Genomic DNA, 144179 nt, shown 5'->3' on the forward strand with positions numbered 1-144179 from the left:
TCACAACCTGGACAGTATCACAGCTGATAAGACATAATAGAAACAGGAGGAGGTGCCTGGAGAAGAAAGGCAGCTTTCTCTCAGCCAGAGCGCACTCCCTAAAAGACGCAGATAAAAGGGCTGCAGGGAGGCCAGGGTACAGGTCAAGAAGCAGGAAGGAAGGTTCTTAGGATGAATAGCCAACCCCATCTTATCCTAGACAGCAAGGCTCCATCCGATTGTTGATTCTGGGAGTAAAATGGTTTCCCTGGTTACTGGAGCCTGTTTATATTCAGTCAGCCAAAGAAGCAAGTATGTTCAAGCCATGGCAAGAATACAACAAACTTTCCTTAGCACCTTCTGTATCATCACGTTCTCTTGGATGTTCTTCCAACTATCTACATTATTAATCTGCTCCTTCCCAAGACGGCTTGTTTTCTTGTAACTAGGGCGTTCTCTAAGGCTCATCACTGGTTCAATCCTATGATCTGTTCATACTCTCACTCCTAAAATGATGAAACAGCCTGGCCAGCATGGCTCAGTGGTTTAGTATCAACCCAGGAATCAGGAGGTCACTGTTTGATTCCTGGTCAGGGCACATGCTTGGATTTTGGGCTCAATCCCATATAGGGGGCGTGCATGAGGCAGCTGATCAATGATTCTCTCACAACATTGATGTTTCTCTCTCTCCCTCTCTCTTCCTCTCTGAAGTCAATAAAAATATATTTAAAAAACCAAGATGAAGCATTCTCTTAGTTCTAGCTCTCCCCTATGCTTCTTCCATCCTGTGTTTTCAGGTATCATTAGGACATTTCTAAAGAGATGGACATTGATTCATCTTTTTTTCTTCTTCTTCAGAATTGAAAACTTTATTGTTCCTCTTTCTGTGGTCCCTGCACTGGATTATGGAGATACTATTCTTATGACCTTCCAACCTGGAAGCTTTGCAACATCATGACTTCGTGCTTTTCTTTCTTCATCATGTTCAATATACTCCAAGTCCTGCCCATTCTACTTATGCGAGAGCATTTCCTCCATTGTCTTTTCTCCCTCCCCTCTCAGGGATGATTTCATATCTTCCCACCCTGCCTCCTAAGCTCTGGAGTCTCCACTCTGCACCTTCACACACAAACCATGGCATTCTGCAAATTAGCCAGCCAGAGAAACACAGGTCCTATTGGAGCCCCTTGATTTTGCCAGCTGCTCACCCCCACCTTGTGCCTTACTCCCTTACAAAGTTCCTGCTAGTCTTTCTCTCTCCATATAAAAGACAAGTCTTTTTCTGATTGATTTTGAGACATTTATAGACTTCTGAGATTAGAACATTGTCCCTATTGCAAAAATCCTTTGGGAACACCAAGCTGCATGTGTGTATAGGGGTAAAAGGAAGGAGAAAGAGAGGTTGGGAGCATATTTTTATATAGGCTTGACCTTGGCTTAGTCCCAACAAGATCCCCTTCACTTATGTTTGATGCTCTGGATGAGTTTAAAACCTTAAAATTTCAAAGATGACCATATTAGAACAAAACAAAACAAAACAAAACAAAACAAAAACAACAACCACAAAACAAAAACAAAAACAAAAACCCACAAAAATAATCTGAGAATTGTGAAAAAGTATTTTTGGTAGATAAAGAAGAAGAACTAACAGCATAAGAAAGTCCTAAAATTGATTTACATAAAAGAGAAAAAAGTTTAAAAAATTAAGTGGCCCTCTTCTCCTCAATAAAATGAAATGGAATATTATCTCTATTAAATAAGACTAGACCAAAATGAAATGAGACAATAAAAAATCAAATTAGATAACATTTTTCAATATTATCTAATGGCCATAAGAAGACTTGAAATTGAAGAAAATGGAAACAGTAATTTATATAAAAAAAAAAAAAGTCCAGGAAACTATTCTGAAAGTGAAGATTAATATAAAACTAAAAAAACAAGAAAATAACTGATTGTGGAGAGATCACAAAAATTCTGATCTGCAAAGTATACATAATATTCTCTTCTTATATCTTAAATGAGTATAGACTCTGTAGTGATATCACATTTTCAATCTTGATATTACAAATTTGTGCCTTAATTTGTTCCTAATATGTTTTTCTCAGGATTCATCAATTCCATTAGTCTTTTCAAAGAATCAATGTTGACTTTGCTGGTCCAATTATATGTTTTCTGCTCCATGAATTTCTGCTCCTTTCTTCATGAGCTCTTCCTTCTATTTTTAAGGAGTTGAAGCTGCTATTCTATTATTAACTTCTTGAAATGAATTCATAGATCATTGATTTTCAGGCTTTATTCTTGCTTAATATATGTATTTAGGCTATATATTTCCTACTAAAGCATGACTGTAGTTGAATTCCATGCATATTTTCACTAGCACTAGTATTTTCAAAATATTTTCTAATTTCCATTGTGATCTCTTCTTTGACCCAGAGACTATTTAGAAGCATAGTTTGTATTTCCCAACATAAGGGAATTTTTTATGTAGCTTTTTATTATACATTGATTTGTGGTCACCTAATGTATTCTGTGTAATATCATTCCTTTGAAATTTGTTGCATTGCTTTATGGTTCAGCATTTTTGAAAAAATTCCACATGTATTTGGAAAGAATGTGTGGTTTGTAGTTGTTGGGTATTCAACTACATACATTTGAACTGGGATGTTCAAATATTTTATATCGCTTTTGACTGCCCTTGCTTGTCTATCAGTTACAAGGAGGTATTTTAAAAATTTTCAACATGAATGTGCATTTGCCTATTTCTTCTTATACTTCCATCACTTTTGCTTTACATGCTTTCAGGCTATATTATCAGGTGATAAAATTTATAATTATATCTACTTATTAAATTAACCCCATTCCCCATAACATCTCTCTTTTGTTTCTCATATTAATGTAGCTATACCCATTTTCTTTTGGTTAGTGTGTTACTGATTTATTGCTAACAAAGTACCCCAAACTCATAGTAGCTTAAAACAACAAAATTGTATTTATTTAATAGTTTAAGGGAGTCAGGGATATAGGAGCAGCTTAGTAACTCAGGAGGCTGTAGTCAAGGTGTCAAGAGGAGCTGCAGCTTCAGGAGAGACTTGAGTGGGGCTGCAGGCTAGAGTAGGGCCGGACAGTCCACTTCTAAGATGGTGCCCTCTCATCGCTATTGGCTGGAGGCTTTGGTTTCTTATTGGCTGTTGATAGGAAGCCTTGGTTCCTCATGCCAGGGGCCTCTTCACAAGGCTGCCCGAGAGTCCACACGGTGTGGAAGCTGGTGTCCCACAAGCCAGCCCGAAGGAAGAGAGGTCGAGGAGGAAGCCACAGTGCATGCTATGTCCTACTCTCAGAAGTCCCATCCTCTCGCTTCTGCCCCGTTCTGTTTACAGGGAGTGAGATACCAAGTGCCACCTGGAGAGGGGAAGTAGCATTACCTCTAAAAGGAGGAGTTTCAAGAGTTTGTGGGCTTATCTTTATTTTTATTGATGTATTTATTTATTTAAACCCTCGCCCGAGGGTATTTTTCCATTGATTTTTAGAGAGAGTGGAAGAGAGAGGGAAAGACAGAGAAACATCGATGTGAGAGAAACACATGGATTTGTTGCCTCCTGCATACACCCTGACCAGGGACTGGGCCAGGGAGGAGCCTTCAACTGAAGTGTGCCCTTGACTAGAATCGAACCCGGGACCCTTCGGTCCGCAGGCTGATGCTCTATCCACTTAGCCAAACCAGCTAGCGCTGTGCACTTATTTTTAAAACAGTAAGTATACTTTTTTTATACTTTCACCTACAGACTTTATGTTTCCTTATATTTTAGATTTGGCCCATAGTAAGCAAATATACATACATTGTATACCACCCTGTCTATCTTTGTCTCTTAATTGGAGCATTCAGTCCATTTACATTTAATGTAATTATTGATATGCTTGAACTTAACTCTGTTGTTACTTGACCTTTGTGGGTCCTCTCTGTGCGCTCCTTTTCTCCTCTTCCTCCCCTTTGGATTGAGATGAGCTGGGCCTCAGTCCCTGGGCGGGCTCCCTACTTCCGCTTCTCCATTGTTCCCGAGGAGCTGCCTGTCAGAGTCCCACGGAAACAGAGCGGATCTCCCAGCACCGCCTCCGCCAGGCAGCTGTCCGGGCTCCTCAGCATCCTTTCCAGAAGCAGCAGCTCCCTCCTGTGTGTTCCTTTCTTCTCTGAGATTTTGTCTCCATCTTTCTTCACTGTCCTGTTGACTCTCAAACTCTCAGGGAGAATATTTACCCTCCCCCCCCCCCACCACCACCACCACTATGTTATAGTTGTTTACTTGAGAAGGTTGGTCTGAATTTCTTAGCTTTCACTGGAAGTGAAATAGTCATTTATTTTTATAAATGGTGCAGAAAGTCTTATTATTGTTCCCTTTTACTGGCGAGAAAACTGGTCTCAGAGAAGCCAAGTACATTGCTCAAGGTTACATTGAGAAAGTGGCAAAGAGAATTTGAACCTATATCTTTCTGTCTTTAAAAATAAAACTCAAACTCGTGCTATTTACATTAGCTAAAAGCAATTTTGGCTAATATCCCCCAAATGGAAAGCACTATAACAAGATTTATTGCAATCATGCTTATACTTCTCATCAATTATAAATGTACATTTGTAAAATTGCAAGTCTTTTTGTTTTATTGCAGTCTTTAATTAATTTCACTAAAACAGTTTGAGTTTCCTAAGCATTTTGATCTAGAGTTCATAATTCCTTACTGGTACTGACTAGCAATCAGTATTTTATAAAATGATGGTACTTTACCATAAAAGTCTAATATAACCCAATCAATGGTTATTTTCAAAGTATAAATAAAAAACTGAATCTTAATTTTTGAATTTCTTAACCACTCTTTCTTCATTCCACATCCAAGTTTTATTTTAAAGAAACTTGGTTTTGCTTCAGATCTCATTTATCATCCATTAAAATTCCATGCAAAACAATAAATTCCTTCCTATAAAGCCCATATAACTATTAAATCCACCACACATTATTTGACTCTTAGGGATGACATATTTTTGAAATCAATGTAGAGCTTTATTGTAGTCAATAAATATATATGACATGACATACATTGTTATCCAGATGATTAAGCTTTAGCATATTTCATTCTGAAGAAAAATTCTTTCTTTACTCACACGACATATCTGATTTAGAAAAGCAACTTCTCTGCTTATTTTTGCTGATAAGAAACTGGAAGAGAAAGCCATCTGCCTCTGGGGTCACAAGGTTAAATTAAAGTTGAAATCGATATTTTAGGAAAGGTAAAATGGCAAAGGCTAATAAAAACACATTTCTTCAGCAAAACAGACTATGGCCTCGTGTCCTGAGAAGCAGGCTTCCTGAGGTTACTGGAGGGTTTTGCGTCAAGAGTGCCCTGGAGGGCATCTGGCCTCTAAATAGACTTGACTTTTCCCCTCCTGAGTTGGTGTCACCCGGAGAGAGGAGAGGGGAAGGGGGAGCCTGGTAGGTCCGCTGGGGTAAGCTCTAAGGACACAGAAGAGGAACCTGATGGAAGCTTCCTCAGTTGCACAGTTTCTCTTCCCGGCAGACAGGGCTGGAAAACGGTCCAGAGCCGACTGAAGAATGCGCACTTGGCCGCGCTGTGTTACAGCTTCGGACCAAAGCGCTGTGCTTGGCGGCTGGAGAGGGAAATGCGGCCGTTGAGCGATGGGAAAACCTTCATGCACAGGAAGGAGGGGAAGGGTGCCGGAACCTCACTGAATTCAGCCTAACATGCTTAGGATCTGTTGGGTGAAGACTACGGTCTTCAAGTTCTGGAAAGTCAAAATGATATGCTATATTTTTATGGTTTCAAACACCAAATAGACAAGGAGAGCAAAAAGAGGAATAAGTGTTTAATGGAAAAGAGTCTCAATAGCTGGGAAGATGTGGTGTTTTTGTCAATTTCTTGGATTCTAGAAGCTTGAAATGGTAGAGAAGAGCAGAGGCAAGCTGCACGGGGATAAAGTGCCCTTTGGGGGCCTGCACAGCAGGTCATGTGAAAGCTGACCTTGGACCTCAGGGCGACCCTTTGCGGGGGAGTTGGCCCAGAGCCAGCTTCTGTGGATTTGGTTCAATAGAGTCACCGGTGAGGCAATGGGCCCTGTGTGTGGTGACTACACCTGCGTGTGGTGAGTACTGAGTTTCCAAGGACTGAGGGGTGACTTCTTAGCATCCAGCCAGACTGCCAAGGTCTTAAGGATTGCCATTGGGTGTTCCCAGCAGGACGATCTTGGGGAAACACAGAAAACTGCCCTTGGAAAAAGTAATCAGCATCGGGAACCTGCCATCCCAAAGGTACCCGTATAGGCTCGTCCCTCTTCTAGCTGGCAAGTATTTTCCCTTCGCTGTCCCCACCTCCACAACTGACTACCCTGCAGGGCTTGGGTGGGTGCGGGAAGGAGGAAAGGGCAAGGAGGAAAGGGAAATAGAGAGGTGGGTCACGTCCCCTCTTCCCACAGGAAGCAGCCCTTCACCAGAGGGAGGAGATTGAGATTGGGGGGCGGGGGAAGGGTGATTAAGCCTCACCTGAGGACATGTTTTCATTGATCTTTCAGAGAGAGTGGAAGGGAGGGGGAGAGATACGGAGAGAGAAACATCAAACAGAGAGAGAGACACATCATTCAGTTGCCTCCTGCATGTGCCCCGACCAGAGCTGGGGCTCGAACCTGCAACCGCGGTGTGTGCCCTTGACCAGACTCGAACCTGGGACTTCTCATTCCGCAGGCCGACGCTCCATCCACCCAGCCAAACTGGCGAGGGGAGAAGGTTTGGCTTTAAGGAAAGGATGGAATTGTGATTATGATACTGAGCTGGGCATTTAATGGCTGGGTTGAGACTGACCAGAGGACTTTTAATATTCAAAAGGGATCAGAAAAGCACTGGTCTTGGTTGGGAAAACAAAATTAGCTACTCACCCACTGAGCGAATGTGAAGGAAAGCATGAGGAAAAGGAAGTTGCTTATTGTTGCACCTTTTTTGGGTTTTTCTCCATCAAGTATTAGTTCTAGCTAACCCAGACGCCCCAGCCTCCATCTCCGGGGGTCTGTGGCACTACAGGAAGGCCAATGCCCACATTGCCATGACTCTGAGCTCACACCTGTTCCTGCCCGTTACCACCACCCACCCACCCACCCATCCCCGGTCTCCCTGGCTTACCTCGGGGAGCTTTGGAGGGTTGAAGACCTCTGCCCTCAGAGGAAGAGGGACATTTTTTTTTTTAAAAATCAATCTTTATTGTTCATATTGTTACAAAGGTTCCTCATTTCTTCCCCCCTCCACCAGGTTCCCACCCCACCCTCCGCCCCCTCCCCATCCCCCATTGTCCTTATCCATAGGTGCACAGTTTATATTCAGTCTCTTCCTCCCTCCCTTTCCCCAATAGTAAATCCCTTTTCAGATAGTAAATCAGTTACTTAGCATTTTCTCATATCAATAATACCACCACATGCCCAATGATACATTTCACACAAAAGACATTTCCAAATAGGTCAACCAGCCTCATCCAGGCCCCACCCAAGGCACTCATAGATTAACACCCCAGCCCTATACTAACTCAACACATCCAGATCTAAGCCTTCATCACTTGATTCAGCAGACCCTCAAGTTCCCACAAAAGTTTCCAGCCATGTCTGAGAGGTAGCTGTGGGGCAGGGGCAGGCGAGGAGCGAGCTGTTCTGGGCCTGGCTGCTCCGGGTCTGGCCTCTGTTGCTCTGGTTCGTTCCACAACCAGCTGCTCCGGGTCTGGTCACTGCCGCTCCCGACCTAGTTGCTCTGGACCTGGCAGCTGCTGCTCCTGGCCTGGCCGCACCCGACCCGGCTGTTCCGGGCCTGGCCGCTCAAGAGGGACATTTTGCAAGTGGACGGTTTGTTGAGTAAGAATACGACGGGGTCTACCAACATGCAGCAGAAGGAGAAGGCAGAGCATGGCAGGCTTTGGAACAGGCCTCAGAACTTCACTCTTGCTGACTCCTTAGAGCAGGCTAAGTGGTAACTGATAGTTTTATTTCCACCAAATTCAGATTGGTATAATACATTTGCTGTGCACATCCCCTGGAACCTCCAGGAAAGACTGAGCAGATTCTCGCTACAAGGCCTGTTCTTGAGTAAATGGTTGCTGTTAGAGGTGAAAGACTGCCTCATCCAGGGAAAAGGGAGGAGTGGGATTCTGGAGGTTTGGGAAAAAGAATGATATAAAAGATCCCAATTTTTAAAATGAAAAAAGGAAACATTAGCTCTGTCCAGGCTGAGGGAAGTTAAACATGCTTGCTGTCATTGTCCTCTAAACCATTGTGAGAAGAAAACCAGAATCCCAGGGGTCAATGGCTGAACTAGAGATTATTACTTACAAAAAGTGATTTTATATTTATTTATTTATTTATTTATTTATTTATTTATTTATTTATTTTTCAGCAAAGACCTAAGAGTCCCTCAGATTTTGGGAACTGTTGGGGCAAAAATTCCCTGTGAAGAAAAAATTCAAAAAGAAAATATTGGGACAGAGTATTTCCATAAATTGAATATGTTTGCATTTGTGGAAGTGCATGAGACTTTACAGAGTGACAGATAATTTAGGACTGTTTGTTCTGAGGCAAGAGACGGTAAGATGCCCTGAAAATAATTCCACATGTTCGCATGTGGGTCCTTGGAAAGCTCAGAGTGTGTCCTGTGACCTCAGAAGCAGCCCCACTGGGAAATGGCCGCCCCGCAGGAAAGAAACAGATCCCGATAGCAGAACCGGAATGTTTACTTTTAAACACAGGGACACAACGATGACTGAAAACACACACTAAGCATTTGGATATTTTCTTCTCTCCAAGGACTAGAAGTGTACAGGTTGGGAGTGGGGGCATGGGTAAAAATGATCTACATTCCTTAGGAGAAAAATTTCCCAAGCCATAGTGTAAAAAAGGAAAGATAAATCGATGTTAAAACCAAGAGAACTAGATGTAGTCCTGACAACATCCAATATGACCTATATATTTTATGCTTTATTTCCCTTAATTTCTGGGGAGTGTTCTCACTGCTTATTTCAAGTAGCATTTCCTTGGCTTCGGCAGTTCTCTCACACACGTGCTCATGAGAACTCCGCTGACGACCAAGGGGGGCCTTCTGCAGGGAAGCGGTCTTTCCTTCCTCCGGGCAGCTTGCTGATGTCTGGCACTCTGAAAGGAGGTGTGAGAATTGGCTTTCTCTTCCCTCCGCTCCCCACCCCCATACCACAATACTGCCACGTTATGTTCCAATCTTTTCTGGGGAGTGGTACAAACCCTCTTCTCAATGAGGTACCGGGTAATACCATGCTTATTTATTTATTTGTAATTCTCACCCGAGGATGTTTTTCCATTGATTTTTTTTTTTTTTTTTTGAGAGTGGAAGAAGAGAGGCAAAGACAGAGAGAAACATCGATGTGAGAGAAACACATCAATTGGTTGCCTCCTGCATGAGCCCCAAACAGGGCCTGGGCCAGGGAGCAACTAAGGTCCGTGCCCTTGAGTTTAATGGAGACCAGGACCCTTTGGACTGCAGGCTGAAATTCTAGCCACTTTATTTTAAAAGTCACACATAATCCATAGCAAAGGCTGGGAAGAGTAGCAGAAGCATTAAAGAGAAAAGAAGGAAACAAGAAAAACACATGCATCAAAATATGGAAAAAGATTCTGAAAGAATTGGTATTTTCAAAAATTATCCAAGTCATTATAATGGGGTAAGGGAAGAAAATTCTGACTATTTCCTTATATTACACATTTTATATTTTAGTACTGTATTGTATTTCATTTTATTTTATGCTTTTAAAAACATAATTCTGCGAAGGGACCTATGTCACAAAGAAGATAACGATTTTATTTTAGATTGTCTTTGGGGAATAAATCATGGAGAAGAGAATGTGGAATAATTTCTTCAGTGCTTAGGGCCTAGAAAGGCCTTAATTCAGCTTGAACGAGCTCTACTTTAGTAAGGGCTCAATAAAAATATAAGGGGATAAGTGTGTGTGTTCGTGTGCTTAGTTTTATGATGAAAAGTGGCTTGCAGGTTTTATTGTGTGAGCCATTACTGACCGTGTATTGCATCTTACCCTGAAAACTCAGATAATGGATATTTTAATTCAATTTTTTAGAAAGGTATCAAAATCTACATATGAATAACCAGATCTCTTATTCTTTATGAATGATTTTACTATGGACAACTCAAATCCAAGTATGAGATAAGGTCATCAAATGGAATTTCTATTGATTAAATGTAAATTATTTTTGAAATGTCCAAGAAATGGTGACTTTTCCCAGTTATTTAGGATTATACTTTAAAAACTTTAGCAATAATAATCACAAATTTAAAATTAATTTCACCCAATTAATTCCAGAGCATACAGGAGATGAAAGTTTGTAGCATAGACAATTTTGACAGTATAAAAATTCATTCAGATGGGAAACAATTCTCCATTTTTAAAATAATTGAGTTGGCTTCTTTAACTGAGTAGATTGACTAGGCCTTGGTTTTAGCATTGTTTTCCTAGTTGCAGCGGATAACTGCGAAAAAGTGCTTGCAGAATATCTCACAGGAAATAAATGTTAAGACATGAACTCTCTCTCAGGTATCTGATCCATAGCCTCCTAGAACAGTGTCTCACTCAGTGGGTCATCACTCACTTATTCAGGAGTCAGTTTTATAGACAAGACCAGCATTAAAAAATAGAACATATCAAAGTATATCTGATATAGTAAAGATATTATTTTGTGAAACATTTGATTCGTGTGTGTGTGTGTGTGTACTGGGTCATGAGATAACATATTTCTTATGTGGGTTGTAGTAAAAAAAAGTTTGAAAAGCACTGTATTAGTGCTCTTGCCCCCAAAGAGATATATACAAAATGTTTATCTGAAGTATAACAGACCAATACTTTATGAGTACTACTGGATGCTACCCAATAAAAGGGGATTTCTTTTTTAAAATATGTTTTTATTGATTTCATAGAGGAAGGAAGAGGGAGAGATTGAAACATCAATGATGAGAGAGAATCATTATTTGGTTGTCTCCTGCACTCCCCACACTGGGGATTGAGCCTGCAATCTGGGCATGGTTGCTGTCCTGGAATCAAACCATTCATAGGTCAACATCCAACTACTGAACCACACCGGCTAGGCAAAAAAACCCGGAACTTCTTAAGTAGCACTCAGAAAGATCCAAGTAAAAGACTTGAGAAATATTTTATGATCTTTTTGCACAGCTATCAATTTTCATAGCATTCAACATCTTGATGAAAATGAAAATATTTGTCCATAAACTCCCAAATATGCAACAGGCAATATACACGCTAACGTGACTAAGGGCATGAATGACTAATTTAATGTTTCCATCTTCATCTGAACACTGGTTTCATGCAACAAAGATAACGCCACAGATAAAATAACACTCCAGAAAGAATGGCTCTTTCCTTCCAAACAATGTCCAAATTCTATAATTTTTCTATTAAATCTGCAAACAGTATCCCTTCCAATTCTCCTGGGCTGGTGGTGTAAAACGGAATGTACTACAATGAGTGAGAGGAAAATACATTCTATATTTGGGATTAATTCATCCCCTTTCTCCTGCCAACGCACCTTGGCTTTCGGGGAAGACTGAAGAGCACAGAGAGATGCACAGTGGAACCTGCCTTCAAGGGGGTAATTAATCCCTCGTCTTTGATTCCTGAGTTCCTGCCCAAAATCAAAGGCAGAGAAAACACTCGCGGGTGCTCTGGGCACCCCACACCTGCTCTCCTTGTGAGCTCATTTCTCTAATTAACTTTCAAGAAGCCTTAACACAGCCTTTGCCGCAGTTTGCAAAGCATGTCTTCTCACCCCTTTTCCTTCTCCCGTCCTCCTCAGCCACACCTGCTCCCAGGTTCCCAGCGGCACCGGCCCAGCCACCCTGCCTCAGGCCCTGGCCGACACCTAGCACCTGCCTGATCCACAGCACCAGCTCCCCAAGGGCCTTTCCCTCCCGCATAAAAGCTGACGCGCCCTGTATGTCATTATTCTTAGCCTCCGTTTCCTGCTAGGGAATGGTCGGCAAACTGCGGCTTGCCAGCCACATGCGGCTCTTTGGCCCCTTGAGTGTGGCTCTTCCACAAAATACCAAGACCTGGGCGAGTCTATTTTGAAGAAGTGGCATTAGAAGAAGTTTAAATTTAAAAAATGTGGCTCTCTATGCCGAAACCGGTTTGGCTCAGTGGTAGAGCATCGGTCTGTGGACTGTAAGGTCCCAGGTTCGATTTCGGTCAGGGGCATGTACATTGGTTGCGGGCACATCCCTGGTAGGGGTGTGCAAGAGGCAGCTGGTCAATGTTTCTTTCTCATCGACATTTCTAGCTCTCTATCTCTCTCCCTTCCTCTCTGTAAAAAATCAATAAAATATGTTAAAAAAAAATGTGGCTCTCCAAAGAAATTCCAATCGTTGTCCTGTTGGTATTTGGCTCTGTGGACTAATGAGTTTGCCGACCACTGTGCTAGGCTGCAGCGAATTGGTTTTCTGGAGATGTGATTAATGAGTGTGCTGATTAATGAGAACAGGCCTGCTCAATCCCAAGAGCACTGCTCCAATGATGGGCGCTCAGGTGTTACCCTCCATGAGTTCGCCAACAGGAAGAGCCTCGGGTGTTCTTGTGTCGGAGCTGGGAGGAAAGGTGGAGGGCGCCACAGGGAGGGTGGGCCAGCGCACCGCTGCTGGAGGGGAGGTGACTGACCCCACTCCTTCCACGGCCCTTAGCCACGCGGCACAGCTGAGCCTCTGCCAACACCCAGCTCAGCGGAGCCAGGAGGCCCGGACCCTCTGTTTTGTGAAGAGCCTAGTGACGCCCTAGTTCCTTGGCCGCCCTGTCTGGTGGAAGTAGACCCCGTTGTCCCTCCAGCTCCAGTTGTCTGTGTCGGAGCAGCAGGCCCACGTGGGAAACGTCCTCTTCCTGGCCCTTCCCTTGGGCTTGGCTTTGCCCTCGCCAACAGACAGACCCAGGTTCTCTGCTAGAAAGGGGCATTTTGCCCTGATTGGGCTGACCACTCTTGCTCCTTTGCTGTTCTACGTGGCAGTGCATCGTAGCACCCACTGTGCTTTCCGAGGGTCCAGCCTGAGTGATAAATCACATGGCCCAGGCTATGCAGACAACCTCTAAGAATTACGCACCGGTAGCCGTGTTGTCGTCATTTTCATTCGAAGGGCTTCAGAATTGCTAACCAGAAGACCAAAATGCACGTAAATCACTTTCCTTACCAAAGCAGGACTTCCTGCACATCTTCACTGAAGCTTATGTATAAACTCGTGTATGTATAAACTTCCTGATTCAAGGTAAACGAACTCCCATGCAAACCCTGAGACAGCCCCCTCCCCGGTCCCGGCCCCTGGGGCTGGCTCTTTCCTCCTGGCGACACAGACACATTGTCTGCAGCTCCGGCAGCCCCTCTGCCCGGGGACGTATGGTATTGAGTCTACAACTCAGTAAGCAACAGGCTTCATTCCTGGAAAGAAGAAGAAAAAAATCTCAAAAAAGTAAATAAAGCATTTCATTGGATTTTCCCCTAAGTGTTCCAAAATTAAAATGCAAATTCCTGCCCTGGGAAGGAGAAGGTAGAAATATCATTTGCTTTCAATACGAAGGCCTCCAAGACCACAAGCAGGGAGGCAGAGATTAAAATAAAACCTGAACACAGTCTTTTATCTGTCTGCATGTCCATGGGAGCAAGGCCAGCGGAGTCTGGCCGAGTATTTTGAAACCCTGATTATTATTACACCACGCATGCGGTAGAGTGTCATATTCGCCCAAACACTCAGGCTCTGCTCACAGTGCCCTTTTGTCTCATGGATGCTCAGCATCATGTTTGTCACAGTCCCTCCTCCAAGCCCTGGGACTCTAAACAAGGACCCCGAGCTTGCTATTCTGGGGAATGTCTCACCTTTGTGTAAGAAGCTACCCTGGGAGTCCTCGGCCTCTGACAGGCCACTAAGGAAAACAGATTCTTACTCTGGGGTCTTAGGAGTTAGACCTGAAAGCCAGTCCGGGAATCAGACACCTGGACTCAACTCGGGCTTGCCAGGGATTAACCTGGGAAATCTGGCAAAGTCCATGCTGCAGGACGTGCGGGGCTAGGCAGCACGCCCACTGGACGGTCCCTCCTGTCTGCCATTGGGCGCACTGCCTAGCCCCTCTGAGTCTCGCTTCCTCACCTCTAAGAGGGGTGACAGTCTACTGCGTAAGCTGTGTGCGGCGTGAAGGAGTCCTCGGTAAGGCACTTGGAGCTGGCCCTGGCACAGAATGGGAAGAACTCCCCCCCCCCCCCCCCCGCGCCCCCGCTGCTCAAGTGCCCGATTCTGAATCTTTCTAGGTGTTCTGTTTTCTGTCAGCTCTTCCTGGTCCCCCCTCCCCCCTGTCCTACCCCACAAGGCAGATGGAGAGCCTTCTGCTGGGCTTGCTTTGCACTTGAACCACCCTGGTTCGTGCCTATGTACATCTTTCCTTTTCTTAAAGGACTATGACGTCAGTAACTAGCCTAGTGCCTGGCACACAATAAATGCTGACTATATACTTCTTGAAGATCTGAATGATCACATAAAAGTTGGACTGGCTAATCCTATAATCCATTTGGTCTCTAAAATTCTATGACACTGTGACTCAGAGAATTATCCTGGTGATTTGAATGGAATCCAGAAACTTTCTGAGTCAAAATGAAAATTAACTAAAAAAAATAAGATGAAAATGATTGCCATAGCAACCAAAAGACTAAGCTTAATCACACCTGAGTCACTCCCTCTGCTGCAGGGCACAGGGTAGGGGAGTAGAGAGGAGGGTATCTTAGCAACAGTATAAATAAGTAAGCAAATATATTAATATGCAGATAGGCAGATGCACATGCAGGAATTCCCATGAAACTCCCCAAAGAACATGGAGTCTGATTTCACTAGATTTCCCAAGGTGCTGAAGGGATCAACTCCACATCTAGTCTCCCGTGAAAAACAAGCATTTGCACGAATTCCACTGAAATACAACAGAAGGACCTGGGCCTCTCGAATCATGGTCTCCTAGCAGGGGGTCTTTGTGCTGGTGATAATACATTCTAGAAATGTGAAATTATGGTGAAAGAGAAAGAGAGTAAACCAAGGAGACGAGAGAGAGAGAGAGAGAGAGAGAGAGAGAGAGAGAGAGAGAGAGAGAGAGAGAGAGAGAGAGAGCGCTCAGTGTGATTACTGTCTTCCAACCCGATTGTTGCTACCATATTGTCCCTGAAAATCCAAGACGGGAGGAGACCTGCTCCCACTACGGAAGTCAGGGGTGAACGCACAGGAGAGAGGAGAAGGGTGTGTGTGTGTGTGTGTGTGTGTGTGTGTGTGTGTGTGTGTGTGTTGGGGGGAGAGAGGGGGTGCCTAGAAGCTAAGTCCCAGAGCACAGCTCGGTCCTAAGGAAGCTTTGTCTGCCAGAGCGAGTCCTTCAGCCAGAGTCACTCATCAGAGGAGTCCTGCCCCTCGCCAGATGGGTCTGCCTGTGAGCCTGCTGCGGGTCCTGCTGGTGCAGTGGGCAGTGGGCCTGAGAGCGGGTCTGAGGGCGGCTGAGCCTTCTCAGGCCTCCCTGCAGCGGGAGAGGCGAGGGCACGCTTTTATGGCGGCTACAGGCTTGCACACTAGTTTCTGACCTTCTGTCCTAGCCAGTATACTCTAGAGCAGTGTTTCCCAAACTTCTCTCATGATGAGAATCACCTGGTGGAGTTGTTAAAATACAGATTCCTGAATCCCAACTAAGAAGTGCTATACAATTTTACCTATATGTTCCCCAAAATTCTAGTTTAGCACTTCTTAGTTGGGATTCAGGAATCTGTGTTTTAACAACTCCACCAGGTGATTCTCATCATGAGAGAAATTTGGGAAACACTGCTCTAGAGCGATCATTCCTGAAACTTAGACTAGACAGTGGTAAAATAAAACACAAACAAAACTAAACAAGCCGAAAAAGGATATGTAATGAGTTTCTCACAAAACCTAATAATTATTAAAGATATAATTTATTCTTCATCATATCTTTCCTTATCCTTTTTCGGGGGAGGATCATTAAAATATTCTTTTATTTTTAACAAAATTAAAGTGATATGAGAGAGAAGTGATATTTTTAATGCCCTTAACCTGGCGTGTTTAAAAGAAGGCATCTCTATGGAAGTCCCAACCCGATCTCACTAGGATTGGTTAGGTCAGAAGCAGCAAGGACTCAGCTCTACGGCGGTGGTCGGCAAACTCATTAGTCTGCAGAGCCAACTATCAACAGGACAACGATTGGAATTTCTTTGGAGAGCCAAGTTTTTTAAACTTAAACTTCTTCTAATGCCACTTCTTCAAAATAGACTCGCCCAGGCCGAGGTATTTTGTGGAAGAGCCACACTCAAGGGGCCAAAGAGTCACATGTGGCTCGCGAGCCTCAGTTTGCCGACCACTGCTCTGTGGTAACCAAAGGCCACACAGCACAGCTCAAAACGAAAAAGATGAAAATGAGCTATTGTTTTCCTTCTCAGAAACAGGAGAATAGTCAGTATCACACATTCATGTTCACCGCAGCCTGAAGCTGGCTTGAGATCCCAGCGTCCCCAGAGGTTGGGGCAGCCTGGGGGGCGGGGGTGCTGTCCTTAGTCTGTCCCGAGTTAACAGAGCCATGCCCTGCAAACATCTGGTCCCTGCAAATGCCAGGCTGGCTCATGGGTTATAGTTATGGTTAGGGTTAGGGGTAAGGGTAGGGTTGGGGTTAGGGTTAGGGTTAGGGGTAGGTTTAGGGTTAGGGGTAGGTTTAGGGTTAGGGGTAGGGTTAGGGTTAGGGGTAGGGTTAGAGTTAGGGTTGGGGTTGGGGTTAGGGTTAGGGGAAGGGGTAGGGATAGGGTTAGGAATAGGGTTAGGGTAGGGTTAGGGGTAGGGGTAGGGTTAGGGTTAAGGTTAGGATTAGGGTTAGGGTTAAGGGTAGGGTTAGAGTTAGGGTTGGGGTTGGGGTTAGTGTTAGGGGTAGGGGTAGGGATAGGGTTAGGGATAGGGTTAGGGTAGGGTTAGGGGTAGGGGTAGGGTTAGAGTTAGGGTTAGGGTTGGGGAGTGAGTGAGGATTAAGATAAGCTCAGGACACAGGAGTGCAGGCCCCTCACATTGCTGATGGAACGTCTTTAGAGGAGAACAGGTTGACCTTGCTGGGGTGGGGCTGACATGACCCAGGCTGAGCACTTTTGTCCCCTGTGCTGGACCCGCACCACTACGGCCTGACTCTCCAGGAGCAGGGGAAGGCGGAGGGGCACCCGGGGCCCTGACAGAGCTCTCGGAAGAGCTAACGGGAGCTTGGGCTTATGAACACCGGGTTTTTGTCCCCAGTCCCCAGCACCGGGTCACAGAGAAGTGCAAGTCCACTCCGGGTGCATATTACTTTCAGATTGCAGGAAAGCCAGCTTTCTGAGTGTGCTGACACTCAGCAAGCCCAGACATATTTCTGCTTAAAACTAAAATCACACAGTTTTTGCACTTACAAACCCACTTGTCTGTATTTTAAGATGACAGCATGACCAAGAATCAGTAATTAGTTGGAAGTATCTGGTCAAAATCAAATAGAAAAGAGCCAACCGTATCTCTTGAATCCATTTCACCCGTGTCAGACTTTATGATATTAAATTGCTCATGAAACGTTGCTTATAAGCAAACAAAGTAAGGGATGGCTTGAGGACATCTTGTCAGACTTTAATTGTTGTAGATTAATGATGTTTTCCCGAAACAAGACACGTTGTTTGCGATGTCTTTGAGCGCGGCCACACCTGAGCGGCATGTCCCAGGGAAGATGGGTTGAGGCAGGTCCGTGCTTTCAGATTCCTTGTGGCGGGATGCTTGCCAGGCTCCGTTCTCAGCAAACAGAAATCCTGATGTGTGGGGCCCACACCGGCCTGCTGGCAGGGAGGCACTGACAGGTGCTGTCAGCAGGTAAACTTGGGGGAGATGAAGACAGCCGCCGGGAATACACCTAAGTGTTTACCTACCACGGTGCACTGGGCACTGCCTGCTGCTCGTCACGGGCCGTTTCTGGGCAGGACACTGCATTGTTAGGATGGGATGGCGTAGACACCATGGGATTTCTCTTCTCAGCAATTTGGCAAAAGGCACTTAGAAAACCACTCGGCAGAGGGATATTTAAGTACCTATGGCTGAGAGGGTTGTAAGTGGCCACAGGTGAACAGTATCTGTATAAATATTCTTTAGGTAGTTGATTGGAGTATGGGTTGTTTTTCACTATTTCTCAGAGAAAACGTGTGGAGAGGCTGTGGCCAGCTTAAAGAAAGCACCCCTGTGCCATTTCCCTAGTTAAACCCATGGAACTTGTTCCCTGGAGAGTTAGGACACTGACTTTTCTACATAGATGATCACTTACCTATGAACAGACAGTTTTTATTTTTCTTTTCAATCAAGTTGACTTTTTTTTCTCTGTTGTTCACTGGTCAGATCTTTCCATATAATGCTGAATAGAAAGGGATGAGAGTGGATATCCATGTTTTGTTTCTGACCCTGGGAGGAAAAAGTAGTCTTTTACCATTAAAGTTTTATCTTCACAATTATTTATATATTAAATCTACCCATCTATGAACATGTTACATCACTCCATTTACTTAGCTCCTCTTAACTTCTCTCAATGATGTTTCATAGTTTCTCCTGTAAAGGTGTTGTACATCTTTGGTCTATTTTATATTTTAAAAGTTATCCATATTAATAAGGATCATTCACTCATTTTCTTCTTAATTATTTCCTAAGATTTCACAATGGTGAAGAAAACCAGACGTGAGTCTGTTCTAATGAAGCTTATAGACTAGTGATATTAAAGTGTTTATTATATTCATAGTGCAAGTAGTAATTGTGTACCACTAATGCCACCATATAATTCACATTAAATTTATATATATATAATTTTGGCTTAAAAAACAGAAGTTTATTATCTCATAGTTCTGGAATCTGGAAGTCCAAGATCAAGGTGTCCCATGTTTGGTTTCTTTGGAGGCCTCTCTCCTTGGCTTGCAGATGGCTGTCTTATTGTTGTGTCCTCACCTGGTCCTTTTGCTCTGTGTACCCAAACCTCCTCTTTTAAAAACAAAAAATTTTCCAATTACAGTTGACATTCAATATTATTTTATATCAGTTTCAGGTATATAGCATAAGGGTTAGACAATTATATAACTTACAAAGTGATCCCCCCTCAATAATTCAAGGACTCACCATACATAGTTATCACAATGTTATTGCCTATATTCCCCATGCTGGACTTTATATCCCTGTGACTGTTTTGTAACCACCAATTTGTACTTTTTAAACCCTTCGTCTTTTTCATTGATCCCCAAACCCCTCCGCTATGGCAACCATCAGTTTGTTCTCTGCATCTATGAGTCTGTTTCTGTTATATTAAATTAATATCAAATTTTATGGATTTCATAAATTTGTTAAATGCAAAATGTCAAGGGAATATGATGACACACTGAAAGACAGTGGGTAATTCCAAGTCTATCATAGTCCATGAGAAGTTAGCCCGTGGTCTTTAGTCATTTGTATTTGGGCCACTGCTCATGCTGGTTAACACACCAATGTAGTCTCGGTGATGTTCATCTGAGAAACAAAAAGTGGACAAATACATGAGCTATTTGTTTTGAACTGAGCTCAAGACCAGTGGATTTTAAAGAATTTTTGTTGAGGTTTGGTTGTTTGTTGTTTTTATTTTTATATTTGGTCTAACAGGCCCCCTGGAATGCTATTTGAGTACTTTGAATGAGGGAATCCAAGTGTAAAGTAAGACAGATGCCAGGTGTACCAACACAAATGCCCAATATTTGGGTGTAAAGGGAAGAACTTAAAATGGATCAATTTTTTTTCAGATAGACATATTTGACATCATGAAATTTAAATGTCAGATCTACTACCAGTTTCTCCTCTGCTCCTCTAGATATTTGGCTTCAGTCACCATGGTGATATTATCAAATACTAGAAACTGTTTCAAAAAATACTAGTGCATGTGATGAACTGAAATAAATTTTTCTCACGAATGCAGAAAATGAATCTTGTGTCTCCCCCCCCCACCAAAAAAACAAAACAAAAATCCAATAAAATTAATACTGTTAACTCTTGAGAAAAAGTCATATTAAAACTAATTTCTATACAGGTAATCCTCATCTTTCTATGCTCACTACGAAAGGTCTGAAAATGTGGTGCATTTGAGATCAGGGGAGGGAGAGGCCCTGCTTTTTTCAATATGTCCTTCTCCAGCGGGCGTGTGACTAAGAGAGAAGGTATGTGACTCAGACATCACTGCAGGTACAGTGAATGAGCAAATTCTTAGCGGCCCATGACATCACCAGGGAGCGTGACTTGGGTCAAGAGCTTGGCAGGAGGTGCTGGGAACAGTAGAATCAACAGCCATCAAGGCTGGCACGCCAACACACTGCCACCATAAAACTGAAAAGAGAGCTTATTGTACCTCACGCACAGCAGCAGGTTTAAGAGAAAAGTAGACATGTTTATAGTCCCAGATTTACAGCGCGCCTTATAAACACCTTATGACTTAGAATCCAGTCTGCTGTCCTAGAAACGAAGAATGGGACTTTGTTCAGCAGTAGGGTTTGTTGACATAAACGTCTTGCCTAAGTTTGCCATTGTGGTTAACCAAACGCATTTACTCCTGGGAAAGTAAACACCGGCAAACAAAATGCCTCTTATACTACAATACAGTGCATTTCAAACTGACCAAGCTTAATGCTATGACATAAATATGCCTAATGTTTATGGAATTTTTTAGAAACCCTTTGCCATGTTGGCCTTACCATCCTGTATAAGTCGCACTGAATGGGAATGTGTTTTCAGAATTACATGTGCTTAAAGACTTCATCAGAAATATTCAGAAGACTTGCCGCAAATACCAGGGCTGACCACGCAGCAAATAAAAGGGGTCACGGTCCCCTCAGACATGAGCATGGATAAGTCAGCTCTGCACCGTGTAATCGCTACACATCGAAATGGTCACCAACAATTAAAAATAGAGAACTAATGGGAAAGAATGCTGAATAAATATTATAAAGCCGCATGAAAATATGTTCAAGGAAGGCAAAGTATCTGGCTGAAACCCACAAAGCTGAGGAAATTCCTAGGGAAGAATGAAAATTCCAACTTATCTTTTGATACTTAAAAATTCACCCATTTAACAGTAGATAAGGCCCCTGGTTTGGGGGTAGTTTTTTTTTTATTTTTTATTTTAAATTACAGACTCAGAGTACCATTGGAGGATAAACAAATCCACTGAGACTGCTTCAAACTTTAAAAATTCTATAGTAGGGAAGCTGTTTATGTCAGATATAAATGGGTATTCATGATGACATATGGTAGTTTGGATCTAAAGAATTTACCAAATGTTTTTGCAAAAACATCTATATCAATAAAGAACTATAGAAAATTGTTAAGAAGATGGTATCTGTGGGACTGACAGAAAAAACTGTGACCAAATATACAGTCATTGATTGATCAAATCCCACAAACTAGATCCTATAAATGACAAGAACCTGGAAATCTTTCTAACAGAACTATGTGGCTGACTTCATGAACCACAACAAAGGACCACATACAGCCATCACGTTTTTACACGCTGAGAGCTACTGTGCTGTGTAGCATATTCAGGAACGATATCGGGGACTTAGCTGACTAAGCTCCACAAGCCTCCTTCAGATCAAATGCAGCTATCGCCACAGTAACAGGAAGTGATAGAACCGGGGGTTACAATTAAGATAGGAAATACTGCTCCCAGTTCTGATGTTGACAACTGAACACAATTTGAATAAAGAGATTAGGACCCTATATTGTCACATCCTAAGAACAAACAGGAGTTACAAGAAAAGCAACAAAACATAAGCATGAACTTCATAAACAAAAAATGGAAGGTGTCAGAAAATAAGGTGCCTTCTTTGGGAGGATGGACATCCCTGGAACCGGTGATGGCCATTGCAGAAAGGACTAGAGCACTGCAGAAGAGGAAAGGCTGAAATATATCAAGTGATTTTCAAATGGTTTAGTGGAACCTTAGTATCTACAAAGAAACAAGGAGACAGGTAATATGTCAGGGTTCTGCCTCCCTCTTCCTGTGCTATTAAAAATCTTGCAAACCATTAGAGAAGATAATTTCTGAAGTTAATTCTAAAGTTATCCTACGATCCAGATGTTCTGAAAAGGTTCCATCTTTATGGTGTGACCCATTGTCACATCACAAAGACTAGAGTAGCCCCGTCTAATGAGATGCTGGCACTGTGAGGCTCAGAGCATCACATACGGAGGAACAGCAGTTCCCCTGATGGTCACCACCAGGACCGTGGCTTGGGCAGGGGAGGGTAATTCACAAGCAGGGATATGGGGAAGGTGATATACAGGTCAATCAGAAGAGAACAACTGAAGTCTACAGATGTGAGGTTTTAGAATAATTTCCAGGATCCCGTGAATGTCGTTTACAGCACTGTGAAAGAGGAAACACCTTGGGCCTCCAATTGATATCTCCATGCTGATACTCTTCAGATGAGAACTCATTCCCAGCAGAGCACTCGCTCTGTGAGTTACTTGTAAAACCTGCCTCTGAGGACAGGGGAGAAGGCTGGTTTCACTTTGGGTAGGGAAGAATGCGAAGGCCTCTGACATAATTCCAGAGAAACTCTGAATGCTTCTTTGGCCATTCTCTTCTACAGGAAAGCAGTGAGTGATTTAGAAGTACTGTCCCAGACGTGACCTCATGCTGTCTCTCATTAATATATATTTATTTTTATAATATTCATTGACCAGGAGGTCAAGATTCGATTCCAGGTCAGGACACATGCCCGGGTTGTGTGCTTGATCCCCATTGGGGGGTATATAGGAGGCAGCTGATCAAGGAGTCTCTCTCATTGATGTTTCTCTCTATCCCTTTCCTTTTCTCTCTGAAATCAATAAAAAAATATTTTTAAAAAATCTAATCCTGCTTTAACTGACAGGGTTACACGAACAGTTCATGTTTTGACATTATTGTGGCCTCACTGAGCATCAGAGAGGAACTGTTTCCGTTTGCAGAAAGCTCACTGGCTTCCAGTTGCTTCTATGGCCCCTTCCTCAGTCTGGATCAGAAACAGCAGAGCACACACGATGACTTAAGGTGCTCAGAGCCGCCTGCGGCCGTGGCAAACAGCAAGCACTTAGGCAACACTTAGGATGTGCCAGGCACTGCTCCAAACTCACTAGGCCTCCCGCAAGCAGCCAGCGTAACCCCAAACACTTATACACCCCCCCCCCCCCCCAAGCCGGGCCTGCACGCCTGCCAGCCAGCGCTCACAGAGCACGCCTATCCTTGTGTGCAATAGAGTCCGTCAGCTGCCACGCGTCCCAAATGGAAACCATCCCCACACGCCACAATATTCTGAATTTAATTTTAAAAAATCAGTTAGCAATGAATATTATAAAAATAAATATGTTAATCGGGGGATAAGAACACATATGTAATACCTTAATTAATAAAAAACAAACAAACTACAATTCGGTTGTTCTGGAATATTTTCAGCTGAAAATTCTCACGAAAAATAAGTTTAAAGTTGATCTCTAGGTGCTTATGGCGGGCAATGGGACAGTGAAATGTCATGTGCTCTCGAGTCAGTTGGCTCCCACCATTCACTATTCCAATTCATAAAAATGAACCTGCTGGGGGCTCCCTCTCCCTCTCTGGAAACTGGATAGAACCGCTTCCTTCCTCCCAGATCTCCACACCGAGGGCCACTGTGGGGCTGGCTGGAGGACCAATGGGGTGAGAGCAGCTTGGCCTCCCGGAGAAGTGGGGAGAGTGCTCACACAGAGTAGTAAAGGCATGTCCTCTGGGAAGGTGGTCATCCATGGAGACTTCCCACCTGATGGCACACCAGGACTCACCCGGACCCCGGGGACCCAAACCACCAACGCAGCACTGGCTCACTGCACAGTTGGTACAGTTGGGCAAGAAAAGGGTTGAAACTTCCAAGGTTTGATTAAAAAAATACGCAGAGAAAGAGTTGGATTTCCTCATTAACTCAACATACTTTAGGTGAGATGGAGAGGCTGCGTGACTGTGCTGGCATTCGCATTCCATTCTCTAAGGACAGTTTACGCCAGCATGGGGAGCTTATAAATTGGAAAGGATCCTAGAAGGCCTTTGGACACGCATAGGACAGTCTGGGTTTAGAGTTCGCATTCACTGAGTAACAACAGAATGGCCAATTAGTGCTGAGTTATACTTTTGGAACTATTAAAACTACATTCAAATTCAATAATTGCTCTCTACCATGACAAACTGTGTGTCTTTACACTACTTTTTAAAGAATTCCAATTTTGTTTATTTTATCTTTATTTGCATTAATATCTCAATGGGAACAGAGACATATCTAGGAATAAATTATAAAAAAAACACAAAAAACTTCAAACACATAATAGTGAGTACATTTTGACAAGAAAAAGAGAAGGGGCTAGATGGCCTGAAAAAAATCTCCCACTATAAACACCTAGAGTGCTGAGTGAAATATTTTATACATCTTTCTAAATTTATGGCTCATTTAAACTCACAAAAGAAGTAGAGTGGAAACTGATGCCAAACCCTTAGCTGCGAGGCCTTTTACAATCTCTACATCCAGAGGTTTGGTTACCAAAGGGGAGGGGGTGACAGTAAGATGTGGAATAGGAACAGAGACCCCAAATTAAAGGGGTCCCCTGAAGACCTATACCCTCAGTGAAAGTTCCCTGTATTATTATTCATACATTTTTGTATGTCTGGGATATTTTATTACAGACCTTTTAAGTTCTAAAAGGCATTAAAAGCACGGGAAACTACTTTTTTTTTTTTTCTCTTTCTCTTAAGGGTTATATAAACTACTTCTCATTCATTTTGCTAAATACTTATTACGTTAATTTTTATTTTAACAATTTTTAATTGAACAACTTTGACTCGGTGTTATAATCAACTCTAGACAATTGGTTGTAAAGAATGGGAAATGGCCCTAGCCAGTTTGGCTCAGTGGATAGAGCATCAGCCTGTGGACTGAAGGGTTCTGGGTTCGATTCTAGTCAAGGGCATGTACCTTGGTTGCAGGCTGAATGCCCAGGCCTGGTTGGGGCTTGGGTGAGAGGCAACCAAATTGATGTGTCTCTCACATTGATGTTTCTCTGTGTCTCTCTTCCTCCCTTCCACTTTCTCTAAAAATTAATGGAAAAATATCCTCGGGTGAGGGTTAACAACAACAACAAGAATGGGAAGTATGATGTGGATCTACCCAAATATTGGCCTTAGGAGAGTATTTTCTTCCTAGGTTTTCACAGTTTTCCAATCTACTCATGCAACCCACATGAATAGGGTACAGACTATTCCAAGTAATTGAACACATGTAATATATGGTTCCCCCTACTCACTCAAATATCCTCATTTTTTACTGCTCTTTCTGAGATGATCTTCAAGACTCCTTCGGCTAGTTCCCCTCAGTGACATTAAGCCATACCAGCGCAGATGGCCCTCCCGGGAGCATGTAGGCTGTGCGCTGCCAGGTCCTGGCTCGTCCTCCATCTGGCTGTGGTGGTGACACCACTTAGCACAACTGGACGCATCTTTTCACAGCCAGTGTTCCCTTGGAGCATGTTGGGAAATAAGCAAGAGTGGCCCTCAAAATGCTAGCATTTCTAAAAAGATGGATGTACATGCGTTTTCTTAATAAGAACAGCAAGCCTCCTTATGTGCTAGGAAGTTCTAAACACGCCCAGCTTACCTTGTTTCATTCTCAGAACACCCCAGCATATATATTTTATAGATGGTGAAACTGAGGCTCAGAGGTGCTAGGTATCTTTCTGGCATAGTGAGATGCTGACAGAGTTCATTGTGGAGCTAGGATTTGGACCGAGACCGTTCATCTCCCCGGAGTCCTGGGCCTTTTCTCTTTCCGGCCATGAGGAGGATGGCTTCGTCAGGCAGACCGGCTTCTTTCATCTTGGCTAACCTCAGAATGAGCGCTGGGGAAATACCTAGCTTATAGAAAAGAATCTTTTTGTCCTGGTTTTGATCTAGTTCCCTGGCAGGCTTGCCAAGATTTGTCTTAACATGTACATTTTCCTTGCCAAAGCACACGTGGTATGTTTGGACATATGGTCTCATTTTTATGATCTTTTAACCTTTACATATTTTAAATACCTCATGGTGGGGTTAGTTCTTTGTGGTGACCAAGATTGGCAGCTGGTCGGATGGGGCCATGTTTGGAATCCCTAAGGAATGAGAGGCTGGATACCCTGTGGAACATACTTTCAAAGATAAATATATAAACGTAAAGGAGGAATTTTTTTTATTTTCTATTGTTGACACTATTACAGATGTCCCCCATTTTTCCCCTTGTAAAAGAGAAATTTTTGACACACTCATTAATGATCAGAGCCTACTAATGCCTCATGGTAAATCGGTGAATTTATTCATAGATATATCACTGTAAAATGGTTTTAAGATTAGCCTTCCTGAGCTTCCAACCATTTTTAACATGGGTTAATATTGGGTAATCTGAATTCCTTAGAAAATAGTCATTTAACTATTGCCTGTCTTTATATGTTCTGAACACCAAACACTAAAAACAGATTGGCTAAAGAACTTCAAACCTATTGAGCCTTAAAAATATGTCCCAGGTAACTTAATGGTGAGATCTCTAACATCATAGGGTTACCAATAACTTTAAAGCAGTGTTAACTGCAAAATGGAAGAGTGAACGAAGTTTTCATCCTTCCAGACAAGGTGGTTACAGTGAAATAAACAAAGTCAGAGAAGCACCGAGTGGAGCCAAAGTTAGGGGAGGTGTGCTCTCCAAAGGCCTGCAAATCAGAGCTGAAGGAGCACGTATAGCACAGGTGTGTCATTGCTTCGGCTGCTTAGCTCCAGTGAGCCACGGCAGTGCACACGAGTCTGCCCTGAGAGGTAGTGACGAGGCCCGATTCTGAGATGCCGGTCCCGGAGGTTCAGATCCAGTGAGCAAGGTTGTGGGCCTAAGCCCTGGGTACCTGGAAGGCCCGTTCCCCTGTTCTGTAAGTCAGGGGCAGTTTTTCTCCCAGGGGACATGTGGCAACGTTTGGAAACATTTTTGTTTGTCACAACTGGGAAAGGAGGTGCCTCGAGCATTTAGTGGGTAGAAGCCAGAGATGCTGTTAACCATTCAACAGTGCATAGGACAGCCCCACAAAAATTATCATCCAACCCCATACGCAATAGGGTGGAGGCTGAGGAACCCAGCCATTGACCTAGATCCGTGGTTGGCAAACTGTGGCTCGAAAGCCACATGTGGCTCTTTGGCCCCTTGAGTGTGGCTCTTCCACAAAATACCATGGCCTAGGTAACTCTATTTTGAAGAAGAAGTTAGAAGAAGTTTAAGTTTTAAAAATGTGGCTCTCCAAAGAAATTTCAATCGTTGTCCTGTTGATATTTGGTTCTGTTGACTAATGAGTTTGCCGACCACTGACCTAGGTCACCTAAGCTGGTTTTCATGGATCTTTCTGATTGGATCTCAGAAGCATGTCTCATGCTGTGCAGCTAATTTAAAAAATTCAATCTGAATGAAATAGGATACAGTCTCTAGGTTGACCAATGACTGTCCTGAAATGCAAGCTTTAACTCTGCTAAATTTGTTATTAACTGTCAGCAAGGTCCTCACAGAATAAATGTAATATGTTTATTTCATATTCAAAAGGGGAACTTCTTAATAGTTTAATATAACAATCTCTTCTCTCCAACAAAACTTCAACTCTTGGATCATGGGAAACTTGTGTTGTACTAGTACATTTGGGGCCTCTCCTTCTCCTCCAACACTTCACATAGTGTAACAACAATGAATGGAAGACTAAGGTTCTAATCTATATTCTGTTCCCAACCAGCTGTGTCACATTGAACAGTTGAGCACAGTTACAGAACTAGAGAGACTAGACTAGAAACTCTCTGAAGTACTTCCAGAATTAACATTCTACTAGAGGCCCTGTGCACAAAATTCCTGCATGGGTATGGTCCCTAGGGCTGGCCAGTGATCAGGGCCAATTAGTGCCTTTCGGCTGCAGGCCAGGGCCTTTCTTCCCCAGCTGCTGGCTGCTGGCCAGAGCCTTTCTTCATTCCATGCTTCCCTCTGGTGGTCAGCACACATCATAGCGAGCAATCGAACCCCTGGTCTCCTGGTTGAACTCTAGAGGGGACACTTTGCATATTAGGCTTTTATATATATAGAAGATAGTGTAGAGCAAGCACGTCAAACTCAAAGGCCAAATAAACGAGGCATGTGGCACGTGGGCCATGAGTTTGACATGCTTGGTATAGAGTGTATTTTCTCCAGACCCTGGCTTTAGGCAGGGCCTCAAAATATAGAGAGTGGAGAAAGCATGATAGGAGAAAAACAGAGAGAGATAAATATAAGGGTGAAAAATAAAAACTAAGGAGGAAGTTATTAGGAAAGATGTACAGTAAGAACTAGAAGGTGAAGGTAAGTAGATTCAATCAGAAAACTGATTGATACATTTTAATCCAGTATTTTTACAGCAAGCATGTCAAACTCAAAGGTTAAAGTGCTTTAATAAATGGGCCAAATAAATAAGGTATGTGGCCCGCGGGCTGAGAGTTTGACGTGCTTGTTCTACAGTATGCTATGCCCAGGGGAATATGACAATAGAAAAGCCCTCATCGAATTTACAGGTGATTGTGGAACTGGTAGCCAGGTAGCCAGGAAGAGATCATGGAAGCTAACATCATCTGCAGGGTAAGGGGAGGATTCCCTGAAAAAGAGTGGTCGAGGCTGGGGGCACAGTGTTCTGGGCAGAGAGAAGAGCATTTGCAAAGGCCCTGAGGTGGGAAAGAGCCGGGATCTCCCAGTGCTGAGGGATGTCACCTGTGGTTGCACCAGGAAGAAAGTGAAGCAAGAAAAAACAAGCCTATCGTTAATGGCTGGTGATGAAGACCATTCTGTCTCATCCCCTCCTGTGTCTGCAATGCTGTAGATGGCCACCTGTGGTCTGACCCTCCCCAGGCAACGATCGATCACCCCGTAATAAGCAATAACACAAATCCCAGCTGGTCATTCCCGGAGAATCCCTGCCAGGCCATCTGAGGGCAAGAGGGAGTGTGGTGTTTTGCCAGGGGAAATGCCTTAGTAGAGAGGAGGTCGGGGAGAATGTTAACTATGCCTCCATATGCTTCCTCCTGCCCTCACTCCTGTGCTCACAGCATCCCCCTTCCCCTTAGATTCTATCTTCCTCCCTCAAGAACAGCTTCTCCCCCGTTCCCTCCTGTGCTCTGGCCCAAATTATAGTCCTGAAAATGTAAAACCTGCAGTTTTGGGTATGGTACCAAAGGAAACAGTTTTACTTAAAATCTCATTTTTGCCAAAATATTTTCAAAGTAGCTGGCAAGCTGTCAAACCACAGTGGCTCTCAGCTACGCTTCCTGCTAGCATTTCCCCAGGTTCTCCCAGCACAGCACTCAGTAACTGGATATTATTTGAGGAGGAGGGGAAAATGCTGCAGGACACAGTTTGTAGGTTTAAGAATTACCCTCCGGGTGCTGAAGGCCAGAGGTCCAGAGGTGCCAGGGGTGCTCGGCTGCCAGACTTCAGGGCTGCGTGACTGAGTGTCATTCCTAGAGGTAGCTGTCAGCAAGGAGAGACAACGTGCTGGTCACCATCAATGTGTAGACGGTCGTTCCACAGTCTTCAGGCTGCTTTCTGCCACAGTGATGTGACTTTGACCAAAGGAATCTACTCTGATGGGGGGAAAATTACTGAGCGCAGTAGCTGAAATGACACACTTTTCCCCCCTCCCTTTTTCAGGTACTGACAGCATGTCCCATCCCTAGCCGTCTCCTATAATGCCAGCTAGCATCTGTGGATTCATGTACCAGTAGAATAATTTCACCGTCAGCACTCAGCTCTTATGTGTCTCTAACAACTTTCTCCAAGACTTTAAAGGAGGTGCATGGTAATTACTTAAGGACTTCTAGACTCTCAGATCACATATGGATTTGATATGTGGATGTTGTTAAGGGTAAAGAATATTGACATATTTGTATTCTTAGGTAATCATCAGTTTCATGAATTACACCTTATAGGAAATATTAGGGTGACTGTAAGTCTTAGACTATGTCTTTCCTGGGACAGTGTTGGTTTATGCCTTTTGTCCCAGCATCCATTTGACTCAGATTATTTATTTCTTAATCAAGTATTGTTATCATTATTTGCATGTAAGTAAGCTTCTTGTATAAAGAAGTGCCAATTTAAGAGCTTAACAATTTCAAATTTAATAACCAAAAAAATTCAGTTTTAAAGATATGTTCTTTAAGGTTAAAAATAACAAGGCTATATTAAAACATACTCTTCAAGAGAATGTCAGGGACACAGTAGTAGATATGAATGTGGCTAAGAAGCTGATTAAAGTATAGAAATGCAATTGAGAACAATTATTCTGCTTAGGTCATTTTTGATGTTCAAACAATCAATAGAGCAAAGTTTTTAAAAATTTTATTTTAATGTACATGGATATGACATTTTTGAAACTAGAACTTTGATTTTGGAATTAGTTTTAGAATAGAACCATTTTTTCTTTTAGTTCTAACAATTAAATAAAATTTTGTGCAGTCAATAAATATTTAAAAGTTATAAGATTTTAATAAATGTATATAGTTATAAAATTTTAATAAGTTCATATAGTCACTCAAGTAACTATCAACATAATCTATACTATATGGGAATGAGGTGTTGTAATAATTGTTTCTTATACTTTCAAAAAAGAAAGTCATAAGTACAATCGATAGCAGTAGATTGAAAAAATACTATGCTAAAAAATAAACAAGAGAAAATTTTCAGTAACTCCCACCAAAATGTAACCATTCTTCTAAAATAAATGAGATTTTAATAATAAAAATGTCTGCATTTTCTCAAAACTATCTAGTGGCTCTAGCAGTATCTTATTGTATAATGTAACCAAAGCACTTCATTCATGTGGGAGTTGTAAACTCACACATACCTGCCTTTAGAGGTAAAAGCACATCTTTTACCGAGATGACCGACAGCTCAGGAATTCTAAGTGGCTGTGTCACATGGTCAGATCACATTGTCTCTTGCGTAGAACAAGGGAGATGGTACATTCTGGGGTCCCCTCTGAATTGGTGAGTGGGGGCCCGAGGTTTTAGGTAGAGAACGGCTCCTTCCTTTTCCATTTTCTTCTGCACTCCATTTTTTAAAAATATATATATTTTATTATTTTTTTACAGAAAGGAAGGGAGAGAGACAGAGAGCTAGAAACGTCGATGAGAGAGAAACATCGACCAGCTGCCTCTTGCACACCCCCTGCCGGGAATGTGCCCATAACCAATGTACATGCCCTTGACCGGAATCGAACCTGGGACCTTTCAGTTCGCAGACCGATGCTCTACCACTAAGCCAAACCGGTTTCGGCCTGCACTCCATTTTTGTTTACATGTCATTTCCACGTCTGTCTGAGGTCCCAAGTCAATTAGAAACTTATATTTCTATAGGTCATTTTAGGACTTACTTCCTAATAATATTCAGCTGATCTTTGAACAATATGGGATTGAACTGTACAGATCCACTTATATGCGAATTTCCCTCCCAATAAATATTGTAAGTGTATATTCTCTTCTTTGTGATTTTCTTAAGAGCATTTTTTCCTAGCTTATTTTAGTATAAGAAAATGGAATATAATACATATAACATAAAAAGTACATGTTAATTAACTGTTCATGTCATCGATAGGGCTTCAACAGTAGGGTATTAGGAGTTAAGTTTTTGTTAAGTCAAAACTTGTAAGCGGATATTGGAATTGTGCAGGGATTCAGTGCCTCTAATGCCTGTGTTGTTGAAGGGTCAACTGTAACTCCATCCAATTTTGTATTGTTGTCTCATTTATTTCCACCTGGTAAAAACCCAGTGAGCTAAAATAGCTCATGAGTGAAAAAGAAATGAGAGACTCCTGTAGCATTAGAAAAAGGTAACAGTCAATGTTAGTGATATTCTAAACTTGTATGTTGGTTATTTCCCATTTAACAGCATGCTCACTCCCCTAATTCTTCATCTTTCTCTGCCTCGCTCCGGGATGGGAAGCTGACCTCTGTGGCAGATCACCTAGGATTCCTTTTCTCTGGCTTCCTTTGGGTTCTGCTCATGAGCAACACCACTAGGAGGTTGGTGAAAGCTGAGGTATTCATTCCTCTGTTCTCTCCCTGTCTTACCACAGCTTTGGCATCTCTGTGCCCCGAAGGCCACAGCTCCTTGCAGGTGGTCCTTCTCCCATAGTCTCACAATTCCAGGTCCCACCAGCCTCTCTGAGTAGGACTGCTCTCTTCATGCCACTTCGAGCCTAGCAGTGACAGTGATATCTTGCTGTTAATAGTGCCTGGGTGGTTTCATCCGACCTTGCTGGTTGCCCTAAACCTGCTCAGGCCTCTGTAAATGGTCTTTTCAAAAAGTTATTCAACTTGCCCAAGCCGATCTGGCTCAGTGGATAGAGCGTTGGACTTCAGACTGAAGGGTCCCAGGCTTGATCCCAGTCAAGGGCACGCACCTCGGTTACAGGCTCAATGCCTGGCCCTAATTAGAACCCAGTGTGGGAGGCAACCCATCGATGTCTCTCTTACATCCATGTTTCTCTCTGTCTCTCCCTCTCCTTTCTACTCTCTTTTAAAAAATCAATGGAAAAATATTCTCAGGTGAGGATTAACAACAACAACAAAAAGTTATTCAACTTAACCTTTTCGAGTGTGTCATTTGTTGCTTCTCAAACCTGGATGGCAGGCCTGCATCACTAAAATGAACGTCTCTGAATCTGCCTTCTAAATCCTCCCTGCTCCTTCTTGTTAAAAGTGTTGCTAGTTCAGAGTTTATAGGATCCAGGGCTTTGGTTTATAGGATCCAGGACTTTGTTTTGGAATCACTGGCAAGTGGGTCTTTCTTTCTTTCTTTCTTTCTTTCTTTCTTTCTTTCTTTCTTTCTTTCTTTCTTTCTTTCTTTTAAAAAATATATTTTATTGATTTTTTACAGAGAGGAAGGGAGAGAGATAGAGAGCCAAAAATGTCGAAGAGAGAGAAACATCGGCCAGCCGCCTCCTGCACATCCCCCACTGGGGATGTGCTCACAGCCAACGTACATGCCCTTGACCGGAATCAAACCTGGGACCCTTCCGTCCACAGACCGACGCTCTAACACTGAGCCAAACTGGTTTCGGCGCCAAGTGGGTATTTCTGAAAGCAAAGGAAGTAAGGAATGTTCTTGATGTATGCTATAGTACTGTCATTTAGCAATGAAATAATTCTAGAAAACTTAGTTTGTGAAAACGTCTCATTCCTTGCATCACAAGTACCGTTGTAAGTAGAAATTGTAAGTTACTATACTTTTTGACGAAGGAAAGCAGTTGAATAGAACTGTCCTGAGAGATGTGCAGAATGGACTGTCTTCAGAAAGCAGACTGGAAAGTCTGCCATCATCCAGGCCACTCTGCGGAGGCTCAAGTGATGACAAGGCATTTTGCTCTCATTGCTTTACTGGGAATAAGCAAATGTAACCAAGATGCCACTTGGGACTGCCCTGACCCATGGAGAGTGTGTCTAAGTCTTGATTTCAAAATCTGGAATGTCCAGTGGCCTCCCAATGACCTCTGCAAATATCTGACAAACAGCGAGCGGAACGTCTGTTTTCCTTCTGGAATCCATGCTGGTCAGTTAGATTTAGCATCTTGCACAAACAACGCTAAACTTTTTCCATTCCTGCTTCTGCAAGAAACCCAAACACACCAACCACAGAATGATCTGTAGACTGGATGAAGAATTCTAGGATCATTGTGAAGGAATCACTCTGAAAAATATCATGCCACCTTCTCTCTGGCTACCCTCCTTCCCCTCCTTGTCTCTCGTCACTCTCTCCTTCACTCCCTCCCTCCCTCTTCTGCTGTCCCTCCCGTAAGTACTTGTTCACATATGACCACATCTCTGCCTTCTGTGACGGTACCTGTAATCAATTTTATCACATCCACTGCTTTTTTTTTTTTCAAAGACAATCACAGTGAATGCATTTTTTCTCTCTGCTTTGATGCCCAAATAATTTTTTTCTTTTTCTTTAATTTTTTTATTAAATTATTATCTTTGTACATATACCATTCACCCCTCCCATACATGCCCTCCTTCCCCAGAGTTTTGTGTCCATTGGTTGTACTTATATACATGTATATAAGTCCTTCGGTTGATCTCTTATCTCCCCCAGATCTCCCTAACCCCTCCCCGCCCCCCCCCCCCCCCCCCCCCCCGCTGCAATTTGACAGTTTGCTTGTTGCTTTACTGTCTCTACATCTATCTTTTGGTTCTTCAGTTTATAATGTTCTTTATCATCCATAAATAAGTGAGGTCATGTGGTGTTTCTCTTTCATTGACTGGCTTGTTTCACTCAGCATGATGTTCTCCAATTCCATCCAGGTTGCTGCAAATGATGAGAATTTCTTCTTTTTATGGCAGCATAATATTCCATTGTGTAGATGTACCATAGTTTTTGGATCCAATCATCTGCTGATGGGCACCTAGGCTGTTTCCAAATCCTAGCTATTGTAAATTGTGCTGCTATGAACGTAGGGGTGCATATATCCTTTCTGATTGGTGTTTCTAGCTTCTTGGGATATATTCCTAGGAGTGGGATTACTGGGTCAAATGGGAGTTCCATTTTCAGTTATTTGAGGAAGCTCCATACTGTTCTCCAAAGTGGTTGCACCAGTCTACATTCCCACCAGCAGTGCACGAGAGTTCCTTTTTCTCCGCAACCTCGCCAACACTTGTCGTTTGTTGATTTGTTGATTTTGGCCATTCTGACAGGTGCCAAATAATTTTTGTAAGTAAAATTTCTGGGGAAATTCCTGATTAATTTGTTAAAGGAACCTGAAGGTCTACTACTAAGACACTATGCCTTTAAAAAACTGGTAATTAGAGAATAAGGCTTAATAAAAATAGTGTTTGAAACTCTCAGCAACCAAAAGAGGCTCAGACCTTTAAAATATAAAGTATTTTCAAATATTTTGTTTTGGTCAAAATCTGTGAATCAATAAATCTTGGCAAAACCCTTCAGAATAAACTAGGAATAGCAAAGATGGTACCATCAGAATTTGTCCTTATGCGTCAGAATTACTTTTCAGATGTATTGGTCATCCCGTATTGCTTGAATTCTGTAGAAAAGGACTGAGATTAAAAATCATGTACAAAGATTTTATTAGGAAAGTTCTCCTAGAAAACAAGGAAAGAAAAGAGACCAAGCGAGTGTTTTTAAGCCAAGTTCTGTAGAGGGTAGCTTCATTGTAATCCCTGCGATTAGAATGTGAGTTACGTTCCACTCTGTGAAAAGGGGTTTCCCCATGGCACTGCCAGGCACTTCTGGCTTTGGAGCTAAGTAGCTTGATTTGCGGGCAGTCGAAGTGGCTTCATGGGGCAGACTCTTATAAGCATAAGTATTGCAAAGCCAGGGGAAGGGCACTGTGGTAATTTTAAAACGTCTTCACAAATTCGCCACCACTCTTCCCACAAAAGTCTCCTTCTCTTAAATATGGGCTTGCCCTAATGACTCACTTCTAAGGATGAGAACGAAGCAGAAGTGACACTGAATTCCATGGCTAAGTTCAAAAAGGTGTTACACCAGCCTGACTCCAACTCCTTTTCTTGGGTTTGTCTTGTCCCTAGAACTCAGGTACCACATAAGACCAGGCACATGGAGATGTCTGGCCAAAAGCCCCAACTAAGGTCTAAGGCCATGGCCAAACCCAACCACAGACATGTGAATGAGGTTGCCTTCCCATGAGTCCTTCCCTCCACCTTCTGGCCGATGCCCCAGACATCATGGGTAGAGGGCCTTCTCTCCTGCCCTGCCTCATCCAGATTCATGACAGGCAGGACCAGGAACTAATAAACAGTTGTTTTCTGCCACTGAGTGGGGGCTGATTTGTTACACAGCCGCAGGATCAGGGGTGGGCATAGAAAATGTGAACGTTTGTGTGGAAGTTCCTGAAGGAATATGGGCGAGAACTGGGATCGGTGGAAGTCCCTAACGAGATGTTTTACTAAAGGACTGTGAATAGCCTTTCTGTCTCAGTTAATTGGGCTGACTCACAAGACAGTGTGATTTAGTGGAAAGAACACTGGGCATTGAGTCACAAGAACTGGGTTCAAATTCTAGCTTGGAAACAAGTCCCTGAATCTCTTAGGATTACAGGTTTCTTATGAGTAATCACACCTACGTGACAGGTTGTTTTGAGAGCTGGATAAAATAAGATATGTGAGCGTCTCAGAGACACAGATACTGATGTAGATCTCAGTGGGGAGGCTACTTTCTCCTCAAGGGCCCAGTCCATGGAGACAATGCTATTCCACCAATCCCCTCTCAGGGGAAGAGTTCTCGCTGATAATAGGAGAGAGGCTCAGACTTTTTCTTTGACTTGGGGCATTTTCTGTGTTAGAAACCATTTTTTCCCCACACCATTAATGATCTCAGAAACACATGAACTTGCATGAACTTAGTTTTCCAATACTAAATAGGTGGTCTGTGTAGTTAATGTCTTAAAGAAGATTTACAGTTCTACTTGTGGGTGCCATTATTACCAAATAATGTGGCATTGTCCATTCTAGAAACCATCTTGACTGTTGGAAGCACTGTCAAAACCATATTTGGTAAACCAGGAATGAAATGCATCCTTATTAAGTTATTTGACAATTTTGAAGTTTGCACTTGGAACCTCTCACAGAGTTCTTTTTAAGCTATTAATTTCACACAAGGCAAGGAAGGCATGTCTAGACAAATGTTCTTTAAAGGAAGTATTTTAAAATGAAGCCTTTTTTTTTTTTTTTTGAAATGGCTATATACTCTTGTGTCCAAACATTTGACTTTGAACTCACTACAATATTTGCTTTCTTGAAAGCAAGTTAATGCTCTGCAAATTAACCAGACTTCAGAGAGTTCTGATTTTTACAACGACAACTTTTAGGGGTGTGAAAAAAACTAAGTTTTGTTAACAGAAAGACTTTTGTCAGAACATTTTTATGAGCACCTTTTTTTTTTTTTTTTTTTTTTAACCTAATGGGATTTATGGGCCTATGGACATAAAAATAATGGAAAGGCCATATTCTGGTCTTAAGAAGAGTCTAATATGAATATACTGAAAAACCAAAGTAAGAGCCTTTGTGATTTGTAGCGGCATAGCGTTTGGTCATTGTTAAAACGACCTGCCAAGACCACAGAATTAAAGAATCTTATCTGGCTTCCACACAGTGCTGACTTTCTCAGGGAGCAGTGTTGGGTCATATCAAATATGACTCAAATTACTGCTAACACAAAGTAATTTTTAATATAATTTTATTGATTTCAGGGAGGAAAGGAGAGGGAGAGAGAAAGGGAAGCATCAATGATGAGAGAGAATCATTGATCGGCTGCCCCCTGCATGGCCCAGACTGGGGATCGAGCTTGCAACCCAGGCATGTGCCCTGACTGGGAATTGAACCATGGTCTCCTGTTATATAGATTGATGCTCAACCACTGAGCCTCACTGGTTGGGCAACACAAAGTAATTAATTCAGTTTAATTTAAGATCATTTTGAAGCTGATATCGGAATAATTTTCCTCACCTGTGAAGAGTTTTCTAGGTAAAAGCACTGAAGTCAGATTTAGGGCTATCTCCGGTCTAATTATTTCTGCCTTTCTCAGCACTATCCTTAGAGGGGACCAGCGCCTGAATAAATTACTTCCAAAAAAATCCTCATATCATAGTCTGAAGGGTCACTATAATGATGTCCCACTGCCTCATCCCACAGGTGAGATGAATAGTAGCCACATTGGGAATTTGGGAGCCTGGAAGAATTTTGATTTCCTTATAACTCTGCTAATTCATCTCTTCATGTGACAAATATTTGTTGAGTGTCCACTGTGAGCTGGGGACCATTCTAAGCACTGAGAACATAGCTGTGAACAAAACAGACAAAGGACCCTGCCTTCATGAAGCAGATTATAGGATGGAGAGGCAGATAAGCAAACAAAAACAGATGTCTGATGGGGTGAAGGAGCACAGGAAAACATGAGGCAGGAACATGAGGGTAGAGAGTAGGGATGACTATTTTACATGGGGGCAGGGGTGGGGTCTGGGAAAGCCCCACCTATACGGTAACATTTGAGCAGAGACCTGAAGGAAATGAGAAAACAAGCATTCAGATTCTCGGGGAAGAACAAGCCAAGCATAGAAAACATGACATGCAAAACACGTGAAGTGGGAGTCAGCTTTTCAAGTACAAGGAATGCCAAAGAGATCAGCATGGCTGGAGCAGAGGGACAGGGCAGAGAACAGCAGGAGTGGAGGTCACAGAGGTAGAGGGTTAGACCTCATGCAGCGAGTGCAATACTGAAGGGACTCTTTGCAGAGATAGAAAACAAGATTTCAGGAATAACACTTATGGAAATGCTCCACTTAGGAGGTGGGAAAGGGTAAGGAGGTAGTATTTTAAAAAGATGACAAGGGGATCCTATGAGAGAACACAGCCCTAAAGCCTTGGAAAGAGAAATTAATAAAAGAAGGGCTGCTCAACAGCGCCCACTTTGTGTCAACAGTTTCATAGTTTACCTGAAAACAAGAATTGATAACGGCCTTTCGGTTTGGTAAAAAGGGTTACAGGAGATCTATGAGAGGGCAGCTTCCCTTGAGGGATGGGATTGGATGTCTATTGCAAAGTAAGAAGAGTGAGAGGTGAAGAAAAGCAGGTAGCACACATCGCCTGCTTCTGCAGCCTCTTCCCTTTGCCCCTCCTCTCCCCCTCTACTCCTTCCTCTCTTCTCCTCCTCCTCCTCTAGAATTTTTTTGGTCACAAATGCAAAAAAAGGAAGATAAGATAATATTCTGAAAGCACAGAAAGCATTTGTAAAAATAGCTACTGGCGTTCTCTTTGTGAATATTTGCCAATGAATCCCTGTAGAATTAACATCAGCTCAATGCTCACCATCTGTTTCCACAGGGAACACATAGTACTCTGCAGCGGCCCACGCCAAAGGTTTACTGGCATGAGCTACAATCTCTGCTTGAGTTAGTTCTAGAGATAAAGTTAGTTTTTGCTAGGATTATTTATCCATCCTCTGCACCCCCTGCTGTGCTAACTGGACAGGAAGAGTCAGTATCTTGGCACACTAACACCGTAGGAGTAGTATTTCTGAGCAGGTACTATCAAAACAGGTCAATGACACTGGATTCTGGTGAAAGGAATTAATAAAATCTTTCAGGTTCCATTCTACAGTGGTTATAAAGACATGTTTTAGGGCTCTTTTTCCTTCAAATTTTATAATTGCTTTAAAAAATTGGCAGATGTATGCTAAGTTAACTGGCAGGCACTCTAATTTTGTTCTTTGCTCAATTCCTAGGGCAGTGCTGACATTCAATAAATGTTATATATTAATATTAATACTTTCCATGTTGCCTTCATTAAATTTTTATATCTTGATTAAATGATTACACTGAAAACAAACCAGGTGATTGGATGGTTATAAAATATCTCACCCTCAAATGTCGAAGACCAACATGTTAAAATCCAACGCACGCTCTTCATAATTGACCAAAGAAAGCACATTTATGGCATTACATATAAAGTGTGATTTTCTTTCCTCCCCTTAAACAAGGGAACAAGATGAACACTCACTGATGTTTTTGGCAGGATGGCCTTCCAGAATGTGCTATTAGAATACCTTTGAGTCAGCCACATTTTTGCCTCTACCGAATACTAGGAGACTAAGCTTGAAACCCCCACAAAAAAAAAAAAAAAAAAAAAAAAAAAAAAAATTACAGTAGAAATTAGGACCTGGCTGGCTGTAGAAATTAGCTCCCTCAGGCACTGCCCCAGCGGAGCCCAGAACACAGAGCAGAGAAAAGGTAAGATGAATGCCAATGGGTCAACAGTGCAACTAAGGCAAGTTCTCTGCAGGGATGCTGAGAATTCCATAGGACCTCTTACTGATTAGGTGGGATCCAATGAAACTTCTGGACTAGAACCGCCAGTTTAGAGAAAGAGGAACCCTTCCATTCCAAATCATCTAAATCAGTGCTACGTGTGAGGGAAGGGAAGGGTAAAGAAAGGAAATAGTTTGTAAAATATACACTATAAAATTTAGAGGAACACCCAAGGCCAATCTTAAAATACCAACTCTTAAAAACATTCTAATTAAGTTTTCCAACTCTTTTAGAGAAAATGTCTTTATTGGCTTAAACTTTGCTTCGTGACTCATCAGTTATAGCATTAATTGTGTTTTATTTTTCAAAAACTGTCTTTTAAGAGATATTTGTTTTGTAATGTTAAGCCCGTTGTTTTTAACTTGAATTCCCTTGGCTAAAATGACTCTACAATGCAGGTGTTTCCCCACCACAGGGATGAAACAGAATCTTCCTGATGCAACAAAATTTTATGACAAAGTCTATTACATTTTTACTGTAAATGAATCAACGACCCTATAACTGACAGACAGCGGCAAGTTAGAAGTCACCAAGACTTGTGTGTATCTCAAACTCTAAAGTTAAGAAAAGGGGGAGGCTGGGAGAAGTTTGCTATGAGAATGCGTGAGTGTCTGTACCTCAGAGACGCCTGGCTGATCACCGCCGCTGTGAGGAAGGAGTGGGTTTGCACAGAGGTATTGGGTCCGAGTGCGAAATAGTTGTTTTCCTTTTTCCTTCGACAGACTCTTGCTTCTTCTTTCCTCAGGTAAGATATACACCAGAAAATATTGGCGGAAGAATAATTCTGGATTTCTAATAATACACCCAGATACTAAGTATTGATTGATTTCTGTATATATGGAAGCTTCAGATTCCTTTATTCTGCTTTCAATATCCCCTGTGCCACGTAATACTTCAAAATTAACAATGTCTGAGAATAACCAGTGTTACCTTTCAAACCTAAAGGATTTCTGTTGTTTAAATTGGTTTTAAGATTCAGGATTTTTTAATTATTATTATTGTTTAAAGTATTACAAATAGTAGTACATATATATCCTTTCCCCCCCGTTGACAGAATTATCTCTGTCCTCTAAAAATTAATTGACTTTTATTAGAAGATGCTCATATGCACTTAGAGTTGATGCTGATGGGATCTGGGTCTCTTTGGGAACGGGGAAATATCTTCAGCACAATCTCCATACCCAATCCCATTACTTCCTTAAGCAGAATTTTAATAAATTAAATTATATATATATAATTTTAATAAATTAAATAAATTGTATATATGCACCTAGTGACCTGGGGTGTGAAATCTCACAGCCCCGCCCACCCGCACACAGCCCTCCCCTTGACAGCGCTCCTGGCCCCGCCCCCAACCCCTCTGGCCTTCTCCGGCCACTCCAAGCCCCGCCCTCAGCCCAGAGAGTCGCCTCAGGCTGGTCCTGCTTCCTCTGGACACCTCCCGCTTTCACCCTCTCTGGGGAGCAAGGTGGTGGCTCTGCCCCATCATGGCCCAGAGGAGAGCATGGAAGCCTCCCGCCTGCTGTGGAGTTTCCAGCGCCGCTTCCTGGTGGTGCACATGCTGCGCTCCTTCCCTGGGCAGGTGGGCAGCAGGCGCGCTGAGTGCGAGCGGTGGGTGGTGAAGGACTGGTGAGGGGGGCACTATGGGCTCTCACCCAGCCCTCCCTGCCACGGGATGGTCCCGCCTCCTCTGGGCACCTCCCTGCTTCCACCCTGTCTCCAGAGCAACCCACCTCACTGCACAATCAGCCTCCTGCTGAATGGCTGTTATGGCGTGAGGGTGTCATGGCCATTAGCATATTAGCTATATATATATATATATATATATATATATATATATATATATATATATATATATATATAGAGAGAGAGAGAGAGAGAGAGAGAGAGAGAGAGAGAGAGAGAGAGAGCTAGTAAGTCCCTCCGTAAGTTCCCTTAAGGTATTTAAGGGAAGAAGGAAGTTGACATTTAGATACCACTACTATTTTACTTCTAAATAGATCTACATGACTATTGCCTTTGTGGTGTTGTGAGAGTTGCGATGATATTAAATTTGTTAAGACTGATTTCCTTTTTAATAGGAGAATAAATAATTTAAGCACATTTATAGTTCCTGGTCTCAATTAGCCATTTTAATATGCATGTTCTACATAACTATAAATTTATTAGAGAAAGGTAAATACTATGAATGCTCTTTAAAAAAAATATTTCAGAGATGAAGAGAGAGGGAGAGGAAAATAGAAACATCAACAATGAGAGAGAATCGTTGATTGGCTGTTTTCTGCATGCTCTCCACTAGGGATCAAGCCTGAAACCCAATCCAGGCATATGCCCTGACTGGGAATTGAACTGGTGACCTCTTGGTTCCTGGTCAATGCTGAACTGTTGAACCACACCTGGCTGGGTTACTACGGATGCGCTTGTATTTCATATTCTTTTAATGGTTTTCCCCAAATTGGTCTAGATTGTGTCCTGAATTCAGCACTGTGAAGGCTTTAGCTACAAGGGAAATTGGGGACAGTCTGGTTAGAGGAAAGTCAATTGATAGCTAAAAGGACTATACCTTTTTAAGTAACTAGCTTTCACCTCAGATTATTGTTAAAAAAAATAGTTGGTAAGGCAAAAGGGGAGAAATTTCTCACTAGGGGAGAAATTTCAGTGGACAATAATGGTTGCCAGGAGGTCAGAAAGCCTCGCCTTCCAGCTGTTTCTGTAGGCGCGCTGTGGATAACAAATGCTCTGATCAATCACCTCCCAAAGGAAAGTCCACATATTTAGGATCCCAATTCCAGACACTCTTTCTTTCTTCAATGCCTTCTGAAGTTGATTCTGGTACCAAACCAAAAAAGATCATGGGTTCAAATGAACTACTAGGAAGCAATTAGGTGTTGATGGGCTGTACCGTCTGCTGGCATTATGGAGGATGAGGGCCTTGGCACTGAGATCTTAGATCCAAAATTCAGCATGGCAGACCACCCACAGGGTTAGTCTTCTGACAACCCAAAGGAAAATGCCTACGACACAAGACCATGAGCCAAGGAACAAACTAAACCAGTTACAATTTCCTTTCATAGAAAATATTTCTCTCTCCTGAAACATATGCATATAAACGTATACACACACAGGCACACACACATACCCTAGAGGGATAAACAATTTATAATCTCTTAAAAACAGGTGATCAATATCCTGTTTTTAATCACCTCCCCCATATAACCAAACCAATACAATGCAACCTATTTATAATACTGGTTTTAAAGAATAAGCTGCATGCTAACATCTTGGATAGAAACTCACAATGAAGAAAAGAATGCGAGGGTGAGTAAGCAAACCTTTTCTGCTCTCTAAAAACTTACAGTTTAGTGCATACCAATGAAAGCAATAGTTTTCATGCACAGATCAAGAAAATAGGTAAACAATCCAAAGTGAAATTAAAATAATTGCTTTAAAGGGAAGTATGAAGTATTAGGCAGCCTCAAAGGTGGGTGAGATATGTTTATTTGGCTTGGTCATCCTTATGAATACAGCATACATAATTTATCTTTGAGGCATAGCAAGGAACTTAAAATGCAATCTTATTAAAGTAATATATTTATTTTCTACATGTATGGAGTGTCATTTATAAAATATTTTTACTAGTAGATATTATCTCTCTATATATGAGCCTAATATGCAAAGTGTCCCCTTGGGAGTTCGACCAACCGGGAGTTCGATCGATTGCTATGACATGCACTGACCTCAAGGTGGTGGCGCAGAATGAAGGAAGGCCCCAGCCGGCAGCTGGCAGCCAGGAAAGGGAGGCCTTGGCTGGCAGTCGGAAGCCACTAGGGATTCTAACCGTGCACGAATTCTGGGCACTGGGCCTCTAGTCTCTATATATAAAAGGCTTACTGTCTGCCTGACTGACCAGCCGGTACATATGACATATACTGGCAATTTAAAAATAAACGTTGACTTGCACATGCCCAATACATATAAAGCTCTCGCTGGCGCCAATTGCACATGTGTGTTTCGATCTGTCATTGTTAATCATGAATTTGGTTGTTTCTGTTGACGTTTTGAAGCTGAAAGAAAGTGGCAGCATCGAAGGAATATGTCTGAAGACCAACCATTGGCACAACTGTCCCCATCTGACATTGGCCTCCCATTTAAATTAATTCAAAGACAGTTTCCTGTGATGCCAGCATTTGCAATGACCATTAATAAATCACAAGGACAAACTCTAGACAGAGTAGGAATATTCCTCCCTGACCCCATTTCCTGACATGGTCAGTTATATGCTGCTTTCTCTAAGGTTCGAAGAGCTTGTGACGTTAAAGTTGACTTTGTAAATACTTCATCACAAGGGAAATTAGTCAAGCACTCTGAAAGTGTTTTTATTCTTAATGTGGTATACAAGAAGATATTAGAATAAGTTTAATCAATTTATCAGTCATTGTTTTTAATCAATGTTGTTTTTATATCATGTTTTTGTTGTTTTTATATCATGTTTTTATTGATTTTATATAATGTTTTCATTGTTTTACTATCATGTCTTTGTTGTTATATTATGTTGTTATTGTTTATTTATTAATCAATTTATATATTATTTTCATATGCATTTTACTAATTTTCTTTCACCTCTGACATTTCTATTATAGTGAGAGGGAGAATAGTGATATTCAAATATTTCTTCTAATTAATTTCCTTTCAATGTGTACGAATCCATGCACTGAGCCACTAGTCATTACTATAATAATACTTCCCATGTACTGAATGTACCAATGTATATGAGGCATTTTATTTTTTATTAGGTGATCAAATATTTTTGAGTGAATAAATGAAGTACTGGAAATGGAATGCCAGTCAAAGAACTGGCGGATCCCAAAGCCCATGCTCTGTTCATCGCAATGTGCCACCTTTCTAAGCCAGGAGTCTTAGCCTTGACTGCACGTTGGAGTTAGCTCGGGAGCCAGGACGTCTACAAACTGTGGCCTAACATTCTGAGGTGAGTGACCAGGCCTGCAGCCTGGGCATCCAAGTCATTTAAAGCTCCTCGGGTGATTCTAATGTGCAGGCAGGGCTGAGAATCATTGCTCTGCACATAGTCTTTTGAGATAAAATACAGTCACTCTTGCTTGCTAGACAAGAGCTTTAACAATTTAAACAAGAAATTCCATTTTAACGCAGTGTTTTAGGATGAATTTAGACCAGCTGTATTTATTTAAACACTTAAACATCAGAGCTTTGCATATACAAGGGCAGGTGGTATAGTCAGAAAATTCTTCAATGTTAAAAAGGCAATACTCAACCAGAGGCATACTCAGGTGACTAGAAGCAGCATTAACTAACAATAATTACTGTATACGGTTCCCTGTATGCAAATGTATGTGGTAATTAGGCACAAGGAGGACTTTCTGTTATTTAAGAATTTTCCAGCCGGGACCGGTTTGGCTCAATGGATAGAGCGTCGGCTTGGGGACTAAGGGGCCCCGGGTTCGATTCCGGTCAAGGGCATGTACCTTGGTTGCGGGCATATCCCCAGTAGGGGGTGTGCAAGAGGCAGCTGATCAATGACTCTCTCTCATTGATGTTTCGAACTCTCTATCTCTCTCCCTTCCACTCTGTACAAAAATCAATAAAATATATTAAAAAAAAAAAAAAGAATTTTCCAAATGTCGTAAGTAAAGTATTTGTCGGATTTGAAAATTTTCAGCTAAATTTTAGGGTCTCTCCATTCATACCAGCGTCTGATGGAGCAGTTCCCTGCAGACCTATTCACAGTTACTCCCTTTTATCCACTGCAGCACGTTTAGATCAAATGCACAGTAATTTCATTCTAGTAAATTTATTGTCCAACCCACAAAAAAGCCACATGAAAGGAAAGAAATATGAGACCTGTACTGTGGTCACTGCTAACTCAGCCAAAACTAACTCTTTGATATCTTTATGTCCTTACCATCTGCATTTTGCTCTGTCTTCAGTACGGTAGGAGAGGTACTGGAGGAGACAGATGAGAAAAAATGGAGGAAAGCAGCTCTCCAAGAGCAGTCCCATAAATTATTCTAATGCATCTTCATTAATCACGCTCAGCCATGGTTTCAATTATTTATTTTTCAGGGAAGGTTTCAGGGTGAGTGAGTGAGACGTTCTTTCAAGCTGCTTTTATGATTCTTTAAAAATCTGGGCTGGAAAATATTCTCAGGTCTTTGTCCTTAGATCCTAACTGAAGCCTCACTCCTATGGAAGCCAACCAAGAGGGGCTGCATCCTGGACCTACAGATCCCTTTCGATTGGTACAAAGATCCGGTCATCGCCTCTCCTCAACACAGTAACTTTATATTTTTTCTCGGATTTTAGAAATGGTATTTATTCTGAGCAACACAAACAGCTTAAAGGAACTCTTCCAGAGAGTTCTGTTTCAGTGGGAGAAATATCACCTTCCTGGACCATCCCTACCAGAGTCCCTGTACAGTAGAGTGAAGCTGCTGATTCCAGGATTGGTGCAAATTACTTCTTGGGTTTTCATGGTTTTGCACCAGACTTCAACCGTCAGTCACAACATGACTTGAATAGTTTGAAAAGGAGCCCTGTGTCCATGCCAGCTGAGGGTGGCCGTTGCTGGAAGCCCACAAAAGATGGAATGTCTGAAATCCTGAAAGTTTCTCTCTGGAGTTTTAAGACAGGCCACACTTCCTCAAAGATGGTGCCAAATTCACCAAACTTTTCATAAGTCTGACCCAAATTGTACACTATGCACAGGGCCAATCACCAAGCCAAACTCATCTGGTTCAAATGTATAATTTCATTTGTAAAACTGGCTGCATCTGGCAAAGGAAACAGCAGACCTGGGCACTGGTGCCCAGCATGTGAGATCCATGGCTGGGGGTAGGAAGGCCTAGCAGGAAAGGAGCTTGAGGTAGGCCTGGGCCTCCAGAACGGCTAAAGGGAGAGAAGTCCAGCAGTGGCTGGTGAAGCTAATGAGGATTTCACAAAATTGTCTATTTTTGTTAAATGTGAGAAAGCTGAACAAATAATATGAATGTATTGGCACCCCACATGCTCCATCACGTTTCTAAATTGGAGTTCTGTTTCAAGTGGCTGAGACCAAAGAGGAAAAAGATATGGCCACGAGTCTGAAGACATGGCCTTGGGAATGAGGTGGGTGTGTGTCCCTGTTCAAAAGGGACATAGTGCTTTAGGACAGTTGAAAACAGCGAGGCCCGGGAATTCTACTGCATCACATCACATCTGGTGACCACATGTTCCTCTCATACTTTGGGATATAGAAGCAACAGCTTGATCTCTACTTAACGAATGTGCTCAGTGTCTGTAAAATGCACTTGCCTCAGGACAATGTCCACCGAAGGAAAAAAACCCCAGAAAAAACTCCTATACCTTGAAACAGGGTAGCCCCCCCTCTTTCTTTGCTCTTTCTCATCATCATCTTAGCCATTGGCTCAATGCAGAAGAAGGTGATTGAGTCAGGAAGCTGAAAAATAAGAGACAAGGTTTTAAAAATAAAGGACCATCAGCAACGAGGGCAGAAAGTTAGAAATCAGTGGCAAATAGTAACATAAGAAGTGGTCAGAATTAATAAGCAAAAATACTCTTAAAACTTGGTCTAGACCAAAATCATATATAAGTCAAGTTTGAAAAGCAGTAAATTGTCATGGTAGATGTGAGAAAAAATGACAATAGCCATTCTGAATGATGTAAAGAAAAATGAAAGCATTTATTCAAAAAATATTGTTGAGATTGTGTTTCTACCCTTGAGGCATTATAAATTAGTCATATAATTGAGATAAATGAAAGTAACAACTTCACCAATAATAGAGAAACCCAGCAATCTAAGCAATAAAATAAATGTTGAACACAAGAAACGAGGCATTAAAAACAAGTGGAAGAAAGATTTATTACTGATGGAAGGGTCAGGTAAAATTCTGTGGAGGTTGTAGGTTTAGATTTCACCATGAAGGATGAGTGAGGTTACACAAGGTAGAAAGGGAGAAGATCATTGACCTCAGGATGATGATCTGGGCAGTAAAAGAGCATGTGAGTTCACATGGGGCCTTTGAACAGTATCAAGTAGACCACTCTGGCTCAAAAGTCAAAGGTCACTGTAGGGATGCTAAGAGTGTGTTGGTGAGAAACCTAGGGAAGCAGGTTGTGAGGAACCTAAGTAGCCTGCCAAGGGGTTGGGACACATGCTACCGGAGAAAAGAGTTCCTTGGAAGGTTTAGTAGTAACATAAATAGAGCACTATTTTAGGAAAACTAATTTGACTTAAATCATAAACTAGAATAAAGAAGGAAGAACAGGGACCAGACATACGGACATTATTCAATGAATACTTTTTGCGTGCCACCCCAGTGCAGGAAATTGTAAAAGATATTACAGATACATAGATGAATAAAATATGCTCATTTCCCAGGAAAGTCTTGCAGGCTAGTGGAGGAAATGTACCCATGAATTTTTTAAATTACAGCTATGAAAAATCATTGAGTTTGAAAGATGACAGATATTCCCTAGAAATCAGAGTGAGAAGGGTCAAGAAATAGCATGAACAACCACCCAGAGAAGAAAGATCAGGGATATGGAAACAACTTTGAGTAGCTGTTAGTCTGGAGCATACGACATGTCAAAGAGTACCAGGTGATAAGGCTGGAGGAGCCAGTAAACTGTGAAATGTTGTAAGTAGTTCAAACTCTACTGCAAGCAATGAAGACCCAGAAAAGAATTTTGAAGAGAGTAACGTAGTATGATAAGCAATTTAGAAAGAAAACTCTGCCAGCAGTGTGCACTGCTTTACTCAGAAGTGCATAAACTGATGGAAGTCACTTAGCAGCTTATTGAAACAGCTAAGGTAAGTAATAACGAGGAATAAATCTAAGCCACTTACCTGGGGGTGGGAATAAGGAGACAGATTTAATTAATATTTACCGTAGGTGATAGGAGCAACAGAATTTAGTGGCTGATTAGGCGTGGCTAGAAGAAGGAAAGGAAGAGGAAACAGTGACTTAAAGATGCCTGGCCTGGTGCCTGGGTGGATGATGGAGAGAAAGGACATCCTTGGCAAGTGAGGAGGCGAACTGAGAAGTGAATTGAATCTGAGAAGTGAATTGAATTTGGGACTTGTTATGGTTCAGGTATCTGTGAGTCAACCAAGTGTGAAGAAGACCATTCTTTTTTTAAATAAAAGCTTTTTATTTAAACATCTCTGGGGGTATTCTTTGATACAGGAGAATTTACCACCTAAGCAGTGAAAATTGTTATACTTTTCTCTATTTTCTAGTAGAGCAAAGGAGAGGCAGTTTCAACCGCTCTGTGCAGAGACAGTGCCCACATATCAGTCATTTCTGAAGCCGCTGTCACCCACATCCTAAGTGAAGCTACAGAATCCAAACGTGTTATTCCGTGAGCTATCCCAAAAGTTCTGTGCGAAGCTGGATGACACAGGCCGTACGATGGAGACAGCCCACATGTACGCGGGGAAATCCTGAAAAAGAATAACGTACCACACAGGCGGCTTTGCAATGCCCACGCCTGGTATGTGCTCACCATTCAAAGCTAACAGCGATTGCTGCCAAAGCCCACTTTGTTTTCGGTGCTGCTGATTTATATTGCGGTTGGCTTGGGGGTGAGGGGAGGAGAAAGAGAAAAAACTAGAGAGTAAGAGAGAGGCTACATTTTTATACCAAACATTGGCCTCTTCTCAGCCTTACTGGAAATCAGATAATTTTGCCCCACAGCAGCAGGATCGACAGCGGGTGCCACCTCTGGCGAGTGGCTGGGCTATCAACTCAGAAGGTGAGCCGGGTACCATCTTCCTGTTTACAATAAGCCCTTTTGTGCCTCTACGACTCGAGACTCCCACTGACAGATGCCACCTCCCCCTTTTATTCCCAGAGAGGTATACCTTCCCTCCAAGTTGGGTTCAAATGCCCTTTCTCCCTGATTTCTCAGGAGTCGTGCTTTGTATTACTACAACTCTCTGTTCGCACACATCTACTGCGGCCCTTCTGATGGATCTCTATGATGATTAAGTCACATATCTGCCTGTAAAGATGCATATCCGCTTCACTGCTGGGCTGTGAAGCCCCTGGGGGCAAGGACCTGGTCTTTTCACCTTTGACTCCTCAACAGATAACAGTGACTTGGAGGGCCACAGTTTCCCTCAGCTTCCTTTCTTCCTAAGGAACACAGAAGGAACAATTTCAGCCTGGAAGGGATGCTTTAAAAACATAGCACATGAGCAGTGTCAAGGAAAAGAAGAAAATCAAGAGGAACTCAAGACCGAGGACACACCGAGCTACCATCCTCTGTGCTGGTGGTCGGACTCTGTCAGGAAGCTGTAGCTGCAGACGGGGAATGCCTGCAGAAAGGAGAATGGACCAGATGGGCAGTGAGAAGCAGGAATAGGAAACGCAGTGAGGTCACGTATGGGTCTCTACAGCTGTCCTATCCAGTCCACCTGCACTCCTCAGCGTTAAAGCGAGTGATCTCAAAGCTCAGCAGGATTGAGGAGTGTTTATTATTCGTTAAGTGACGAACAGTTTCCAAAGAGGAGAACAGCAACAGAAACAGCAAACTGGGAGGAGCTTAGATCACTGATCTAATTTAGTCGTTCCTTTTGGACATTTGGGATGATTGTTATTAGACACCAAGGTTTCCTAGGAACATAGCCAAACATAAGATGCTGCTTCTGTCCGCAGTCTACACTGCAAGGTGACTTCTAGCACTTGGAATACAAATACACCCCGATCGCCAACCACACTGCAAACTCCTAGCGAGGTATTTATCTTCTTTCTGTTCCCCATAGAGCTTCCCTCACTGAGGAACAGATAACCGATCCTCAGTAACTTTATCTGTATTTGTTCAACGAATGAATGCAACTTGAAGCCCTTAAATATGCATGAGATTCTCATATAAGGTAACAAGGGGAATATAGAGGCCAGGGAATATTTGTGCCTCTTCTCAAACTACATACTCTCTCTGGGATTCCTTATAAGTCCTCACAAGACTCTAAGCAAATGGAGAATGGAATGATACTTCTCCCAATACTGCGAATTGAGGAATGGTAGCATAGTTTTCTCTAAAAGCTCTGAAACTACATGTCAAAAAATAGACCGAAAGACACAAGAAACAGTGGCAGAGCAAATAAAATCTATCTTACTAGGCTTCATCTATATAGTTGGTATATATTTGGTATATATAGAAGGCACCTATTTTTAAAAGCATTTGCAAAAAGGTAAGTAATATTCTAAGGGTGAAATGTAATATGCTAGAATGTTCAGAGTGGAAGGAGGTTACAAAATATCTTGCTAGACAATCTAAATCAGACACAACTCCATTAGACAATCACAAACACGGTTTAAACGGAATGCTTGCTCTGGCTAGCCGGGTATGTGTGTGTGTGTGTGTGTGTGTGTGTGTGTGTGTGTGTGTAAGGATGGCGAGGGACAGCACAGCCAAGAATTGCATTTCTGTGACTCACTGCTCCTACAGAAACGGGGGCTTCTGAGGATTACAATTTAATATTTTTAAATTTAATATTTAATAATTTAATAAAGAAAATACTGGTAATAAGATGGTGGAGTCATACTAAGGCCAACAGTCACTTACTTTCTCTCAGGAAACAGAACTTCAAGAATGAGTAGAGTCTACCGGACAATCTCAGGAGGTTTGTGTGAGCCCATGTGTTTGTGTGTTGGTTCATTCATTTCTCATTCACCAAATACTTAAAAGTGCCCAGGCTATGAGAGGTGTGGTGGGGAACAAAGCAGGTTCAGTTCTGGTAATGAGGGAGGTTACATTTTTAAAAAGACAGACAATAAGCAAAAACAATAACATTTCTCTAGAATGCTGTGGAAACAGATAGGAAGAACACTTAACCAACCTGGGGTTAGAAGGAAATACTTGCCTCAAGATACAGGAGTAGAAAGATGATCAGTGGGGTTGGGGGCAGTATATGCACAGACTTGAAGGTGAGAAATGTCCCAAGTGGAGAAAATATGAACTTCAAAATGGAACATCTAGGGAGTAGATGATGAGATGCTATGATCTGTTTATCCAACCATTTACTAGGACCCATCATAATTTGGGTTACTCCCAGTTTGGGCAATTGTAAGTTTTCATTTCTCTTGAGTAAATACTTAAATTGCAGATGGATCATGAAAATGCTTGTGTTTTCTGTTCTAAGGCTCGTGGCCAATCACGAGAATTTCTTTAAAAGATATTACCTTGTAAGAACATGCAATAAATAACTTCAAAATGCAATGGCTATTTAATTTTAAAGCGTGCCTTTAACACTTACATAAAATGTTTTCTTTTTGTACTTGTTCTATAGAAACTTATCTGGCCATTGGGTAAAGCTAGCAATAAAATTATTGGTCTGCAATGTGTTAAGAAAAGATTTGTGTCCTAGCCAGTTTGGCTCAGTGGGTAGAGTGTTGGCCCATAGACTGAAGGGTCCTGGGTTTGATTACAGTCAAAGGCTTGTACCTCAGTTGCAGGATGGATCCCCAGCCCTGGTTGGGTGCATGAGGGAAGCAACCAATCAATGTATCTCTTGCATCAATATTTTTTTCTCTCTCTGTCTCTCTCTGTTCCTTCCACTCTCTCTTAAAAAAAATCGCCTTAGCCTGTTTGGCTTAATGGTAGAGTGTTGGCCTGTGGACTGAAGGGTTCCAGATTCAATTCTGACTAACGGCACATGCCTGGGTTATGGCCTCGATCCCCAGTGGGGGGCATGTAGGAGGCAGCCAATCAATGATTCTCTCTTATTATTGATGATTCTATCTCTCCCTATCCTTCTCCCTTCCTCTCTGAAATCAATGAAGAAATCTATTAAAAAAAAAAAAACAATAGAAAAATATCCTCAGGTGAAGTTTAGAAAAAGAAAAAAATTTGTGAGGTCATATGGTAGGTATGTTCAACTTTACAAGAAACTGGCAAACTGTTCTCAGAAGTGGTCATGCCATTTGATATCTCGCCATACAGGTATGAGAGTGCTTATTTCTGTCTCAACAACCTTGTCAACACTTTTCCATCACCAGTCCTTCCATTTTAGTCATTCTGTGCGTTTGAAGTGATATTTCATTATACTTTTAATTTGTATTTCCCTGATAACCAGTGATGTTGAACATGTTTTTATATGATTACTAGCCATTGTATTTTCTCCTTTGTAAAACTTGTTTATTTCATTTGCCATTTTAAGAAATTGGGTTAGTCACTTTCCTATTGTGTTCTAGATATTTTGGATAATACATTGCAGAGAATTAGGATTGTGCTGTCTTCCTGGCTTGTTTCTGCCTTTTATAGAAACAAGCTCGATTATTGGCTAATCTACAATTTGTGTGGGCTTAACTTTATACTTTATTAGTGAGAAACTATGGAGAAACCAACTTATTTTGCCAGTCCCTCCAATGTGCTGGGACCAAATGCTCAACCTCTGTTGCTCTGTAGATCTTGTTAGAGTGGTATTATGGCTTCTTAGGGTAATTTTACACTAGGTCTAATTCTATGGCATGGTCTTTACTCCTAAGAAATGGCCTTTCTGTATCTCAGTTGGATGTTAGCGGTGTTGCAGAGGCTTATGGGAAACCTCTCTACAATGGAAAGGCTGGCATGTCTACAGGTGCTGCTTCATCTCCAATATCTTTGTTCAGCTCTTAACCCACATATGTCAAACACAAGGCCCGCGGGCCAAATCCAGCCCGCCAGGCCTTGCAATGTGGCCCGCACCGCACTGTCATCACTGCACTCCGCTGTCAGTTTATGACATTGTCAGTTTATGACTGTTCAGTAAACCATTCGGCCCGCGATTTAGGCTGGATTTTAGATTTTGGCCCCTTCTCTGATTGAGTTCGACACCCCTATCCCAATAGCAGCGGTTAGCTATTAGGCCTCTGGCAATTTTCCTTGAGGGTACACTGCTCACCCTCAGCCATGGACATAGGCTGTCACCCCATAGGCTTCTGGGACTGACCCTTCTCTGTAATGTCCCACCCATCACACTGCAGCTGCTTTCAGAGCCCAGAACTGCAAACTCTTCAGCCTCAGCTCCGGGACTATTGGACTGGATTCAGCCTGGGCTCCACCTTTCGTTGTTGTAGTCGGAAAATGGTTCCGAGGCAGAGAACTGGGCAAGTGTGTGGCTCATTTCATGAGTTCCCTTCTCAAAAATCACGGGCTTAAGCTGGCTGCTGTCCATGGCCTGAAATACAGTTGCCTGGTATGTTGTGTTCTGTTTTAGAGTTTTTTATGCCAAGAAGCCCAGCTTGGTATCATTGACTTCATGACAGCTGAAGCTGAAACTCCCCCTGTAGGTATTTAAGCAGAGAAGTAAAGTGTCCTGTTTGTACTTTAGAAGCGTCAAAGCTTCAATAGCAAGGGAATTGGTCAGGGAACAAGCAGGGGGCAGAAGCACAACATGTGGCAGTGGCAGTAATCCTGGAAAAAATTCGTATTTAGTAAATGCATATTTCATACTCACTACATTCCAGGCATGATTCTCATTTCATCATCAACTCAATAAACAAAAATCCTATGCTATAAATATTATCATTATCTCCATCTTATAGGTTGGAAAGCTGAGGGACACAGAGGCTAAATAATTTGACCCGGGTAAGAAATACAGTTGGAGTTGAACCCAGATTGACTGAGACCAGTCCATGATCTTCACTACCAGGCCATGCTCCGAGACTGAAGTAGCGGAAGTGAGCAACCTTCCTGCATGCGCCTGAGAAGATGCACTTCCCTTCGGACACCGTTATTGGCAAACGTTCTTGTTTCCAGTGTGAGTAGAACAATGCCAGGCATCTCGGGGGATGAAGAAAGGAAGTCAAAACAGAAAAGATGCTCAGCCTACAATCTAGCCAAAGTATCTAAAAACGACATGAAATCATGAAATAACCAATGGTCAAACAGACAGACTGCAGAGCAGCTTCTGAAGTGCTACGAAGATACGAAGGAAAGCAACAACTGCCAGGATGGGAAAGGCTGTGTGGAAGTTATAGGAGTAGAGCCTTCTGTCATGTGGGTTACATTTGACAGGAGATCACTAATCAGGGTCTTGAGAGCAACGGACAGTGAGTCTCGGTGGAGAACTTGTCTTATAGCCTAGGAAAAGGCAATTGCCTCAGAACCAACTTGCCCAGCTATGAAATGGGACTGAAGTTATAACACTGCAAAGGATACATCACTGAATTAGTTTTTTTATTTTTAAAAATTCCATGAAATTCTCTAAAATGTGCTTTGGTGCAAATCCTGAGGGAAAGAGCTCCAATTAGAGGGCAAATAATGAACCTAGAATATGAAAAAAAGTGATCAAATCTGCCATTCCTGGATCAATGAATAAAACAAAATATCTGTGGTTATGAAACCCCCCGCTCAAGAGGTCAGGGAAAATGGCAGCCGAACGTCAGAATCCTCGGGAAGGTTGTGAGCTCAGAACATCTGGGTCTGGGTCACCATGTCATGTGTACCAAGTGAAGGGTGTCTTCTGAATTTCAGTGATAAACAACCATGAAGATTAAAACATGCCATAAAATCATGGTTTTAAAAAGCACTGTTTACATTCATCTGTGGAAAATTGTGTCCTGCTGATAACCCAAATACATGACTTAAACCAGCTGCCTCTTCTGGTGGGAAAGAGAAGGACTGAAACGCCCTAACAGCAGTCAGCTAGCTTGCTGGGAACTTGCTGCTCTGTTAGTGTTTTAACAAGATTGCTGCAGGTGCATTCTCAAAAGGAGTCCCCCGACATGGTTTCTGGGGGCAGTGGGCTGCCTGGAGGGGCACAGAGATGAGAATTGCACGGGGGGTATGAGAATAGAAAAGGGGCCGGTGGGTAAAGGAAGGCCTGGGAGTAGCCAGGGAGGGACGGGAATGGGAGGTATCTGCTCTGAGGCACTCAGGCTGTTAACCAGACGGCTAGACTGCAGTGGGTGTCCTGAGAAGCTGGAAAGCATTTTAAAAGCCGAACGCAGTCTCCTTAGGTTGAAATTTTTGCCCGAGTGGGTAGATTGGTTAGTCTGGACCCTTTGGAGACTTTTAAGCATTCCAAAATGGGGTTAGAATGCCAAGAATGTGCACAAATTTGGTATTTAAAATTCTAGGTTTGCATTTGCTAATCCAATTAAGCCTAGCTTTGCCAGACATAGGGGCTGACCTCCACTTAAAATCGTGTAGCTGAAAAAGAAAGACTCAAAGAATTTATGTGGATAAAAGCCCACTTTAAGGCTCTACCTGTTTCTAAAATGTTCCCCAAACCAAAAAAAAAGAAAAACAAAGAAAACAAAACAAAACAGAACACCACAAAAAAACATCAGACAACAACACAAGACTTAATTAAGAAACAATCACTTACAATTTTGAGGTCTCCAAATGTGAACGCTATGATTTGAATTCAATAACTTATAGTTAAATAGTCCACCGGTTAAGAGGGTTTGTTTAAAAGGAAGAGAGTTTTATTGATTTTATAAATAAGTTTCAGTTCTAACCAGTTTGGCTCAGTGGATAGAGCATCGGCCTGTGGACTGAAGGATCCCAGATTCGATTCTGGCCAAGAGCACATGCCCGGGTTGCAGGCCGATCAATGATTCTCTCTCATCATTGATGTTTCTATCTCTCTCTCTTCCTTCCTTTCTGAAATCAATATATATATATATTTTAAAAGTTCCATATTCCTGGCATTTTCAGACAAGTTACATCATGATAATCTAAGTTTTGATTTACAGATAACATTATGTTCAAGTCCTCCAGTCCAATGGTTTTATGTCTTACACAGAGTCAAGCCACGGTCCTCAGAGCAACAATCACTGTTCTGGAAGATCTATACCCCAACATCCCTGACCTTATCTCCTAACCTTGCCTTGCTTAATTCTGCTCTATTCCCAAGGCCCTCTTTGTTTCTTGACCACAACAACCACATTCTGCCTCGAGGTCTTTGTATTTGCTATTCCTTCTGCTTAGAGTTATCTTCTCTCAGGTATCTCTAATCATTTTTTCCAGAACTCTGATCAAATGTCATCCTATGGCAAAGGACTCCCCTGACCACTGACAGTAAAGTAATATGCCCTCCCATACAACTATACATCTCTCTTTAATACTGCTTAATTTTTTTCATAGACCTTTTAGTATCAATTGGACTGATAAAAATTGCAGGGAGGAGAGAGAGAGAGAGGGGGGGGGGAGGGAGAGGGAGAGAGAGAAAGAGAGAGAGAGAGAGAGAAAGAGAGAGAGAGAGAGAGAGAGAGAGAGAGAGAGAGAGAGAGAGAGAGGGAGAGAAATGGACTCCAGGAGAGCAAATGAAATGAAATATTTAAGGGTCTGAGTAGGCCCATCTGGCTGATGCTGGGGTTACATCTGAGAGGTGAGAATGAGACAAACTGGAAGACTGTGGTCATATTATGGAGAATCATCTAAATAATAGGATGCTTTTTGAAGTTTTCAGAACTATATTAAAATATAAGTGGAAAATTTGTGTTAAGATCAGATTCTGGACAAGTAAGATAAAAAGTTGTTAGATAAATATTCTGGTTATCTATTGTTTTTTTTAAAATAAATTCTCCAAAATTCAGTAGCCTAAAACAGCCACGATTGTTTTGTTATTATTATCCCTCATGGGTGTGGGAGTTCACTGGGCTCAGGAGGCAGTTTTTACTCAGGTGTCTTGTGTGGTTGTAGTCAGATGAGGCTGAGAATAGAATTATCTCACGTGTCTAGCAGTTAATTCAGGCTTTTGGCCGAGACCTAAGTTGGGATGTTGGCCAGAACACCTACACATGTACACATGTACTCCCCATGTGGCCTGGGTTTCCTCACAACGTGGTGGCTAGGTTCCAAAAGAAAGTACCTCAGGAGAAAAACAGATAGAAGCCATATCACTTTATATGATCAGGCATTGGATATCATGTAGTGTCGTTTCTGCTATATTTTATTTGCTAAAGCAAGTCATCAAGTCTAGCTCTTATTCATGAGAAGAGAAATTAGATTCCACCCTTGATGGGGAGTGTAGCAAAGGATTTGCCGACATGTTTAAAACTACCACAGTAAGTGGCAAGACCTCTCTTCCTTGTAATATTCTCACATATCCTTCCGTGTGTGTGTGTGTGTGTGTGTGTGTGTGTGTGTACACACACAGATATTCCATGTTCCCTCTTCTTTTCTAAGTGCACTAATCCCATCATAAGGGCCCCACCCTCATTACCTAATATAACTTTAATTACCTCCCTAAGGCTCCACCTCCAAATATTATCACACTAAAGGTTAGGGTTCTAAGGTATTAATTTTTGGGGGGAACACAAATAGTCAGACCATAACAGCTCTATTTCTCTGGAGAAGCCATACTAGTACAAGGAAAACTTTTCTTACTGTAGGATGCGAACTAATAAATAGAGATTTGGCAATAGTCATAGTGGTGCTATGGTATTTTCAGAAGAGATTCTTTGGTGGGTGGAACTTTGCTGTAGAAAAGAGGATTAGCACAATCTTGGAACACCCAAATGCTTGGGAAATGATCAAGGGGGTGAAAATGGTGACTTTATAGTTAAGCAATTTGGCAGTTAATAACTTACCTGGTAATCAAGGTTAGCCTCACTAGTAGAGGACTGGATAGACACTGTGCACACCCCTAATGTCAGGCCTTGAGAAGAGCACAGATAACTGCCAAGAAAGCATGGCCTGATCCTGGTCCAAAGGAGCATCAGGTGGACCCAGCTTGAAGAGCACCCTTCAGAGGGAAAGCTTATTATGTTAAAACTTAAGATCATGAAAACCAGATCTTGCAACTGTTCCAGGTTGAAGAGCTAAGTGGTATGACAACTAAGTGTAGCTCCTGGTCTGAACTGGATGTTGGATCAGAAAGCAAAAGGAGGCCAACCGGTGTGACTCAGTGGTTAAGCATTGACCCATGAGCTAGGAAGTCATTGTTCAATTCTTGGTCAAGGCACATGCCTGGATTGGGGGCTTGATCCCCAGTAGGGGCTGTGCAGAAGGCAGCTGATCAGTGATTCTTATTGATGTTTCTATCTCTCTCTTCCTCTCTGAAATCAATAAAAATATATATTGTTTTAAAAAAAGAAAGAAAAGGAGACACAATTGGTTCAGCTGAAATCTAAATAGGGTCTGTGGACTATTAATTTATTCGGGTGTCTGCATTTGGTTATGTAGGAGAGAGATCTTGTTTTTTTTTTTTTTAAAAAAAAAATGCACCCTGAAGGGTTAAGGCAAGAGAGAGAACAAATGTTAACATATGGAATGAATGTTAACGTTTGGAAAAGTTGGGTGAAGGAATATAGAATTTTTTGTAGTACTGTTATTGTAATGTTTTTCCAAGTTTGAAATTATTTCAAAATAAATAATATAAAAAGTCCTTAGAATTATATATGTATCTCCTACCAAAGTTTCCTGATCTGTCACCAAATTAATCTATATCCCCATTTATTTCCATTTCCTTCTCTTCATTCCACACCACTAAATCATCCATGCTTTTACCCACAGTTTCCATATATCCCTTTCAAGAAAGTCCCGAGATGCATTAAACCAGAAACATAAAAAAGAGGCAGCCCAGCCCTTGGTAAATTGTCTTTACGCATATCCTCCCTTGTCCCCTTCTTAACCTTGAGAGTTGTGCCTGCATCTAAGCAGAGCTTTAATACATCTGCATTCAATTTCTCATTTTTAAGAATTGCACAGGCCAAATCCAGCATATACATTTAAATCAGGGAGCTCCCAAATAGTGGTGGCTGAAGTATGACCAGAATATCGATAATCACACTCAGAAAAAAAAAAAAAAATCATCTCAGGATGAGAGCATGCCCCTGCCTCGAAGAACCTAGCTTCAAAAAGAAACTAAAATGTGGAAAAATATCACATTCTTCTCAGATGCCCCTAAGTCTGAAACTGGTGATGTCCAGTGGCATTTGCTGTGACCACAAAAATGTGCCTTCCTTCCAGAAATGCACATTCATGTGATCCTAATGAAACTGCGACTCTCCAACCCAAATCAGAACCCAGACCGTGGGCTTAGGAGACTGTTTTGATAACAACCAAAAAATTCAGAATGTTTCACAGACACCAGACTGGGAAGGATCCAGTAAAGAAAATAGCTTTACTCAACAGAAGATCCCCCAGGAGGACCTGTATTATGATTTAGTCAAGACTGATGGGAAGGGTGGATGGTAACAATTGAGATTCTTTACCCAGCCAATGTTCACGTAGGTAAAGAAAACAGGTAAAATAAGATTAGAAGCTGGACAAATTCACAATTATATTTTGTCACTGGATCTCATCTTACCTAAGGCTGTACCGAATATTTTTAATTCCTAATAACACCCCAATCCCCCTCCAAAAAAAAAAAAAAAAAGTAAAAGAAGAAAGAGACATTGGCATAGGATATAAAGCATTCTTTCTCTAAGCAAACGGTGCACATTTTCTTCATATTTTCTCTAACATTTTTACAATTGGGAAAACACCCCAGCAGGCTACAAATATTTATGTACCGTCTAACTTCTTCACGTGTTTTCCTGTCACCATGCCTGAGGCCTCAGAGCACGTGATGAGTTGGTGGTGACTGATGAGACTTCTCCAAAAGCAAGTACCAAACCTCCCCGGGGGTAGAGAGTTAAATGGTGTGTGTACTTCTACCATCCTTAGAGCAGATTGCCACAAGACAGAGTAAGTTGAAAAAAAAAGGAACCAAAAGCATCTGTATCTATTGTTAAGTACATTAGTTGACCAAAGATGGCATCTGGCTTTAGATTGAACTTGAAGTCTTCTAGATATGTGATGTTTCATTCATTAGGGCATGGGCTCTGCTATCTGTCTAGGCCTCAGGGAATAGACTGTGAGAATGTCGGTCTCAGAGGCAGCATCTCCTTTAAATCAGTTACCTCAGGTGGCAGGACACTTACATGCCAGGGCTGGCTTACCCAGCGCATTCACAGACATGGCGGCAGCCCACTTCTTGTTGTGCGGAGGGTACGTCTGAGACATGGTAACTGAAAGGGTTGGGTAAACCGAAACATGGAGTGTGAGGGGGGACGCGATGAGAATAAGGGAAGGTTGAATATGCATTTAAGTCATCGTTGATGATTCAGACAATGGCTAATGAAAGATTCTAGTTTTTACTGGCCTTATGTCAGCATATGTACCGCCTGCTTATCACTCGTGGTGACAGGGAGGGGGGTCGGGGGGAGCAATTGCTATTCCTGCTGAAAGAAACCTGGATCTCCAAGAAGAGGACTACAAGAGCAATCATGACGCTGGCACGAGTTGAGATAGATGATAATATCCACAGAAACTACAACATTAGGCAGAAAAATAGGAACACATTGCTAGCTCCTTCCCCCTCCAGCTTTTCAGAAAGGCTGGGCACTTGTAGAAAAGTGATCTCTAGCTGTAGAAGCTCAGTTTTCATTTTTCAGGACTCAAGGAGAGACCATAAAAGTTTACTTTCAGAATTTCAGTCAGTTAGCCTAACCTAGCAACACTTCTTCATTAGAGATAGGCAAATTAAAGCTGCAATGAGATATCACCTCACCCCTGTCAGAAAGGCTATCATCAATAAATCAACAAACAAATGTTGGCAAGGATTCAGAGAAAAGAGTGCCCCCAGGCATTGCTGGTGGGAATGCAGACTGATGCATCCACTGGGGAAAGCAGTGTGGAATTACCTCAATAAATTAAAAATGGAACTGCCTCATGTCTCTGCTATTCCACTTCTGGGAATACATGGGAAGAACCAGAAACACTAATTGGAAAGGATATATGCACCCCTCTGTTTATTGCAGTGTTATTTACAATAGCCAAGATTTGGAAGCAGCCCAAGTGCCCATCAATAGATGAGTGGATTAAAAAAAGTTGTGGGACATTGACACAATGGAATACTACTTAGCTGTAAACAAGAAGGAAATCTTAACTTTTGTGACAGCTTGGAGGGTATTATGCTAAGTGAAATAAGCCAGTCAAAGACAAGTACCATGTGAGTTCACTTATATGTGGAATCTAATGAACAAAATAAACTAACAAACAAAATAGAAACAGACTCATAGATTAAGAGAACAGATTGACAGTTGTCAGAGGGGAGAGATTTGGCGGCGGGTGGGAGGGGGGCGGCTGAGTGAAAAAGGTGGGGGGATTAAGAAAAAACAAACAAAAAAACAAAAAACAAACAAACAAAAAAACCTACAAAACCACCAAAACACCTCATACAACAGTATGGTGATTACCAGAGGAGAAAGGGGGTGGATGAGAGGAAGGGGAAAGAGACAGTAAGTGGTGATGGGAGGAAACTTGACTTGGGATAGTGAACACATAATACAATATAAAAAAATTTTACTTTGAGAATCTCAGTCAGCTAGCCTAACCTAGCTTCACTCCCCTACCACCACACCAACCAGTCTTGATAAGACACAATAATAATAGTCATAAACTACATATTTATAGCAATTTTTTTGGAAACTTGGATCAACATGAATTTTTAAATAAATCATAGATACAATTTCTAGGAGTAAACAGTCAACTATTCTCCCTACTGCATTCCTTTATTCATCTTCATAAAATCAGTATCATGATAGCATCAACTTTTGAGTTCCTAATTACACAGGGCTCTCGAGTTTCAAATCTAGAGACACTTTTAAAAACGTGAAACAGAATCTATATTGAGAACACTAACCACAGGAATAAACAGTGGACTGCCCACAATCTCTAGGAAGCTGTCCTCATGGGGGATCAGAATGTACACTGCCTCCTAAAGCATATGCAGGATTTAAGTAGAGGGACAGACGGAGTGAGTGTGGGAAACAAGGGAGATGGTCCAGATAGGGGGAGCAACAGCATACTGGGGAGAAAGGAAAAGATTATTTGGGCAATAAAGAATAGGGCTGGTTGATCAGAGCCGGGGTTCTCAAAGGTAATTAGTAGTAAGAAGAAATCACAAGAAGGTTGTAGAGGACATTGAATACAAGTTAAAGAGTTTGAACTTGCTCCTTGGCTGGAAACCCCCATGTCCTGATGAATGCCCCAAGCCTGGTGTAACAGTACTGACCGGGGCCACCTTTCTCTGTGATATAAAAAGCAGGAGCTTCCCTGATAGTTACCGAATACTGCTTTTTCACAGTTGGGTGTTGACAGAACTGCCATTTGTGGCAAGGTCTCTTGGGCATGCCTTTGAGCCTCCAAGTTGGTAATCTCTGAGCAGACATTCCAGACACTTAGAAGAAAACAGAAGCAGCCCTAAATAGCATCCATTCAATGTGCATGCCCTCTTTCCTCCAAAATGCTTTACGTCCCAAAGAGAGTCTGGCTCTTCACAGCACAGCCATGCCAAAACTCACTAAGCAAACTGCTTAACAGGGACAAACTCCTGAGCGCAAGTATCCGCGAACTCTCCACCACCTCTTTATGACTTACGTAGATCAGTGTCATTGAGGCAGAAAGTGGCCAGACGCAGAGAAGTTCCAGCTCCCCAGTGGAAGTGAGGCTGTCTGGGCAAGCGCTGCTCTAGAGGTCTCTATGGCCGTCCACGCTGGGGGACGTACACCGTTACCTCATGGCTGGCATTTCTGGCCCAAAGAAACAACCATCATCTTTGACTTCTTGTCAAGGCACATGCCCAGTTGCAGACTCAGTCTCCAGTAGAGGCCATGCAGGAGGCAGCCAGTCAGTGATTCTCATCTTTGATGTTTCCATCTCTCTCTCTCCCTCTTCCTTCCTCTCTGAAGTCAATAAAAACGTATTTTAAAAAGTTTGAAATCCACTTGCTTCGTGGATAAATATAAAACCCTGAGTCTGATATAGAAAGCCTTTTAACATGTGTCTCCAAGTAACGTTCCCGCCTCGTTCCCACTTCTTCGCTGTGGCTTCAGCCAGACAGACGTGCTCATTGCCCACTGCGCACTCTGTTCTGGGCCTTTAGCATCCGATTCTCTCTGGAAAGCTCACCACTCCTCTCTCTGCTGTGTCCTTACTCCTACCCCTTCGTGAATTAGAGGCTTCCTCCTCTGGATTCTCACGTACAACAAAGCTCTTTTAAATGACCTCCTCTTAGTGGACTTCCTTCATGACCATAGCTCTTCATCCATTCCCTGTAACATGCTGGCTGTCACATGACGTCCATGGCCTTCTGCATGTTCCCAAAGAGAGAGCTTTTGTTCCCATATACCCACATTCTCCTGCTCCCATGAGCACACACTGAATTCTGCGCTTACCGAGGATCTGATATGTTTCTTCCCAAATTGATTGATAGCTGCACTTATAAACTTGTTCCTTTTTTTGTTTTGTTTTGTTTTTCTTCTCCACTACTTTACTAGTATTTGCATATGGTAAACAGAAGTCTTTCTTGAATGGACTATTTTTATTTTTATTTATTATTATTATTATTATTATTATTATTTTTTTTTTTTTTACTAAGTAGCAATACTTTTGGCTATAAGCACTTCTGTGGGAAAAAAAGTAACTGAAAATAGCTTAAAATATAGGGATTTATTTTTTTGCAGCTCATTATTTTGTTCACAAATATTCATTGAATTGATAGGGGCATAGGACTATGTCTTTATCTGCTATGTTAGACAGAGAGTTTGGCCTAAAAGAGGCAGCAGCATCCACAGGGAAACCCAAGATGAGTTGAACCGGTCAAGCTGCATTAAATGCATGTAAGCCCAGGAAGTGAGGGGGAAAGTTACACAATTTAAATCTCATAGCATTTCTGGAATGTCCTAGCTTTTGGCTCAGCATTCTCCTTCACTCGCTCTCCTCTCCCCTTCAGCGTTCTCTTCACAGAAAGTGTAATTTGAGAACCTGCTGGAAACTAGCATATTTAAAGAGCTCCAAAAATGTATTGATATTTTCCCTTCAATGACAGCACTTTAAGGGAGAATTAAAGTTATCCTTAGGGCCTCCCTCCCGGGAGCGCCCTGCGTTCCAGACTGGTTACTAAGCCTCGGGTCGTGAGCTGAGAGCCCCCCCATTGCTTGGCCAGCTATAGTATGATCCCATTTGAAAGTTATCTTTCTCCTAAAAGTAGAAGACACATTAAAATATTAAAATTTATAATTTATAGGAGATGGAAACGTAGATGGTTCAAATTTTCCCTTTTTACTTATCAAAGTTTCAAATATCCTATAATGTACTTATATCATGATGCTACTAGAAATATGCTGAATGTCACTTTAATCTTTTAAAATATATTTTTATTGATTTCAGAGAAGGGAGAGGGATAGAGAGATAGAAACATCAATGATGAGAGAGAATCATGGATTAGCTGCCTCCTGCATGTTCCACACTGAGGATCAAGCCCACAATCCAGGCCTGACTGGGAATCAAACTGTGACCTCCTGGCTCATAGGTCGATGCTCAACCACTGAGCCATACTGGCTGGGCTGAATGTCATTTTTAAATAAAAAAATCCCAAGAAGATGTCTAAAAGACAGTCTACTAGTAAAAAATTACTTCGCAAATCACCCCGAGCAGTGCAATAAGGACATAATCTCTAAAAATTACTATATTAAAAGAACTCTCATTCAAAAGCTTAAAGACTGAGATGATACACAAGATTATACTATTTGAGAATAAAAATTTCTATTTAACTGTCTAGCTGATTAAAAGCTGGATATCGATGAGGTACAGTTTTTTCTCCTTGCCTTGGGGGAAAAAAAAAAAAAGCACACTGGTTATGATGTCAGAAAAAAATAGTGAGAAGGCAGTGGATTCCAGCAATGCGCTTATATTTAAAATTACACAGATACATTCTCTTGTCTGAATGTGTCTATTAAGTTTGGTTCCTGTTGTCCATCTCCAGAATAACACACGGCCAAAGTCGCCACAATCAGTCCAGCATTGTTGTATTCAAAAACGGAACAAATCAGATTTGCCAACGCTGATTATGCCCTCTACCTACATCATGCTTTACAAATTATTACGCACTTTTATACATTTCATATGCCCAACGCAATTTTTATTTTAAGCCTGAAATAAGACAGAATAAAAAGAAAGAATAACAGATTTCAAACAATGCTTACCTTCAATATCACAAGCATCAATAAATGTTTATTAACTCTTTCACAAAGAAATACCTCCTCCTGCACTGGTTCTTCTGTGTGAAATACAACTCCCCTGTAGTCTTCTGGGCAGGCCTCCGTCACTGCATCTTATTACCATTATTTGCTACAGGGGTGGGTGGGCAAAAGTAGGTTGATAGTTTTTCACATGGAAAATAATATAATAATAAATAAATAAATAATACAAGAATACACTGTGTTTTGCATACTCACAACTGTCAACCTACCTTTGCCTCACTCTGTATTTCCTCTTCTAGATTATGAGCTCTGTCTTTTTCATTTTTGTTGCCTAAGTACAAAATCAATGTTCTTCTGAACACTGATAGGATGACACTTGTTTTGAAAAGTTAAATCAATGTTTCCTATGTAACATGTCAATTATATCTCAATAAAGCTGGGGGAAAAAATCAATGTTTTAGCAAATGTTATTAAGTTGATTTAGTAATTAATTGGCATTTCTTTCCTACTCATTTGAAACATGTACCGAATACTAGCTGAGATATGATAACACAGGTCAGCAGAAAAGCTTCTAACAACATAAACACAGGAATATTTTAATAGGATCTCTCTGTTGTTTCACAAGATTTGCTTTTTCCAGGTCTAAGTGCATGGAAAACTGCTTCAACTCTACAACCTTCTCTTTGGTGTTGAATTTCAGCTCTGAACACCCTTTCTAAACTACTCATTGTCAGATGTCTCCACAGCTTCATTTGCCATAGTAGGCAAAGTTGCTCTCATCAACACCATAAGCTCCTTTGTCTTCATAACCTATCTCTTGCCTAGAGAAGGATTATTGCCTAAATAAGCTGTCACATTTATATGTGAATCCCAGATTCTTTGATAATTATGTGAATTTGGAATGAGAAATTATTTCTAAGATGTCACGACTTCAGAGGCACCATTATCAGCTAAGGGAAATTAATTGCATGTGCCTCTTGGGCCCACATTTCACTTCAGCTTAAACTGAAGATGTTGATTTATCTTTTTCAAGTGAAAATTCTCTAGCCATTAGCAATCATTTGGGCTTCAGTTTGTTGAATGACTTTCATATCCTTTCCAAGGAACAATTTTTAATAAAGAAATGATCAGACCCTCATGATTCAATATATGGAAAATATGAAGGGGGAGGCCCCCTTTATCGAATTTGTAGGTGTGTCCAAGGTAGGTTGAACTTCCTTTTCTACAAAATATATTTTTATTGATTTCAGAGAGGAAGGGAAAGGAAGAGAGAGAGAGAAACATCAGTGATAAGAGAATCATTAGTTGGCTGCTTCCTGCATGCCCGCACTGGGGATCGAGCCTACAACCTGGGCATGTGCCCTGATGGGGAATCCAATCGTGACCTCCTGGTTCATAGGCCAACCACTGAGCAACACAAACTGGGAGAGGTAGAAATTCTTTAAAGTCAAATAATCTTTTAAGTCAGCTGTAATGGTTGTTACTAATTTCCGTCTCACAGAATGAGAGGAGTAAATTCTTCTCATTCTTTTGTTAGGAAATTCAGGTATATACCACAATATTCAAGAGATTTGTCAATAGAAATCAAGTTGCAATTTGAATAAATCTCCTATGGCCAGCCTGTCCTGATCAAAACCAGGTGAGACCTTTTAACACTCTCCAGTGACTCTTCTGATTTTTGGGCAAAGTTCCGCCACACTAGATGAAAACAATTTTAGTCATGTACAAAAAGACTTGCCTTATTTGTATTTCATCTCATATATTCCCAGGGGAAAGAGTATTGACTTCCCTGGACAATACCTGGAAAGCCAGTTTTTCCCCTCTAGAAGATGTGAATTAAGGTTGTAACTTAACTGCACAGATTAAATAATATCTATTAAATTGTTTTGATGTAGAAAACCTATTCCTGTCCTGACTTCATATACATACTCCAAAAAGAAGATTTTACAAAAGATCAAATGAACCACTTGCTACAATAATAAAACCGTAAATGGAATGTGTTACCTTGAAGAATTGCTGCTTTCCTATTTAGGGCAGAGTTTAGCATAAGGAAGGGGATGTCAAGTATGGTCTTTTCCATGAAGCAGTCTACTGTGGACCGTGGCTGTCTTCCAAATTATTTAAAGGGAAAAAGCCCTAATGAGCTAACACTGGGTGGAGGCTGTTTCCATGGCAATTGAACTATAGAAAACCCAAAAAACAGAGATTCTTTCTCTGGCTAGTTTATGTAGCTCCATTTCTAACTCCTTGCTACTGGCAGTCAGAATCAAAGGGAACTCAAGCTATCCAAGTAAACGTTTACTTCCCAGAACACCAAGAAATGAATCATGATCCAGTTATTATTTCTTGAAAAGATGGCCATTACCCCCTGAGAGAGGGGAGGAAAAAAGAAGAGATGAGAGAAATGTTGATGAAGAGCTTTGGGCGGAGGACAATGAACATTAGAGAAGACACAGTGTGACTCCTCAGCTGTGTTTAACAAACACGTACTGACTCTCTACTATTTAGGGAACACCAAGATGAGAAGGATAGCTGGTCTAGACCTCAGGAAACTCAGAGCCTACAACGGGAGTCCATCAAGTGAAGAGAAAATCCCTGTACACTCGTCCACACTCTACCATAATGATTGGGGAGCATTGAGAGGGACACTAATCCCACTTGGGGTGGGGCTGGGGGTTGCCTTTAAAGCCTAAGCAGGTTTTAAAGGACGGGTCAGCGCCAGGTAAGTTAGGAAGGGAAAGGGTAGTGTATGATCAGGATAGGTATGTGCAAAGGGGAAGCCGAGTGGTTATAATGCAGAACTCCAAGCAGATAGTTTTTGCTGAAGCAGTTAGTTACTACTGTATGGAGTGTGAGCAAGCAGCTAGAGATGAGATTGGACAGAAATTGAAAGAGGAGAGGATCTGTGACTTCGGATTTTATCTAGATCAGTGTCTGTAAGAAATGACAATGATAACTATAGCTGCCTTTTGTTAGGTACTTTTTGTATAATAGGCACAGAATTATCACTTTATGTATTATTATCTAAGTTAATATTTATCTAACCTATGAGGTATTATTCTCCTTTATAACAAATGTTTGACTGACTCACCAACTTTTGAAATCCCATTGGAAGAACTAACTAACGAGTACCACCACTTCCGTGTCCGTCCTGCCTTAGCTGTAATGAAATGTCGGAGTTGCAGCACTCACTTTGTTACCCGGAGGTAAAAGAATTGGGCAATTGCCTAGAGAAGGGCAGGAAGGCTGGCCAAAACCATCAAGCTCCTGCACCAAAATCAGCAGCTGCTTATCACTGGACTTTTTTTCCCGCCCCCCAATCCTCACACGAGAATATTTTTCCATTGATTTTAGAGAGAATTAAAGAAAGAAGGAAAGACAGAGAGAAATACTGATGTAAGAGAAACACGTCGATTGGTTGCCTCCTGCATGTGCCCTAGTCAGGGAGGGCCTGGGCTGGGCAGGAACCTGCAACTAAAGCATGCGCCCTTGACCAGAATCGAACCCGGGACTCTTTGATCTGCAAGCTGATGGTCTATCCGCGGAGCCAAACTGTCTAGGGTTACCACTGGACTTCTTGATGGGAAGGAAAAATAAGCCTATTGACAGTTGTTACGTACAGCTGTAAGTACTTCCATCTGATAGACCTATTTTATAGAAGAGGAAAATAAGGTCCCAAATCCTTCATAACATGGCCATGCTTCTAGCAAATGGTAGAGTTAGGATTCCAAGTCAAGTTTGACTTTGAAGCTTGGGCTCTTCAACATTTCAATATAGCAGTACTTTTTCCTCATTCTTTTGCTTGAAGAGGGGTAAAGTAGAAGGTAAGTCCCTTCCTAGATGAGAGAAAAAGAGTTTTTATGGCAAAGAAAGGGACATTTTTGGAATACAAAAGCTGAACATTTTCTTTAACAACCCAATCTTGTTTGGGCCCAAATAAAGGGGAAATGAGACAAAACTGACATTTACCACTCCTTTGGTAAACGGACTGTGGCTTGCTGAGCCAACTACTCCATGCCATGCAAGGAGCTCTAATTCACGAGGTACATAGGAAACACATAAATTAAGTATAGGATGGGGTGAAGATTGCAAGCATTAGTGACCTAGCTGGTTTAGCTCAGTGGATAGAGGGTCAGACCAAAGGGTCCCAGATTGATTCCGTTCAAGGGCACGTACCTTGGTTGCAGGCTTTTCCCTGGCCCAGACCCTGGTCAGGGCGCATGCAGGAGGCAACCAGTAAATGTGTTTCTCTCACATCAGACATTTCTCTCTGTCTTTTCCCTCTCTTCCAATCTCTTTAAAAATCAATGGAAAAATATCCTTGGTTGAGGGTAAATAAAAAGAGTATAGGCATTAGTGTCAGACTATCTGTTAGAATCTCAGCATCTTACCAATTATATAACTTTGAGCAAGTGAGTTCATCTCCCTCATCTGGCACCTTGCCAAGATGGAGGATAAAAATGGTGCCTCCCTCACAGCATTGCTGGGGTGGGTTAAAGAAGATAACACATTGAAAGAGCCTAGAAATTCTTGGTATATAATAGGCACTCAAGAAGGATTAACTAATATTTTATTTGTCTTTGGAATCTCCAGATATGCTTTATTCACCTTCCAATTCACTTCCCCTTCACACATCTGATACTCAAGTGATTTATTCTTTTCACCAACCTCCATCAAGAAAATTTGCTTTTATGATGCATTTATAGTGCAAAGTATTAAATATTTAATGTCTCACCCAGGGGTACATCTATACGAATAATAGAGAAATATGCAAATTGTCCAGGATGCCTTCACATAATAACCAATCAAGATGGGGGTGGGGTGGTGGTGGAGAGTTTTCAGCATACCTGCACCAGGAGTCTCAGCATGTCTGTGCATGGAGAGGAAGGAAGAGCAGATAGGCAGTTAGGGGGATCAGGTAGGAAGGCAGGTGAGCAGTTATGAGTCAGTGGTTCTGGATTGTGAGAGGGATCCCCAATTGGAGAGGGTGCACAGCCTGGGCTGAGGAACCACCAACCGTGCACAAATTTAGTGCCCTGGGCCTCTAGTTAAGTATAAAATGTCTTACCTAGAGGTATTTATGCCTCAAATTCATCTCCAATTGTGGAATGACCTTTCTACCTGTATAAACCAATAAATAGTTAGGAAATATATTGCTGGGCAGGAAGTTCTTTGTGGTATTCTTAAAATCACAACAGGTAGACAGTTTTCTAACTAGGGGTAAGTAAAGCTCCAGTTTGAATCATCATTTGAGAGCCAGCAGAGTATTTCAAACCACAGTGTAAGAGATTACTATATTATGACATCATCTCTGTGATTGCAATATGGTTGCCACCGCTGAATTTTATAAGATACGCCTTGCCCTACCTGCTCATAGATTTTTCCTTTACTTAATTGCTTTTCCAGAGTTAACAGAAAGAGCCAAAAGGTTAGCAGCTATGACACCTGCCTTACATTTGTAAATTCCAATAACAGCAAAAGACAGTGTCTCACTCTTCGACAGACTTGGCAAGTGCCTGGGCAAATACCAGGAATGTTTTTAGACACGTATGCCCCGGGTTTCCAGCACCGGCTCTCCCTCACTACAAGGAAAACCCTATTCTTCAGGAGAAGAGTACTCACCACATCTTGAAGGAATATGTAAACATTTTCTGAACCACCAAGTTAAATTTAACCTATGTAGCATACACAGATGACACACTTACTTTTCACATGGCCTGCCAACTGTTATTTCAACTTAAGTCTTTTCAGAAATATTATTGGAGGGAATCCAAATGTATTTTGTCAGAAAAGTACATAAAAATTAAATTGAAAAATTAGCCTTCCAAAAGAGAAAAAAATATCATAGAATAGATATTTTTTTTAAGAGCATGCCTCTTAAAAAAAAAAAAAAGAATATAGTTTAGTAAAATCTTACCGTCTTTCTCACTAGCATTAGGTCTAACAAACACAACTCATTTTTAGGATAAAGCTCTGTGGTAGTTTGGCTATCTACCTGCAATTTCAAAACTGGCTTAAATATCCACTTAGGAGTAATGGGCAGCATTACAGAGAATTCATTTAATGAAAAGAAAAAAAAAGAAAAAATAATTCTCTACATCAATAAAAGAATGACCTCATATGAAAAGGAAGGTGAGAAAAGTATTATTCTAAAAAGAATAAGATTTGCTTCTAAAAATCCTCTTGAGAGCCTTACAACCACAAATTCCTACTATTATGATTTTTTTCAGTTCACCCAACTCTGCATGGCCTGCAGGATAAAAGCAAAGTGCTCTGTGTAGCACGTAAAAGCCTTCACAGTGCAATCACTGCTTACCTGTCAGGCCCTTCTTTTCACCACTCATCCTCTGCCTTCTGGCGTGTAATACTGCAGCCATGCTGAACAACTTGTAGTTCCCCAGACAGGCCTTACCCCAGGGCTTTCATTCACAACTTTTTCTCTGCTTGGAAGTCTTACCCCCATCTTGACTATCTGGTGAACTTGTATGCATCTCACATTTCGATGAAAATATTATCTCTTTAAGGTAAAGTCTCCTCAGGCGATTAGGCTGCCCTTCTTCCATAAGTACCTGGTTCTAATACTGTAACTAGAGGCCTGGTATATGAAATTCATTCATGGGAAGGGGGTCCCTTAACCCGGCCTGCACCATCTCCAATTCTGGATGTCCAATTGTCTCTTGCAATCTGGGACTTCTGGCTCCCAACCACTTGCCTGCCTGCCTGATTGCCCCTGACACCTCTGCCTGCCTGCCTGATCACCCCTAACCACCTCTTCCCGCCTGCCTGATCGCCCCTAACTGCTCCCCTTCTGGCATGATCACCCCTAACCGCCTCTGCCTCACCCCACACCCAGGACCCAGGATTCCCTCCTCTGCAGGTTGCAGGCACCCAGGACCTGGGCTTCACTCCTACTGGCTGGCCACAGGCAACCAGGCCCCAGGCTGGCTTCGCCCTGGATGGCCACAACCGCAGGGGACCATGGGTGGGCAGCTTGTCCCTCTACTGGATTGCAGGTACTGGTGCCCAGGACTGTGGGGCAGGTGGCTTGTCCCTCTCCAGGGACAGGCCACAGATGCTGGTGCCCAGGACTGCAGGGTGGGCAGCTTGTCCCGCTCCCGGGCCACAGCCTGGCTGGTCCCCATTCCTCTCTCCCCAGTGTTGATGTCTGAGCCATGAGGGCAAGACAAACATTTGCATATTAGCTCTTTATTATATAGGATTGTTTCTGTGTATGTCTTGCAACTAGACTGTAAGAAAGGTGAGCGCAAGGACTATGTCCTTCCATCTTTACATTCTCCAGTACCTGGCATCATATCTCCAGTACCTGGCATCACACATAATTGATATATGTAAAATGAATGAAACTTTAGAGTTCTTCTCAAACATTTTGGTTGTGTATTAGATGTGTTTATTATATACATTTGTCAAGAACCATGAAGGGTCTGAGATTTTACCCTACTTACAAGGTCATAAGTTCACCCACCATTCATTCTCACGCACGCTGGTGGAAGAAAGCAAGACTCCAGGACGGAGAAGAAGGATAGATTGTTACTTATGGCCATGGCAGCAGCCAGCGTTCCAGCATTTCTGCTGCAGCTTCGCTTGCCTCCAGTCCCCCAAGGGCAACACAAATGCTCCCAGGTGGACCCCTATGGATCGCATAAGAGAATTGCCGAAACCGGTTTGGCTCAGTGGTAGAGCGTCAGTCTGCAGACTGATAGGTCCCGGGTTCGATTCCTGTCAAGGGCATGTACCTTGGTTGGGGGCGCATCCCCAGTGGGGGGTGTGCAAGAGGCAGCTGGTCAATGTTTCTCTCTCATCGACGTTTCTGGCTCTCTATCTCTCTCCCTTCCTCTCTGTAAAATATCAATAAAATATATTTAAGAGGAGAAAAAAAAAAGAGAATGGAACCCTGTCCTTATTGAATTCAAATCTTTTATTTTATAAAGTAAACATGCCTGCCCTTTGCTCTGAGTATGACACACATCTTTCCATGGTTATTCACTCCTATACAAGGTTAATATACAAACATCTTTGGAGAGGTAGCTTAGAAGTTAGTTCATCTACTTGCAAGATATGCAGAAACCTAAGAGACCCAAGGAGAATTGTTTCCCAGAAACACTCATGAAAAGGAAAGATGTACTTCTAGGGGCAGGAGTCACCACATCTTACTTAAATACTCAGAGGGAACCTCCTGCCACATTCCAAGAATGTTGAAACTTAAATGAATTCCTTGATTTACATCACTTTTTTTTTTAATCTCCTAATCATCACCTTGGATGAGTCTATATTCCATTATAACCGTGGAAGAGATATTTACAGCTCCTAAATTTCTATGTGTTTTTCATATTTCCCAGCACCACTGCAATTACCTAGGGAAGCTTCTCTAACACTTTATCACTTCTATGACAGAACAAACAAGCGAGGGCTCGAGTTCTCCATTTCCTCACTTCATTTGATATAGGAATTTTGGAGACACGAAGATGCTAGTGTCTGTTAGGCTGGTACTCTGGGTGACGGTGTGGATCAGAGCTGCTCTGCTGACCAGTGCTAGGCATGCACTTGAGTGAGAAATTAATTTTTATTGTGTTTAGTCACTGAGACTTCAGTGTTAATCTGTTTTCACGGCATAGCACAGTGTATCTTGAATAATACTGCTGCTCTTTATCTTATAAGAGTGTAAATATTTGAAGAACAAAGATTTTACTATTTTGAATTAATTCTAGTAGACTCTCCACTGGTAAACTAAATAAGCTCCCACTGAGCTATGAAAATTCTGATGAAATTTAATTAATTTGTTTAAGAATATAGCCACTTCTTTTACAGACGTGTACCTTCAATAAGAAGCCATAGACATGAGTCTACAGACACTGAGCAGGGCTGTTAAGGACAGGACATTGTGGACATTAGTCATTCATATGGTTGCCAGGAGATGGAGCTGACTCAGTGGCACATAAAAACAACCACCTTGAATAGTTGTTAACTCTGTAAAAGGTGTTGAAATGCCCAAGGAAAGTGTTTCTGTATACTACAAGCGTTCTAATGTGAAATAATGCAGTCTTCTTTTCCATTTGATGCACAAACTGCAGAGGTAAAGGAAGGCCTCTGTTCTGAATCTACTCATCAATATGCCATTCAATTTTCATTCTTTCATTCACTCAGGTCCCTCGATTAATACATTATCCTGTGTGTTTAAAGCATAAGAACCTATTAGTTTTATCAGGGATGAAAGGCATTTTCTGCATTTATTGAGATGATCATATGATTTTTATTTTTAAAATGTTAATGTGTTAAATTATACTTTCTGATTTTCTAAACCAGTCTTGCATTTCTGCAAACCTCTCTTGATTATGATGTATTAATGTTTCAATATATGTTGCCTGCAATCTGGCATGTGCCCCGACTGGGAATTGAACCCTGACCTCCTGGTTCATAGGTCAATGCCCAATCACAGAGGCACCACCATCAGGGCTCCCCTGGCTGTTCTGAAGATTTTCCCTTTACCATTGGCTTTAAGCAACTTGATTATAATGTGCTACATTTTTTCCTACTTGCATTTTGTTGAGTTTGTTTCTGTGGCTTTACATTTTTCATCAAATTTGGGAAAATTTCCACCGTTGTTTCTTAAAATATATTTTTTTCTGCAATCCTTCCCACTCATTTCTTTAAGGGCTCCAATCCCACATACTCAGAAAGAAGGGGAAAATGGAGTTGGGGCACAACAGAAATCTCTGTCATAAATATTCTAAATCAAACAACAGATGCTGTTCCAACCTTTGCACTGGCTTTATCCTATTCTCAAGTTCACAATAGGCATTTGAGACCTTATTTGCTTTTCAAATCTTATAAGGTATATATAAATACTTTCAGAGCTCATTCAGACAGACTATATCTCAGAACCGTGGCTATTGCAGTATAAGTGCATGCTCAGTAACTATTGTTGGCTAGCTAGTTGATTCTCTAACTTCAGAGTTCACTTTCCTAAGCTAATAGTACTTACCTTCCACCTGGGAAGAATATACTGTCACCTTCATGGGTACATCCCTAAAACAATGATCCCATTCCCATGTGAAGCCATAATGCAGTCGGATATGTGAAATAATCTACATTATAAAAATCCAGTGGCCCTAATGCCATAACAACCAAAGACCATCGCTGGTGGGCAGGGCCATGCGATTTCACGTGCTGGGCTTCTAGTAAAATTATAACTAGCAAATAGAACAAACACAGAGGAGGAAGCAGTTAGCTCAGTCACAGATGAAAGGTTACAGAAGGCTATCAACAGAAGGGAATTCTTGGTTAGGAGTCTGAAGGATGCTCACCAGATTGGTAAGGAGAGAAAGAATATGTCAGACAGAGTCATAGAAGCATCAGAAAATCTACTGTAATGGGCTTTATGGTGGAAGAACACAGTGGGATAAGTAGGAAGGAGTTTGAGGCTAGAAAGAAGAATGTCTTAGGTGCCATAATTGAGAGTTTGAGTATAAACAGAGGACTGACCTGGTCAAATTTGCACTTCAAAATGTAGCTATGTAGGGTAGAGAAATAGTAGAGGTGAGGAGATTTGTGGAGAGAACTATAATCCAGGGAAATGTAATGAAATCCTAGATTAAGGGAGCAGAGAAGTATAAGGTAGGACAGATTCAGGAGATGATTGGATAATTTCTTATTTCTTACTGTATGCTAGGCTCTGATATAAAAGTGTATCATGTACTAACACACCACCCCTATAAAGTAGGTATAAAGTTATACTAGTACATAGAGAACCTGAGAGCATGTCATTGTGTAACCAGAATTCAGACACAGGTATGCTGACACCATAGCCCCTGGGTTTGACCTGAGGAAGCCCAATCAACAGGACTTGGGAACTGAATAGAGGAACACTGGAGATTCTTTTTAAATATATATGTATATATTTTATTGATTTCTATAGAGAGGAAGGGAGAGGGATAGTTAGAAACATCAATGAGAGAGAAATATTGATCAGCTGCCTTCTGCACACCCCCTCCTGGGGATGTGCCTGCAAAAATTGAACCTGGAACCCTTCAGTCTGCTGGCTGACATTCTATCCACTGAGACAAACCAGTTAAGGCAACCCTAGAGATTCTTCCCAGCACCCAGTGAATACTGAGCCAAAGGTAGCGAATGAGGAAATGACCAGGCCTTCACCCAACAGTGTCCTTGCTCCTTGGATTGATTTCTATAGGGAATGTCAAGTCCTGTAACAATTTTGGTCTGTATTTATTTTAAAATACTTTAAACAGGACACAGAGACAGAATGAGCAGTAAGCTAATTTTGCACACCCTGGAATAGAACCCGCTCATGCCTCAGAACACAAGTCCAGCTCCCATCCCAGAGCATACATGTACTCAGGAGCAGTCCTTGATGAAAGGGGAATAAAAAAAAATCACCCTCTCCCTGGCTCTCTCCTTCTTCTTGTTAGCTCTGACCAACATGTGGCTTCTCTAATTATTAAATGGACCTAACCGTTGGGCTGATTATCCAGGAAAGTGTGGCTCTTCACAGACAGGGCTGGAGTTGGCTGACAACATCACCTCCTGGTCCCTCAGCACAAGGGCGGGCATTCATTTCCAGCCGCGAGCAGCACATTCACACGTTGGCCCCATAATTAACTAAATAGGCCCCTTCATGTAGGAGTGCCCCAGCCCCGAAGTCTCATTCCTGTCAGAGAGTCATCTCTTCCAGCCTATTTACCGGGAAGAGAAGGGGCATTTATAAAAGTAAACTTATCTTTGACGTGAATCAGCACATTAACATGCATTTGAAATTAGCATCAATGGACCACATTCTAGCCTCTGGGCCTCCGAGGGCTCTGGGAGGATAGCCACGCCCACCGTTTCATTTGCATTCTGTCAGCCCGCCTTGCCCGCTGAGGCCAGGGAGCCAGCTGCTGAGGGGAGAGCCCTCTGGCCCCCCATCCTCCCCGCCAGCAATATGCCGAGCCAGCTCTAGGGCGACCTTGGGCACATAGCTCAAGAAAAAGCCCAAGTATATGATGAGAGCTTGATAATACAAGAACGCCCCCTTCCCCGATGTGTATTGTGTTATATTTGTGTAGTAATGTGTGTTTGTTAAAATACATTTCAATTGCCCTGACCAGGAGTTGAACTGTGACCTCCTGGTTCAGAGGTCAATTCTCAGACACTGAGTCACGCTGGCTGGGTAAAAAGGGAGGAGTTTTGTTTAAGTTTAATACTCTTTGGTATTAAATTTCATATAAAATATAAGAGTCTGTGAAATCCTTTGACCAGTTTCTGGGTTGTTGTGTTTTTCTTTTTGGTGCCATGGTAATATACTCTTTTTTTCTTATGAAAAATTAAAATATGATCTAGCCCAGAGAATACTCATAGCTAACAATGGAAGATTATAAAACACCATTTATTCTTTGTTATCAACCTGAATTTCTCTACATGTATACTTTTGTCATTATATTATGAAGGTGTAAACATTGAGATTTTGTAAGATTGTAAAATCACAAATATTGAATGTGTGAGAAGCATTGGAGATTATCCATGCACAGCCCTTTGTTTCAGATAAAATCGAGAGCCAGAGAATTCAGCAGTTTGTATCGTGTGGAACCTCGCTGCATACCAGCAGTGGTAAAAAGAACAGATCCCGCGTGTCCTAGCTGTCATTTCATTGACAGTCCAAGACTCCCATGTTCCAGTAACTTATGAAATAATTTTCGAGATGGCACCGAGCTACGTATTCTCTCTCTAACCCAGCGACTGCTGAAAGTGTCCCCCTTCACACCCGTTAAAGCCCAAGGCATTCCTCCTGAGGTGTTCTCAGTTTCCTCGTCACTCAGCTGTCGCTCTCTCAGAGAAGTCTTTCCTGAGCATCCACACACTTCCCTGTGTGACTGCCTCTGTCGCACACCCTGCCTCATCTCCCTCTCAGCGACACACCTCCTAGGAACCACATTGGTTCCTTTCACAGTATTTTTGTCTCATATAAGACACTATTCCTTCACAAATATAAGCTCCATGGATGCGAGGAGACTTGTCCATCTTAATGACAACTGTAAGCTCAGCTCCTTCTATTCAGCACAACCGGCACTTAATAAGAAACTTGAAGAATGAACAAGTACATCAACAAATCAGAGTTTTAAAACACCTGGAGAATTATATTTAACTTAGACTTTAGCCAAGTTTCAAAGCCCCAAGAGATACTTTAATCCTCACTTTGAGAGCATGTGGTACTATTTTTATGTATATTAACTTTTATTTAGAAATAATTTCAGACTTACTGAAAAATTACAAAAAAAATATTACCAAGGATTCCTGCATATCCTTTACCCATTTCCCTCAAATGTAAGAATTTTATCGCATTTGTTTCATCATTTTCCTTTCTCTCCCTGCCAGCAAACAGATTTCCTCTTTCCCCCTAAATATGTCCATGTGTGTGTCACAAAACCAAGGACATTTCAGACATGACTAGTACAGTTTTCAAAATCAAGACACTAACATTGATACAATAATATATTAATCTATAGCCCTTATTCAAGTATTAACAAGTGTGTCACAGGGTTTAATAGAAGTCACGTCTCCTTTGTTCTAGAACTGTTTTTCAGTCCTTGACAACTTTGACATTTTGTAGAATATCCCTCAATTTACGTTTGTCATATGTTTCCTCAAGATTAGGTTCACTTTTCTCCTTCGGCAGGAATAACACAGAAGCGATGCTCTATCTTGTAGGTGTAGGTACATCGTATCAGGAAGCACATGATACGTGTCCCATTGATGACAATGGAAACTTGATTATGGTGGCGTCTGTTAGGTTTGTCCACATAAAATTAGTAATTTTTATTTTTGTTGTTGTTATTAATTAGTGTTTTATAGAAAAATACTTGGAGGTTATGTAAAAACCAAATTTCTCAACAGAATACTTGGGTCCACTACTTTTGTTGATGATTGTTGATTGAAACGTTTACTACTATGATAATGATTCAATTTTTTCCCAAATCTATCATTCTTTAACATATACTATTTTTTATATTTTACTTTTGGAAACTGTTTCTTTACTCCCCCTTTAATTACATATTCATTTATGTATTTATGTAAGGAAAAACTCCGGATTTTAATCTATCGTTATTTATTTTGATGCTCATTTGTGTAAGATTTGGCCAGCGCGAGCTTTTCAAACTCATCCCTGTGCCCTTTTGATATGTTTCCATCACTATTTAAGTACTTCCTTGCTTACTGGCACACACGCAAAAAAAAGATGTCCTAATCTCAACTTGAACTTTTGTGACACTAGCTCTGGAATCAGTCATTTTTCCTAAGGACCCTGGTTCTTCTCGGTTAAGAATGGTATTTAGAAAACATTATCTGGGTGCTGGGGATGCTGAGTATCATTAGAGTGCCTTCAGTCAGGGTCATCTCCGTGAACAGAGAGAGGGAATGTATACACACATTCACATCTGTGCCTATTTCAATATCTATTATTATATTTTTAAAACCACGAGTTTAGGGAGAGATCAACAGAAGGACTTATGTGCACACATATGAGCTTAACCAGTGGTCAAGGACAATTGAGGGGTGGGGGCATGAGTTAGGGGAGGGGAGATTGAAATGGGGGGTTGAGGACAAATATGTGATACCTTAATCAATAAAGAAATTTTAAAAAAACACGAGTTTATACTAACGCCTCCAATTCCAGTGTAACATCAGAGGCCTTGTTCTATGCCTGTCTTCATTCTCCCTTTACTTATCTGCAGCCTGCTTTTCTAACAAACAGATACCCAGCTCTCACAACCCACAATATATTTACTTATTTGCTCAGTGTTAGGATACACTTTAAATATTTCAGAATTGCTAACATACACCATTGGGGAAAACAAACCTATTAACTATAATCAATATTTGTTTACAATTTTATGTGTAACCTGAGAGTTATATAATCAAAACACAGTGCTCAAAGGTCCTGTGAATTAGTGCACCGCCCCCATCCGCAGTGAAGTTGTTATTCATTTGGAATACAATTAGGCTCATTTGTTGCCATTGGTTTCATTTTGGTTTTCCCCCAACTCTGTTGATTTTATTCATTCACTCATTTTAGAAAGTAAGACATCGTCTTGGTACTAAAACTCAGAACTCTACAAGCAGGTATGCCAGCATTAGGGAACTGTCTCTCCCAGCACATGCTTGTACCCATTCCTGTCTCTCCTGCTGTCCCACCTCTGGCAGGAACCACCTCAGGTTTTGGTTTATGCTTCTAGTATTTTGTTTTGTGCAAACAAGCAAATATTTATACATTTCTATTTCCTCTTTTCCTTAAAGAAAAGTTAGTAAATTCCAGACATTCTATTGTATTTTTTTAAATCATGTGTACTCCAAGTCATTCTTTATCAGTTTAAAGATCTTCCTCATTCTATTTACAGCTGCATAAAATGCCATTGGATGGAAGTACCATAATCTGTTCGTCCTTCCCCTAAACAGGGCCATTAGGCTGTTACCAATATTTTGTAGTCACAAAGAATGCTGCAGTGAATAACCTTGTGCATATATATTTTTGAATTGTTTGTATACCTTCAGGATAGATTCCTAGAAAGGGTTGTGTGGGTGGAAAGGTGAGTGCATAAGGACTTTTTTCAAATACTGTCTCATTCCCTTCTCTGCAGCTTGTACCAATTTTCATGTTTGAGGTTGTACCGCTAGCAATGTGGGAGCTTGCTCATCACCTCCCTAAAGAATGTGCTGTAATACTTTTTAACTTCATCAACCTCAAAGATGAAAAGTTTTCTCTGTGCAGTTTTAATGTACACCTCTCTATTTATAAATGAGGTTGAATGACTTTTCATTAAGGGTGATTTTTATATCTTTTTTTGGTAAATGGTTCATATATTTTACCCATTTTTCATTTAGGCCTTTGGTGTTTCCTTTCCATTTTTAAGAGTTCTGTAAACATTAGGGATATTAGCCCTTTATCTGGCTGCATATAGAAAATACTGTTTCAGTTGTCTGCTACCTTCTTATTTGTCAGTTTTCAATGGTTCCTTCAACTCTCACATAAACAATGTACCAATAGCTTATTCTTCTATCCTATATAACTTTACTTCCTCTTTATCCTCCCATTTTTTATTCACATAATTTGTACATTGTTAGAACATGTAATATTTCTAATTATAGTCACCCTTGTACTCTTAGGTCTACTATAAAATATATAAAATGTTTACCATAACCACATTGTGGATGTTTCCTCAGCCATCTCTTTCTTTGGATAAATCCATCCTCCAGTAGATTATGTTTTTCCATTGTCTTAAGAGCTGGATACAAAATCTTTGGTTCACACTTTTTTCCCTAGTTTTTGTTTTGTTTTGATACTTGCTCTATTATTTTGTAAATTGTTTTTGAAGAAGTCTGACTCCAGTCAATTTTTTCCTCCTGTATATCATTTGACAGTTTTGATAGAAAGCCTTGAGAAGAATTTTTCTAGATCTTGAAACCTAAGCATTTACTGATATTAGAATGTATCTCAAAGCTGGCCGTCACAGGCCCATTTTCTCAGGTACCCCCTGAACCTTTTCAAAAAAAAATGTATAACTTCATTTGCTTCTGGAACCTGTCCTTGAATTATAGTTTTAAATATTATTCTGTCCCATTGTTTTCTTTTCCTGCTTGAGGACTCAAACGCATATATATGTTTCTTTCTTCTTTGCCTGTCTTCCATTTCAATCCTTTCTCTCTGTTCCTTTTCAGTTATTTGTGTCACTTTTCATTATCATTACTAATTTTCTATGTCAATGTGCCATAAAATTTTACTTGAGCCTGTTTTCTCTTATCCTGTAATTTAGTCTTCATATCTGTAATTTTCTTATTTCTTTCTTGAGTGTAATCAGTCTCTTGATTTTTACTGCTTCTTGTCCATTTTTTTTTGTCTTTAAAGTTTTAATATCTGCAAAAGCTTATTTAAAATTCACAATTTGATTTGGAATTCTTTATTACATTTTCCTTCTGCTTCATGAGGTATTCTGGTGACAATTTTCATCAAAGGAGATGGTTTATTATTTCATTTTATAGTAGCTTTGCATAGGTTTCCTCACTTTCATCTTATTTTGTGGCACTGGGGTGGCTTATAAAATTTTTAGTTCAATGGTGCCCTCTTCTGTCAGTGTAGCAGAGCCTAGGTTGTTTGATGGGTTTGCCCAGGGGAGTTAGGAGTCAGGTGTGGAGAGGGATGCGAGCCCTCTAGCTTTGGGTTATATTATGGATTACAAGACCCCAAAACTTCCTTCTTGTTTCCCTTGTGCATCACCACCAATCTCCATAGGTGCCTCTCCCTTTCCTTTTGTCCTCTTGACTTTTACTGCTTCTTCTCCACTTTTGTCTTTAATATTTTAATATCTGTAAGTGCTTACTTACAATTCACAGTTCACAATGTCTTTTAAAGACTGCCACCTGGAGTTGTGTGGACTTTTAAATCTGTTTCCTGTAGTTAGTGCTCTGATCGATCCGCAAAGTTTTCTACTATTTTCAAGCTGAACTTTTTTTCTGTAAAGAGAACAAAAAGTGGTTTTAACCACTTGCTAGCTCTCTTTTGTTCTCTTTACAGTAGTTTTCCAGGGACTGGTTCCCATAAAGACTTATAAGAAGAGCATAAGAGACAGCTCACCTGAAGTTTAAAAACATATATATATATATATATATATATATATATATATATATATATATATATATAAATGTAATTTGAAGTTGAGGTGTTTTTTGTCTTCTAGCTATGCTTGAAGTATGGTTCTGTTTGTTCCTTTGAGATTACTCTCTTTCTTTCCCCTTCTCATCTATGCCATCCCTTGGTTATATTCATTTATGTAGTGGAAGGCACAATTTAGGTAACTGAACAATTGTACCTCCAGAATATATCAGATATTTTAAAAAACCACTAACAAAACAAAACAAAAACAAAAATAAAAGCACAGCAATATGGTTTGGGTTTGTATGACATTCCAACTGAAATGCTTCTCATTAATTTTTTCTGATCATCACTAAAATTGGAAGTAATTTATCTGATGTTTAAAAATTAAACACATGCTTATCAGAAAGAAGACAATTTTACAAATATTTTAATACACAAGTATTACTAAATTGTATTCAACCCAAATCTGCCATTATCTGTATGTACGGCTCCTTTAATAGTTACTATTGTTACATTGCATTTTCTTTATTATCAAGAAAAATCAAAGAAAATTTATGATCATCTATAATTATGACCATCTTCCACAATACTCGTCATTCTTCTCAAGCTAGACCAATTAATACTTGTACACTCTTCAATCCAACGCAAGTCCCGAAATCAATAATGAGCCTACCTGGGGAAAAGACAACTAGTTATCCATAGCTGCATGTAATTCAAAACCTAAATACTATAGAAAATCAATACATAGATCTGAAAAAATTAAAACTCAATTTTAATTTGATTAGTTCTTTTTCTCCTTGAATTGCCCAAATTACCTGAAGGTGTTGACTTTATCCTAGGCTCACTTCCCGAGTATATTAAACTAAATTTTAAAGATAATGTTTGGTGAAGACTTTTCCAAAAGGGCATTTTTTTTGGTCTATGTTCCAATTCTAAGGGTAATGGTGGGGGAAGAGTATCTTCTCAATGACTGTACCACAAAAGCTGCTATTCCCTTCCAGTTCAAATAATCCTGTTATTTGACCACGGGCTGTAAAAGCCTTAGGGTACCTATGATTTTCCTCTCCTTTATATTACTGTTTTCTCAAGGAAATCCAATTTTATGTAACATATTTTTCTAATTAAAGGAAAGCATGAGTGATTCACAGAACAAATGTTTTTGTTGCAATTTCAATGTTTGTTACAATTAGCAGAGGTCTAAAGACAAAGAAGTTCTGGCCATTTGTGCCTTTTGGTGCTCACCGGCCTCTCTACCGGTCACCACCACCACCACAAAGTGAAATGGCCTTGAAAGCACAGCATCCTGGGAGTTGGGCACAATGGCTCTGCCTTTTGTATGTTTCTTGATCAGTCCTTATCACTGGTAGTCATTTCCTCCTCTCCTCCCAGCTCCCATTTCTCCTGATTCCTGAGTTTACCAGGAGATATTATTGTTCTTCTCACCAAGGGAAGCGGCCAGCAATTAATCAGCACATTAATAATAAAGCTATTTCTTCACCAGGTTCTCCCTCCTTAAGGAGGCTTCTGGAGAGTTCATGCTACCATGCATATCAGGGGTCTGGCGGTCCTCACAGACTGGCTGAGTGATCTCAGTGAACTTCGAGTGAGTAGATTAATGAATAGATTAGAGAATAAATAAACTACATCTCCCATGACATAAGTAGGGAACATCTCAGACTCATTCAAAGAAGCTAAGTTTGCTCTTTTGAGTGATGTCACCTTTCATTCTTATTTTTATGTATTATTTTTATTATCCTAAGAATATCACTATGTCCTTTTTATTTAAGAGGAAAGTTATACATGTATTGAACAAGGTTCTTCAGAGAAACAGAAACAATGATATGTAAGGAGAGAGAGAGAGAGAGAGAGAGAGAGAGAGAGAGAGAGAGAGAGAGAGAGAGAGAGAGAGAGAAATGCCAAAAGTATAGTTCCAGTCTAAAAGGCAGACAGACAGGAAGAGCTAATGTCTTTTGGTTGAAGGTATGAAAAAGTCAAGATTCTAGATTGAAGGCATTCCTGGCAGGATAAATTCTTTCTTACTCAGGTGAGGGTCACCTTTTTTGTCCTTCAACTGATTGAATGAGAGCCACCCACACGAGGGAGGGCAATCTGCTTTACTCAGTCTATTCATTTTATTATTTTTTCATTTGTTTTGTTTTGTTTTCTCTCATTCTATTAAATTTAATGTTATTTTCAAAGCAAATAAACAAAACTCAGAGACACACCAAGAATAATCTTTGACCAAATATCTGGGCACCCCATGACATAAAGTAAAGCACCAGAGCTGTTCCTCAAACTTGCCTACCTCACAGCCTTATTAAAAAGGAGTTGCCTTTACTAGATTTTCTGCTGCTTCTTTCTTCCTGGCTGCCAGGTCCCTTAGCTGTGTTACTATTTTCCCTCAGGTTCTGTAAACCTTAAGGTCAGGTCCAGTTACTGGTGCAAAGCTGCTGCTGCAGCAAAATATTAGTTTGCTGCCTGGCAAGCTGTCAGTCCCCGTCTGGGCTCCGGGAGAAAGCATGCTTGTTCCCAAACTCCCCTGGCTGCAAAGACCAGTGATTTTTGTTTTTAAAAATATATTTTTATTGATATCAGAGAAGTAGATAGAGGGAGAAAGAGATAGAAACATCAGTGATGAGAAAGAATCATTGATTGGCACGCCCCACACTGGAGATCAAGCCCACAACCCAGGCATGTGCCCTGACTGGGAATTGAAGCGAGACCTCCTGGTTCTCAGGTTGACGCTCAACCCCTGAGCCACGCTGATTGGGCCAAAGACCAGTGTTTTATTGGTCTCCGTGTTTTATTGGTCTCAGGGAAGGAAAGGCTCATTCCCACCTGTTCAGCACTCCTCATTTCTTTGGGTCAGGGAAGATAGGGAGATCCTCTCCAGAACATTTTCAAAAGCTAGGGCTGTATCTCCAGGATCCAGTGTGCTGCCCTCACGCCTGGGCCTCTCTCCTTTCTGACTCATAAAATGTTAGCACACAGGAAGACACAACCTTTGTCTTCTGCAGAAACAGTTGACGACTTTATTGTTGGTCAGAGAAACTTTATAAGAAGTCATGTGGCATATGTGGTTAGGAATGGTGGTTACAACTATCAACTTTTTATTCCCATTTTCTATTATTCACTGATCCAGTTGGACAAGAAATTAAGGATTCTGGGTCTAGCAGCAAGAGTCTTAGAGTTCCTATCCTACCTCATTCAATTCCTACACAACTTAAATTCACAATTTGGGGTATACTAGTAAGAAAGAGATTTCTGAGCTAGTATGTAGAAACCTGGGTTTTAGATTAAGTTCTGGCTGAATTGTGTGGTTTTATGACTGAAATGTATGGTATAGAACACTTCATCTAATATTTTAATCTCTGCTTCTCTCTCTCTCTCTCTCTCTCTCTCTCTCTCTCTCTCTCTCTCTCTTTCTCTCTCTCTGTCTCTCTCTGTAAGACAGAAACAATAGGATGTAAATACAGTGATAGAAATTTATATATTTAAATACTTACCTCTCTCTATATATCTATATATCTCTCTGTAGATATAGATATATGTATACATATAGGTATATATAATCAGTTCCACTTCTCTAAAATGGAGAAAATTATGTTTATGCACACTCTACCCCCTTCAACCTTTATTTCTCAGAAATGTTATATAGATAAAATAATGCAATAGACAAAGGGAATTTAGGTGGTAACAGTGATATTCAAATGAAATGAACAGATTTTTTTTTTGCTACATTTTTACTCATATATATGTATTGCTTTAAACTGATGCATTTATTATGTGAAATTCTCTCAAAATATTGCATGTTGACCTTCATTTCAATAAAGAAAAACATTATCAACCTAATTCTAATTTTCCCTCAGATATTAAATGAAAATTCAATCAGCAAAAGATTGAATCTGAAAATAAAGCTACTCCTTGACTATAGCAGATTGGTTTAATTCATTGGTAAGTATATTTTTGATAAAATTTAAATTCACATTGAATTTACATATACATGATGTAACTAGAACATAATGAGATTAAACAATCTAATACTGGTCTAAATAATTGCATTAAAACAGCAATAGTTCTAACCTTACAAACTCATCTGTAAAAGAGCACTTATTTTCCTGATTGCAGTTAAAGTAGCAAAATTTAACTTTTACCCAAATCTCTAAGCAAATAGAACTGAACACAGAATCATTTTTTCCATGAATGTCTCTAATAGATGTTTGATGAGCATATTATTACTACGTGCAATAAACAGCTGAGAAAGCACTTCTTGAAAAAATAATATAAAAGAAAATATTTGATTTTTAGTGGCAAGAGTTGGAATTTTTTCACATCAGAAATGGTAGTTATATGGAATAACTTCATATGAAAACATTTTAATATGTTCAGAATATTCATAAAATAATCCTATGAATGGGGTGCATGTGTTAGAATCACTTTGGGGAAAATTAACAATTTTGGCTATGTAACAAAGCCAACTAAAATAAGGTGGAAAATTATGTTTATGACCAAGGGGAAGAGTTATTTAAGATTAGAACTCATGTTTAACTTGGAAAAAGTGTCAAGCTGCCTTGGACATTGACTAAAATTACACTATTGTCTACATGCTCCTTTTCTATGATCTGTATGAAAATTAACACAGCAGCTCTGAGGAGCAACTGTGTCATTATTCCGCAGCCTTTGATCTATATCAATTACTGAATGAAACCAGTCTTCGAATGTCTCTACTGTCAGGGGTGTATTTCTCTAATAGAATCTGTCAAATGCTTTTTGTTATTCCTCATGCCAGCTGTTATCACCGTTTCTGAGAAAGGTGTTCTCAGACTGAAAACCTCTTCAGTCAACTCATGCCCACTATCCATAAATGCAATAGAGCTTGGCACTTGACTGACCAAATGAAAACATTTGAGATGGTTGAAATTCTGAACAGAGTCAGGGTTGAACAGACATACTATTACACTCTTGTTGTTATCTGTGTGCTCATCACTGATAGATAATGCATCTAAAACTACTAAGAAAATGTTTCTTTCTGTACTCTACATACAGCATAACCCATTTATTTTTTTTCTTTATTGATTAAGGTATTACATGCGTCCTTATCACCCCATTGTCCCCTCACTACCCCATTCATGACCTCACCCCCCTGTTGTCTATGTCCATGGGTTAGGCTTATATGCATGCATACAAGTCCTTTGGTTGATCTTTATCCCTTACCCCCACCTTCCCCTACCTTCCCTCTGAGGTTTGATGGTCTGATCAATGCTCCTCTGTCTCTGGATCTGTTTTTGTTCATCAGTTTATGTTATTCATTATAATCCATAAATGAGTGAGATCATTTGGTATTTATCTTTCTCTTACTGGATTATTTCACTTAGCTTAATGCTCTCCAGTTCCATCCATGCTGTTGTAAATGGTAAAGATTCCTTTTTTTTTTTTTTTTTTTTTTTTTTTTTTTTTTTTTTTACCACAGCGTAGTATTCCATTGTGTAGATGTACCACACTTTTCTAATCCACTCATCTGCTGATGAGCACTTAGGCTGTTTCCAAATCTTAGCTATGGCAAATTGTGCTGCTATGATCATAGGGATGCATATATCTTTTTTGATTGGTGTTTCTGTTTTCTTGGGATATAGTCCTGGAAGTGGGAATGCTGGGTCAAATGGGAGTTTCATCTTTAGTGCGTTTTTTTTTGAGGAAACGCCATACTGTTCTCCACAGTGGCTGCACCAGTCTGTATTCCCACCAGCAGTGCATGAGGGTTCCTTTTTCTCTGTATCCTCACCAACATTTGTCATTTGTTGATTTGTTGATGAGACCCATTCTGACAGGTGTGAGACAGCACAACAGATTTAAACAGAAATACTTTTAAAACTATCTTTTAGAATTATTTTAATAAACATATGTAATTGGTATCTTTGCATTGGTCAATAATCAGGTAAACACAGATGAATATTGCTTTATAATTATGTGTATGACCCTATCTTAGTGTTTTTCTTCTATTTTGCAAATATGAGTTCCTTCTTGTCATTTCATTTATAATGATAAGAAAAATAAAAAGGGTCCTGGGTGGGAGGAAACTCAAATGGCTTCAGTTAAAGCATAAGAACAAAAATAAAGTTACTATTGAAGAGCTTATACAGAAAGCAGACCTCCTCTTGAATGGAGTCTAAGAAAAAGCCATGAAGAGAAAACTGTGTATTGCATTCCCATGCAAAATAATGAGCAATTTACCAAATACAGACTAGTCCCTTCACAGACACTACTAAGAGTTCCAAGGAACTAAATGATCTCAAAAAGAAAATTGTTACTCTAATGAATTTTAGGACACATTCATTCTTAATATAACTTGGCTATTTCTGCCTACCCATGTTGTGACATACAGTATTACAGAAAGCAAAGCACAGAACAAATTCCGGCTCCTTGCGTAACTAACCACATTGCTGGAAGCCCTTTCAGTAAAATGGGTTAAAGGAGAAAATGCCCATGTTTTTCAATGGTAAGCTTCCCCTCAAGATGATAACTCCAGTTTCAATGAATAAAATATTTATGTGAGCTCAGATGAAGAAAGATAAATTCATCTCGAAAGCATGCAGTCTCAGGGAGAAATTGTTATGCTTTCAAATAAGCAATGGTCAAAAATGATATAAAGGCCTACACACCAAAAACAAAAACAAAAATAAAAATGTCGGACAGAGCTAAATCAGCAGTTGCTTATCTGCATGGATTCTGTCCTGAGAGTCCCTTCCAGAGTAAGTACACGAGATCCTGCTTTTTTCTATTCAAAGTTGTGACTTTAGAAACCTTTCCCATCTCCCTCAATATTTAGCAACTTCGAGAAAATGTACTGAAATGGGATGCATTTTCATCCCACAATGCCACCAAACCTGTTTTCGTGTCTAGCACAGCGGTGCAGGTCAATGGTTTCACGTTTAACTCCTCATACAAGAGAGCAAAATTCTGTGCAGAGTAAGTGGGTTCTGAGAGCATCACTGTCACAGTGGTAGCTGTCTCAGGCCAGCCTGCTTGTCTGCAGAAAAAGGTAGTTTTTTTTAGCAGAGGAGCTTCTCAGCATCTTTTAACTTGTTCATTTTAGTGGGTGTTTACATGAATAGGCAACTGGGTATGAAAGTACCTCAAAAACATGTACACACAATTGTGCTTTGCATTGTATGACCTGGACTGTACAAATAGGCCTACAGGAATTGGAGTGTGACAGATAATAGGGAAAGAAAATGGCCCAATTCTTTTTCTTTACTTTCTAATTATGCTCACTGTCAAAGTTTATAATAGCATAGATGTTTTATTTATGTAACTTTAAAAAAGTTATACATTAGGTTTTTACTCTTGAAAGTAAAAGCTATCAGCAGAAAACAAGAGTGGTTCAGACATAGGTAGAGATATATATGGGTATTTAAGAGGAAAAGATAGATTATTAAACTAATAGTGTTAGCACAAATGACTATCCAATTAAAAGAAAACAAAGATATACTTCTACACCTCACATTACTGAAGGATATAAATTTCACACAGATTGATTTTTTTAAAAGGAGATATAAAATAATAGAAGAAAAATCAGGGAACTACCTTGGGGTAGCGGAGAACTTTCTCAGCAACATAAAAAAAATAAAAAAAAATCAGGAATGTAAGAAGGATAGTCTACTTAAAAAATAAAAATATTGAAGGCAAAAGACACTACAACAAAGACATGACTTAGACAGAGGGCGTTTTGTGGTAGCATAGCTGAGTGGTAGGAGAGAAGAAGAGGCAGGTGTGCTTCTATTCTTACCTTTCCAAGCTGACATCTGCTGAGAAGCATATCATCCTGATCTCATTTGTAGCACATGCTCTTTATGGCTGCCCTGCTGCTCATGAGGACAGCAAAGTTTCATCAGGTCTGACTGCCTTTCAGCTACTGCTGTACAATCCAAATGTGGTAGGCAAATAATCACCCCTCCCCCCACTTATGTCTACATCTCAATCCCTGGAACCTGTGAATATGTTTCCTTACACAGCAAAAATAACTTTGCAAATATGATTAAGTTATGGGTTTTAAAAGCTGAGATATAATTTATATACCATAAAATTCACCATTTTAACAAAGAAAAAAATATATAGTGCTTTTTGGTACTATGATGAATCTAGACTGGGTCATGTTGGTCTGGAAATTGTAAACTTCTTAATGATTAACTAACTCATATTAGCCTTCAGTAAACCATTGAATTACTTGGCAAATGGCCCTTTTAATACCCATATAACTAATTCACATTAGTTATTATGGTAAGTCAGATATATAATCTTCAACATATAATGCACAACTTGGTGTGTACATACATTAAGATTATATATACTCGTTGCTCTTTCCCACCACCAAAATAATAAACTCCACATTAAATAGTTCCCATTAAAAATAAACCAATTTATAAACATAAATAAAGAAAGAACAAAAATAAACCAATTTATAACACATTGCTAATTCAGTGAGTATTTGTAGAAATTTAGTCACGTATCCAAAATTATATTCCACTACCTTTCAGTCATCTTACCCCACAATAACGTTATCAGGTAGCTGCCTACAAGAAAAAAGGATGTTCAAGTAAATTTGTTCATTTTACACCCTCACACACATGCACACACACAATTTTGGGTTAGAACTTAGTTTCTAGGATACAAATAACGCATCATGAAAATCACCAAACCTCCCATTTTATAATATGTTAAGTACAAAGAAAACAGCCAAATCTATAAGGAGGATAGATTTACCTGCTAAGCATTCACTAAATGCTGCTTCCGTGTTACCAACAAATCTCCTAAATTTGCTAGACTAAGGTCAACAAAACTGCTTGGTCTGATTCAACCTTAAAATTTGCCGAATATGTAGTAGCTGACAAGAAATAGAAGCAAAGGTATGTTTTCTACTGTCAAGTTTATTTGGGAGACAGATGTGCACACACTAAGATCTGGATCAGAGGGATAACAGGGTGACATGGAACCAAAAGGCAGGAGGTGATTTACTCTATTTAGGGAAGAGGTCAGGGGTTGGGTGGGAGGTTGGAGTCATGGAAGATTCCCAGAATAGATAGCATTTAAGCTAGACCTTGCCTTTCCTGATAAAATTTCAGCAGGAAGAGAGGAGACAAAAGGGCATTTCAAATATAGAAGATAGTAATGAAAATATAGAAATTAATATAAATACTTAAAATGAATATAAAGGTACATGGTATATTCACAGAATCCTAAGGAGAGAGCATCATTTATAAAAATGTTATGTTGGGAAATTGATGGCGCTCTTCTGGGAAGTATTTAATTCATCATTAAAATATATACATCATGTTCCTATGTAATGTATCTTGGACCTGTCTTTGTGCACCAATGGAACTGGCAAAAGGCAGGAATGAGGCAGGGGGCAAAACTAGTGTAGGAGGCAACCTCCAGAGACATTGAGTGCAATGATGGGGCCAGGAGAACCCAGTGAGTGAGCTGGTAGGAGGCCTGTAGAGGAAATGAAAGAAAGAAAGCAAAATGGGTCTTAGGGGTTCATGGAGGGTAACACAAGCAGTCCTTTGGCCACTTGTCCTTCTAAAAATAGAAGCATCGCCAGAGACATCTGGCAAGATGCCAATGACCCTGAGCTCAGAGTTCAGGGGAGAATTCTTCCGTTAGATGTGCTTGAAGTCAAGGGTGAATGACATGATTCTAATGAGAGGCCATTTGATTTAGTGTTTAAAAGTTTAGGCTCAGATCACCACTTTCTGGTGGACTTTGAACAAGCAACTTATTCTTTATTACCTTGGTTTCTGCATTTCTAAAATAGAGGACATAATAGTGAATATACCTCACAGAAGTGCTGTATAGATGAGAGAGTTGTATATGTAAAGTACTCAGAACAAACAGGGTCTAGGCAGAGAAGCCAAACCCTGGGAATCTATTTTCAAATATGTTGAAAGTGCTGAAAGCTTCAACAGGGGACCATGAGACAAGGCAGAAATTAAGAAGAACAGGGGGTCCCTACCACCCCATCCTCACCCCCAACAGGACTAGAAGGAAAGGAAAGGGGTAGTTTTAACAGAGCCCATGACCTAGAGCTTTCTGTAAACAAACAAACAAAAAACTGGAACCATGAGAAAGACTTCTGGCGATCCCACTAGAAACATATAAACATGAGCGATACACCCTGGCTCCAGCCCTCCAGTCTACAGCCAGTGCCTCTACATCTGAAACTTGCTAGGAGCCAATGAGTGAGGGAGTCTGGGGAACGTAGTTATAGTGACTTGGGAAAGGGCCAGGGGGTCTGATACTATAAGACAATGACGGGCAGGTCGTTCAGTGAATGTTAGCAACCGTTATTACATTTACATTTGACCTAGGCTGGTGCTGGGGCATCACCTGGGAACACTGTGCTCTCTCTGCAGCCTCTCTATAATGGGAAACTGTCCTGAAGTTACAAGTTTATTAGAAAATATTCTGGAACTCTGACATGTAATGGGTTCAATATTATTAGAAATATTATCATTAGTAGTGGAATCAATCATGGGAAAGGAAGCAAAAAAAAAGTATCGGGTCTAGTAATAAGTAATGTCGTTTTTTAACATTCGTTTAAAATCTTGCTTGGCGTTGACTTGTATTGACATAACCTTCACACACGTGGTATCTACAGAACGTGTGAAGTGCAATTAACAAGTTTTGCTTGAAAAAGTTTGTGTTTGGTTTGGTTTTTGTGGCAAAACTAGGGCTAAGAAGATGGCGGATGAAAAGCATATTCGGCACTGCATGCTTTTAGAGTTCCAATTAGGAAGAAAAGCAAGTGAGGCTGCAAAAAACATCTGTAGTGCTCTTGGTCAAGATGCAGTTAGCGCCAGAAAATGCCAGTGTTGGTTTGAGAAATTTCGCGAGGGAAATTTTTTATTAGATGACAAGAGTGGTCGAGGCCGTGTGTCCAATTTTGATCAAGAAGCTCTTCAAGCTCTTTTGGTGCAAAATCCTCAAATTACCCAACAAGAGCTTGCGACAACTTTAAATTGTTCACAGAAAACAATTTCCAATCAATTGCGTGCACTTGGCAAAGTCCAAAAGTTTGGAAAATGGGTTCCTCATGAGTTGACCGACAACAACTGTAATCAAAGAGTCACAATTTGCAGTTCGCTCCTCTCTCGTCAAAACTGTTTGCCGTTTTTAGAGCAAATTGTTACCGGAGATGAAGAATGGGTGCTGTATGTTAATTTGAAAAGGCGGCCTCAATGGTTGGACAAAAATGAGGCTCCGCAGCCCACGCCAAAACCTGACTTGCATGCGAAAAAAGTGATGTTGTGTGTTTGGTGGAATTTTAAAGGAATTCTTCATTATGAACTTTTACCATCTAACCAAACCATTACAAGTGCAGTGTATAGTGCCCAATTGGAAAGGTTAGCCCAAGCTTTAAGAGAAAAAGAACCCGCGCTGATTAATCGGAAGGGCGTAATTCTTCACCATGATAATGCACGACCGCATACTGCAAGAATCACTGCTGAAAAACTGCGCCAGTTGGAATGGGAAGTTCTCCCTCAACCTGCATATTCTCCTGATATTGCCCCTTCTGATTACCATTTGTTTCGTTCTTTGCAAAACTTTCTTCTTGGAAAAAAATTTAATAATGAAGAATGCCTCAAAAATGCATTGACCGAATTTTTTGCATCAAAATCACAAGAATTTTACAACAGAGGGATTAAAATGCTTCCTGAGCGTTGGGCACAAGTAGTAGAAAACAACGGCAACTATATTGTTGATTAAATTTTGTTGTATTGTTTAAATAAATTTGATTTCAAAAAGTATTAGAAAACGACATTAATTATTACTAGACATAATATTTCCAGCGCCCTGCTCACTAAATCCATCCAACACACACCAGTCCATTCATGCTCTTACTTCCATCTAAGAATGAAGTCAGCGTCAGCAGACATATTTGCTCACCATATGATTCCCTTTCAGTGAGCCCTGACAATAAGCTGACTGCGACATGAATTATCTCAACGGATACTCAAAAACCTTTATCAGATTTGTACGATTATTATCCCAACTATACAGATGGGAAGCAGTAAACTCAGAGAGATTCAACAGAAACTTCTGGAGGCTGAGTAATTTGCCCAAGGACTGCAGCTCATAAGTGGGAAAAGTGGAGCCCAAGCAGTATGCTGTTAGCACCTGAACAGTCTCCCACACGTGTGGGTATGCCCGCCCCACCACACACAAGCACGTTCTTCTTCATGCTACCCCCCCCCCCCCCCCCCCCCCCCCCCCCGTCTACTGCTGTCAGGACAGACATGCTGCTTCAACCTCTTCTTTTCCATCTGCAAATACCCAGATCAGCGCAGAATAAGAGGCACCAGATTATCCCACCCCAGGGGGCCTTGCCCGCGCCCTTAGTGCTGTGACTCAGGTCAGTATCCCTATTATGAAATATGCTATGAGGGAACGTTTGAACTTGACCGAGCTCACTCCTGTTGTTTTTCTCTAAGGAATAGACTGAAAGCAGCACTTCCCTCTGGATGAGAATAATCCGGGGCCAGCGGCATTGTGTCAGCCTCTCTCACACCCGCATTTCCCAGGCCTCCCTCTGACGCCCCGAGAGGAGAACAATGGGGAGGAAGCCCTGCTTCCCTCAGACAGGCGGCCTCCAGCCCAGCTCGCTGCTTCCTGTGAAACGGGAGCAGGTACGGAGTGAGGGCTCCTGGGCAGCAGCAGCACCTTCAGTGTCTGAGTCTGAAGCCACCGGTTCCCTGTCTGCAGTGAGGACCTGAGCCCCCCTGCAGGCCGCTCCTCACTCAGCCCGGGCCTGGCTGGCTGTCTCCCTCAGCACCGGTGCTGAGGCCTTTGTCTGGGCCTGCGGCATAAATAGAACAAAGGGAGCGTTTTCCGGAGAGAAAACCTTGAAACCCAAAGAAGATAACCTTTTCTCACACTGAGGGGGGCGGGGAGTGGTAAAACAGCAAACAAACCATGTCCTGCCTGGGCTTTCCTGTCTGCAAAGGGACCAACCGAGGGCCACATGCATTCCTTCCCAGGGCTGCCAGACAATGCCAGCGTGACCCCGCCAGCCCCTCCTCAGCCCGACAGCCAGCTCCTGGTTTGCTCCCCTCAGACAAGAAACACCCTGACCTGGGCCTCTCCCCTCCTCCAGTCAACTACAGGAAACCCTGCAGAGTTTGGAGAACACAGAGCCATATGCGTATCCTCTGGGACGGTGGTCAGCAAACTCATTAGTCAACAGAGCCAGATATCAACAGTACAACAACTAAAATTTCTTTTGAGAGCCACATTTTTTAAATGTAAACTTCTAACGCCACTTCTTCAACATAGACTCACCCAGGCCGTGGTATTTTGTGGAAGAGCCACACTCCAGGGGCCAAAGAGCCGCAGTTTGCCAACCACGGGTCTAGGGTCACTCCTCACTTGACAAGGGGCGGCCTCAGAGACAGAGCATCTGTGCCACAGGGAGCCGTTCTCCCTTTGTATTCAGCAGGCGCCACATTTACTTCCAGCCCCACTGCAGCCTCCCCAATAAACACTCTCCCCGCTTAGCCATTGCCTCCCTTCGCCAGCACACGGCACGGTCACAGGGACCTCTGTGAGCTGTACCTCACTCTGCACTCAGCTCACTCAGAGCCTCTGCTTCCCTCTGCTGCATGCAGCACCCTCAGCCTGCAGCACCGCTACCTGGCCACGCAGCTGTCTCTCACTGACTGCACTCAGGTGATTCCGCGCTCCACCCCACATAGGCCCTGGCGTCTTGCTCAAAAGTCCTGTTGGACCAAAATCTTTCAATGAGTTCCTAGACTTTTTCATCTATTATGTCCATAAGCTCTTCACGAACCAGACTTTTTTGTAAGCACCTCTCATTGGGATGCACTCCCTTTGTCCCATCTACCAATACACCAATACATACACACGCACACACACACCCCCCTGTGGTTTAAGCAGTTATCCACCAATTAATTAATATTTCATGAGATATGTTCAGTAAGACTCTAGCTCTGTTGCTCATCAATATATATTATCTTTCTGATGTAAATGCATTTGTGCATTTAAATAATTAAGAGAGCAAGAACATCAACAACAAAATCAAGCAGAGAAGATAAAGGCTACTCCAGTCTTACACCTGGGATTCTAGAAAGTAACCCTAATATTACTTCCATATAAGAATAAACGAATACAAATAAATATTCCAACCAGGTCTTTGATAGAAAAGAACTTGAGTTAAAAAATATCCTTTAATTCAGTTAATTATATCCCTTACAAATGTAGCTGTTCAATACTCAAGTCTCTCTTCTTATAGACTTGATTGTAGTTTATATAAAAGTCTCTCTTCTTATAGACTTGATTGTAGTTTATATAAATGACTTCAGTTTAGAAAGTAGATCACTTCGGAAATGCTAGGATTTTATAAAAACAAGTATATTGTAGCACTAACTTTCTACTCACAATTTCAAAACACACACACACACACACACACACACACACAGAGTGTGGTCCTGAACCAATTTATTTGCTCTGTAGCCGGACTCAAAAGCTGGCAGGTCCAACCACGTTCACCTCCTCAGCTCCAGACGTGCTCAATCAATTACGAATGCCAAGGCTGCTCCTAGTTAACAACTCAGGGAGCGGAGGCTGAGCGCCTGTCCCGCCTGGCATGGGCTGGGCAACTTCTATGTCCCACACTCTCCAGAGGGACCCAGCTGGCTTGGCTCAGTGGATAGAGCATCGGCCCCCAGATTGAAGGGTCCAGGCCCTGATCCAGGTGCGTGCAGGAGGCAGCCAATCGATGTATCTCTCTCACATCAATGTTCCTCTCTGTCTCTCCCTCTCACTCCCACTCTTTCTAAAAATCAATGGAAAAATATCCTCAGGTGAGAATTAACAAAAATACAAAACTCTCCAGATGCACTTGCACCATTGTTCATGTCAAAGAGCAGGAAGTGAGCAAGCCTGTCCAGCAGGGCAGTGACGGCTCCCTGGACTCACTTTGCTCTGACCTTGGTCTGTCTGGCAGGTTGCCTTCTTTGTGACCATCTGTTGGTGTACACTTTTCAATAATCCTCTTTTGATAAGGCTGCTAAAAGGTTCTAGCCAAGGACATATACAAATGTTTAATGGACCATTTTTAATAACGTTTTAATTTTCAAAAAATTACTCTATACAGGCGTTACGGAATTCCTGACTTGAAAATAAGCAAACACCTTGTTTGTTTCCTAGCACCCTCCGTCTCATAACAGCTCCCTCCTGCCAGCAGAAACTGATCACACAGAACCAGATCCATCCATCCTCAAGTAACAGACACTGGCAGGCGCAGTGCATTCTGAGACTATTTGTCAGACTTTGGCTGATTCACACTGGCTGTTCCAGAGATAAAGCAACTCCACAATCACGTAGCTGTCTTTGAGTCCCATCATGTAGACAGACAGGCAGAAATGGGTGAGAATGGTAGGACAAAGAATGAGAAAAATAGTTCAAGATTCAAGGGAAAAAGAAACACACACCCAGGATCTATGTATCTGTCTTCTCCACTTATTCAAATTACCTCAGATTATCCACTGTTAGTATCTCATTCCACTTGAGTTGGACTATTTTTATAAAACTTTGAAAAACTATTTGTGGAATTTATCCTAATAAATGTGACACATTTAGAGGCAGGAAAAATAATACAAATTTAAACTTTAGAGCTCACAATCCCTTAAATTTATATAATTTCAAATTATCTTATTAGCTTTCCAATGAATGTTTTTATTATGAACTAGTCTTAAGATGATAATAAACCACATTTGGGCAAATTAAGAGTATATCTCTAGATTGCTAGCGGATGCTGTGTGAATGAGTTTAATGTTTGTGGTACACCACACTTATACCGGGCAATCAGTCCCCTTCGTCACCAGATGCAAACATTTCTTCCTCTCAGTATTAGATCCCCAGGAGATCAGCTGCCTGTCTATTTGCCTCTTGGTTAGAAGTGAGGGGGGAAAAAGAATCATCAAAAGCAAGAGTTTGAAAGGTAGTACATGAAAGGCTACTCCTGTTTATGGCGAGACTCTCTTAGAAGTGAGAGATCCTAGGGTGACTGGTCTCTTTACTGGTGTCTAATGGTGGTCCATGTCACAGACTGTTTCCAGGAAATCTCACCAGCCATTTAGGTTACGGTTAAATCAGGACTTGTGTCCTCTCCATAAAAACATCCTTGACCTAACCCCAAAACCAGCATGTTCATCTTTCGCCATTTCTGTCATTTCACTACATACAACAGTCACCTCCTCTCAGTACTCCAGCTCTCTGCTCCAGGTCCCGCCTCTTTAGCTGTGGATGCTGCTGCACTCCCTCTACAACTGTCTCTTTGCTATAAATCCCTGGCCCTCTACGAGGAGGGCATTTCCTATAGAACCCCAGTGTCCGTTCCCGGCCACCAGAACATCCTGAAGTGAGTCTCTAATCTCCTCCTCCCAGGAAATTAATCCTTCCTAAGTTCCAGATGCAGAATAAGGCCCCACGTGTGTTTTTCCTCTAGCCAATTTTCTTTTGCGTGTTCTGATGCTTTTGTGTGACTAGGCAGTCCTGGGTAGGTAGGTAGTTTCTAATGCTGATCAATTACACCTGTAGACATTCTTACTTTGTCTTCTAGGCAGAGCTTCTGCAATGGCCATGCAGTCAGGACTCAACCATTCTTCTCATTCTGCATCTACTCTTTCCTCCTCTCACAATACAGCTTCTCTTGCTGCCCCTAAAAGAGTAAGTTCCCTTCTGAGCAACTTGATTTACTTCCTGTCACAGGTAGAATGTTTGTGTCCTGAGAGCTTTGTGATGGTATCTGGGGAGTGGGAGAGAATTAGGTTTGGCTAAGGTCCACACGGTGTGTTAGTGTCCTCATCAGGAGCTGAGGGTCCCTCGCCTCACTCTCTCTCAGTGCCACAGGAAAGAGGTGATGTGTCCACCAGGGAGATGGCAGCAGCCGGAGAAGATGCCTCAGAATGAAACCACTTGCTGGCATTGTGACCTTGTTCTTCCTAGCCCCCAGAACTCTGAGAAATACATTTTTTTCAAGTGCCGCTACATGATAAAATGTTGCCCAAAAGACGGGATGGTTCTGATATAAATTTTTGGTTAAGCCCCTGAGTCGATAGTATTGTTACTGCACCCGGAGAAGACTCGGATACCCCCATCACTCTCCCCATTGAGCACACCCTGAATGCCTGCTTCTCTGCCTCAGCACCACTGACAACTGCCTCCAACCGACTCTCTTTGCCCAGGGAGTTGTGCATTGGAGGACAAGGAGAGAAGACTGTCTCGCATCACCTTTACCTGTCACTGGGCATTCTGGAGGAAAGTTCTCTCTGCTTTGGTGTATAATCCCCCATAAGAAGGTGTGTGGCATTTCATCAGTCCCGTTGTTCTGGTTTACACCAACCCATCCTGCAGAGGCCAGTTTCAGTCTCATCTCCTCCAAGGAATGTTCCCTGATGGTTCCTTCCATTTTCTAAACTTTTCTGGCATTACGTCTGCACCCACTGATTTAGACATTTAACAAGCCTGTATGTTCTCTTCTCCTCCTGGAATTACCCTGCAGTCCTGTGCTCCCTTCTGCACTTTGCACTGAAGTGTGCTTTCAGTCAGCGGCTAATCTACCGTAGCCCCTGTGTCACGTTCTTCTCTCTTTATGCTGTGCATACATACACACATTCCTACACTCTTCTGCTTCTGGCCACTTCAATTTGCCGAAGCTATTTTCATGTCTAAGCGTTTCTTTCCTTTCCTCAGTACCTTGGTGACCTCAGCAAGCCAAGGGACTTTCGTACCATCCCTTCAACGACTTTGTTTTTACATAGTTTCTCTCTGAGAGAATTAGTAGGATCAGTCCGAGCTTCCCAAGAGACTTTAACATGGTGTCTGATTACCTAAGTTATTTCTCTCTTCTTATTTTTTAAAGAATGAGAATGTGGGAACAAAAAATAGCAAGGGTTCTCTGGAGTGCATCGTGCCTACTCAGACATGAGAAAACAAAGGAAGGAAGGGTCGTGAGCCCAAGGCCTCTTGCACCATTGTCCGTGTGCCCGCCCTAGAGCTGGTGAGGTGGGTAAACCAACTGTCCCTATTCCCAGGCCTATTGTTCTGACAACTTGTTTCTCCTCAATGTGTGCTTCTGAGTTTACCTGTCTTCCGGAGTAGCGATAGTTTTCTGCATTGGCTTTGGGGAGGTGGGATGGCACACCATTACTTTTTTTTTGTCATCAACATCTCTTTGCTCTGTACGGTCGTTCTGCTAGGCTCCCACCTGTAATATGAGAATGAGGAAGAGGGATTTCTTCCCCTGAATGTGAAGTCCCGCAGGTGCCAAGTCATACAATAAAACACACACATAAAATCCAACAGATGTCTGTAAAAATCTTCATTTGTAAATACTTTCCATGCATGCGAAGGGACCACCATGTTAATCAGAAAGGGCACACTTGTGCATGAAACAAGTAGATGCCCATTACCAGGCTAGGAAGTCTCCGTATCTAGTGTGCACCGAATACTCAGCCATTCAGTTCCTGAATGTCTCCTTTATTAATATGTGCCTAACAGTACCTGAGTTACTATGAGTCATAAGAAACACAAGATATGGTCCTCATCCCTAGAAACATTATAAAGAAACTTTATGCCGAAACCGGTTTGACTCAGTGGATAGAGGGTCAGCCTGCAGACTGAAAGGTCCCGGGTTTGATTCCGGTCAAGGGCATGTGCCTTGGTTGCGGGCACAGCCCCAGTAGGGTGTGTGCAAGAGGCAGCTGATCAATGATTCTCTCTCATCGATGTTTCTAACTCTCTCTCCCTCTCTCTTCCTCTCTGTAAAAAATCAATAAAATATATATTTTTTTAAAGTGTCCACAGACCTGGGCAGAGAGGTGTGGGTGGGTCTGAGGAGGTGGAAGGAGAAGCATGCTAAGTAAAGAAGACCTGACTTGTGTCTACACATTCGATGCTGTTTCCCCGTGGGTACTCATCAGACATGCTACCCAGAAGAGCTCACTGCGATTATTTCCTCCTCAGGACGGGTGAAGCGTCACAGTTCCTGGTGGCTGTCCCGGAAGCCTTTCCACTGGAACAGAGTCACGCTTTGTGACCTGCCCTCTGTAGTCCTGGTACATCTGCATCTCTCCAAACCAGAGGCAGCCCCGGAGGTCAGGCTTTGAGTTTCAGTATCATGCTAAGCTCTACAAAGTCCTGTCCAACGGCAACCACAACTGGAGAAGATGATGGTGCTGTAGGGGACAAACACCGTCGGAAAAGCAGGTCATGCTTCCGGGGGCATGTGATCTTACTAGTAACCATTTCCTCTGGGGAGGATCCAACATGAAATCAGACAGAGTGAGGCCCATCTCACATGTTCCTCAGGAGAACGATCTTTCTCAGGATTGCAGGAGCAGATTTGGAACCCAACGCTTTGAGTTCTATTGGCGTCCATTGCACAATGTCATTTGCTCAGTTATCTTCTGCTTAAGTCCCTGCTCATCATTCACTCAGGTCTGAGAATCCCTTAAATTGAGCACCATTCTTTCCAAGTATTAGTTCCAAGATCCCTAGAAAGAGTCTAAGAAAAAAAAAAAAAAAATCCCTGCGAATCTATCACCTTAATAGGAATTGAGTTTACCTAAGTACTTTGATTAGAAAACTTTAAACTACAGAAAGAAAGTACATGGAATGCTTTTAACAATTAAAAAACAAGTAATTAACTTGGCCATGGTAACTCAGTGGTTGAGTGTCAACTGATGAACCAGTAAGCTATGGTTCAATTCCTGGGTTGAACCTGTATATGCCTGGGTTGCAGGAGGCAGCCAATCAATGATTCTCTCTCATCATTGATAGTTCTCCTGCTCCCTCTTCCTTTCTCTCTGAAATCAATAAAATTATATTTAAAAATAAATAAATAAAAGCAAGTAGTTACAATACCATTAGTCTTTGGAAAGAAAGTGGAGAAAGACACTCTAGGATTGAGGAAGAAGATGCAGAAGGCAGTGGGGGTGGGGGGGTGCAGTTATTGAAAATAAACATTCTTATTTACTTCCTGGGAGGCCCTTAGTGAGCTGTTGGCTGTCCTGGCAGAGCCCACTGTGACTGACCTCACCCAGCTGGCGGGGTTTGCACCCCACGGAAACCCGGGCGGATGGTCACCTTCCCACAGAGCAGGCCGGCTTCTGCTTCTTGAAGGACTCAAATCAGCTTCTTTAAAAAAGATTTCCTCTGAGATTAAGCGAACTAACTGCACTTCCTTCCACTGCTGAAACCCAGGCTTTGGCTTATCCACTGTCATTTCCTAGTGTTTGTTTTCCTTTTCCCCAGAACAATGAGGGTGACAGTGAGTTCTGGCTAAAGGGCCCCAACACCTGAAATACTCCTTGCCAATGACACCACGTGGCGGGCTACACGGGAGTACAGAGGCAGTCCTTCATTAAAGAGAAAATGTAAAGAATAAAGAATATCCAGAGTATCCAGGGAAAACAATTAAGTAATTAAATAATTAAAACTGTTCAACTTTGCAATGACTCAGACACAATAATAGAATCGGCCTTCTGTGACCGGTTTGCCAATTAGGGCAGGGTCACGGCTCCTGGCACAGAGAGGGCCCAGGTCGGCACCCTCCCCAGTGATTTGTGTTAAAGTGGGACAGAGGGGCCGCAGGTGGGTTTCTCACCGAAAAAGGGCTTGTTCCTTCGGCTCTTCTTCGGCGTGAGTCAGGCTGTCACTGACAGGCAAGATAAAACAGGGCAAGCCAGCAACCCACACATCGTTCTGACTGAACTCTTGGGTCCAGTTTTAACCCTGGGAAAATCTTCATGAAATAACCGCTGGCCTATATTTCGGTGAAAGGTGAGCTAATTTGGGATCGCCCAGTTTATTCTGTCATGAGGCTCTTCAATTATCCAACACTCCCTCCCTCTCCGTCAGCTCCTCTCCCCCGAAGAGGATCTGGCTATCTCAAGGACCTAAAGATGATGGCAACAAGTCTCTTCAACAATGTTTTTCTATTTTGCAAATAATACAGTTACATTACACAAAAATTTCACGCTTGCTCCTTTAGAAGTACCTAATATGCTTTCTGCCTGCATTCTTTCATTCGGTGGGCATTCCATAGAATGTCTTGGTTCTTTACATTGCACTATCAGTTAAATGACTCTCGGGTCAGGCACTATGTTAGGTCCAGCCTCAGTGCTTTCTCCTAAACGCATCACAAGCCTCGGAAGGTGTTAGCGGTCGCAGAGCTGGCCGCATTCTGGGGGCGGGATTATTAAGATGCAGGCCGATTCTATACAAATACCACTAAGTCCAATCAGATGTTTAAAAATAACCAATCATTAGCATCACTTAAAAATTTCTTTCTAAGTTTCTTAACCAAATAGTCACAGCTGCACCTTTGCACCATTTCTTCTTCTTCTTCTTCTTCTTCTTCTTCTTCTTCTTCTTCTTCTTCTTCTTCTTCTTTTTTTTTTTTTTTTTTTTTTTTTTTTTTTCTGAAAGCCTCTGGTACCTGCATACAGCAAGCAAATCCACTCCAGAGCATACCTGCCCCTGGGGAAAACCCTGTAAAGTGCCGAGGCTCCTGGAACACTAAAAGGCACGATGAGATGATCGGGCCCAAACTCATCTCCAGCAATGAGAGCACACCGAGAGCCACAGCCTCTGACACGGAAATGCTGGTGTCACCTTCACACGCGATGGCCCCATGTTCTCCATTCGCCTCAGGAAGCGGGAGATACATCTGTGTTTTGCCAGTTTTAACAGTGCAAGTGCAAAGGTTATAGATGAGCAGAGTCTAGGATATTTGAAGGTTAGGGGGAGAGGGATTCTCAAGTGTATTTTACAAAGAAAAAAAAGTGAATATCAAAACTGTAATTACAGGATGCATCATGCTGAGGTAGTCAAGGCCACAGATGAAACAAATGGCAGAGATGAAAATGCATTTTGGTGATGCCACTGCCAGTATTCCCCCCAAGATTTTATAGCCTTCCAATCTTCATTGTTCAGGGACCAGATCAAACCAGCCACAGTAAAGACTCCATCTAGGTCGACAGCACTGCCGAGTAACTTGGATCACCCACCTGGTTATCTTCTGAGATCTGTCTGGACCATTATATTACCTGAATGTCAGCCATTTTTCATTTAAATTAGAGGAGGTATGATTTGGGTTTTCAGAAATGTGAGAAAAACCCATCCAGGCTATACTCTCCTACTTAAAAGAAAATTGGCTAATTTTTTAAATTTTTTTTTATTTATTTTATTTTTTTACTATCTCCCTTCTCCAAATGACTTAGTAGACAGTGAAGGCTTCTGCCTCCTCTTCAGGTCTGCCTTCTATATGTTTGAAGATCTGGCGTCTTCAGAAACCCCTATAAATAAAGTGTAACTTTTAAACATTTTGTTCAAACTTGGGGCAGCACACACTCTAGTCACTCATAAAAGAACAACTTAGACTTTAGCCCAGGATCCTTATGGATATGAGGCCTACAGATTTTGGCAACGCCGGGCATATTCTTCAGTGTCTCTTTAAATCTTCCTTAATGTATAAATGACATTTAAAAGTCCCCTTTCCACTGCAGCTGGCAGAGTACCTAAGACCATAACAAGTTGCTTCCCCAGTAAATGTCATTTTCCCTTAACCACAGGGCCGTAATTCAAAAACTGTAGATTTTTAAAACGAGAAGTCTTGAGAAAGAAATAGCTCTGGGAATGAAGCCTAGGATTCCCATCTATGAGAAAAGGGGCTGTAGCGGAGCAGAGGACTGGCCAGTGGCCAGGGGCCTGGCGTTGCTGCTTTCCAGTGGCTTTCTGGCCAGCTCTTCCAGAGGCAGGGTCCGGGGGCTCCAGCATGGCGACTCGCGGGAGAGGCAAGCAAAGAGCAGGCAGGTGGCAGGAGCTGAGCACAAGGCAGAGGGGAAGAGCCGGAAACCGAGGCTCACATCCAAGTGCAAACACCTGCTGACTGTAATCTCAGTCAGTCACCTTTGTACCTCCGTCCCTACTGTGAAATGTAGGTGATATAAGAGGTAGGCGAGTTCATTTCCTATTGCTGCGTGTTCCTACAAACATAGTTTCTGTGACTATCAACACTGAAAGGAGTGGCAGAAAACAACACAACTGTGTTAGCTGGCGGCCTCTGTGGGCCAGAAGTCCCGCACACCGTGGTGCCCATGCCACCTCTGTGCTTGCCCCAGGCCTCGCAGGGCTGAAATCAAGGTGTCGGCGGGGCACTTCCTCATCTGGGGTCTTGACTGGGGGAAGATCTGCTTCTAAGCTCCGTGGCCATTTCCTGGTGGCCGTCTGACAGGGCTCCCCCTCTGCTGTTGGCTGTAAAGCAGGCCATTCTCTGTGCCTGGAGGCTGCCTGCGCTCCTGCCCACCGCCCCATCAGCAGTCTCTCCCTCCAGGCACAGGGAACCTCTCACACCTGGTTTCCTCTCTCAGGCCCCATCCTTTCAGAGGCTCCCCTGATTAGTCAGGCCCAGGAGGATAACCTCTCTTTTGACTAATTCAAAGGGAAATGATTAGGGACGTTAACGAGATCTATGACATTCTTTCAGCTTGTAAAGTAAAATGATCACAGAGTGATAGCCTTCATGTGTATAAGTCCTGTTCACACTCATGTGTGTGTGTGTGTGTGTGTGTGTGTGTGTGTGTGTGTGTGTGTATGTGTGGGAGCGGGGGGTGGGGGGAGCACAGATCATGGAGGGTATATACACAAGAGGGCAGAAATCTCGGGGTATGTTTTAGAATGCTAAGACAAGCCTCCAGGATCCTTTGGGAGGGTTAAGCAAGCTACATATAACTGAGTAGAACATGTCTTGCCTCCCTCGGGATAAGTGCTACGCACATCTTACCGTTAATATGTTCACAGGTTGGGCTCTGTAGGAGGAGACACTGGGGTACAAGACCTGCCCGATGGCTGTGTTCCTGCGCTGGAAGCTGGGGGTAAGCCCAGGCCTCTCTGATCTGTGGGCGTTTTCCCTCTTCCTGCCGCATCCCCAGTGGCATTTGGCCCAGGATAGCCTTCCCGAAGATGCTTCTCCCTGCAGCTGCTTCTTCTGCCTCTCACAGCTGTATCGCACAGAGAGCACCTCCTCACCATCACCTTACGTCAACAGGTGGCAAATTCTTCTCTCCAGGCCGCTGTGGTGGGTGACCCTGGCATTTAGTCCTGTGCGTGGGGGTGAAAGGGAGTCACCGATGCCCAGGCTGCAGGCTCTGTCTGCATAAATCACCAACGATGTGCAGTGTCCCCTCAGAAGGGTCGGCTGCCCACCACCAGGAACAGATAGTATTTAGAAGGACCTAGCAGCCTCACGTCTCTATGGTAAGAGATTCTGAAGTCAGTGCTACCGAGTACCCTTTGCCATGTGTGTTAGTCGGCTAGGGCTGCCATAACAGAGAGCCACAGAAGCAGGGCTTAAACAACAGACAGTCATGTTCCCGCAGCTCTGGAGACGAGGAGTCCAAGATCAAGGTGTCTGCAGGGTTGGTTTCTTCTGAGGCTTATAGAAGTCTTGGCTTGTGGATAGCTATTTTTCTCTCTGTCTTCACATGGGCTCCCCTCTGCACGTGTCTGTGTCCTAATGTCCTCTTCTTATAAGAACACCAGCCATACTGACTGAGGGCCCAGCCTGTGACCTCCTTTACATTAATTTCCTCTGGGGAGGTCCTGTCTGCAAGTGCAGTCACAGTCTGAGGTACTGGGACTTAGTACAAGAGAGCCTCCACCTTCATATTCAACACTAGAGGCCCAATGCACGAAATTCAGGCAAGAGTAGGCCCTCGCAGCCCCAGCTGCCTTGGCCCTCGCAGCCCCAGCTTCCTCCAAAAGGCCATCCGGAAGGTCATCCAGATGGTCATTCCGCTGTTCAGCCGTTTGGCCGATTTGCATATTATACTTTTATTATTATAGGTTCTTTTCTCCCCATCTCAGGTTCTGCTGCCAAATAGTCTAGAACAATGAAAACATTTTTCTGTATAAGCATTGGGGAATATTTTTGAAACTAGGAGAAACCAGGAAGATCAGTTAACCCAGTGATTGGCAAACTCATTAGTCAACAGAGCCAAATATCAACAGAAAAGATTGAAATTTCTTTTGAGAGCCACATTTTTAAAGTTAAACTTCTTCTAATGCCACTTCTTCAACATAGACTTGCCCAGGCTGTGGTATTTTGTGGAAGAGCCACACTTAAGGGGCCAAAGAGCCACATGTGTCTCATGAGCCACAGTTTGCTGATCACAAAGCTAACCTAATCAGCACGTTTATCATGGGGAGAGGAGACCCAGAGAACCAAAATGTACACACAGAGTTGAGTCCTAAACCACTGGGGGCTAGAATTAGAATACATATTGCTAGTCTCCTTGTCAATATACCAAGTGGCTCCCAATTTTCAGTGTTTAATGTTTCCAAATTGTACACAGGTGGGGCAAAAAGTAGGCTTTTAGTTGTTTATATGGCAAATAGTGCAATAATTAATAAGTACTAATACAAGAATAAACTCTGTTTCACATACAACTGTAAACCTACTTTTGCCCCATCTTGCATGTTATTTGTATTCTCACATCTACGTAAGATAAATAGCATATATTTTAATCCTTATTTAATAAGTGAGGCTCAATGAGTTTTCATAAGGAAAGAAATCCTTACTAGAACTGGGACAAGAAGCCAAGCTTCTAGCTTCCGGTTCAATATGACTTGAGTAATTCATATAAAATCAATATTCTTCCACTAAAAACATGATGGGCTCTGCATTTGTGAGAGGCCTGGCACAAAACAGAAGGCACCCCACAGAGGGCTTAGCCACAGAGAAGTAAATGAAGGGAGTGACAGAGCAGCCCTTTCTGAGTTAAAAGAAGCAAAAAGATGGGGTGAGGCACCCGGGACGGGCTGAGTGAAGCCTGCACGACGCCTGTCAGAGGGGTGAGGCGTGGAAACGGGGTTTGCAGAGCTGCCAAGAGCGGAGGAAGAACGGTCTCCTAGGAGCAGCCGCTGCCAGAAGGCTGAGAAGCAGGGAGGAGGGAGGACGAGGGTAAATACCTTGGACCTCTTTCCCCTCCTGCCCTCCAATTTCGTGCAGGTGTCTCTCATTAGTCACATCTACCCAGAAACCAGGGCGTTTCCTGGTGCATGGGAAGAGAGAGGCTGGATTGGGGGCTGGGAGGACCCAGTGCAGGTGGAGGGAGCGTACAGGGGCATCTAGAGGAACAAGCATCTTCTTCAATCCGGCTCCCTTTGGAGCTGCTGGTTAACTGCTTGATGCTTTCAACAGCCTAAGAACACTGGGAGGGGTGGACAGACTGGGTAGACCTGAGATATGCTAGAATCTTCACACTGTAACTTCCAAAAGAAAGAAGTAAATATGATACCTTTTGCTCAAATCGCTCTCATCCTAAAGACAAGCTGTGCTGAGATGTTTACTATGTTTCTGTTAACCAACGAAGCCTGTCTGTGCCCTCACCTGGCCTAAAAGGAATGGGTCTGCCTCTGTATAGTCAACCCAGCCGGCAGGCCTCCCCTGGTCCCTTCCAAAACCTGCCATCAGCACCTCAGTGAGTCCGAACCTGTCCTCAAAATTAGTGAGGCTTTATGTTCATGTTAAGTTGTGTCAAATATTCCATATCAAGGTTACACTCCCTTTCATAATTTTCCATCCACTCCTTCCGGTTTCATGAACGTGCCCCTATCCAGAAACATAGAGTTACTGAGCGTGAGCATTTTCGACCTTGGGACTGTGGCATTTGGAGCCAGATCACTCTCATCGGGAGGGGGGCTGGCTTATACACTGCAGTTGTGTAGCAGCACCTCTGACCTCCACCAGGAAACGCCAGTAGCACGGCCGCAGCTGGGACACGCACACACACCTTCACGTGTTGCCAAGTGTGCCCTCCAGGGTGACTTGTCCTGGCTTGGAAACCTCCGCCATATATTCCGGAGAAACCTCTTCCAGCGGCTCTGCAACCATCACAAAGTGTTTAAAGGGGAGAAATTAATTGAACCCTGTTTTGTTTTGACAGCCAGAAAGAGAAAAACCCACATCCAGGTGCTTAATAAATTATGTACACGAACCCCCCAAACTCTAAAATAAGGCTTTATGAGGTGTCAGACTGCGAGCGGACGTTCCCTCGCTACAAGCCCCACCAAATGGCTTTGTGTAGCTTGTACCTCAAATGTTTGGTCTGAAGGAGTCAAGGAAGAACCGAACCCTCACCAGCCTTGAACCACAGCCTAAAGACCGGGCTGTGGAGTCTGTGCACAGACCGATCCGCGGCCGCAGGGAGGAAGTGAGGGCCTGCATGAGATTCCTTTGAAGGGGGATGTAGTACAAGGACACCGGTGTTTGCAAAGCCTTAGGAAGTTCCCCCCTCCACGGGCATTGCTTTAGTTTATCTCTGCGGTGTAGGCAAGCTGCCTACCTCCAGTCCTGGAGATAACTCAGTCCCAAAACATCTTATTTACAAGCGTTTAATTGGACAAAGTACCCTTGAGCAGACCTCAGCCATTCCCCTGGGGAAGGGAGAGTTTTTATTTTTGAAGCACCAAGCTGAAGATTAGAAAACTGGAGGACGAAGGAACTTTAGAGCGGTATGAGGTTAAACAGTCTATTTCTCCACGTTTTGCTGGTGTAAGAATTCACCCAGAGGTGGAAGTGTTACACCTGAGATCACAAGCCACACCTCAACGTTCTGATTCAAGAGGGGCCGGGGAGCCCAAGAGTCCGCACTGGCACAGGCACTGAGCCTGACCCCGGCGTGAACAAATTGACGAGATAGACTAACCGAGTCTAGCTCTGTCATTTCACAAATGAATAAACTGAGGCCCAGAGAAGGTCCACCCACAAATTAGACAAGAACCGAAATGCGACTGTGTGTGGCTGTGAGGGCGGCTCCCGGCTTTCGCAGGGACACAGAGGTCAGGAGGAGGCCGGTAACCAAGGCTTTGACCCCCGGAAGCCCGCTTTGTTAGCTTATGCTCAGTCGTGGGCAACTTCCCTCTTCTCTGCAGTCCCAGCAGCTGCTCTGACACCTCCCAAAGTCTACTCAGTGGACATCAGATGGAGTCCCTCGGCCCCTCTGCCATCAGGGCCTTGGTTTACCCCGGTAAGTGGTGTGCTCTTTCCAAAGCCTCTACCGGAGCCGGCTCAGGTGTCTGCGAAGAAGTCCTGCCATCTCCTAGCAAATAAATACTATTGACTCACATAGATGAAAGAGACGGCGCCCAAGACAATAGATTTTCACATTTCAACAGAAACTCTGGTGACTAACACGGGGATGTCATACTGTTCCATTTTTTTCAAGTAAAAACATAAAGCTGACTGCCTGTTCTAGAAACCATTTCACCCCAGTTAACCCCCATTCATAAAAAGTAATCAAATATTTTAAAAAATGAACCTTCTGAGAAACTCTCTATTATGCCCCACTTTACTACAGAGAGCAGGAATTTAACTAACATTTGTGGACCCGACATGACATGTGGCTATCCTGGATAAACGACTTCATAAGGGGATCTCATTGGACCTTCCCAGAACTTCTGATTTGTTTGTTAAGCAGGTGTGCAAGTTGCCTTATCCAATGACTGCTCAGAATTTAAGATGGTATTTCCCATCTGAGTTGTGCATAAGGTCACATTTTTTTTTTTTTTTAAGGAAATTAATCTCTTCAGTGTTCTGTTCTCCTTGTTCCTCAGTTCCTGGTTAAGGTACTGAAGAAAAACAAACACGATGAGCGATACCAGCTGCCGGACAGCTTGAACTTTCCTATCTGAGCATTCTCCCTCTGGGCAGAACATGTGTTTTATTTAGACTTTGAAGAGCATTTATTGGATCGATAGTGTCACAAAACAGAGAGATAAGATGCTTCCAGTTTCTCACCAGGTCAGTTTCAGTGGAAGTAGCATAGAGATAAGGAAAGATGTTGAACACTGGTTGCTTTTCAAATGTGGAAACTGCTGTTGTCCACTGAGAAGTAAGTGTGGTGAGAAAGCTGTTTTCAGTTCATAAATGTGGTTATTATTTCATATTTTTATAGAACCCTAAATGCACAAGGTGCTGACAATATTTGAAGTGGGGCCAAGCAAATCAAATCCCTGGTCCAAAGCAGGCAAGTCCATACACAGACCCGATCCACACCAACCAATAACTCAAAATAAACATGGTACAGCGCAGGGCCATTGCAAAGGGAGGGCCGTCAGAGAGGAAATGGTTTTAAGCTGAAGAAAAGAAGAGACCCCTATAGTACAATAAAATAATTAAAAAACAAAAACAAAAACAAAAACCCTTGAATAGGCCCTGGAGTCTCAAAATGAGTTGTCCAAACCCAGCTTTTTCTTTAAGAAGCCTTTCACCTCACCCTTTCCTGGCAGGATAAAAACACAGCTACACCAGGACAATTCATTAGATGTCAAGTGTGCACATACTAATCCATTCCGGTGTGATGGTATTGCTCCCTAGACGTAGAGCTACTCCATCCTCATCAGTTTTTAAACTGAACGCTGGGAAAAGCTCTTATTTAGAGGCACAAATAATGGCTTTCTCCTTAAGCCAAAGGATAAACCCCTCTAAATGGGGGAGGTTCTTTGAACCTTGTTAATAAATCAGTCCAAGAACAGAGCACTGTGTTCACAACATGATCCATCAAAAGCCACACAGAATGGAAAAAGGCCCAGAGCAGCCCAGAGGCCTTATCACAATTGCTTCCTGCAGGGAGAGTGGGTAAACAAGCCCCCTTGGAGGCTGGTCCGGGGACGTGCTTCTGGTGGCTCCAGGTATCAAAATCGGAAGTAAACAGCTCCGAACAGTCCTGAGAATCGCCTGGAGGAAGTGCTGCTTCCTCTCCCTGCGCTCGCTCCGTCCGCTTATCGCTCCCCCTCTCAGCACAGCCCCTACAAGCTGTCTGGGAGCCCTTGACAAAGACCATCTTTTCCCATCTGCCTCCGACCTAGCGCCAGCCATCTGACCCAACACATCCATCCCCTCCCGGCCCCAGCCAACAGAATATAAGGAAATGAAGACATAAACTCCACCAGCTTCCATGCAGTGGATCCCTTAAAAGACGGCAGACATCTGGCCTAGTGGAAATACTCACAATACTGTGGGAGAAAGTGGGCACCGAGACCGGCGAGGTCTCCAGAGCCTTCTCATGAGCAACCAGCCAATAAACAGTCCTGGAGCTCATTAACTGCCCAGCCTCCCGTCGGTGCCCACCACGAAAACATGTAAGCTTGTTTTACAAGGAGCCCTGGGTTTGTGTTACCACCTTGCAAATGATTTTTAACACACTGTCATCCCTGGCCTGGCCCTGACACTTGCCTCAGGCTTCTCATTCATGGATGCCCGCAGAGCATTCGTGCATCTGGCCGTCCAAGGCCTGGGAGCCAAAGAAAGCTCTCGAAGACGCCTGGTTGCCACAGCTTGGCTTTGCACGTCCCGGCTTTAATTTGTGTAAAGGTGTTCATAATGTCAGTTCTAGGTCACCTGAGTTCCCTTCAACCTGAGAATTTTAATATGAAACACGAATGCTTTCAACTGGGGGTAACTAATAAGCCAGGATTGTCCTGGAGAAAGGGGCCAGCTCCCTAAGATAAGCATAAAACCCATTTTGGTTTCTAACGTGGCCTAGAGTTCGCCAACTTCTACAAAATGTTTGATACTGGATTGCCTTCCAAATGACTAAATGTTTTTATACACACAGGCTTTAAAAACCACAGAAAATCTGGGGTTTTGAAAGATACAAATTTGCTGGGTTTTTATTAGCAGAGAGGACAAATTGCTGGATATCACAGTTATTTTATAATTACTGTACAATCTGACTCAGTAAATAATTCTTTAACAAAATTTACCAAATGATCAACCTTATGACAGAAGCTGAAACCAACATGATTTCTGTAGCTCTCTTCAAAGGCACACATGCAAAGCATGTGCATTGCTTTCTATAGAGCACTCGCATAACGGGGCAGTATCTGGGGTATTACCTTTACAGTGTTGATCATATAAATATTATTTTTCTGTGGGTTTGCAATGAACTAATCATATCTAACATCATATTAAGGAAGTCATTTTAGTAGCAGCCTTATTTATGGAGAAAATTTCAGCCAAAGTGTACATAGAAAAATTATTAATATTATGATTTGGTTGGAGAAGCAAAAAACACATGCTAAATGATGTCTGAATTTCATAAATACTACTTTATGGGGGAACAAGAAAATTATTTGAACTGAATATTTAATTTTCCACATTCTTTTTTCCTCACCTATTGCATTAACAGAAAAATATAGAAGCCCTCCAGTGAACAAACTCTAAATCCCCTTGGAGGAAAATGGAACTAAAAGGGAGTAAAATGACTGATCAGGAATAAATAAGAGTCTCAAATGAGAACCACCATGAAGTCTGGACAAACGCAGATGTCCACTGCAGGTCGGCCGAATGACTGCCGGTGAGCAGTGACCACCCTTAGGCCAGTCCTAACCAAGCACGGTTAATTTGTAAATTACGTCACCATGTTTCTCTTCTTCAACTCTTTCTCACTCTTCTCTCCATAAATAAAACAAAATCCATCCAATCAGTCAGGGTCCAACCAAGGAACTGGAATGTGGGGATGCAGTAGAGGACATTTTGTTACAGAGGTTGAAAGGAGGACTGAGAATCCAAACGAGGGACTATCAGGTAACCAGGGGTGAACAAAAGCAAGATGCTGGCACCACCCTACGTGGGATGATCAAGTAGAGAACTACAACCAAGCAACCAGACTGATTCATTAATACCTGCTCTCAGTCACCTGATGGAATCTATGTCGCCGTAATCGTCCATTCCACACTTCACTCCTCTGCATCCCTTCCTCTCTGATGACTATGTCATCATTTAAAGAGGAAGATGAGTTTGGATAGTGAGTGACTTATTAAACGATAGTACTTTACCCTGATCGAACTCCAACCTTCTAATCCCTGGAAGCATGACACCCCCAGAAGGAAGCCGTGGCTGTCTCCATCAGCGGTCCCTTCTGAAGCCTCACTAAGACGAGCTGAGGAAAGGAGCACGTGCTTTCATCACTTTCACTCGGTTAAAATACAGAGCAAAGGCTTACCCACCTTCAACTGTTCTTCCAGGGCTTCAGGGCTTCAGACCATCACGACAAATTTCCTTTACCACGGGAAGAAATAATTTCAATCTTCCAGTCTCTAACTATGTTGGCCCTTCTTCCAAGCTGTTATCCAATTTGCTGTGACTCCACATCAAGAGCAATTACAATTTAACAGCACAATAGGACCTATCAACATTACAGACATGCCAATACTCAGAATGTCAGCACTACGGTCAGCTGAAGGAGACCTTGGACAGTCATTATTTATTTATTTTTTTTATTGTTGACAGTGTTACAGATGTGCCCCCACCTCTCTGCCCATTTCCTCCCTTTTTGCTCTCCTCCACCCAGCCCCTGACCACCCCAGGCCTTCCCTACACCATTGTCTGTGTCCATAGGCTATGTTCTTTGATTAATCTCTTCCCTTCCCATTTCCCCAAACCCTCCCCTCTGACATCTGTCCGTCTGTTCCATGCATCCATGCCTCTGGATCTATTTTGTTTGTCAGTTTATTTTGTTCATTAGAATCCACATATAAGTGAGATCATGGATATTTGTCTCTCTCTGACTGGCTTATTTCATTTACCTATATTTCAGCATTCAATTTTAGTGTGCAAATTAAACCTGTAAGGGGTTATTCCATTGCAATGAAGTTGAGCAGCATGATGTTAACAACCGAATTCCAGAGAATCCAGTTGGGATTTCTGCACGGTCTCCGCCCTGGAAAGCCAACTTGAATTCCTGTCCTCAGGCCATATTCCAAGAGACATCATAATTAGATCCCAAAAGAATACACTGCAGCTGAAAAGGATGGCCCCTAGAAACTTATATGGGGAAAAGGCTGGCCAAAGCAATGTGCACATTCATGCAATCATTCAGCTAATTGCACAAGGTGCAATTATTCTGGCTAAAGTCAGGCTAGGATTAGTCAGTCTTAAAAAAAAAGTGTATTTTGAGAAAGAAAACTTAAAGCTGGGGCAGACGATCAACACACCATGTTCCATTTTCTTTTGCAACATTTGAGTGAAAGTTCATCGAAACAAAGGTTTTAGCAGATTTCAAATCATAACTGGGAAAGTGATTAAGTGTAAAACATGACACATTTTGACCAACTGCACCATACCTCCCAGTGGCCCTTCTGTGAAAGACTTATTCTTGGACATTCAATTATAATCACTTACAGTTTAAAGAACTAGGACCTCTTCTGTCATGTTTACCAATAACCCTGAGGTTTTAAATAAAGGAACTCAACAGGGGACTATTGCAGTAAGATCATGAAGCACATAAAACATTTGGGGGATGGGAGAGTTGAGCAAAAAATTCACCTTTGGCCTAGCTGGTGTGACTCAGTGGTTGAGCACTGACCTGTGAACCAGGAGGTCATGGATTTAATTCCCAGTCAGGGCACATGCCTGGGTTGTAAGCTCAATCATCATCAGCATTTAATCACAGCCTGATAATACAGAAAGCATTTCAACATTTTGCAGTGTCCCATAGTAAATATTAGAAACAACCATTCTAAGTACAAAACAAAGAAGTACCGATCAATAGAAACCATTGCCCAATAAAAAGTCAGAAAACTAAGCAGCCATTATTTGCACTGCTGAATATTTTAACTGCAAAACCAAGTTAAAAGAATTTTAATAGTTTAGATCCTTAACCTGTCATTTTTTTTAGTGGGTATGAAAACTACTCTAGTTAAATATCGGTAACCATAATTACTTAATTATGTAAACTCCCAAAAAACTTGTTCAATAAAAATACTAAATATATGGCTTATTTTATTCTGCAAGGTTGTAAATTCTTTCCGTGTAAATTGAAAAGAGTTCATTTTTCTATATCTCCCCACAAAATCCAACTCAGATCTGGGAAAATAGTAATGAGACAATAAATAAAGTGGCAAGGAAACAGTAGCTGAGAAAGAATGCTTAAAAAACAAAGTGTTAGCCAAGACCGGTGTGGCTCAGTGGATAGAGCGTCGGCCTGAGGACTCAAGGGTCCCGGGTTCAATTCCGGTCAAGGGCATGTACCTGGGTTGCGGGCACATTCCCAGTGGGGGGTGTGCAAGAGGCAGCCGGTCAATGTTTCTCTCTCATCAATGTTTCTAACTTTCTATCCTTCTCCCTTCCTCTCTGTAAAAAAGCAATAAAATATATTAAGAAAACAAAAACAAACAAAACAAAACAAAACAAAGTGTTAAACTGATTTTAATCAGAATCTCTTGTCATATGCCCCAAAATAAATTTTCCACAGTATGTTTGAATCACTTTCTACCTCTCTCTCAGAAACAGCTGCCTTTGAGAAACGTAGCTCTGAGAAATAGTTCTAACTTATCAACATTGAATGCCTCTATAATCCTAACAACTACATTGAATGCCTCTATAATCCTAACTTATCAACATTGAATGCCTCTATAATCCTAACATGACTGTGACTTAAACTATAAATGATCTGGTTATTATCAGCATTAGCAAAAAAAAAAAAAAAAAAAAAAAAAAAAAAAAAAAAAGGAAGCTAGCATTTTCCCCATTTTATTATTCCTACTTGCTTAGAATATAAAGAGATTAAATAAAATTTCAAGGTGTCATGGTAATTTAAAGAAACCTGAATTCCAGCCCTAAGTTTATTTTTTAAATATTTTTTTTATTGATTTCAGAGAGAAAGGGAGAGAGAGAAACATCAATGATGAGAGAATCATTGATCATCTGCCTCCTTCACGCCCCCTACTGTGGATCTAGCCCACAACCCGGCCATGTACTCTTGACCGGAATTGAATCTGGGACCCCTGAGTCCCCAGTCCAATAATTTATTCACTGAGCCAAACCAGCAAGGGCCCTAGGTTTACTTTTGATTTCTCCATCAAGGCCAAAACTTGTTCTAATGTCACAGCAAAAATAAATAAATAAATAAATAAATAAATTGATGCTTCCAACTCCCAGGAATAGTTATGCTGTGCTCAATGACTTTCCATTTGATATAAATCTAGTTCAGCTTACCTTCCTTATACCTGATATAACAATCAAATAAAGAGGCTAACATTTAGTGTCTGCCTAATGAAACTCTGCCTCCTTGTTTCATAATAACATCAAAGACATGGACATGAGTTACAACAGAGTGAAAACAGTATTTCTTTCTAAATCATCCGAACTTTGAACATGAGTGTTGTCTCAACACTGTAACAGGCTCATTCCAGAGATGTTGGTTGATGAGTAACTGTGACAAGAAGCACAAAGGGTTTCTTAGTCCTGATTCTCACATGAGTGTGTGTAAAGCCTAAATTTATTTCTAAGCACATAACACAACAAAGAGGTCATAACTGTTAATAGTTGGCTCTAGATACCTCTTGAGTAATTATGAGAACTTTCATCCTTACTTTCTTCTCAGGGATTTTACTGGGGTTTATGTAGCTGTGAGATTTTTTTTTCTTTTTCTTTGTCAATTTTAGCTGACAATCAATATTATTTTATGTTAGTTTCATGGGTACAGAGTAGTGGTTAGACATTTACATAATTTATGAAGGGATCCCCCTCCACTGATAAGTCTAGTAACCACCCAGTACTATGCATAGTTATTACAATATTATCTCCATATATAAAAGTCTAAGTGACAGAATGACCAAATGACCAAACTCAAGTTAAAAATCAAGAAGCACTGATTTTATTTTTCTTATTAGTATTTTATTTTTAAATAAACCTTGATGACACAACTCATATAATCTTTAGTTTTGGTAAACTGGAAAAGTTAAAAAGAGTATTGCACTCGGATAGAGATTAAAACCTAGCACAATAAAGTAACTATTTAGGGAACACACAAGAACCAGTAAGAATATAAGTAAAGCAAGCACTAAACTACTTCTCCAATTAATTCCCATTTTATATTTTCATTGTCTAGTGGAAATTAAAATGTTAAAAGCCTACTTCCCCGGGCAGCTAAATGTGTCTCGCCATTTAAATGGCATTTAAAAATGTCCTCCGGAGGCAAGGTGCCCATTATTTCACGTAATAGGAAAAGGGACAAAATGGTCTTAAAATAAATTTTAGATTTAAAAGGTCAGTTCCTGGTATTCATTTTTAACTGAAGCATAACATATAGGCAAATGCACAAATTTAAATATCCAGAATGATGAACTTTTACATATATATGTACTCATGAAAACACCACCCAGACCGAAATATAGAACTTTATCATCACTCCAGCAAGCCCTGATATTCCCTCTCAAATACTTCCCTCAAAATGTAATCAACATTGCAAAGATCAACTATTTTTATAAGTTTAGAAAGTTCTAGAATAAATGTAGAAAGAACTGAGTCTAAATCCAAGTGTTATAACTAACTAAAGTGTGATAAGTTCTATGTGACCTCTGCCAAGAAAGAAATGGTGAATTTTATTGTGTATTGCACTGTGCTAAGTCGTTATTACATATATTAACCACAGTAACAATGAAATCAGATTGGTAGCCAGGGAAGACGTTAGAGACGAGGTGATGTTAAAGCTGATTTTTAAAGGACTCTTAAGGAGGAGCTGGCGAGAAGAAGCTACAAGAGGATGATGTATGGGAGGGGAACATAAATGAAAGAAGATAACTGTGTGTATAATACCATGGATACATGGATCAGCATCACATACTCAGGAAATTCTATTTGTGCAGCTAGAGCACAGGATTCAGGTGGGGAAGTGGTGAGAGACAAGCTGCAGAGATAGGAAAGAGACAGGGCAAGAGGGCCACAGGTATAAAATAAAAATTAAACTTCATTTTAGACATTAATAAGGAATCACAGTCTGAGCCTGGGGAGTCAAGAAGGGAGATGCCATGGCAGGTATCCACTATTCAGTTACTGAAGACGAGAGGAGATTGAAGGCAAAGGGAAGGGGGGAAGGCAGTAATCTGGGCCCAAAGGGAAGGGCAGTTGTGGATTTAAATGGCCTGTGGCAGGGAACATGGAAATAAAGGAATCAACTAGAAAAATGGTGAAGAGGTAACATCTAAAGGACATATCGACCCACTGGACACAGGAAGGGAGTGACTGGTGGGGTCTGGATTGGACAATGGTGGCCCTCTGCGCTGACACAAGGCATACTTTTCATTATATTTGGAGAAATGATGATGTGTTCAGTTTTAGATATGGTAAATTCCAAATGCCTATTGGATGAATTTAGATGTCTAGAAAGCATTTGCACAATAGCAACTAAAACTTCTTGAATAGCTACTGTATGGCCAGTTCCTTCTAAAGAATCACATGATATACCTGAAACTAATATAATATTGTATGTGAACTGGAATAAAAAAAAATTTTTTTTTTAAAGAAAGAAAAAACATGGGAAATGCAGAAAGAAAACAAGGACTGATGTTCTGAAAATCTAGAGGTAACTGGGAGGTTTTAGGTAGCCTCAGTTGACAGAATTTATGTTTGCATTTTGAAAATGAAGGATCCCTTTCCTTTCAGCAGCTCTCGATGGCAAGGTGAAAAAATGGCGGTGTAAATTTCCAAGAAGAAGAAGGCAAAATAAGTAATTAAATAAAAGAAAATGAAGGATCCAAGAAAGCTATCTTAAACTTACTAAAGTACAACAGACTTCCTTGATAAAGACAAATTTGATTGCTTCTGTGCTAGCACTGTAGAGAATAACATCTTAACCTTAGTGTGTAATGGAAAAACAAGAACTAGACTATTAAAATGTGCTGACCTGACAAGATACTCTAATGAACAGATGACAGCCATGTATAGCCAGAGTTGAGGACTTTTTTTTTTTTAAGGAATATTCATAGTAGAGAGCAGAAAATGAAATTTAATTTTAGAAGAGGGGGATTTGGGATTTGAGGGTCATTTATTCATCTAACAAATAGAGATTGAGCCTCTACATACTAGAGACTCTGTGTACTAGACACCATACACTTACACTAACCTTCATAAAGTCAGAAATCTTGTTCTCCTCTAAGCTCCTATTGCACTTTTTCCCTCTAAGTTTCTTCTAGTATTGGGTGCTTACTTTATATGATACTAAATCCTAACAGATTTTAAGATATATTTCAAGTCCAAATGCCTCCCTAAGACATCTCCTGACAAATAGAAAGTATATTGCCCCTTCTTTTTATCTACATATAGTTAGTGTAATCAATCAATGTTGGGTCAGCTTCCGTCATCAAAGAACATGATATTTCGTTGGTTGTAAAAGTAAGGGCTAAACATCCAATCCTAATATAAGTCCAGAGGAAGAAATTTCTTTTACCAAAACAATAAAAGTTTCAATAGTGGTTTATTCTTGCATTCCATATGTTAGCATAGAAACATACTGTATTCTCTCATTGCGTTTCCTGTAGAGAAAGAAGTATTTGTGAAATTAAAAGTTTTAATTTTATTAACAGCCATGCTATATTCTTATTAAGGAGACATTTATAAGGCAGCTTTTATTTTTAATAAAACAAATGATAAATGTTATGAAGGAAATACCATTCAATGAGAGTGTATAACAATGGAATCTGACCTAAATGGTCAAGAAAAACAGATCCAACGTAGTTATGTACAATTACTTGCAGCAACGAGGGCCATTCATTTTCAGCTCAAGTCTTCAGAGAACTGGCGTGTGTTACTCATAGCTAAATATTTGTTTCTCAAAATATAATGAAAACATAGGAGAAATATTCCCTAGTAAACATGAGATTATTCTGTACTCCTCATGACTAATCACAATTTTCCTAATGCCAAGGCTCAGATTTGTTTTAAGAAACATTTAAGTGAATAATTATTTTTGTTTAGTTTCAGGTCTCTCTTCCTGACTTTTTCTAAACTCTAGCAGACTAACTGGCTTTGGCAAGGCAAGGATGGGTCCATTGTTCCCTTACTTCAAAAGTTTTCTCGTACAGAGTGTTGAAAAGTTAATACCACTAGAGAAAACTAATCAGAAGCACAGCTGTTCAATAGGAATAAGAGGCTATGGAAAGCAGAGACCTAGGAATGACAGCGGCCAGACAATTATGGATGATTTTCCAATAGAGCACTGCTTAAAAGCGAGGCCAAGAACATTTGGTGTACTAGTCAAGTGAATGTCTCATGTCACTTATGACACCAGATCCCGAGGATGATGTACCTACAATGGTGAGGACTTAGGACTCAGTCTTGTAGGTACAGTGTGTCACTGTGGAACTAAGTATTGATTAAAAAGTAGAGCTAGATGTCATTCTATTTGATACCTGTCGTTTGTAACCAACAAGTGACAAGGATACTGGAGACTTAACTAAGAGCAAAATCTTGACGCCAACAACATTCTCCATTTTCTTGCCCCAGTCCAAATCAGAGCATCGTGGCATTATGGGAGGAGCCTGGGAGAAGGACCCTATGGGACAATCTGGCCAAACACAGCTGCAAAAAACAAGACTCCACATCTGGAGAAAGGCTGTGATAGACAGAGAATTGGAAGGGCTTCCAAGAGAAATGGTGAATTCCTCACTAGAAACACTTGCTGCGGGCTGAGCACACAGCAGGGGCCACTCCAACTCGAGGCAGGGTCTAGCCGACTTTTCCAGGGATGATGATGAGCTTGTCCTCTAGGACTGCTCTCCCACAGTACATTGGGTAACATGAGCCATGAGAGTCATATAATTATTTCCATGGATGTATCTTTGTACATTTTTTTTTTTTGGTAAATTAAAATTTTTGACACAAAATTGGCCCCACCTAGCTCCTGTGAATGTCAACACAATTCAAAGACTGGAAAGTGGGGAATAATCAGTATAAGCCAATTCTGTTGCTTAAATCCATCCCTGTCCTCAGTTAACATCAGTCGGCAGCAAATGATCTATAATTCCCTTTCCAGACCAACCACTACTCCTTTCTTTTCTTTTCTTTTCTTTTCTTTTCTTTTCTTTTCTTTTCTTTTCTTTTCTTTTCTTTTCTTTCTTTTCTTTCCTTTCCTTTTTTTATTAACTTCAAGTAGAGGTAAAAAGTGAAGAGAGCCCAGTGGCGTGGCCCAGTGGTTGAGTGTTGGCCTGTGAACCAGGAGGTCATGGCTTGATTCCCGGTCAGGGCACATGCCCAGGTTGTGGGCTCGATCCTCAGTGTGGTGTGTGTAAGAGGCAGCTGATTGATTCTCTCTCATCATTAGTGTTTCTATATTTCTCTCCTTCTCCCTTCCTCTCTGAAATCAATAAAAATATATTTTAAAAATATAAAGACAACTGAAAAGAAAAATGTCATCATCTCTCTAGCCAAGAGCAAGAGTGAGAAATACGATAGTCATTCCAAAGTCTTTGCGGGAAGCCTTGAGTGTCTATTCCTTAGATCGATGCTTCAAGAAATGAAAACATATAACAAAGACCATATGTAAAGACAAAGGCATACTTTTCTTCGTCAAGATTTTGTTTGGGTGAGGGGAATTCCAAGATGGTGGCAAAGGAAGATCCTGAAATCACCTCCTCCCAAGGACACACCCAATCTACAGCTTTATATGGAACAATTTCCTCCGAAAAAGACCAGAACATTAGCTGAACAGCTCCTTCACAACCAACAATAAAAGTACCACATCAAAGGAGATTGAAGAAGCAGAGCCATGGTTGCGCCCAAAACTCCATCTCCCCCCCGCCCCCCACCAGGGAGGGAGGGGAGGGGTGAGACCACAGTCAGGAGAAATAGCACAAGTCCAGAGCTTCTTCCCCAGGAGCAACAGGTTCAAACCCCAATAAGGTGCCCAAACGCTGGGACCTGCACTGGAGAGATGGGCCTTACAAGAATATTGAAGAGACTTTGCTAAGCCAAAAAGAAAGGGTATTACTCAATAGCAAGAAAAAAATATAAAATATATTATACATCTCACTGGTCAAGGTAAATATATGTATAGGTAGTGGATTAATCTATAATAATAAAAGGGTAATATCCTAATTAGACTGGTCATTCCAGATGAAGCTGTGGTGGAGGGGGCCAAGGCAGAGGCAGCAGAGGCCCCCTGGCTGGTGCCACGGAGGGAGCTGAGCCCCTTGCATGAATTTCGTGCATCGGGCCTCTAGTCACTTATAAAGCTAGTATGAAGGTAAAAGAAAAAGTAGTAAAACAACTACAATGGTTAAATAAGGAATATACAAACTAAAAAATGTGAAAGTAAAAACAAAACATTCATTCTCACATATCATATCCTAAGCAGGCTGAAGATAGAGAATCAAGCAATGAATTAAAGATCCAAGGATTTGGATTCCAAATCATACATCATTCCCATAGAAATGGGGCATGCCAATTAGCACTGCTTCTTCCATTTGCAAATACAAACCAGCCTTTCGGAAAAGGTCCTGAGTAGGTATGTGGGATCACGTTCAAACCTAGCATCGAACCCACTTGTTCTAATCCCTGGAGGGTGAGCCCAAGGGCACGGCAATGGTGGTGACATATAACTGTCATCAAGTGGCAAGGAGAACTCAGAAAGAAAGAGAGTCAGAATCCACGGCTGAAAGCCACCTGAGTGCTGTGGGTTGAATGGCCCACAATGAGGCCTCAAGTACTCAGTCTACACATGAATCGTATGTTCATTTTTTCCAAAACAACCAAGAGCCACAAATAAACACAAGCATCTTCTTGTCTTGTTTTCTTTTAAACATTTTTCCTTTTTTTCAAGATAAAATACTGAAGATAAATTAATTCTAGCACATTGCCCTGTCCAGCACACCTGCAATGGCGTAGCGCATACTGAATGCTACACACTTTAGCTGAGAAGTGGATACCAGTGTCATTCCCCACCCCAGAGTTCCTCTAACATTTACAATTTATGTCTCACAACCAAGGACCTAACAATTCAATGTCTGATGGGGTCAAAAATCCCACAGTCTTGCACCAACTGCTTAATCCTGCTACCCTATGAACCCAGTTCCTGTGCTCAGGGAACAGGAGGGGGGTGGGAAAAGACCCAGTGGCTGCTGAACACAGAGGATCCTGGGGCTACAAAGCTGCACAAAGAAAACATCAAAAACGGCACCAGGAATTGTGCACAGAGGAAAAAAACTATGAGTCTTCATTCTTGGTGCTATTTAATGTGAAAGGCAATAAATTCAACATCAAAACCACAACTTGTACTCTCTCTTCAGATAACCTCAAAAATATGTGCAGAAAAGATTGCTGAGATGCTTCTAGACTTGCCTGCAAAGAAAAAAAATATGTGTTTGGATCAAGTTCAATTCTAGCATTGAACACACTTGTTCCCAACACCTGGGGAGGTGAGCCTGCGGACATCTGTCATCAAACCACAAGGAGAAACTCGGAAAGAGAAGAGTCAGCATCCGCGGCTGAAATGCTGTCTGGACGCTATGTTTGAGGTGGCCTCAGGAGAGCTTGAGTGATTTCAACTGATTCCCAGGGCTGAGAAGTTGGGTGTTACTTATAAACTCATACGGGAGAGATCCTGGAGGCCTGCCTGCACCCAATTCCTAACCATGCAGTGAGGACGGAGCGTGGGAGGATGAAAGAGAGAGAAGGACTGGACGCCCGGGCTAATAAGACAAGCATGCGGCTGCCTATCAGGAACTGACATGATTCCCCAAATGGAAAGGATTCCCTAAGTCTGGTCAGGGTTTGTAAACTAGAGCCCAAAATTCTCCAATCTCCTATTTCAGGCAGGCAAGACATGGTCCTAAACAGACACAGCCACGCTCTCCCTGCCACTGCCCCAGCCCTGGAGTTTCCTTTGCCCACCAGTGGCCGGCTTCGTGGGGTGGGCCTCCCTGTGTCCAGGGCACAGGCACGGGGCACAGATGGGCACTTGGAGAGAACTAGGAGAAGACGCTGGGTACCACTCAACTTTCCCCAGAGGGTCAGGGCTTGCGAGGAAAATCAGAATGGACTCACTTTTCTACGCCCACATCTCTGTTATGTTGATGAAATGAAGTTTGATTAAAATGATCATGGACAATGATTAAATTTTAAATGAGGCAATACAAGGGCAGTTTGACAGAGAAATGAGAGGAATTCTATCCTTTTTAGCATCAAATGGTGGGACTGGGGACTAGTCATGCCCATGTAACTGTAGTCTTTTTGTACATCTGCTGACAGGGGACATCTTCCTCCCCATCACTCAACCCCTAAGTCCCTTCCCTTCCACTGGCACACAAGGGCTACACAAGAAGGCTCAGGGAAATGCCCTGAACGTCTGGAGAGAGCCCCGATTCTAGGACCCAGAAACAGTCCCGCCAAGGAGGGAATCTTGAAGCAGATTCTAATGAAAATGACCTAGTGCTCTAGTTTACAATCAAGCCTGCTTAAGTTCCAGCGGTAATCACCGTGGGGTTTTACTCTCTGTGGCCAATTAGCTTGTTAGAGAGTCCCAGTGAGACCGAGGCCACGGCGTCAGTGCTTTCTAAACTGAATCTGGATTTGATTAATTCTGTGTCTACAGATCACACTAGCAATTGCACAAATTGCACAAAAGGCAACGGGCGAGCTCACGCAGGTCAGTTCTCCCAAACAGAAAACAGCTAAACAGGCCTAGATTTGCGGCCAGAAGTCTTAGGTTGAGGTTCTGCTTTCTGGGTTCTTGCTATGTGACCTCGGACAAGTCACTTAATTTTTCCGAGATTCAGTGGCCTCACCTGTGAAATAAATATTTAAAATATCTCTTTTTACAGGCCTGTTATGAAGATCAAGAAAGTCATGTATGTGAAAACACTTGGTAAAATGTGCTCAATTATCCAATAGCTGGTATGCAAAAATTATTATTATTGAGGAACTGGCTCACTTGCCATTAGAGTGAAAAATAGCACATTGTAAACTTGCATAATATACTACTTTTATTATATAAACATTTGTTGAATTAAAGAAAGAATAAAGGAACAAAGTGCCATTTTTGCACTTTCAAGCAGAGAATTCCTTTGCGAGTCAACTCATTAGCCCAGTGGTTCCAAGAGGTCTTCCTGCAGAAGCCCGGGGACCTCTGAGGGGGCAGCTGCTCGGAGCAGAGGAAGAAAGCTCCAGAACGCTCCCCTGGCTTCGGAGCATCTCCTGGCAGAGGCAGGGTTTTCAGATTGCGAATACCTACAACAAACAAAGTCAGCTCCCCCGGAGCTGCCGTGCGTGTCTCTGTACTCGGGCCCTGGCAGGCGGCTCTCTGCTGCGGCCTAGCATTGCTCTGGCATCCCCCTCTGCATCGATGTTGTCATTCACCGAGCATCGTAGATCTCAGACAGGTCTCCATCTGGCCATCAGAGTGAAGACGGAATATTCTGATGTCTCTAACGACTTATTTTGATTTAATGGTGGAAGCTGAATATTCTGATAGGCTCTGGGAGGACAAATGGAAGGCCTGTAACTATTTCTGACTTTTCCAGGCACCTCCTTGTCTACGGGCATCCACGGCCAGTGAGCTGTCTCGGGGGGCTGACTGAAATACTGGGAGAACACCTACACTGGGAGTCAAGAGATGGAATCTGTCACGGTTCCGGGACCAGCTCCCGATGTGGTCTCTGACAAAACTCGAGACCTCTAGATCATCCTGACACAACGAGCGGAGGATCGCCCACCTCCTCTGATGGCAGAAGCTCTGTGACCTGTGACTTAGTGACGTCATGTGAGGAGATCACCTGACAAGAATCCCTGGTGGAGCATACCTTCACCCCACTCACTGCAGGACAGGAAATACGCCAAGACCTCACGGACAGCACAGAAGCACTCGGGGACTGGCTCCAGGACTTACCACCGCGCTGCAGCTTCCTGTGCTCCAACACTGGCCTTGGAATGTGGAACACAGTTTGTCATTTCTCACTGAGTTGTTAAGAATAGTTTTGTTTCTTAAAGGAAAAACTGGTTCTATTAAAACTGTAGGATAGTATCCTGCTAGCCATGTTTTTCACTATAAAAAATAGGGGACCCAGTTGGCATGGCTCAGTGGTTGAGCGTTGACCTATGAACCAGAAGGTCATGATTCAATCCCAATCAGGGCACATGCCCAGGGAGCTGCAGGAGGCAGCCTTTTAATGATTCTCTCTTCTCACTGATGTTTCTATCTCTCTTGCCTTCTCCTTTCCTCTCTGAAATTAATAAAAATATATATTAAAATATATGTAAAAATATATTAAAAATATATATGTAAATAGTGGGCCCTAGGTGGTTTGGCTCAGTGGATAGAGCATCGGCCCCTAGAATGAAGGGTCTTGGGTTCGATTCTGGTCAAGGGCACATACCTTGGTTGCAGGTTCCCTGGCCCTGGTCAGGGTGTGTGCAAAAGGCAACCAATTGATATCTCACTTCAGTCTTTCTTTCTGTCTCTCCCTCTCCCTTCCACTCTCTCTAAAAATCAATGGAAAAACATCCTCAGGTGAGGATTAACAAAATAAAACAAAAAAACAAAACAAAAAAGAAATAGGGGATTATGAAGACTCCAGAATATTGCTTCTCTTTAAACTGATACATAAGCTTTCATTAAAAATAAAATTTAGCATGGAAGATATGTGCAAATTACACAGGTTTACTTTTTCTTCTCAAGAGCAATGAGTCCAGGCCAAATGCAATAATCATTATAAATAAAGATTCTGCTTTGCTACGTGCTTTATCTTGGCCCTAAAGAAAACCATCTATTTATAGCCAGTCTGCTCCTATCACTCTGTTTATTAGACTTAGAGACAACAGGCCTTCGCCTGCTCGTCACTACCATTGCTCACACGTCCCCTCACAAAGCCAAACTGACCTCAGAAACTCAAACCTCATCCATTCATTAATCTTTTGGCGCCACACCCCGGGAGGTCAGTATCTGGCCATGGTCTTCAGTTTCATACGCTATGCAGTATTTGCATCACGTGAATTTGAGCTAAATAACTCAGTCCTGGAGATCCGCCTGAAAATGTCACTTGGCTTACAGAAATACTACTTGGCCTGCAGACTGTACACAGGGCCAGCCGCAGGACCTCAGCCTGCCCTTTGCTTACCCTTCTACCCAGGCCCACAGAGCTGAGACCATAGAAGGAAGAAATAAGCTGCATTATCTCTGAAGTACGTTTCAGGTACTAACTTTTACTCCGAAAGAACATTCTTTCTTCATTGCTTGTCACTATTCTGTTCTATTTTGAATTCTTTTGTGTCTCAAAGGTCTTGGGCTCTTCAGAAATTTCCCTTTAAAATTCAGGTGCCTGGAGACAGGGGTGAGGTCTGGGGGAAGGTGGGTCATTGCAACAGCTTGAGTTGAGAAATTGAAGAATCTAAGAAAAAGACATGCTGAGGGCCCAGTCAGCATGGCTCAGTGGTTGAGCATGGACCAATGAACCAGAAGGTCACAGTTGGATTCCCGGTCAGGGCACATGCCCTGGTTGTGGGCTCCATCCCCAGGGTAGAATGTGCAAGATGCAGCCAATCAATGATTCTCTCTCATCATTGATGTTTCTAGCTCTCTCTCCCTCTCCCTTCCTCTCTGAAATCAATAAAAGAAAGAAAAGGAAAAAAAGACATGCCGAGGGAGGAAGTGAAAAATCAACATTGTCTGTCTCATAATTTTACCTCCTTATATTATTTATCAAAAATGCAAACCCATTTGCCTTCAGGAAACACTAAATTTCTATCTTCAAAAAGCAAACAAAACATCTCCAAATGATTAGAGACACCTCATGTCTTATTTCTTCCCACAAAATTAGCAATTTTCTGAGACATCAATGAGAAGCATTGTATCTGGCCATCTTTGGGGTTTTCCTCTAAACTGGAACAATTAACAATAATTAAGAAAAAGAGAATGGTGGCAGCTTGTGATCATCCCGTCCTGATCCAGTTTACCAGGGATATCATTGAACTCCCAGAACTCGGTCCATTCACACAGGTGTGCTCAAATGTCTTTACAGAAAATCACGTTTCTGAGTCCTGGTTTCCATGCATTCACTCTACAAAGCGGGTCTGCTGGAGTAGGTGCCTTGGGTGCTCTTTTGCAACCTCCTTCTCCCTCTTTAAAAAATGACTGGCAAACCTTTCACCATCTACTTCTTATGTGATTCATGGCCCATGAATGTTAAAATTTCTGGGACTGCAAACAAAGAAAAGTTTCCAAATATCTTCATGGGTCTGAGAAAATAAATTATTCTAATGGTAATATAACAAATTCTTTTGCAAATCACGTGGTTTTAAATTATTTGCTTCTAGAAAAAAACCTCTTACCATTTGCAGCAGCATGGAGGGACCTGGAGAGCATTACGCTAAGTGAAATAAGCCAGTCAGAGAAAGACAAGTGCCACATGACCTCACTCATATGTGGAATCTAATGAAAAGAATAGATCCAGAGACATAGAAGCATGGAACAGACTGACACATTTCAAAGAGAAGGACGGGGTGGGAGAGTGGGTGGGGAGTGATTAACTGGGGGACTTACATGCCTGTCATGAAAATACAGCATGGTTTACAGAGGGTGTTCCCCCAAAATAAAAAGTTAAATAAAGATTAAAAAAAAACTTTCTCAATTTATTCACTTAATGCATCTTTAATGAACACTGGAAAATATGACAGAACAAGTCTCTACTCTTATGAAGCTTATATTCTAGTGGGACAAGAGGAACCATCAATATGTAAACAAAAAGAAGGTATTTCCATTTAGATAGTGGCATGGGGTGGTGACATACAAAGGTTTAGGGAAAGGATCAATAGGAACAGAGACTGAATAATAAGTTCAAAAGCCAGGAACCAGGAATATATCAGAGTGTCCAAATCATGGAGGAAGAGGCAGTGTGGCTGAAGTTCCTAGAGAGAGCAATGAAAAAGGAAGGCATTGAACAGGCCTGAGCCCGGTCAAGCAGACCTTGTAGCCTGAGGTATAGATTGGACTTTCATTTTTATTTTAAGTGTATTTAGAAGTCACTGGGAGGTTATAAGCAAGGGTGTGATAATTTGGTTTATGTTTTATATGGTCGTTCTGACAGATGTGTTGATATGGAAACTGAAGGTAATCTGGTCGATATGTCCTAAATAAAAGAACAGACCAAGGGCAAAATGGGAGACAGGCTGAGCAAGGGGTCAGACACCAAGAGAAATGGCTTAGAGATAGAACACAGTGTCATCCAGCGTGACAGTGCAAGAATAGTCTGTCCTGAGAAAAGGGTCTTCCTTCCTAAACCTTTCTCCCAACTGCTCTAAATTCCTTAGTACCCACGGGCCTTATCTGCCCCTCACTGTCCTAATGCCCTCACTACGCATGCCCAAGGTGCCAAGTTAATCAACAATTTATTCTGTGAACTCCATGAAAAAAGTGTATTTCCTCAATAAGGTTCACTTAGCTCTGTGTTCAAAGGGAAGCAACCTGATTCTACTAACACTCCAATGACAGTCTTCTAACAAGTTCAAGTATATATGCATTTTAAAAACTTTTTAGAAGACATGAATAGCAACTGAGAAAGTTTACATAACTACGCAATGAATTTTAGGTAACATAGCAGAATGGCGGGGGTAGGCAAGAGTACTCTCCCTATATAATTCATCTCTGTAGCATCAAGCATAAGGTCTGGTATTCAGATATTTAGAAAAGTATGAATTAATACATTTTATACAATGGAGTGCATTTTTGCCTTTCTTTGAAAAATAAGATCACTTGTTCTTATAATGTGATCATTTCTATGTATTTCTTTACTTTTAGTCCCAGAAAACAGATAACAGAAAGGTGTAACAAAAAAATGAACTGTTCTACCAAAAAAGAAAGCTACCACTGTCTGAGTATCTCACCTAAGATCAAGCTAGTTCAACAAACACTACTCTAACTCATCGATCGCAAAGCCTAGTGACTCGATAGATCATACGTTTAAAATGTGACACAAGTTTTAATGCTACTACACTTAAGTAAAGAGATGAATAAGGAAAAGGGCTTTAGATAGAAAACAAATATTCAATTAAATCAGCACAGTGATCTCTAATGTGCTAGGAACCGTGGGGAAAGCAGAAGATACTCCAAATTCACTTGGAGATTAGCTGTATATTTAGACACCCCTGATCATCTTGCAATGACCTAATCAGGCAGCACTTACAGTCTGAGAGACACACGGATTCACAAAACTATTTATCAGCCAATTCCTTTCATAATTATAGACTCAGACCAGACACTTGCTCTCCCTACCGAGCTGCTTTAAGGTATCACATGGTGCAAATCAATAGGGCCATTACCTCACATTTGGAAATGTTTCCAGATATAGCCACTCCTCACTTGTTCAGTCTCATCTGGGAGTAAGGAAGGCCATATAAAGAAATGTTGAAGTACCTGAAACATGCTTACATGCTGAAACACGTCCCACTTATTTCTTAAGATACTGAAACATGTGACTGCTCTCCAGCAGAGGACATGGCTGCTAGTATAACTGGCTCTGTTCTTAATTCAAATCACTTTACTGCGATACCCTCTGTGATGAAATGGGAATTGCCTCTATATTGCGAGTCACCTTCCCCTTTGTTTGATAGTAGCTATAAGAACAGGTCTTCCTTTTTACCACCATATGATTTGCTGCTTCTAGTCACCAATAAACTAAGCAATCATGCAGCCACTGATCATTTTTATGAGAAAATTGATAATTAATTCACAGCAGTATTTCCAGCTCAAATATATAACTACAGAGCTTTAATTCTTTGGTTTTATATTTTTATCTCTTTCTCTCATATTGAAAATATTACTTAGTAATGACATAAATATACCTGTTTATTAGTATTATCTTACTACACAGTATACACACATACGTATATAATAGGTTGATTAAAAATAACAGCGCTGGATGTCAACATTGGGGTGGTGAGAAGACCACTTAGTATCTACCCTTAAATCTACAACTAGTGTCATATCCGTAACCCAACGAAGTTCCTGTGCTCAACACACGGGCAGGCCCGGGATCCACACATCAGTCCATCTGAACGGCCAGGCAGGACAGGAGGGGTAAAGGGGCAGTGCTCACAATGCCCCCGAGGCTCACTGAGCCCAGGGCCCCGCTAACACGGCGTGGTAGACCAGGGGTGCGTCCGCCACACTGTGGCCCAGAGGAGGGGAGGAGGGACAGAAACAGCATCTGCACCTGAGAGTCAAACTCCTCCCCTCAGGGCTTTTGGAGGAGCCCAGGAGCAGCAACAGAGGGGCCTCTGCAGCCTTCCAGCTGGAGCACCTGGCACCAGTGACCTCAGGGATCCAGGCAGGAGTGCACAGGCTCTGGAACCTTCCCGCTGGCCACAACCCACCACCACAATGGGAGGACTGGGAGTACGTAATCCCCCAGACCACAGCAAAGCACCCCCCGCCCCCCACACACACACACACACACTCACCCACACTCTAGAGGTGTAAGTACTATAGGTAAGAAAACACAAAAACTTACACTACAGCACCATCTACTGGAAAACTGGACAGACTGAAAAACAAGGAACTCTCTGAGGGTCTGTAAGAGAAAGGATGACAAGGAGCAAAGCACAGCCCCCAAGACTGGGGAGAGAAGCAGGTGAAAAGTTATGGCTCCCTATGGTTCCCCCAAGGGGAACCAGGGCCAGGGCAGGAAGCCCCGAACTGTAATTGTGGACAACTCTGAGAGTTCAAAACTCCACGAACCCTGCCCTAACTGGTTTGGCTCAGGATAGAGCATTGGCCTGCAGACTCAAGGGTCCCAGGTTTGATTCCGGTCAAGGGAATGTACCTTGGTTGCGGGCACATCCCCAGGAGGTATGCAGAAGGCAGCTGATCAATGTTTCTCTCTCATCGATGTTTCTAATTCTCTATCCCTCTCCCTTCCTCTCTGTAAAACGTCAATAATAAATAAATGAATAAATAAATAAATAAATAAACCCAACAACAACAACTCCATGAACCCTTAAAATAATGAACTCACATGGAACCTAGTCCTAAATGCAACATGCATATCTATAAAACTTCAGAAGGTAATACAGGAGAAAATCTAGATGACCTTGGGTGTGATGATGCCCTTTTAAATACAACCTCAAAGACAAGATTCATGGAAAAATAATTGATAAGTCAGACAGCTTTAAAATTAAAAATTTCTCTGGGAAAGACAATATCAAGAGAATTACAAGACAAGCCACAGACTGGTAGAAAACATTTTCATGACACATCTGATGAAAGACTGTTATCTAAATATACAAAGAACTCTTAAAACTCAACCATAAGAAGCCTGATTAAAAAATGGGCCAAAGGTCTCAATGAATACCTCACCAAAGAAGATATACAGATGTCAAATAAGCATATTCGTATTTCCCTGATGACATATGAAGCTCCAGTATTGACTAAGCAACACTGAGATGCCACTACACAAATATTAGACTCTCCAAAATCCAAAACACTGACAACACCAAATGCTGGCAAGGATGTGGAGCAACATGAACTCTCGTTCACTGCTGGTGGGAATGCAACATGGTACAGCTGGTTTGGATGACAGTTTGGCAGTTTCTTACAAAACTAAACATACTCTTACCCTATGATCCAGCAATCATGTTCCTTGGTATTTGTCCAAAGAAGTTGAAAACTATGTCCACCCAAAAATCTGCACAGGGATGTTTACAGAAGCTTTATGAATTGCAATTATGAATAAATGGATGAATAAATGTGGGAAATCCACATGGTAAAATATTATTCAGCGTTAAAATGAACTATCAAGCCATGAAAGACAAGGGATAAACTTAAATGTATATCGCTAAGTGGAAAAAAGCCAATCTGAGAAGGCTGCATATGGTATGATTTTAACTACATGGCATTCTGGAAAAGGCAAAACTATGGAGATAATAAAAAGATTAGGTTGCAGAGCACAAGGGATCTTTAGGGCAGTGAAAATACTCTGGTGATATCATAATGATAGATATAGGCCATTGCACATTTGTCCAAACTCATAGACTGTTCAATACCAAGAGTGAACCTGGATGTAAACCATGGACTTTGGGTGGTTAGGATGTATCTCAAGGTAGGTTACTCTTTGTCAAAAAAATGTATCAGTCTATGGGGGAGGCTATTAAAGGAGAGAGGCAGAGTTATAGGGGAAATCTGTATACCTCCATCTTATTTTTATTGTAAACCTAAAGCTGCTCTAAAAATATATCTTCAAAAGTTAATTGCAAATGTGAGGAAGAGAGGAGACCTGTTTAACATAGTTCCTTTTTTAAAAAAAATGTTTTTATTGATTTCAGAGAGAGGAAGGAAGAGGGAGATAGAAATAGAAACATCAATGATGAGAGAATCATTGATCGGCAGTGTCCTGCATGCCCCTGTCATTTAGTGTTAGTAGAATCAGGTTGCTTCCCTTTGAACACATAGCTGAAGTGAACCTTATTAAGGAAATAAATATTCCAAGATGAGCCACAACAATGTAGAAGGGGACCTTGAAACCTAGTCTGCTACCCTATATACCCAGCAGGGGAGCTTGGAAACCTATAAGGGAAGGGTATAAAACCCTTGAGCCACTACCAGGAGGTGCGCTCAGACTTAGTTGAGTTGCCCACATGGGAATTCACTTGCTTTCTGTCACTCATTTGAATTCCTTCTTTAGAGATTGTCAAGAACCGAGGATGGGAGAATCCCACTCTGACTCAGGGGTCTGTCTAGAAACACATTGGCAATGACTAATTAAGAAGTTTAAACTATAAAATCAAATAAATTATAGTCTAACTCTTTCACTGTCCAAAATAGCCAGGTCTTCCAATAAAGGAAAACTCAATAAATTACATTTACAAAGAGCAGCTAAATCAACCAAGCAGCTCCCGGCTGCCACCGAAAGATCAGAGGAAGTTATTATTAGAAACCACAGCAAAGGCCTTGGATATTTAAAAACTCAAATAGTTTCCATGTGGGTTTCAAGTCAGAGCCAAATTTGTCCAAACATTGAATACACTGAATACACAGACAAATCAGGTTCAAAATTCGTAAGTTTGCATGGAAACGCAAACCCTTTAAAATGCATATGAAGATACTGAGAAACTAAAGGGGTGGGGTGGGGGTGGTTACAGAGGACATTTTTGCTAGGGAATATTGCACAGGTCACTTTTTCTGCACTATAACGCAAGGTGTGCATTTCACACAAAAATTAAAGAACTTTGCTAGCAGATAAAGCTTATAGGAAAATATTTTATTTCACCATAAATATTTATATTTCAAGACACACTCTAGAACCCATAACAAAAGATTTTTTTTACAAGGAAGGCCCTAATAGAAATCTGTTTAGCTCCCCCTTAAAACTCAAAAGGGACATTTCAAACAAGCAATTGTGGAAACATGCCCACAGGGCTACAGGACCTGTCAGAAGCCTCTGGATGGCCCTGAATCCCTCCTCACAGCCTCACCCCACTTTCATGTCACATGAAGTTCTCTTCTAGGACAGCGTCTCCCCTGAAGGTCACATTCCCACTTCTGAGACACACAAACAAGGAGCACATTCACTGAAAAGTGCCCACGGGGAGGCCCAGCTCATAGTCTGACCTCAGCAAAACCTTGCAGAATGAATGAACAAACTTGCTGAGGTAAATGGAGGTTATCGGGCCCAGTGCCCTTTCCTTTCTGTTTTCTTTTTCTTCTTTAATTCTTTATTGTTGAAAGTATTACAAATGTCCCCTGTTTCCTCCTCCCTCCCATTGTCCTCTCCCAGCCTGCCCTCTCTCCCAACCCCTTTTAACAAGTTTAAAACTCTTCAGACACAAATAGTTTGGAATTCAAATTAGGTTCTCCAGCACAGTACAATCTGATCCAAACCCTAGAACCTCTCTACTAGCACATCTTTGAAAATTACCTCGTGAGATCATTCAAAATAGAAATCATTCAAATACAGAAATTCTACTATGTTCTCAACATTATTCCTTCATTTGATACCAATGCTATCATCACAGCCTCCTAGCAAGTTCCCAGTACCTTAGTGTGGTGTTAGTGCACTTGTAACATCAGCATGCTGCTTCAGACTGTTCTTCCCTTAGAGGTGATGAGCTTTCCCTGGTCATCCAAACAGCTCTCCCAACCCGGGCCCTGTTGGGATCAATAAGAGAACATGTTAAAGTTGTAGTCATGGCCACAATTGTATTTTCCTCTAACCAATATAACCGACCTTTACAGAGTGTCTAACACTTTATTAAATGGACAAATAGGTCGCCGAGCCTCAGTCACTCCTGTAGTAACAGTATATGGTTAGGTAAAAGATTCTCTTTCCATACACGAGTGTCCGCCCTCTCGTATCTCAACCACCGGACCCCGTAATAAACTCCCATCAAAGCCAAGGCTGCGAGGGAAGTATGTGCTGGACAGAGCACATGAGACTCTCTGTGTAGGCTACCATCCTGGTTTCCATCATCTTCACACGCATTTCTTTTAGGTCCTGGCTGCTTTCAGATGTTTTGTTATGAGGTTTGGAATGTGTCTTACGATATAAATATTTATGATAAAGGAAAACAAAGTCACAGTTTTATTATACGTCAAGCCCCTCCTGGACATTACAGCTTATTTACTGCAGTGGAGACCCCAGGGCGGGAGGAGCAGGGGCTGAGGTGTATCACTGAGGCCAAAGGTGGATCTACATTATATTTAAATGCAATGCTCCTAGCAGTGCTGCGCATGCACGTGATGCCCCAGGAAGTTGGCTAATGGTCTTCTGATCTTAACTTTTTCAAAACTCTTTAAGTCCCCAAATTATAACAGAGTCCCCCAGGAGCTGAGAAGATGAAAAGTGTGAGAGATTGCATTACAACAAACTCTGGGACCACACCCCCTTCCTTCGCTGCCCCTCTTCAAGGCACGCTAACCACTGCCTGCAGCCGGCCATGCCAAACCTGTTCACCAAGCAGCTGGTCTGGACAACTGAGTCCTGCCCTGTCCCGGAGCCTCGGCTCCCAGCAGAGCTTGCTAACTAGTAGGCTATCCCAGAGCTCACCAGGGGCCACGTTCAGGCTGTACATGATGCAAAGCCAATCTCCTGGGAAGAGCTGTGGATGACAGAGAGCAAACGGGCTCAAGGCCAAGAAAAAAGAACAGAAAACAAGGGCTACTAAAGGCAGAGTGGTCACATTCATGTATTCTGTTTGCAGTTCTTAGCCTGTCTCTCAAAATTGTAAGCACGCGCGCACGTACACACACACACACACACACAGAGCATATTTTAACCTATCCAAGCTGCAATTCTCTTTATTTGTTCCTTGAGAACCCAGCTCCACCCATTCAGAAACTGTGACAGGGTCATGAAATGCAAGGTGTGTGAAGCACATATACTAAAATCCCAAACACGTTTTAAGAGATCCCAGAGGCCAGCGACACACTGCACCTTGTGTTGTTGGGCAAAAAACCTCCAGCATGGAGAATGTCAATTAGGTCCACTGCTGAGCGTCCCTAAGCCACAGCCAAACACAAGTCTCAATGTGCTGGAAAGCATCAGTGTCTCCTCTTATTGGAAAGACACAGATACTGTCCAGCTGTAGAACTGAAACTCCAAATGCATAGTTACGCTTGGAGAATGGAAAGAACTGGAAGTCCCTGACACCTGGTAGAAACATCTCAATTATTACCTGAATTTCTCATTCTTTCCTCTCACTCATTTTTTGTCCATCACCATTAAACCCTCTGCTAGAAAACAATTACTATGTTTGACTAGCTTGTGTAGTCCCACATTTATGCCACAAACGTTTCAGATGTTTTCTCTTAGAGAAGAACTTTCCTTTTGGAACATCTCATTGTCTAACATCTGAATTCAAGATAATTTTATTTATTTTATTTTTATTTATTTTATTTTTATTTATTTTAAAGAGCTGAGAAGATGAAAAGTGTGAGTGATGTTAATGATGAAGGCAACTGGGTGAGGAATATGTGAAAATTTGCTGCACTACCTTTGCAACTGTTCTATGAATCTAAAATTATTCCAAAATAAAAAGTATTAAAGAAAAGATTGGCCTTCTTGGCCAAGCAAACATGGAATCAAAGGCTGTGATGAGAAGCAAATTGCTTCTATTTTCTTTAACTGCACTTATCTTATATTGACACTGAGAAATATCCATTTTCAAAATAATTGTGAAACATTATCATATTTTCTCTGTTGTGGAGCAATTTGTAATAATAGGTTATTACAAGTGTGCATTATCTAATAATTTTTAAAGCCCAATGAAGTATCCTATCTAATAAAGATGGAATATGCAAATTGACCATCACTCCATGACAAATATGGTGGTGCCCACAGCCAATAAAGAGGGAATATGTAAATTGATGTGACAAAGATGGTGGCAGCCAGGCCCAGACGCTTTCATTATTGCCATGGTGACACAGGCGTTCTGCCCCCACCCCAGCCGCTCCAGGCCTCTGGGCAGCCCACATGTGTGTGGAGGTGTGAAGCAGCCAGGGCGAGGCAGGATGCCTGTTTTGAGGGGGAATTTGGAGGTGGAGGGAGCCTCAGGAGGGTGGCAAGGCCAGAGCAAAGGTGGAAAGTGACTCCAGCTGGAGGGAAGGCAGAAGGCGGTGGCCAGAGCAAAGGCCAGGGTCCTGGGTGCCCGAGGGAAGCCGGTGCCAAAAGCAGGGGAAGGAAGGCCTATTCTTGCACAAATTTTCATGCATCATGCCTCTAGTTAATAATATAAAGCACACACTATAGTAAGTACAATTAGTTGCCTTAACTAACCTCTCCAGGCCTTCAAGCAAAGCCAGCATGATAAGTAGTGACAAAGAATTAGATTGACCAGAGAATCCTCGGGTCTCAATAAAGAACACTCGGCTTAGTGTTTCCATTTCAAACCACTCGTCACTGCACCTGACAGACAGTGTCCCAGGCTGCAAGCAGGAGGAGCTGATAACAAGCAGCAGCCTTTCTCCTAGTGTTTGGCTGGCATCACACTGGCTCTCTGGACCCTGGTGCTAGCTCTCTAGGTGCCCCCCACCCCTGTCATACTGGAGTTGGGTCCCATTATCACTAAGGTCCCTGTAGGCAGTAACATCCTATGGCAGGCAATGCCTGTGTTTCCTGGGCTCTCTCTTCATAATCTTCGTTATGGCCAGAGCAGGTTATCTCAGAGGTCAAAGAGAAGCAGTGAAGTGAGTTAGGCCACTAGATGGAACAAAAAATTTTAATGTCGAGAAATAGGCAGTTTTGCTCACTACCTTATTTTTAGCTTCTATTTGGGAAGATGATATCCTACTCAATGCCTACTCATTCTTCAAATCTTAGCCAAAGCATCTCTATTCGAAGGCAGTCTTCTTCGTCTTCCATGACTAGGTTAAATCCTGCTTACATACATTTGCCATGTAGCCTTTATCAATTACACTAACAATTTTACATTTATTTACATGACTATTCCACTGATGTTTCTCTCTCTCTAAACTCTAAGCTCCACAAGAGCAAATACTATGACTGTTTTTTATCTATCTTATTCCCAGTTATAATTAAATTTAAAATATTTAAAATCATGTTAACTCTTTCCATGTTAAGAAAAACACTATAATATTTCTCTCAAAGAAATAAACAAACCAAAAAAGCATATCTAAGAATGAAGTGATAAATATGTACAATATCATTTTTTTAAATATATATTTTTTAATTTTAGAGAGAGGGAGAGAGACATAGAAACATCAGTGATGAGAGAGAATCATAGATCGACTGCCTCCTGGACACCCCCTACTGGGGATCAAGCTCACAACCTGTGGTTCATGGGTTGATGCTCAACCATTGAGCTACACTAGCCGGCTATGTATAATACCTTAATGGAGTTTTGTGTAAAGAAACCCCAAGGAGGGATTCCAAACTTGGTCCAGGTTGCAATTCCATCACTAACTAGCAATATCCATGGGTCAGTACTAGAAAGTATAACGCTTTAGAGTCAGTTAGAACTGGTTTTACCTGACAAGTTAGTTGGATGACTTTGAACAAATCACTCAATCTCTTTAAGCCTCAAATTTCTTCTCAGTAAAATAACGTAAGTGAAAATGGATTAGTTATAGTTGCAGCAGGAAAGGAAAGAAACACCCAAAAGGGGTAAATGAGGAGAATTTACTGGAGACTATTAATAAAGGTGTGGACACAGTAAGGGACGTAAATTAGCACTGGCTGAGCACCCCAGAGCTGCCAAAGCAGGAGCCATAACTGCCCCTGCCCTCCTCCTTCCCTGATGCTAGAAGGAGAGAAGGGGGTCCCGACACCAGAGAATTCTGGGCAATGCTGTAGCTACAGCAAAGGGCCTTCAATAGAGGGACACAGCACAGTCCATGTGCTGCCTGGACAGGAAGCATCAAGGAGGATAAAGAGCACTCCCTCTCTCCCCTCCACTCTCTGATCTCCAGCCCGTGCCTCCCATTGGCAAGGGGTTCTGGCTCATGAGGGGCACAGAGGTGAGAGAGAGTGCAGAGCAGGCATTGGGGCAAACAGAGAGGATGTGCTCCCATGTCCCGGCCAATACACGCAGTATGGTGAGATGAGACGAAACACAGACGGGTGCCCAGCACAGTGCCTGTCCCACAGAAAGCACTGCGTGTGTAAATTCCCATCCGCCACAGCTGTGAACTCACGAAAAACTCAATGGTTCTTTCAAACTCTAATTTCTACAGCCATGCCCCAACTCCTCTTAGTTCTACAAAATAAAGCCCTCATTTTGAGGAAGTTCTTCCTTATGGCTACACAGAAGTCTGCATTTTGCTGTTTAGGAACATCTGAGAAAACAACCTCCAAGGGAGCCCTCTAGACCTGACAGAGTTTTCCTTCAGAAACAAGGGTGGGAAATGAGGAGAGCGGCGGTGTGCAGACAACTCAGCAAAGATAGCTCTGCTGGGAGGTCCTGCCTGTAAGACAGCGTTCCCTGCTCCAGCCACGCCTGCCTCTCCCTGGCCATGTGCTTTGACGCTAATGCACCAACAGAAGCTGAACAGCACAGTAACGGAGCCTAAATGACATCCTAATTGCGTGGATATGCATCTAGGAAAAACATGATTGGATTTATTCTATTCAAATAATTTGAGACAAGAAAATGAAAAGAGAAAGTAAGTCCAAATGCTCCACGGTAGGACAGAGGGCAGGAGACAGATACGGAATAGGTTTTATCCTGAGTGTTGAACAAAGAGGTGTTAGTCCAGTGAAAACCAGTGTCCCCTCCTCTGTGCATTGCTTGTTAACTGTTTGCAATGGTCTGGAGCCAGGATGCTTGCTCAGACAGTTTACTATATCAACAAGCACGCTTCTTTGCGATTGCTGTTCTCTCAGGGGAATGCTCTCTTCAACACCCTGCCCCTGCCACGCCCCAAAATATCCACAAATGTATCTCCCTCTCCCTCGCTGCACATCTGTGCTCAAGCCTCACCTTATAGATAGGTCCTTCCTGAGCACCTTATCCAAACAGTAGCTCCACCCATCACTCTTCCTCCCTGACGTTAATTTTTCTCCATAGCACTTACTGCTCCCAAACAGCATTACACTGTATTTTTGCAATATATGCAATTATTTGCCCCAAGACATTATATATATAATTTTTGTCTATTTTTACATATTTAAGTTCCATGAAATCAGAGACTGTGTCTGTTTTGTTCCCCAGAGTCTATACCAGTCTCATTAAATAATGAATAATAAAAAAGTATTTGTTCTTTCTTAAAATTTTTATTGATTTCAAAGAGGAAGGAAGGAGGAAAGATATGATGATGAGAGAGAATCATCAATTGGCTGCCTCCTGCACATCCACACTGGGTATTGAGCCCACAACCCGGGTATGTGCCCTTGACTGGAATCGAACCCAGGGCCCTTCAGTCCACAGGCTGACACTCTATCCACTGAGCCAACCCAGCTAGGGCAAAAAGCATTTGTTCTTGGCTGAAGATATGCAAAGCGTACTAAGGGAAAGGATTATGTGTTTTTGGTTTCAGTATACAAAGTATGACTATAAGACATGTTACTTTATTTTTAACACACACACACCCTAAAGCCTACACATGGAAAGGTGCACTGTCCTGTTTAAGGTCTTTGACTCTGGTAGTTATACAGTCTCATTAAGTACCATTACTTAAGATTTTTCAGAGCTTTGTTTTATTGTAGACATTAGAATAGTCTCAGTTGTAGCAAAAATGCATTTTCTGAGCCTGGATTTGATTTCCTTAAATAGCCCACAATCACGCAGAGGGAGGGCTGGTGAGTGACATGAATAAGCAGGTTGGTGATGCTAGTTGTATCACATATGAAGGGTAATGATGAAGTAATAAGAGCTTAATTATCCAGAAGCTAGATCTGAAGGCAATTATCACCCAAAGTAGCTACAAACTTTTTTTTTTTTTATATCCTGTGGCCATTTCATCAGAATAGGAGTACACCTTTCCAAGGAAGCATACTGGAGGGAACTACCATTTTAATGCAAATATTCTAGTTAGGATTTCAAAAATTATCCCCTACCCATCCTCCGATAAACAAGTGCTAGTTCTTTCTCCTGCAAAGGGTTAAATGATGGTTTAAAACAAGCAGTTCCATAAATTTCACTTCCCTTGAACTCTTAGAGGACATGTTTTAAAGTACACATCCTCACAGTTTTCCATTTAT

General features: G+C 41.8%; 1 long non-coding RNA gene across 1 annotated transcript; it reads right to left on the minus strand.

The window, feature by feature from the left end:
- Positions 1 to 10911: 10911 nt before the first annotated feature.
- LOC311621206 lies at positions 10912 to 91595 on the minus strand. The gene is made up of 3 exons (XR_014794797.1): positions 91468 to 91595; positions 18388 to 18521; positions 10912 to 13480 (listed from the first exon to the last, which is right to left on the minus strand). It is a non-coding gene; the product is annotated as an uncharacterized lncRNA (long non-coding RNA).
- Between the last annotated feature and the right edge of the window lie 52584 nt (positions 91596 to 144179).

This window comes from Pipistrellus hanaki (assembly GCF_964339955.1).
Source record: "Pipistrellus hanaki genome assembly, chromosome: 4".
Classification (NCBI taxonomy): Eukaryota; Metazoa; Chordata; class Mammalia; order Chiroptera; family Vespertilionidae; genus Pipistrellus; species Pipistrellus hanaki.